Genomic DNA, 101,559 nt, shown 5'->3' on the forward strand with positions numbered 1-101,559 from the left:
AAAACAAACCATCCAACACATAGTGACAAGAGTGTCAAAACCGAGCCTGCAGTGGAAACTTTGCTGATTTCCTGGCTGTGACAACTGAAGCAAAAAACTATATCTGTAACCTAGACATACGTTTGAGATCTTCCTGTCTATATTTTATATTTCATATTAATTATGCTCTATGTTTTTATTGTAACGCGATGTGAATGTGCCATACAATAAATAAATAAATAAACAAACCCGATATACGAATCAGCCCCAAAGAGATCTTTCTGAGGACAGCCGCAATACTGCAGAAGGGTGATGATTCACTCCAGCCCTGCCCCGTCTCCTCCTCCCTCTCCCTGGCTTGTGGGCATGATCTACACTAGTGCTTTTTATCGTTCTTGAAGTGCACTGAGAACCGCTGGGGCACGCTACACATTCCACAAACTGCTCTTCTAGCGTTATTTCCCGCTTTTTATCCTGTATTATCGGAAATACTGCAGCAGCTGTCACTGTGCATGCAACGACATATACGTCCTCAAGAGCCCGCAAGCACAATTCCACTCCCCTTTTATATACGTTTAAAATAACACCCAAACAGTGCTTCCAAGTCAGTGCGAACCATCATTTAGAGATGTATAAAACCCTGAGACCCTCTTGGACCCGCAGGGTAGAGTACAGATTTGGCAGATAATGTAGAACATACTGGCCCAGGTTTGGGGTCTGTCTCACTACACTTTTATTTGCTGAACCCTTTTCAGCATGTTCCCGGTCAGGTTTACGCAGAAATAACCCCACTGAGGGATTGAAGTGTAGTTCATAGAACAGAGGTGCAGAACCTCAAGCTCCTGAGGGCCCACTCCGAACAGTTGCGGTTCTTCTAAGGGCCATAGAATCTTCCCATGGCCCCATCCACTTTCCCCCAAATACCGATTGTTTGGCGGTTTCTCAGCTTCTGCAATTTCTCCCCTCTTGTTTTAAAGGTTGCTGGCAGGAAGAGCCTTAAGCTAAAATACGCTGGTATTTTAGGCCTCACCCCTTTTGTATTCAGCTCCACCCCTATTGCCTTTGGCCCTGCCCACCCCTGGAATGCAGCTCCCGAGAGATTCTCCGAAATGGAATTTGGCCCTCGGACTGAAAGGGGCTCCCCACCCCATCACAGAACGACGTAAGAAGGGCTCTGCAGGATCAGGCCTATCTAGTCCAGCATCCTGTTTCACACAGAGGTCAGCGAGATACCTCTGAGAAGCCCACCAGCGGGACTGGAGAGTAAAAGGGCGGCTGGTGTTGTTTGTCCCATTGCAGAGGTGCACTGCTTCTGCACATGGAGGTTTCATTTACCCATCAAGGCTAAGAATGTAAGAAGATTCTGGCGAGATCAAGCCAAAGGTCCAGGGCCCAGTGCTCTTCAACATTTTTATTAATGACTTGGATGAGGAAGTGCAGGGAATGCTTATCAGATTTGCAGATGACACAAAATTGGGCGGGATAGCTCATACCTTGGAAGACAGAAACAAAATTCAAAGTGATCTTGATAGGCTGGTGCACTGGGCAGAAAACAACAGAATGACATTTAATAGGGATAATGCCAAGTTCTGCACCTAGGAAAAAGAAACCAAATGTACAGTTACAAGATGGGGGATACATGGCTCAACAATACTACAAGCAAGAAGGATCTTGGAACTGTGGTAGATCACAAGCTGAATATGAGCCAACAACGTGACGTGGCTTCAAAAAAGGCAAATGCTGTTTTGGGCTGCATTAATAGAAGCATAGCTTCCAAATCACGTGAGGTACTAGTTCCCCTCTACTCAGCACTGGTTAGGCCTCATCTGGGGTACTGTGTCCAATTCTGGGCAACACACTTTAATAAGGACACGGACAAGCTGGAGAGGGTTCAGAGGAGGGCAACGAAGATGATCAGGGGACTGGAAACAAAGCCCTATGAAGAGAGAATGAAAGAACTGGGCATATTTAGCCTTGAGAAGGCTGAGGGGAGATATGATAGCGCTCTTCAAGTACTTGAAAGGTTGTCACAGAGAGGAAGGCCAGGATCTCTTCTCGATCATCCCAGAATGCAGGACACGGAATAATGGGCTCAAGTTACAGGAAGCCAGTGTCAGGAGCGCCCTGGCAGCCTCCTTCAGTCTACTCCAATAGCTAACTCAAGACACAGACAAAAGGATTATTTTCAAGGCTTTAATCCTTTTACAACTTAATGACTCTTTCAGATGCTAATCACCAGCGACTAAGCAAGGAACAGCAGAGTAGCCTAAGCTGCAGGTTAGGCAGTTGGTCCCTGTTTGAAGGAGAATCACAGGAAGACCCTGAACTTATGGGCTAGGGAGAGATCCTCCCTCTTTCCCTTGGGTCCTCAGGACATGACCGTTGCTTGCGCGCCAAACGAGCGCTACGCCTCCTTTCCGCGCCCTCCAGCTGTCGTTCCCTGCGTCTGCGCCGAGCGTCGAGCAAGCCCCCCTCCAGCGCTCTCTCGCTGCCAGGGTCACTATCTATCCCAGGAATGCTGGCAGGAGGAATCTCTATCAACTGCTGTGCCTGTGAGAGATGAGCGTGCTTCTCCCACGGATTGCTGTTCCTCCTCAGAATCAGAACTGCTGTGGGGCTCTATCGGCTCAGTTTCCACCCTGACAGCCAGATTGCGGCTGAACACCAGGAAATCATCCTGTTAGAGCAATACGGCAATGGAACCAGTGACCTAGGAAGGTGGTGGGCTCTCCCACGCTGGAGGCATTCAAGAAGCTGGACAGCCACTTGTTAGGGATGCTTTGACTTCGATTCCTGCATTGAGCAGGGGGTTGATGGTCTTATAGGCCCCTTCCAACCCTACTATTCCAGGATTCTAAGTCCTCCAGATGCCCGTGGGTTTGCATGCAGAATGTCCCAGGTTCAGCCCTCGTCATCTCAAGTTAGAAAGGAACAATAGCAGGAGATGGAAAAGATGTCTCTCCGAGACCTTGGGGAGGTGCTGCCTAACCTCTCTTACCTTACTCATCGAGGGTGAGCGTCTATATATCACTTTTTGCAAAGGCTCCTGGGAATTGTAGCTCACAGCAAGAACCATCCTTATCGAAGAAAACTGATTCACAGCGCCAGGGCCGGCATGATCGGATACGTGACGAGGGCCCACAGCTCAGTAGGGGCCCACGGACCACAGCCCCCTGGAGCTGCTGCTCCTTCTCTCCGCCATGGCAACCTGCTTGTTCCCCTGCCTCTCGCTCCCGCCCAGACAACGGTGCTGGTGAGGAGGGGGAGGAGGAGCAGATGCCACCACGGCCGCCTTGCTCCCTGGCTCTCTGCCTGCCAAGCAAGCAAGTGGGAGCCAGGAGGAGAAAGTGGAGGAGGAGTAAGAGCAGCTGGTGACAACGGTGAAGGCGGACTCACCCTGGGAGGGGGCTCATTGTGGGTGTCTTGCCCAAGGGCCCCCCACCCCAAACTTAGAGCCAGCACCACACGATGCAGTCCTATTTATTATTATTTGGAAGTAAGCCCTATTTAGTTCAATGGGACAAACTCCTAGAAAAGTGAGTACAGCCTTTAAGGCAAAAATATAAACGGCGATCAAATCCCAAAAATGTAGGGAGAGAAAGTCACCCAGATTTGATTCCCCTTTAGGCCTCGCTTGGTCATCAATAAGGCTTCCTTATTTTCTTTTTATTCGACAGTTTCTCCGTATTCTCTAGAATACAGGCAACAATGAGTCTTGTGGCACCTTAAAAGACTGACACTGCTCTCTTCTACTTCGGTCAGACCTCACATGGAGGACCCTGCCCATTTCTGGGCAGTTTAAGAAGGGTATCGACTGAGTGGAAGAATGTGTCCGGAGTGCCAAAGGCGGTGAGGGCCCTGTGAATAAAGGTTGAAGGAGTTGGGTACATTGAGGCTGGAGGAGAAACTACTAAGAGGCAATATGACTGCCACCTTCAGCATTGGAAGGGCTGACACGTAGAGGATGGAGTTTCCGAGCCCAATTCAAGATGATGGGTTTGACCTATAAAGCTTTGCATGGTTCAGGACCGCAGCACCTGATGGAGCACCTCTTCCGGCATGAACCTACCTGGACACTATGCTTATCACCTACGGCCCTCCTCAAGTTGCCTCCTCCAAGGAAGGCTCAGAAGGTGGCAACAAGGCAGAAGACCTTCTCAGCGGTGGCCCCCTGGTTATGGAACAATCTCCCCAACGAGGCCTCCCTGGCGCCAGTGTTTTCTTTTCAGCACTTTCCTCTTTTTTCAGGCTTTTGGCAGCATACAATGGTGTTTTAATCAGGTCCTGGATTTTTCTTATTGTTGATTTAGTATGGCTGAGATCAGTATGGATATGCTGTCTGTTTATGTCTGTGAATAAATGGTTTTTATACTACGTATAATACTGTGTTTTTAAGGTTTTTAATCTTTGTAAACCGCCCAGAGAGCTTTGGCTATTGGGCAGTATAGAAATGTAATAAATGAAGTAATGAATTTGTACTCTGTTGCTCCGGAGTTTAGGACCTGAAGGAACAGGCTCAAATTACATGAAAGGTGATTTGTACAAAAACTTTGGAAGAATTTCCTGACATGACAAGCTCTGACTGGAGAATGTTGGGAGTTGTAGGGCTTTTTTTCTGTCTAAACATGAATAGGATTGTGCCCAAATTGGTTTTTAAGTAGAGGTTAGATGGCCACCTATTAGGTAAAGGAAAAAAAAAGGTAAAGGTGTCCCCAACCAGTCGTGTCCGACTCTAGGGTGTGGTGCTCATCTCCATTTCTAAGCTGAAGAGCCAGCACTGTCCAAAGACGCTTCTGTGGTCATGTGGCCGGCATGACTGAACACCGAGGTGCATGGAACGGTGTTACCTTTCCCGCCAAAGCGGTACCTATTTATCTACTTGCAATTTCTTGCTTTTGAACTGCTAGGTTGGCAGAAGCTGGGACTGAAGGGGTGTTTAGCAATGGACTACTTGCATTAGCAAGGGAATGCACTAGATGACCTTTCAGAACCCTTCCAGTTCTGACTGCATCATATTTATTGGGCTGTAAGTTTCTGTGGACTAGAATTCACTTCAACACTGGTTCTACTCTCCAAATGCTTATGCTGCAATAAATACATTACTCTTTAAGATACCCACAAACCTCTTTATTACATTTTTATCACCCCTTTCCTACAAGGAGATCAGGGTGGCATCTTGCCCCCCCACACTTTTATCCTCACAACTACCCTGTGAGGGAGGCTAACTTGAAAAATGAAGATTGGCCCAAGGCCGTCCAGTCTGCTTCATGGCCAAGTGGGGATTTCAAGCCAGGTCTCCTCAGTCCTAGCCTGACACTCTAACCAGCCTTCCACTATACCACTCTGGCTCTGATAGCTGAAGCCTGTCCAGGTACTTGGAAATACATCCCATTGCATTCAATGGGCCTTGCCCCCAGCTAGGTAAGCATGCAAAAGACTGCCGCTTTAGTCTTGGGGAGATGTTGATAACCTCTGCCCTGGTGAGGAGAAGCCACAGCCATCTCAGGACACCAATATCTTTTGTTACCTGGGCCTTGTGCTTTGTAACACACTTCCACTTTTTACATCACTCTCCTCCCAACAGCCCATCCGATAACCCCTTCCACCAAGAGTCCGGAGTATCAAGACCCACTGACACCATCCGAGCAGCCATTCCGCCAGGCTGTACAGAGGAAGAGGAAAGGGGGAAGCAGGGTCATTCCACCAGCCCTGCTGAAAGAGTGCATCAGTTTTTTCCTCTTCCCTCCCCATCCCCTTTTCCTTGTATGTCATGACTTTCTGGACTTTAAGCCTGCCAGCAGGGGCTGCCTTACTTCATTAACTGGATGTAAGCTGTCCCAGGAGTCTTTTGGGCTGAGGAGCAGGATAAAAATACTGCAAATAAACAAACAAACAAATGGCGTGATGGGGCCTACATTATCCAATCAATGCAATCGGAGGCAGCAAGGCCAGGTTGTTGGCCCCTCCCCTGCGGTCACGGCTTCCGCCAGCCCCGCCCGACAGTACACGAGAAGGGGTGACTATGCCCGTAGATCTCTATGCGTATAGGGCGGCCCCCTGCGGATGTCCACCCTCAATGATATAGAAATGCAGGCCCTCATCATGACTCTCTCCATAGCCCCGTTCCCAAGAACAGGTCAAAAAAGGCAGGCAGCTGTGCTGATCCATAGCAACAAACCAGCTTTCGCCTCCACCAGGAGCAGGTCTTTTGTAAAGCTCATGGGTCTGAGTTTCCCATTCAAGACCAGGCCACCCCAGAACAGCGCCTCACAACAGGGAACAATATGTTGTTGCTGGGGGAATAAAGCCCCCACCCCCGCCCTCCCAAGCCACTGTGAGGACTGCAGCTAAACCCAGCGGTATTAAGGAAGTCTTAAATGGGTGGCAGACAACATCGGTGTCCCTGCTAAAGATGTCGGAAAAGTCTGCAATGGAATCAAATGAGTTTGGATTTGTATGAATCCAGCTGGTGGATTCTGGAGCGGACCAGCTTTTCCTGAGTCGTGTGGATTCCACAGACTAGTGGACCATTTTTTTTACTTCCAGAATTTTATGCAAATTTAGTCGTAGAAAAATATGTAAAATTTAAGTAAAAAATGCGCATTTCCCCCATAAGCTAAAGTGTGAAAATGCGCATTGAGGGGGATTTGTGCATTTTCAGGGCAATTTGTACATTTTCACAAGTGTGAACTTGCACAAATCCAAATTTGTGCAAATTTGGGAAATCAGGAAAAATCCGATTCCGTCAATCAGTGGACTGCAGAACAAAAGGCACCTGACAATCCACAAAACACAGACGGAACAGATTTTGCAAAATCCATACATCCCTAGTCCCTGCTAATGAAAAAGTGCTGGGGCTGGGGCTGGGTCCCTGCAAACCCTGGCTACACTATACCTCTGCTCCAGCCCTAACGTGAGGGGCTTCGGGGAAGCCATGTGACCTAACATGGGAACCCCAAGCCCTACTGGTTTGAGATACAGGTGATCCAATGAATGCTTATGATTGGATAACTGGTGCTTTTTTATTGATGTAAAAACAAACAGGGTGCATTGATGTGTGAAGGATCAGATTTGGTTATAACCGCAGTATGGAGATCAACATCCCTCTGGAGATAAATGTGACAAGGGATGTGCACGCCTCCCCATTTTCAGCTCAACAACTACTGGAGGGCTTCTGCGTGTGCTTGAAAGAAATACTCATACACAAATCCTGATCGTCTCCCTCCATTGAAGAGCTGCTCCAAGGAAAGTTGCTATGGGTGACGAAGGGAGGGACCCTTCGGGCATGAGGGTACCCTGCCCTACAGTGGGTAGGATTCTGCTCCCCAGTAAACGTGGGGTAATCCTCCAGATCACCCCCTATAGGTGGGCATCTGTGCTTCGAATACTTGCTCAGTTGCTAAACATGATAATTTCATCCTAAAACTGAAAAATCAAGATTCCAACTGGGCAGAAATACCAACCTTGTGAATGCACCTGTTCGCGACAATGTCAAGCAACCTTAACGCAACCACAACCATGCTCGTATCACATCATTTGCTAATTAAATGCATTTTTTTTAATCCCCCAGATGAAACAAGGTCAGTATTCAGATAGAAGACGTGGGTTCTTTTTCTGTCTCACCAGAAACGGTCTTTCCCTGAGTCATGTTATGGGATGCCTGCAGCTTCTCTTTGCTGAGGATTTTCTAATACTTAACAAGAAGTGACACAATATTGGGCAGGATAGCTAATACTTTGGAGGACAGAAACAAAATTCAAAGTGATCTTGATAGACTGAAGCGCTGGGCAGAAAACAACATAATATTTACTAGGGATAAATGCCAAGTTCTGCACCTAGGAATAAGAAACCAAATGCAGTTACAAGATGGGGGATTTGGCTCAACACTACAAGCGAGAAGGACCTTGGAATTGCTGTCGATCACAAGCTGAATATGAGCCAACAATGTGATATGGCTGCAAAAAAGGCAAATGCTATTTTGGGCTGCATTAATAGAAGCATAGCTTCCAAATCCCGGGAAGTACTAGTTCCCCTCTACTCAGCACTGGTTAGGCCTCATCTGGAGTACTGTGTCCAGTTCTGGGCACTGCACTTTAAGAAGGATGCAGACAAGCTGGGGCGGGTTCAGAGGAGGGCAACAAAGATGATCGGGGGACTGGAAACAAGGCCCTATGAAGACAGACTGAAAGAACTGGGCATGTTTAGCCTTGAGAAGACTGAGGGGAGATAGGATAGCACTCTTCAAGGACTGGAAAGGTTGTCACAGAGAGGAAGGCCAGGATCTCTTCTCGATTGTCCCAGAATGCAGGACATAGAATAATAGGCTCAAGTTACAGGAAGCCCGATTCCTGGCTGAATCAGGAGAAACGTCCTGACTGTTAGAACAAGACGACAATGGAGCCAATGACCCAGGGAGGTGGTGGGTTCTCCCACACTGGAGGCATTCAAGACGAGGCTGGACAGCCACCTGTCAGGGATGCTCTGACTCGAGTTCCTGCACTGAGCAAGGGGTTGGACTCGATGGCCTTGTAGGCCCCTTCCAACCCTACTATTCTATGATTCTATGAAATATACCTCCTCCTATGCATTTATCCTGAGCACACTCCGGGAGAGAGCGCAGGACAGGAAGGCCTGGCGTGCTATGGTCCATGGGGTCACGAAGAGTCAGACACGACTGAACGACTGAACAACAACAACATGCATTTATCCAGGGCTGAGCAAACTGTAGCCATCGGCCTACTTTTATGTGGTCCTTGGCTTCATTTCAACAGCTTTCTGCAAGTGATCAGTTCAGACCTCTGGCAAGAGTGTTCTGTCTCTCCCTTGGTGGAAGAGAGAGAAAGGGTGGAGGAGGGAGAAAGGGTGGAGGGAGGGAATGGGAGAGCGAGAGAAGATGGTGGCAGAGGGAGAGAGAAAGAAAGAGAAGGGGTGGCAGGGGGACAGAGAGCAAGAGAAAAAGGAGAGGGAGGGAGAAAGGAAAGAGAAGAGTTGAGGAGGGAGAGAGAGAAGGGGTGGCAGAGGGGGAAAGAGCAAGAGAGAAAGAGGAGGGATGGCAGAGAGAGACAAGGAGGTGTGGGAGAAAGAAAAACGAATGGTAGAGCGAGAGAGAGAAAGAGAGAGAGAGAGATAAGGAAAAAGAAGGGCTAGGAGATAGAGAGACAAGGAGGTAGGAGAGAGAGAGAGAAAAGGGGCTGGGAGAGAAAGAGAGAAAGGGATGGCAGAGAGAGAGAGGGAGAGAAAAGCCACCCATTTTTGCATTGGCCCCACCCACCACTGGCTTCAGCTCCACCCACCACCAGCACACAGACCCTAACAGATGATCCCCAAGGGAATGTGTTCCTTGGCAGAAAAAAGGTTCACCCCACCCTCTGATGTATTTGTTTTTTCTCCTGCGCGTCTTTCTTTTGCGGCAAGCAAAGCCCGGGCGTGAACAGGACTTCTTCCCGCACTGTGCACGCTTTCGCGGCCTCTACCCCACATGGGTTCGCTCATGTTTAATAAGGAGCCACTTCTGACTGAACCGTCTCCAGCAGTGGGAGCATCTATATGGTTTCTCCCCTGTGTGAGTTCTCTCGTGTCTGATAAGGTCCGAACGCTCAAAGAAGGTTTTCCCGCAGGCTGAACACTGGTGCGGTTTCTCGCCAGTGTGCTTCTTTTTATGCTTAATAAGGTTCCAGCTGTAAACAAAGCTCTTTCCACAGGTGGAGCAAGTATATGGTTTCTCTCCCCCATGGGTCCTTTCATGCTTAATGAGAAGGGAGTTACGACTAAAGCACTTCCCACAGGCTGAGCACTGAAAGGGTTTCTTCTCGGCGTTGGTTCCCTCATGGAAGGTCTGACAGGCGGCTTTCCCACAGTAAGAGCATTTGTGTGGGTTTTCCAGAGTGTGGATTCTCTGGTGTCTCATAAGTTGGTCCTTGTGGCCGAGGATTTTCTCACACTCGCCACGTTGAAATGGTGTCTCCTGACTAAGGACTCGTTCATGACCAGAAAGTCCCGAGACGTCTCCAAAGCTTTCCTCAGTTATAATATGTGCCTCTTGTTTGTGCCCTAAGCGACAGTCATCAAGGATCTCGTTTGCCACACCAGGAGGGGAATCTCTCACTCCGTTCCTCGGATAGTTTCTTTGCTGCCTCTTTGGGCAGTGCTGATCTCCAGATGTTTTCTCCCTTTCCTCAACCTGGGAAATGTTCTCAGTTGCTCTCCTTTGGGGCGCCCTATCTGGTTTTACCATCTCGGAACATTCCAGAATGTTCTCTCCACCCTCACTTGGCACGGAATATTCTGGAATTTTCTCTCCACCCTCACGCACCTGCATGTAACCTTTAGGAATGAAAAGGGGGAAAATTGTTATAATTTTGTTAATGGATCTTCCCTGTATGAACCTGCCCTTTGTATTTATTTATTACTTTTATTAGTTTATCAGTTTTATATTGTTGATTTTATTGCAATTTTATTTGTATTATTATTTATGTTTTAAATTGTAAAATGCCTAGAGAAATTTATTTTGTGAAGTGTTTAATATATTTAGGGCGCGATCCTATGCATGTTTAGGCAGAAAAACATCCTACAACTCCCAGCATTCCCCAACCAGCCATGCTTGCTGAGAAATGCTGGGAGTTGTAAGACTTTTTTTCTGGCTCAACATGCATAGGATTGCGCCCTTAATAAATAAATAAGTGTATACCCACCACACCTTCAGCACACAAGTGAAAGGAAGTTAACAATAAGAAACAATACGATCAGTCACACACACACAAATCAATAATACAGAATCAACAGCAGGTCAACACACTGCAATCTTTTTATATTGTTTTTCAAGGTTAAGAAAGGCCTGGGAGAATAAAAAGGTCTTGGCCTGGCACTGAAATACTAACAACACAGGCACCAAGGTAGTGCATTCCAAAAGCAGGGTTGTATAATAGAAAAGGCTTTTTCTCCTTTTGCCACAAACTTTACCTCATAAATTGGGTGCAGTCCTAAAAACAGACTTACTAGAGAGTCAACTTCACTGAACTCAATGAGATCTAGTCAGGCAGTGGCTACTAAGGAGAGGGCCTTTTCATTGGTTGCACCCCAGTTGTAGAATGACCTCCCCAGAGAGTCTCGCCTGGCACCTACATTGTGGTCTTTTCTATGCCAGATGAAAACCTTTTTTAAAAAAATTCCCCCCAGGCCTTTTAGCCCTTAAAAATCACATTTTTGCACTGCTGCTAAATTTTATTTTAGTTACTACTTTGGTTTTATTCTGTGTCAAACTTACGGTTTTATATTATGTTTTAGTGTGTTATTGTATTTTATGGGTTTAAGCTTTGTCTTGTAAACTGCCCAGAGAGCTTCGGCTAATGGCCGGTAGAAATGTAATAAGTAAATAAATATCTACTTTTGAGGTAAACATGCTTAGGTTTACACTGCAAGACACAGACGCCAAGTGCTGCTCCAGGTTTGGTCCAATCATGAGATGGGTTGAGTAACGGCCAAAAGCAAAGCTTTCTGGGGATTGTCAAATGGCAGAGCTTCCTCCCTCACAGAGGCCCAACAAAGCCCACCCTTGCTGAGTTCCCATTGCATCAGGCTGCAGAGTGGAGGGAGAGAAGAGAAGCAGTGCCACTCCATCGGCTCTCAGAGGCCAAATCCATTGGGCTCCTCCCTCAACTGTCACGTGACAACAGCCATTCCTTCAGGCTGCAGCAGAGGGAGGGATAGGAAGCAGGGCCACACCATCAGACTGCAGGGAGAGAAGGAGTGCAGTGGCCCCATACTTCTGGAATAAGTTGCCATTGGGGGTCCGCCATGCTCCATCGTTGCAGGCTTCTAAGAAGGCCTTCAAAACACATTATTTTACTCTGGCCTTCTCCAGTTACAATTGCTGTTATTGTGGTTTTTGTTGCTGTTTCATTGCTGGTTTTGTTGTTGCGTTTTACTGCTGTTTTTATTGCGTTCTTACAGTCTTTATTGTGTTTTATCTCGTTTAATATTGTATTTGTTTTAAGTGTTTTCTTGCTGGAAAGGCGGCCAAGAAATATTTTAAATAAATAATAAATGAATCCGCTCCAAATGTTTTGGCCTACAACTCCCATCAGCCCTAGCCACAGAGCCAATGGTGAGGGATTATGGGGGTTGTAGGCCAGAACATCTGGAGGGGCACAAGTTGCCCACCACGCTGGATTAGGTGGTCTCCAAGGCCCTGTCCAACTGAATGAAGCACGGGGAGAATGTTTTTGCACTTGTTTAATGTACATTTCTACTCGGTATTTTGTGGCATGATTGTGGCTCACCAAAATTAGATTTCCACCATCAGCACAAGACTCCAATAATATAACGAAGAATATAGGCGGGGCAGCTCCAAGCCGAACCACTGGCCCTTTGGCAGCAAGAGAGGCGGCGTGCAGATGATGGAGGAGCTCGAAGGAAGCAGCACAGAATGAGTCACTCACTCATCAGACTTGTTAGGTGACTTCCGCAAGACCTAGAAAGCTGGCATTCGGCATGGGTGTATTCCAAGACAACCCAATTACGCCAAAAATCCAAACGTGGGACATTTGTACATTTAACGGTCAAAGTTCAGTGTGTGTTTGCCATACGCAGGTGCAGATTTCTGGGTGTACCTTTCCCTCTGTTTCTGATGTTCAGGTTGATGAGTGCCATTGCTTGTATAGCCAAAACAGCACAATAGGAAGGCTTGGGGAGAAACCCCAAGGTTTCCAGAAGTCCAAAAAGCATTGAGGGAAATAAAAACAGGCCCAAAGGAGGAGGAAACCCTACAAAAACAGGAGCTGGGATGCTGACTGACAAGGTGCGAGTGGTGGGGGTGGAAATGGAGCATCTGGAGTCATGAATAGAAGCACTCTACCCTAGCGCAGGCTGGTGGCTCCTATATCAGCGGGGCAGTGATTCCGCTCCGAGTTTCAGTCAGAACTCTAAAGAAGCTTTCCAAAATGCTGAGTCTATCCCCAAAATGGGGATAGGACCTCCTTTAGAATTCTGACTGGTTCTGACTGAAACCCAGAGCGGATTCACTGCCCCACTGAAATTGGAGCCACCAGCCTCGACTGCCCCACCCTACAACATTCTGTTGCAGGACCCTCTCGGTTTTCATCATTTGAAATTTAATGCAATCCACAAACCACCTTAATTTCAGCTTACCCAGCAGCCGGGCGTTCAAATCCTGTTTGGCTTTGGCCTGCTTTTGCAGCTGCTTCTCCCCAGGGTCAAACGGACTGGGCTCAGCTTTTACAGAACTTGCAGTCAGCACCTGAAAAAGACACGAAAATCCCTTTAAGAACCGAGGGATAAGAATACTGTGGCGGGAGACTGAGCAACGCTGGCCTAGGTCCACCAATAAGATCTAAGGTCTGCTGCTCTCCTTTCTTCCATGTCCCACCACTAACCTTGGACCTCTCGGGATGAAACCGCTCACCTGTTGCTCCCATCGGCTGGCCTCTCGCTGCCTCAGCAGGAAGTCCTCGGCCAGGGCCACCGCCTCGGGACAGGTCCCCGGGCCACATTCCCTCACCCATCTCTGGATCTCCAATGGCAGGATGGTCAGGAACTGCTCCAGGATCAGCGTTTCCAGGATCTGCTCCTTGGAGTGCCTCTCGACCTTCAGCCACCGATGGCAAAGTTCCTGGAGCTGGCTGTAAGCCCCTCTCGGCCCCTCGGCCTCCTGGTAGCAGAAACACCGGAAGTGCTGGCGGTTCTTCTCCCTGCTCAGGGCATCCCCTCGCAAGATGGCCGCCTTCACCTTCCCATAATCCTCTCTGCCTGGGGCCTCCAGCCCTCTAAAGGCCTGCTTGGCTTCTCCACTGAGGGCGGGCAGGAGTCGGGCCACCCACTCTTCCTTGGGCCACCGGCAGGCCTCGGCCACTTGCTCGAAGGAGGCCAGGAAGGCGTTAGCGTCGTCCCACGGGGTGGGCTCCTCCGGCAATTGTGGGATTTCCCAGCCTGACTGAGGTGCCTCCACTGTCTTCAGAAACTCCTGCCACTGCATTTCCCATTGCTGGAGTTCCCGCTCACCCGGTTCCTGTTTAATCTGCACTACCGGTTTCCTTTGTGGGTCTTCTCCAATAATCACAGCCTGGAAGAGATTAGGGCCTTTTCTGGCAGCCTGTGATCTTTCCCCTTGTATACAGCCTGATGGGCCTCGCTCCTCCATTTTCATCCCAGCCTGATCCCCCAGCAATAATCACTCATATGGAAACCTCTAGAAGAAAAGATGAATATACAAGAAGTTATGGTGTTCTGGGCTGGCACGACGGGCTGCTTCCTGAGGAAGAAAGACGGAAACAGGAATGCAAAAGAACAAATGCGAATGTTCTGCTGGCAGATTGCACTGCCACCCTCACCATCCCCTCTATTTCCAATGTTCACACTATGAGTGCCATTGCTTATGCAGCCAAAACGACACCGCCCATTTACAAGAGGGAGGTAGCAACAGCCTTGAGTGGGGTGGGGGTGGGACCACCAAGATTTCAGAAGTTCAATTTTTTAAAAGAAAAAACCCTAAAGGGGGTGGGGAGGACCACAAAAACAGCTCTATGACGACTGAGCATGCTAAGTGGTTGTTGCAAGGGAGGAACCCGTAGGAGGAATCCCACTTGTCTGTTTTATAATGCCCACATCCAAAGAATGGAAGAACTGCATTACTGTTGCTTTTATTATTTATTATTACATTTATATCCCGCCTTCTTTCCTCCTGGTGGCTTACATAGTACTCCTCCTCTCTATATTATCCTCACAATAACAACCCTGTGAGGTAGTTCAGGCTAAGAGCCAGTGACTGGCTTTCCAAAGCCACCCACTGAGCTTCATGGCTGGGTCTCTGGGGTCCTAGTTCCACACTCTAACCACTACTCCACACTGGCTCTCTCACTGGTTGTTGTTGAACGTATCCAGTTGAATGTGGAGGTTCCATTATATATTTTAAATTACTATAAAATAGCGCTCCAGATGGCTAACAGTTGTCACAGAGAGGAAGGCCAGGACCTCTTCTCGATCACCCCAGAGTTCAGGACACAGAATAATGGGCTCAAGTGACAGGAAGCCAGATTCCGGCTGAGCGTCAGGAAAAACCTCCTGACTGTTAGAGCAACACGACAATGGAGCCAATGACCCAGCGAGGTGGTGGGCTCTCCCACACTGGAGGCATCCAAGACGAGGCTGGACAGCCACCTGTCAGGGATGCTCTGACTTGGATTCCTGCACTGAGCAGGGGGTTGGACTCGATGGTCTTACAGGCCCTTTCCAACCCTACTGTTCTATGATTCTATGAACAACATTCCAATCATCCAATACAACAGTTTAAAAAATTTAAAACTACAAAAAAGAGACAGTATGGCAGATAAAGTAAAAAACAAACAAACCCATCAAAGTCATTCTAAAATGGAAGACTAATAATTAAAAGAAACCTTTCCTAAAGAGAATTGTCTTCAGTAGCTCGCAGAAGCCAAAAAGGGAGGAGGCCAAACAATTCCACACTGGGGTACAAGCACAGAGAAGGCTCTTTCATACATCCCAACCAACTTAACAGTGGTGCAGTTCGATAATTTTAGGCTCCGGACTTAGGGTGCAATCCTATGCATGTTTGGACAGAAAAGAAGTCCTACAGCTCCCAGCGTTCCCCTGCCAGTGTGCTGGGAGCTGTAGGACTTCTTTCTGTCTAAACATGCATAGACGTGCACCTTGAGTGGCCATATGCCCTCGCCATCTCACCCCCGTTAGATGCTACTATCTATTACTTCACTCACAGCGCAAACTTATATATGTCTACGCAGAAGTAAGCCCCACTGTGCTCAATGGGACTTATTCCCAGGTGACTGTGCATAGGATTGCAGCGTTACTTCAAAATGTGGCGAGACAGCCCTGCTGCATTCGGGGATCCATCATGCTCACTGTGTGTTGAGCGGGGCCCTGGGCCTGTGTCCCAAAATGCTACCGTCATGGTGCCACTGGCATCAACCCACATCAGGACACCTTAAGTTGTATCAGGGACAGGGAACCGATGGCCCTCCAGATGTTGCTGGACCAACTTCCCTCACTTCCCTCATTAGCCACGTTGGCTAGGGTTGATGGGAGCTGGAGTCCAGCGTCTGAAGGGCCACGGGTTCCCTCACCCCTGAATAAGAACATACGAACAGCTGTGCTGGATCAGACCAAGGGTCCATCTAGTCCAGCATTCTGTTCACACAGTGGCCAACCAGCTGTTGACCAGGGACCCACATGCAGGACACGAGCACAACAGCATCCTCCCGCTCCCCCATCTGGTACAGGAGGTAGCACATAGCCCTCAAGCTTAGTAGCCATTGATAGCCTTCCCCTCCAGGAATTATATAGTTAAGGACCGTTGATCCCCGGTTTCTCCAGGTTCGGCAAGGAAAGAATCCTGCCTGAAACCCTCAAGAGCCGCTGCTGACAGTCAGTGTCAACAATACTGGGCTAGATGGACCCAGGGTCTGACTCAGTATAAGGCAGCTTCCGATGTTCCTACTTCATCCTAAATCAGCCTTCCCCAACTTGGTGCCCTCCAGATGTTTGGGACTACAACTCCCATTTACGCTGACCATTATCAATGCTGCCTGGAGCTGATTTATTTATTTATTTATTTGAAGCATTTTTATGCCGCCTCATCCAAAAAGGTTCCCAGAGCAGCTTACTTAATTATTTAGCTTAATCAGCTAAATAAGACAGTTCCTGCCCCACAGGCCTACAATCTAAAAAGACACCACACACAAGGAAAAAGGAACAGGGAGGGAAGAGGGGAAAAAATAATTCTTTCAGCAGGGCTGGCGGAATGGCCCTGCTGTCCCGCTCATCTCCCTCCGTTCAGCCTGCTGATGAGAGTTATAGTCTAAAACTTCTGGAGGGCACCAGTGGGGGAGGTCCGCCATACATGAAGTGTGTCCAATTCTTGTTTAGCGATCCAGCGGCCATCACCACATCCTGGTGGCTGTGATTTATTTATTGCAACTCGGTCATCCAACGCTTTCAAGGCTGCAACAATAAGCACACATTATCTTAGAACCAGGATCGGCAACCTGGATTCTTGGCAGTGTAATTCCCATCAGCACAGCTAGGGATGATGGGAGTTTATTTATTTATTTTTATTTATAGTATTTGTATACCGCTCCACATCCAAAGGCCTCGGAGCAGTGAGTTGTAGCTGAAAACTTCTGAAGGGCACCAAGTTCCCTACCTTTGGCCCTGCTGTCTCAGACCTATCCATCACCCACAGCTCTCAACCAACATTTTAATGGAGGCAGGAGGCATACACACTCCCAGCTCCTCTCTGGTCGGAGATGGCTTAATCAGGATCACTTTATTTCTGATGTTCGGGCGCTGGGTGCCGTTCCTTTCGCAACCAAAAAAGCACCACCCACGCACAGGACGAGGGAGGCACCAGCACGCTGGGGAACACCAAGGTTTGCAGAAGTATAAAGCATATTTAAAAAAGGGTTTTAAACAAACTTACAGGGGGGAAACCCCTCAAAACAGCTCGAGGAGAACTTGGCAAGCTCAACTGGCCACAGAACGAGAAGTGTTTGTTGATGGGGGAAAACAGGACCGGACGGGGGGCGGAATGGAGTCCCTTGGCAGAGGGCATGGCTGGCTGAAACCTTGAACAAGAGCACTCCACACTGCAACATTTTGCTGCAGCTCCCGTTTGTCTAGTCTCTGGAATTCAGATTCTGGGGTGTTTCCATGGGGCTGGCTCTCTTTCCTCTGCACGCCGCCCCCCCCCCCCGGCCGCCCAAACTGCATTGCAAAAAAGCTGCAGTTGAACGGAGAAGGGGGGGTTGTGGAGGGACAGATTCTTCCTTTGATGTGGAACTGCGTGGGAGGGACCCCGCTGGGACCAGAGGGGCTGCAGGGGGGGCGGGCTGTCTTGGGTCCCTCCCCTCCAACTTGCTGCCCCTCTGTTGTCTCTCCAACACCCCCTGTTTTGGGGGGCGATGCATCTCCCCCCGCGCCTGCAACTCACCTCTCCGCTCACCGAGATCGCCTTCCTCTTCTGTTTTTTGCTGCAGGGAAATTCAAAACCAAACTCCACCCCCAGCAGGAAAAGGACGTTCACTCTTGTACATCCACACACCCGGGCTGCCGCCTCTCTGGCAAGCGGGGCTCCGTCGCTTTAACTCTTTGCAACATTGCAAGCGGCGGGGCGGGCCGGCGGATGCGCTCCCCAACCGGGTGCGCTCCAGCTGTGTTGGACTACAATTCCCAGCGTCCCCAGCAAGGCTGCCCGCATCCATACACGCACGGCTCCCTATCGACGCTCTAACCAGGCCACAACAGGCAGCCTGCCCGTATCGCCCTCCCTTGCATGGGCAGTGCTGCTTTAGCTACATAAGCATCGGCACTCCCCGCCGAGATATTGGAAATAAAGGGAAGGATAATCATCAGAGTGATTCGCGCGCGCGCGCACCGATCTAACAGTACAAGTCTGTACAATACATCCGATTAAAGTTGAAAAACAACAACACCAGAGTTTTTAAGACAGCCAGTGTGGTATTGTGTTTAGAGTGTTGGACTGGAACTTGGGAGATCCGGATTCTAGACCCCACTCGGCCATGAAACTCACTGGGTGACTGTGCCAGTCACTGACTCTCAGCCTAACCTACCTCACAGGGTTGTTGTGAGGATAAAACAGAGAGGAGGAAGAGAACTGGGAGACAAGAGGAGGTTGGGGGATGTTGACCTGGTGTTGAATAGGGTACGGCTACCCTTGAAAGACCAGGTCCACAGCCTGGGGGTCATCTTAGACTCCCAGCTGTCCATGGAGGCTCAGGTGTCAGCTGTGAGCTGGACAGCACCATACCAACTCCATCTGATATGGCGGCTGCGCCCCTTCCTTCCCGACCATCTGCTCCCATCAGTAGTACATGCCCTGGTCTCCTCTCGTTTAGACTACTGTAATGTGCTCTACGTGGGTTACCCTTGAAGACGGTTCAGAAGCTGCAGCTGGCGCAGAATGTGGCGGCTCACCTAATTAAAGGCAGCCATGGCGAGATCACATCACTCTAGTGCTGAAGGAATTACACTGGTTACCAGTTGTTTTCCCGGCCAAATTCAAGGTGTTGGTTTTGACCTTTAAAACTCTATATGGTTCTGGGCCAGCCTACCTCAAGGAGCACCTCCAGCAACACCTGACAGGCCACTCAACAAGATCAGCCTCGGATGGCCTTCTCTCTGTCCCATCAGCCAGGACAGCTAGGCTGGTGAGGACGAGGGAGAGGGCCTTCTCTGTGGTGGCCCCCACTCTGTGGAACTCCCTCCCCAGGGAACTCCGTCATTCCCCCTCTTTAATGAGCTTCTGTCGTGCATTAAAAACATGGTTGTTCAGGTAGGCATTTGGGGTGGGTTAGGGTATTTTTAGAAATATGTTTTTAATGTAGTATTTTATTGTTTTAAACTGTCCTTTTGTTGTACATCGCCCAGAGTGGCTGGGTGACCAGCCAGATGAGCGATTAATAAATTAAATAAATAAATAAATAAAACTACATAAGCTGCCTAAGGTTCTTTGCAAGAGAAAAAAAAGGTGGGATATAAATGTAATAATGTAATGTAATTAAGATGTCAACGAACAGTTCCACACAGTTCAAGGGATAAAACAGCAGTTTCCAGATTAAAAAGCAACTGGAATGCAATCTAAAGATGGAAAGCGCCTGCTTTATTCATTTTTGCAGAAATAAAGCAACATATCCAAATATTCAAATTGTTTTTTTCAGTAATCTGATTTAGTTATACAATGTGTGTGCATATATATGGAAGATTTTTTTTTAATTGGCAACTATGCTTTTGGATATCGCATATGAAACATATTCGAAGTGTATGTAAGTGAAAATGCATATACTGTATTCTAGAAACCCAGAGAAGGGATGCCTTATTAATTGTTGTACATCATACTATATTGCTCTTATTCTGTGTGTGTAGCTCAGCTGAATCTCTTTCTGCCAGGAGGATTTTTTTTTAAGTGGCAGGGGTGTGTGTGATGTCATAGGAGGGGAGGGGCTTCAGGAGTGAGGCCCCACCTCCTGACATCATCTGGCCCGCCAGTGTGGTCCAAGGAAGTAAAAAATGTTTTAACCTGGTGTTTTATTTTGTATCTTTGTTGTTCACCACTCTGAAATCTTCTGATGTGGAGCAGTATATAAATACTGTAAATAAAATAATACAAATAATAAGGGAATTATCTGACCAAAAATAGTTCCCCACCACTGCTGTAGCTGAACTGGGCCTTCAGGATATTTCAAGACATTCATATTTATTTACTCTCTCGTAGCTGGTTCCTTCTTCCTAATGAACTCCGCTTGATCCTCGGTTCACTTTTGCTATTTTCTTTTCTTTCTTTCTTTCCATTTTACAGTATTGCCTTTTTTCTTCTCCTCTTCCTGGCAGGGATGCAGCAGCTGCTTTATTTGGACCAACGGATTTCTCAGGTTTACACATCCTTGCCTTCTTCGAGGTGGCTTGCCCTGCCATCACCATCCACTTGTTGAACTTCTACCTGTCATATACTTGTTAAAAATGTTCATGAATCTTGTCAGGAAAGGACAAGACATTACAATAACCCTGACCAGTTAAAGGAATTGGAGAAAGAGAAGGGCGGCTTCTGGGTCAGAGTGTACAACGTGTAGGAACCCCAGAATAGGAACATAGGAAGCTGCCTTCTATGGAGACAGACCCTGGGTCCATCTAGCCCAGTATTGTCAACACTGACTGGTAGCAGCCCTTCAAGGTTTCAGGCAGGATTCTTTCCCAGCCCTACCTGGAGATGCCAGAGATTGAACCTGGGACCTGCTGCATGCAAAGCAGGGGGTCTACCATTGAGCTATAGCCCTTCCCTCAACTCTAGAATCACAGAATCATAAAATTTGGAAGGATCTTGGAGATCATCTAGTCCAACCCCCTGCTCAATGCAGGCTGTGCAGTGCAGGGTGTAGCTACAGCATCCCTGACAGATGGCCCTCCAGCCTCTGATTAAATACCTCCAGCGAAGGAGAGCCCACCATTTTCCTCTTCGTCCCTCGTCCCTTTTTCCTTTTGTATCACATCTATTAGATTTTAAGGCTGACAGGAGGGACTCTGCTTTTTTGAAATGTTTGCAATGCACCATGTTGCAGCATTGAGAATTCCCTGTTCAGGATTCCAGCTACTCCATTACATTTCCCCACCACCACCACCTTGGTTTCTGCCCCCGGCCCCCAGCAGTCAGCATTCTGCGGCCACTGAGCACGCTCAGTCCTCATTGGTTGGGTTTTGGTGACCCCCCCCCCCTTTTTAGTTTTTCTCGAGATATTTTGTACTTTTGCAAATCTGTTATTTCCCCGAAGCCTGATTATACCTCCCTTCTGGATGTGGGTGGTGCTGTTTTAGCTACATACGCAACAACACTCACAGCTTGAACATCAGAAATAGAGGGAATATTGTGATTGTGAGTTAAGATGCAGAACAAGACTTGTCCCTTACTTTGCACCAACCTCAAGTCATTAGTCAGACCCAGGTGCAGGAAGAAGAGAACTGCCACTATTATCAGGTGTCAACCTCTGGCAACATCAAGAGCCTGAAAGTAGAACTGAGTTAGAGTGTAAGAACCACCCTGCAAATTCAGACCAAGGGCCTCTCTCGTCTAGCACTCTGTTTCCACAATGGCCAACTGGATGCTTCTGGGAAGTTCACAGGTAGGGCACGAGGGCAAGAGCACCCTCCTACTCGTGTTTCACAGAAACTTGTACATGTAAGAACATAAGCAGAGCCCTGCTGGATCAGACCAAGGGTCCATCTAGACCAGCATTCTGTTCACAGTCGCCGACCTGCTGCCCACGGGAAGCCCACAAGCAACAGCACCCTCCTGCCCATGTTCCCCAGCCACTGGTGTACATAGGCACACTGCCTCTGATCCTGGAGGTAGCCCACAGCCATCAGGACTAGTAGCCATTGATAGCCTTCTCCTCCAGGAATTTGTCCAACCCCCTTTTAAAGCCACCCAAATTGGTGGCCATCACAACGTTTTGTGGTAGCGAATTCCATAGCTTAACTCTGAGCTGTGTGAAGACGTCCTTCCTTTGATCTGTCCTGAATCTCCCACCAAACAGCATGGGGTGACCCCTTTGGGTTCTAGTATTATGAGAGAGGGAGAAAAAAGTCTCCCTGTCCACTCTCTCCACAGCATGCATAATTTTGTACACCTCTATTACATCTCCCCTCACCCGTCTTTTGGAGATCGGTTTGTCTCCTTTTTGTTTTAACCATCCTAAATAATTTGTTGTCATCCACAAACTTGGCCACCTCACTGCTCACTCCTAATTCCAGATCGTTTATGAACAAGCTGAAAAGCATTGGTCCCAATACAGATCCCTGTGGGACCCCACTGTTTAGATCCCTCCATTGGGGGAATTTACCATTTATTCCTCCTCTCTGCTTTCTTTTATTTAACCAGTTAAAGAACAGAATTTGTCTACTCTTTTAAAGCTGTCCAGGTTGACAACTATCACTACATTTTGCGGAAGCAAGTTCCATTGTTTAACTATGTGCTGTGTGAAGGACTGACACCCACAGCCCTGGGGAAGTATTAGAACTCCTATGCATTTGACAACCCACAAGAACAAGGTTTCAATCTGTTGGCTGTTGACATTTTTTGGTTTTTGGATTGCTGTCAATTTTTATGTATTGATTGTCAATTGGTTTTATTGTTATGATTATTTGTGTTAAATCCGTAAGATGCTTTGAATATCAACCACAGAAAAGAGGGATATACCTGTTTTAAATAACTGAAATAACAAACACAGCAACTCAGCACTGGCCGTGTTTAAAAATATACATCACTTAGGCAGCTCTTTCAAGAACTTTCTGAAAATTCACAAGGATGGTTTCACTCTTCAAATGCATTACTAGTCCTCAGGAATATCAAGTTCACACTTTGTGGTAACAAGCAGGCAGCATTTTGCCAATTAGCGTGACAAATTCTCATAGTGCTGACAATATGGGGGAAAGCCAAAGATGCCCTCTCAAAACACGAGATTTTAAGTAACTCGCTGATATCAGTCCTAGAGTCCAATGTGGAGTTTCTTTGGCTTAAAGAATACCTTCGAGGAGAGAGGAGGAATTGGAAACACCAGTCCCAGATCAATATAATAAAGAACTGATCCGTAGAAAAACCTTTTATAATGTTATTGTTTGAAAAAGGGTAGGCAACTTCTGGCCATTCAGGTTTTGGTTTCCTTTGGCCTACAGCTCCCATGATCCCTCATCATTGGTTATGCTGGCTAGGGCTGATGGGAGCTGTAGTCCAAACCACCTGCTGTACCATAAATTGCCCAGCCCTGGTTTAAAACCATCCACATCTGAGCAGGTAGAGTTGCCTGTAATTAAAGAAAAATCGACTCCCTTCTTGAACAATTATTAGGTATAACGAAGGATAACATCTAATTCTACATGAAAACATGCAAGCAAAGTAAACAGGTTATTTATGTATGTAGTAAGCCAAAAGTGACTATTCCCAAACAGGAGATGTATGTATAAAGAGCAGCAACAAGAACTGTCCTGGTTTACATCTGAAGTGGCTGGTGGAAAAAACAATGGAAGCTTTTCAACTATTTCTCTTGTTCCTCACCATTCGTTCAGCTTGAATTCCAGTTTGCCCTTCCTCCCCTTACACAGCTGAATGGATTCAGGAATGTTTCGAACAGGCCCAATTGCTTGATCACAAAAGTTGAGCATTTATATAGCTTCTCTTCTATAAGAGAAAACTTGATAAGAGGGTATCTGTGAACTGCTCCGTGTGTACAAAAACCTTCATTTGTATAGTTTGTCCCATGGGGGATTCTTTGATGCGAAACAGGGTTCGCATTCTTTCTGAAACTCCTCCCATACTCCAAGTGCGTATTCCAACTTTTCCCAACCTGGTGCCCTCCAGATGAATTGGACTGCAACTCCCAGCATCCCTCAGCCAGTCATAGTCTGGAGGCCACCAGATTGGGGAAGGCTGATGTTTGTCCCGTGTGCAAATTCTCATGTGCTGAATAAGACCTGATTGATCACAAAAGCTCTGGCTACAGTTTGAACGCTGGGCTGATCTTTCCCAGTGTGGATTTTTTGATGTGAAGTAAGGCAGTCACCCCGACTGAAGCTCTTCCCACATTCAAAGCACTGATACGGTTTATCCCCCGTGTGAAGTCTCTGATGTCGAATGAGGTCCGAGTTCTGACTGAAGCTCTTGTCACACTCCGCGCATTTATAGGGCTTCTCTCTGGTGTGGATTCTCTGATGTCTAATAAGGCTCGACTGAGCGCTCAAGGTCATGCCGCAGTCTGAGCAGCTGAACGGCTTCTGCCCGCTGTGCATCCTCAAGTGCATATTAAGGATTGATTTACGAATAAAGCTCTTGCCGCAGTTTGAGCAGTTGTAAAGCTTCTCTTGCCTGTGAACCCTCTGATGCGAAGTCAGGTTTGCTTTGTGATTGAAGCTCTTCCCACAATCCAGACATTTATGTGGCGGCTCCCCATGGCAGAGTCTTTGGTGCTGAGTAAAGCTCTTCCCAAAGGCCAAGCTTTTATTGGGCCCCTCCTCAGCGGGAACACCAAGGCACTTGCTCCATCTCTGTTCTCTCTGATTTTCCTGTTCAGTCGGTATTTCATTCAAATCCACATCCGGACAGGTAGCTGATAAAGCATTCTCAGCTTGATTTCCCTTTGAATCACCTCGACCTTGGAGGTTCTCTTTCGAATGTTCACAGCCAGCTCTCTCTAAAGATGACCCTTGTATTTCACCCCCATTTGCGCAGTCCCGCAAGCCGCCTTCTGGAATAAACAACAAAACCAGAATTAAATACTATGGACGGACACACACACACACACACACACACACACCTCATTCTGTCTTCCAGTTCTCCAAAGGACTTCCAAAGAAGGGATCCTGCTATGCACACATAAGAAAAATACACTAGGATGAATTAGGCACCAGGGCCGGCCCTTTCATTACACAGAGTGAAGCCGTCGCTTCAGGCAGCAGATGCTGGGAGGCGGCAGCAAGAAGTTGGAGGAGAGAGCTGCGGGCCATGTGGCCTGCCCTGCACCCCCTCAGCCAGCCTGCCTCCTGCTGGTCAGGAGAAGGACACTGTCCCGCCGCCAGAGTTGAAGAAAGAGTCAACGGCTAGTCCAGCTGGCGTTTCTAGGTGGAGAGAGCACCATCTTGTTCTTTGGCTCAGGCTGCACAATGTCTTGGGCTGGCCCTGTTAGGTACTATTTAATAATCAAAGAAACTAGCAGAGACAGCGCAACTGACGTGACTAGCCATTTTTAAAAGTAAGCTTGGTGATTGGAGGAGCTTACCGTGATGTCACAGAATGTTCCTGAACATTCCAGCTACTGAGAAGTATGCTTCCTTTAGCAACCAGAGCACCAGAGGAAGTGTGCTTCCTCCTGCAACTGGAACACCAGATGGAAATAAAATTGATGTCATGGGAAACATAGAGTGTTTCCTGCACAGTCTGAGCATTCAGTACTGTTTCTCCCTCAGTGGGGGTTCTGTGATGGAGTGTGAGTTTTAAGTACAGAGAAAACAAAGCCCTTGCGTGTTCCCACAAAGCACTTGTGTGTTCTTTGTCTTAGCCCGGTGCTCTCAATGAAGCATTCTGAGGGAAGCTGTACTTATATTCATCGCAGTTGTTTTGTTTCTTACCAGCATCAATTCCTGCTGTAACTATGGGCTGACTGGGGGTCTTCCAATCTTCCCCACAAGGAATGGGTTCCTCTCGTTTCTTCGCCAGATGGGTTTCTTGCCGACACTCTGCTCTTTCCTGACTTGCCGAGGCATTTTCCTGCTCACAGCACTGGGAAAAGTTCTCTTCCACTCTCCACGTTGCCATCCCACGTGGTCCCACCAGTTCTGAACCGCCCAGCATGTATTTCTCCTCCTCATCTGTGGTCATCCACGCGTTGTCTACTAGAAAAATAACGAGAAGATCCAAAAAAAAAACTTACTGAGAGAAAAACAGAACCTGAACATGGGGAATGAAGGCAATTAAGAAGATGACAGAGAAGCACATGTTTCCTTCCAAGACCTCATTCAACAGGGCCGTCAAGACTGGCCCATCACAGAAGGCCTTAACACTGAGGAGTCTGGGTCTGATTTCAAATCAGAGAGGGATGATTTAGATTCCAGTATTGTGTTGGAAACCTCAGGGCTGGGGAACCTGGCACAGCCTGGCTCTGCAACTGATTCCATGACCACAGGGAATATAGCTTCAGATCTGGTCGAGCTGCAAGATAAGGTATAAGGTATCTCATACCCAAGATTTAGTGCCCAAGATGGTGGGAACTGGAGGACAAGAGGACTCTGATGAGGAAGGTGGATTGGGTGCGTCACCCAGGGTGAGACGTCAAATCAAGAGGGAGGAGCAGCTAACCCCTGTGGCCTTCTCTGCGTTTACAGGTAAAGGGTTGGGAACAGTAGTTGGGAACAGTAGTCAGAAGGGGGGTGTTAACTAGGCCTACCCTGGTATTTAAAGGAGGCCCTAGCTGACAAGACCTTGAGGAGATCAACGTCTTCAGTGCTTGGATATCTACCAGGTCTGAATTCTCTTAACAAATCCACGAACTCTTGTTTATGATCACTTGGTATCAAGTTTATGTATCATTAATTAATTATAATTAAATCCTGCCTTTTTTCCTCTTGCAAGGAACCCAAGGTGGCTAACGTGGTCCTCTTCCTCTCCATTTGATCCTCACGACGACAACCCTGTGAGGTAGGTTAGGCTGAGAGTCTGTGACTGGCCCAAAGTCACCCAGCGAGCTTCACGGCCGAGTGGGGACTTGAACCTGGAACTCCCGAGTCCTAGTCCAACACTCTCACCACTATGCCATACAGGCTCTCAACTTTTTGCCAAGAACCAAGATGCTGAAAAGATTTTCACTTAAAGATGTCTTTCCTGAGTCAAGGTGATGGCCCCTTGCTGTGAAGAACCCAGTGGTTTGTGGTGGGAAGTTTAAGCGCTGCAAGCTATTTCACAAGTCTTTAGCATGCGGATCTGTGTAACCTGATCTATGGAAAAAGAATCCTTAATGCAAAAAGAGCCCTCGTATTGAATTGCCTGAAGAGCCAAGTAGGCTAGCTGCAACAAGGGCATGGATGGGGAACCCCCAGCCCACATTTGGCCCATCAAGCCCCCTCCCCAAAGCCCCAGGAATATTTGTTTCCTACGCGGGCTGCACTGAGCATGACAGAACAGGACCTCACTTATGTATGGTAGGATAATGAAGGTAAGATATATACTGTATGCAAAATAAGCTAAACATGGTCTGATGCCTGTCTGCTACATGCACGTCAGCTTGGTGACTGGAGGAGCTTACCGTGATGTCACAGAATGTTCCTGAACATTTCAGCTATTGAGAAGTGTGCTTCCTCCTGCAACTGGAACACCAGATGGAAATAAAACTGGTGTCATGGGACACATAAGAGTGTCAGGAAAGTTTCCCGCACAGTCTGAGCATTCAATCCCGTTTCTCCCTCAGTGGAGAATCTGTGACGGAGTGTGAGCTTTAAGCTACAGAGTAAACATTTCCCACAAAGCACTTGTGTGTTCTTCCTCCTAGCCCAGTGCTTTCAGGGGCCCTGGCGTTCTGATGGAAGTTGTACTTATATGCGTCACAGCTGTTTTGTTTCTTACCAGCATCAATTCCTGTCCGGACTATGGGCTGACTGGGGGTGCTCTGTAATCTCTGCTAACAGCGGGGATTCCTCTTTGGATGCCACTCGCCATCCCAACTGGGAGTGGGGGTGGCATACTAAGTGCTTTGCCCATGTCTCATCCTCCCCAATGGGAGGGCCAGCCCGACCAAGGAGAAGGGCTCCACCAGCCGGCGCCTCACTCGGGGATCCAGCTTTGATCCATTTTCTCATGCCAAGTTGATGCTATGGGGAAATCCAGATTCAAAAATTGGCAAGAAAATGTTTTTGTGGTGGACGTGGACGGATAAGGCGATTCTTTCCTTGGCTCAACTGGTGCTGCTGCTGCTGAGTTTTTGTTGTTCTCTACTTTGCATACTAAATAGGATTTGCCAGCTACGGCAGAATGGCAATACACACAATTGCAACAATTGTGAGTATCTCAGCTTGGCCGTGTTGCTTTTACAGCTTCAGCATCTCCCTCACTATTGGAAGCACTTACTGAGGTTGATGAGTCATATCGGCCCAGGATCCACGTTTATAAACACTTATTACTGGTGAAGAAATATGATAACACAGGGTCTCAAGCAGAAATGGAACAGGGAACTGGTTGTCCCATTTTGCCTCATCAATGGATCGCTGCCTTGGCGTCTGTATCTGATGCATCTATGGATCTCAGCCTGCATCTTATTAAAACTTCTGTTTCATGTCTACTGGATGCCGCAAAGTCTCTTTAATGAGGGACTGTCTAATTTGGTTAATTGCTGGCAGTGCAATGCAGCTAATGCTTCTTTTAAACATATGTTTTGCCATGTCCAGTAGTTGCTTCTTTTGCTGGCGAGGTTATTACACAGATATACTTTGTACTGGAACAGTCTTTAATATTCACTGATGTACACACTCTTTTAAATTATTTACTTGCTTCATGGACATCAACAAACAGTCACTGTAAATGGATTCTCTGCGCCCTTTTGACAGCTAAAAGACTGATATCACAACACTGGAAGAATAAACACTCACTTCCTAAAATGCAATGGACTGAGGACCTAACAATGCTTTCAACACTTGAATGGGTGGTGTCCCAATGCCACCTGCAAATGGATACTTATTTAGATATTTGGTCCAGTTTTGTTGAAGCCTATGTACAGAAGAAAAAAATGAAGAAGCTGGGATCCCAACCAAAGCTCCAGCTGGAGGAGTTCCAGCCATCATTTTAGCCAGGGACCAGATGACATCAGGGGGCACAGCCCCACTCCTGACATCATCAGATCCATGGAGGGCTCAGTAGGGGCAGGTCATCCCCACCCCCCAGATACAGTTCCCCACCCTTGCAGGATGGGGAGTAACAGCAGCAAGACATCAGAGAGCATGGAGAGGTGCCCTGAATGTACACTGCATGACAGAACACAGCACAACATAACTGTATCTTATCTTATATATGCTAAGAGAGAGAGAGAAAGAGAGAGAGACTGATTTGTGAACTGGCCAGCGAGCTTCGGTTACTGGGCAACACAGAAATGTAATAAACAAATAAATACATAAGATATATATAACCTTATGCAAAATAAGCTAAAAACAGACTGATGCCTGTCTGCTACCTGCAAGTCACCTTGGCAATTGGCTGAGCTTACTGTGCTGTCACAGAATGTTCCTGAACATTCCAGCTGCTCAGAAGCACACTTCCTTTAGCAACCAGAGCACCAGATGGAAATAAAACAGGTGCCATGGGAAACACACACAAGGATCAACTACTAAAGAGCAATAGGAATCTGAATCTTTTCCCTTCACCCACCCCCAATTTTCCTTAGGTACCTTCTGGAGATGCTCAAGACAGAGTAGTTCCCAAGCTCCTTGAAGGGAGAGACGGAACCACAGTCAAGGTCATACCAATGCAGGAAGGAACTCCATGGCATAACCAAGCAGTGGAGGCTGGTGGCTCCAATTTAAGTGGGGCTATGGATCCAGTGTGGGTTTTACTCAGAACCAGCCAGGACTCTACAGGGGCTATCCAAGGTGCTGAGCCTCCACTGTAACCAGAGTATGACGGAATCCTCCTTACCCAACTGGCTGGCTTCTCCATCATCATCTTCCTGCTTGGTTTCTATGTACAGTTGTCTCTGCTCAGAATCATGAGAAGCCTGGATTACCTCGGAGAAACTCATAGCTGCGTCTTCCAAGGCCACCTACAACAGCAGAGAATTGCTAACTAGTCTTTGTTCTTGGTTTACGATTCCTGGCTCATTTGGGAGCAACAGACCAGGAGTCCTGGTTCAGCTGTGACAGAATCATAGAATCCTAGGGTTGGAAGGAGCCTGCAAGACCATCGAGTCCAGCCCCCTGCTCAATGCAGGAAGCCTGACTCCCAGGCAGTCTCCCATCCAAGTACTAACCAGGGCTGACCCTGCTTCACTTCCGAGATCAGACGAGATCAGGCGCATCCAGCCCTTTGCTCATGCTAAACCTTTTCTGCCTGGTGAGGTCTAGGTCAGAGGTGGGCAGAAAGTAGATCTCCAGATGTTTTGGACTTCAGCCCCCAGCATTCCTGACCATTGGGCAGGCTGGCAGGGGCTTCTGGGAATTGAAGTCCAAAACATCAAGAGACCTACCTTTTGCCCACTCCTGGTCTAGGTTAGTTTAGCTGCTCCTGCTGGCGAGAGAAACCGAACGGAGAGCAATTGGACAGCGTGAACACTAAGCTATATTTTCCAGCAATTCTGGCTTATTACTGTGTGCAAACACAGTCATTGACAGCACAATCAACTGAAATGCAGTCAGGTCTGAAGCTCTGGGCCCAGGGCTGTACTGAGTAGGCCCAGTAAGCAGAGTGCCTAGAGCGTACAAAACTCCGAAGGGCCTATGAGAAGGTTTGGGGCCTACAAAAAGATTCAGTTCCATTAAATCAAATCTTTGTTTGATTTAGCAGTTTACTCATACGGATATAATATGTCTTAAGTAAATGTAAGTTAAACATTAACTTCACAGCTCTTTTTGTTAGCAAAATCACAGATTACATCTTCAAATTTCATTTCCTGCAAAAGCTCATTCTCAGTTGAGAGTAGTGCAAGTGAAGATATTCATTTTTGTCCCATGGTTGACCACAATCAGTTCTTTATACATTTCAGCTTTGAAAAAGAGCCCTCCCTTCATAACTTGTTCCAAAAATGGCAAGATACATTCTAAAAGCAATGTTGGCATTTGGAAAACTTGTCACCAACTTATTTGTGTAATGACAATTTCTGCCACAGATTTCCTGTCTGTATACATACAACGGAAATTGATCTGTGCATGCATCTTCGAGATCTGATGGATAGGTGTCTATTAATGTCTTCGTTCTAGAAGCCACTTCATCATTGGACACAGACCTATCCAGAAGAAAACTAAACCTTTCATTGAGTGTGGCGTATGCCGCTTGCCATCTGCCCATCTAAGAACATAAGAAGAGCCATGCTGGATCAGAACAAGGGTCCATCTAGTCCAGCATTCTGTTCATACAGCGGCCGTCCAGCAGCCCACGGGAAACCCACAAGCAGGACATGTGTGCATCAGCACCCTCCTACCCATGTTCCCCAGCAGCTGGTGTACACCGCCTCTGGTACTGGAGATAGCACATAGCCATCAGGACTAGTAGCCATTGATAGCCTTCTCCTCCAGGAATTTGTCTAACCCCCTTTAAAGCCATCAAAATTGGTGGCCCTCAGTACATCTTGTGGAAGTGAATTCCATAGTTTAACTCTGTGCTGTGTGAAGGAGTCCTTCCTTTCATCTATCCTGAATCTCCCACCAATCAGCTTCATGTGGCGACCCCTTTGGGTTCTAGTATTATGAGAGAGGGAGAAAAATATCTCCCTGTCCCTGTCCACATTCTCCACGCCATTCATAATTTTGTACACCTCTATCCTGTCTCCCCTTACCCCCTTTTTTCCAAGCTACATAATCCCAGCCGTTGCAACCTTCCCTCACAGGGGAGATGCTCCAGCCCCTTGATCAGTTTAGTTGCCCTTTTCTGCATGTTTTCCAGCTCTACAATATCCTTTTTAGGTGCGGTGACCAGAACTGTACACAGTATTCCAAGTGTGGTCGTGCCATAGACATGTATAGGGCAGCATGATACTGGCAGTTTTATTCTCAATCCCTTTTCTAATTATGCCTAACATGGAGTTTGCCTTTTTTACAGCGGCCGCACACTGGGTTGACATATTCATTGAGCTGTCCACCACAACCCACAGATCTCTTTCCTGGTTGGTCACCGCTAGCTCAGATCCTATCAGGTTATACTTGAAGTTGGGATTTTTTGCCCCCACGTGCATCACTTTACACTTCTATCCAATGAGAAGTTTATCCATGATTTGATAGAAGGACTGAGTGCTGAATTTGTTGCTGGCACTCAAATCCAAGCCAGTATTATCCATGCCAACTTTGTCTCAGCCATTTGCATTGTGTAGTCTCCTTGTAGCTGGATGATGTGAGTGCTTTCACAGCAGCATTCTCATAGGCTAATGGCTAGGCTGGGCTTTCAGAGCTTAGAAGGACAGAAAGGTCCGGGTATGTTTAAATGAAAAGATATGAATGTGGGGAAATAACTGGTCACTCTGGATGACTGTTTTGGGGTTCCTTGTGGATATTTTGGAGGCTACGATCTCACTACCTCAAGGTAACAGGCATACCATGAGCCCCTCTGTATAGATCTATAATTCTGGGACCTACACATTATGAATGTTTATCTATAGATCTATCATGTGGGCCTATGATGATGAGAGTGCCTAGGTTCTACAAAGACTTTAAAACAGCCCCTGTCTGTGCCACATTCTTCAGTCCTAGAGCTCAACTCCTCTCCCATCACAGGTCCTGTGGCACATGGGAACAACACCAGGAAATAGCCTCACCTGGTTTTTCTGCCCCTCAGCCTCTCGCTGCATCCGCAGGAAATCCTCGGCCAGGACTACAGCCTGGGCACAGGTCTCAGGGCCACGTTCCCTCACCCAGCTCTGGATCTCCGCTGGAAGGACAGCCAGGAACTGCTCCAGGATCAACAGCTCCAGCATCTGCTCCTTGGTGTGTTTCTCAACTTTTAGCCACCGGCGGCAAAGTCCCTGGAGCCGGCTGTAAACCGCCCTCGGTCCTTCAGCCTCTTGGTAGCAGAAACGCCGAAAGTGTTGGCGAATCGTCTCCCTGCTCAAGGCATCCCCTCGCAAGATGGCTGCCTTCACTTTCCCATAATCCTCTCTGTCTCCAGCCTCCAGACTGCTAAAGGCCTGTTTGGCTTCACCGTGGAGGGCAGGGAGGAGTCGAGGCACCCACTCTTCCTTGGGCCACTGGCAGGCCTTGGCGACTTGCTCGAAGGAGGCCAGGAAGGCCTTAGCATCGTCCCATGGCGAGGGCTCCTCCGGCAATTGTGAGACTCCACAGCCTGAGTGAGGGAACTCTACTGTCCTTAGGAACGTCTGCCATTGGCTTTCCCAGTGCTGGGCCAAGCCATCTTCCAGTTCCTCCTTCACCTCACACAGAATTGGGCTCTTGGGGGATCCTGCGACACTCCCAGAATGCATTGCGTCAGGGGATTTACCTCGTCCCTCCACATCCATCCTGGGTTTGTAACCATCAGTGCCCACATGAGGGGCTTTTCCTATTCTTTCTGAGGCTTCCCTTTGTGTACAGCCTGCACAGTCCTGCTCCTCCATTTTCATCCTCGGGTGACCTCACAAAGATGGTGGCGTACTGCGGAAAACTCTAGAATAAACTACAATGATCTAGACAGGCATGCCAAGCTTCTGCCTGAGTTAAAAGAGACAGAAACAGGTGTGAGGGAGAAAAAATACCAAATATATGACACACTGGTAGGTAGACACCATTATTATTTCTAAAAAACAAACATTCTGGCCTTCTGGTAAGCATATTTGAGAGCCAGTGTGTTGTAACGGTTAGAGTGTGGGATTGAAGATCCGGGTTCTAGGTTCACTCAGCCATGAAGCTCAACGGGTGACTTTGGTCCAGTTTCTGGTTCCCAGCCCAACCTACCTCACAGGGCTGTTTGAGGATAAAACGGAGAGGACTATTACATAAGCTGCCTTGGGCTCCTCGGAGGAAAACGAGCAAGATACAGAAGTAATAATAAATTTAAAAATATTCGAATGATTAAAAAATGAATAATTGAATTTACAGAGATCATTAATTAATATAATGCAGGCGGGTCAAACCTCTTTCAGCCCAAGGGCCAAATTCCACTTTGGAGAAGAACTCGAGGGCCGCATTCCAGGGGTTGTTGGGGCCAAATACAAAAGGGGGTGGGGCCAAAAATACCAGAGTATCTTAGCTTAAAGCTCTTACTGCCAAGTGCTAAGACTTGGGAGAGGTGTTTCAACCTTTCAGAATGGGGAAGAAACCAGGCTGAAGCCAAGAAACCACCAAATAAATGGTGGTTTGGGGTCCCCCCAAGAGGGCTGGTTTGGGGTCCCCAGGCGGGCCAGATTTGGTCCATGGGCCCAAGGTTCATCCTTTAACATTTTTGTAATGGTCATGAGTGGAATCAGATCTTTATCACCCAGTACTGAACCCGCTCCCACACTAGCGAAATCCCATTATCCAGGTTTGTGAGCCCACCGTTTCCAACCTGGGCTGGAGTGAAGAGTGGGATCCAGAAAAATTACATGCCCCCATTGGCCATCCCTGGTTTATTCAGACCAATCCAGATGGCTCAAGTAAGTGAGCCCATCTGCACTTCTCAGGGGAAAGACCAAGAGAAGGATGTCCAGTCTGAGCAGAAACGCTCTGCTTTGGGATGAGATGAATCAAGGCTGGGCCAAAGGCTCCTTCCACACACATTGGGCAATCTCTCCAAAGAGGAAACAGGTGTAACATACAGCTGCAGCTGCTGGCAGTTTGGGCAATACTAATGCGACACCTCTTTTATACACCATACATTTATACAACACCTCTACAGTACAGTTTTCAGAGCGCTTCACATGCACTGTCTCATTTGCCTTTACAACAGCCCTGTAAAGTAGATCAGTACAAAAGCCCCACCCCAGCCCCATATTGCAGATAGCCCTCCCCTCACAGGAAAAACACACATCTTCCTTCCCTCTTCTTTTAATTTCTCTGCTGTTCCCCTCTAGGAAATAGAACTGCGCCAGATTAACAATTTTAAATCACAGCATTTCAGAATTGGAAGGTGCCCCAGAGATCATCTAGTCCTGCCCTCTTCCTCAGTGTAGGAATGCTGCATCCCTGACAGGAGGCCCTCCAGCCTCTGCTTAAATACTACCAGCGAAGGAGAGCCCACCACCTCCAGAGGAAGTCTGTTCCACTGCTGAATGGCTCCCACCGTTAGGATGTTTTTTGTAATGTGTAGCCAAAATCTGCTTCACTGCCATTTCCACCCTTTGGTTCTACTGCCCTTTGGAGCAACAGAGAACAAGCCTGCTCCATCTTTCTAGTGACAGCTTTTGCTCTGATAACGTTTCAGACCCAGCATGGTGGGCAGCCTTGCTTTCTGAGGTGGCGAGGGCTTTCCCCACCCCTGCCTCACAAAATCCTCACCCTTGGGCAGCTGTTCCCAAGCTCAGGTTCCCAGCTGTTTTGGATTACAACTCCCACCATCCCCAGCCAGCATGGCCAAATGATCGGTGGTGATTACTGTAGCCCAACTTCTGGGACCTTCCCACACCCGGGCGCCCTCCAACTGTTTTGGACTACAGCTCCCATCATCCGCAGCCGGCATGGCCAAATGATCAGAGGAGATCATTGTAGCCCAGCTTACTGGAACTTCCCCAACCTGGGCGCCCTCCAGCTGTTTGGACTGCAACTCCCATCATCCTCAACCATTTGCCCTGCTGGCTGGGGCAGCTTCCCCCAGCCTGCCGTCAACTCCCACCGTCAACAGCCAGCATGGTGGCCCTGCTGGCTGCGGCGGATGGGAACTGGAGCCTTAACACAAATGGAGAGTGCCAGCTTGGGGAAGAGAACAGCCTGCCCCGACCTGGTCCCTTCCAGATGTTTCGGCCCACAACTCCCAGCATCCCTCGCTATTGGTTGTGTTGCCTGGGGCTGATGGGAGTTGAAGTCCAAAAGACCTGGAAGGGCACCACCACGTTTCACTAGACGGCTGCTCTAGAGGAAGCTGCAGCGGTGGCCATAGTGCGCTGGGGAGGAGAGAAGGGGGGGGGTCCTAGCCACGAGGTGGCCAGATGCTGCTTTGATCAAAGCAGGGGCAGAGGGGCAGGGGGTGGGGGGGTCTCTCTTCCCCGCCCCCTCCCATCTGCTGCTCCTACTGCTGTCCCCCATTACTTTTGCAGAACCCTGTGAATTAACCCCAGCTCACCTTTGCCATGAACAGAGACCGGCTCTTTCCCCCTGGTTGGGCTGCGGAGAAACTCAAGCCCGAGCCCCTCCCTCCCCCCCCCCCGCCCGAGCAGGAAAAAGAGTCCCTGCACTCTTTTCACCCGCTCCCCGCCTTGCTTTGAACGTCCTTTCTAGGAAACGCAGCGCTCGCTCTCCCTCGGCTTAACCCCTTTGCACGCCGCGCGGGCGACTCGGGAGCGAAGGGACGTTCCTCGGCCTGTACGCGCGGTGCTCCTTTCATCATGTCTTCGATGCGCACGCGGGCCGCAGAAAGGGAGGTGGTTTAAGCTCCGTGCCGACATAGCAGGAACGTCTCATGCTCCACAAGTCCAGATCTCTTAGCTGGCCGTGGTTACTCAGTGGTGAACTCTGCTCATGTTCAGAGGCTTATTATTATTATTATTATTCTTTTTATTTATAATACTTTTATACCGCTTAATGTACTAAAATCTTTAAGTGGTTCACGTTAAAATACAATATAATAATCTAAAAAAAAAAATCAGTATTAAGTACTCTTCAAGTACTTGAAAGGCTGTCACAGAGAGGAAGGGCAGGATCTGTTCTCCATCATCCCAGAGTGCAGGACGCAGAACAGTGGGCTCAAGTTGCAGGAAGCCAGATTCCGGCTGAACACCAGGAAAAACTTCCTCACTGTTAGAGCAATACTAGTGGAACTGATTACCCAGGGAGGTGGTGGGCTGTCCCACGCTGGAGGCATTCAAGACTGAAGCTGGACAGCCCCCTGTCGGGGATGCTCTGACTTGGATTCCTGCATTGAGCAGGGGGTTGGACTTGATGGTCTTGTAGGCCCCTTCCAACCCAACCCTATGATTCTATGATAAAGATCAGTATTTTAAGATCCATATTGGTGTGTGACAATGCAGATCAGGTTCAGTTCATACAATGGAAGGACCAAGAGGTCTAGGAAGCTATATAGGTTTCTTTTTACTTATTAAAAATGTTTATTGTTGTTTATATGTTTCATCTGCCCAGTAACAATGTTCTCTGGGCAGATTACAAACAGTTGTTCCTCCTGCCTTTTGGTCCCAAAGATGGCAGCTAGCAGTCACAGCAAAAACAAATACCAGTAAAATAAAAAGGAAAAATACCAGTAAAAATTGTATCCGATGAAGTAGGCTATAGTCCACAAAAGCTTATGCCACCGGAATAAATCTGTTAGCCTTTAAGGTATCACAAGACTCCTTGTTGTTTTTGCTGCAACAGACTAATATGGCTACCTCTCTAGAAACAGTAAAATTTAGTTAGTTAGGGTGCAATCCTGTGCCTGTTTAGTCAGAGAAAAGGCCTACAACACCCAGCATTCCCAGAATGCTGGGAGTTGTAGGCCTTTCCTCTGTCTAAACAGGCATAGGATTGTGCCCTTAGTTAGTTTTTACATTTCCATACTGCCCAATAGCCAAAGTTATATTATGTATGTCCCCCTGAGAGCTTTGGCTATAGGGCAACTCATAAACTGAATAAATGAAACATTAAAACAGCAATAAATAATTCAACAGTAAAACAGCACAAAAATCATAAAACCTGGGGGTCGGGTTGGGGTGGACAAAAACCAAATAATGCTGTAAAAATAAATGCCTGTGAAAAGAAGAAAGTTGAGAACACAAGAAGCTGTCTTAGACCAAGTCAGTCGATGAGTCCACTTGCACAGCATTGATTGGCAGCAGAGCCCCTTCTGACACATGCTGAATGTGTAGACATGGCTGCTGGGTGCAGCAGCTGGAGTGGAAGTAGCCTGCACGGCCCTGTGACCCTCCTCGTATATCCTTTTAATGTCCAGGGTGAGAGCATGTCTGAAACCCCCTCAGAAAAGCATTTAACATCAGCTTCACTTAGATTGCAAGCTGCACCCCTTGTTCAATCAATATCGCACATGCCCCAGCAAGCTCTTTGCTTGATTACCGTAATGTGCTCTGCATTGGGGTGCCCTTGAAGACTGTACAGAACTTCAAAAGGTCCAGAATGTGGCACCACGCCTTTTGTCAAGGGCCAACTGCAGGGAAGACATTTATGACTTGAGTGTAAAGCAAGGAACAAGCAAGGTAAAGCTTTCTTCCACACCTTAATTCAAGCCATTCCACCAGGCTGCAGCAGAAGGCTTCTCTCCCCGAACAGTTTCCACTCCAGCTGGTCATTATAAGCACTATTTATTTATTTATTTATTTATTACATTTATGGACCTTGCTACGAAATTACACATGCCCTAGTACACTCTTGGCTTGATTAATGTGCTCTGCAATGGGCTGCCCTTGAAGATTCTTTAAATCTTCAGATGGAAGTTTGTTTGGAAATTTCTTAAGTTGATACAGTATTGCACTTGTCCTGGTAACCTCTTGGCTTACTATTGAACTGTTAAGTATTTGTGCCTGAGTTGGCTTTTTTCCTCTTCCCTCCCCCTCCCTTTTCCCTTTTATGTCATGGCTTTTAGATTGCAAGCCTGCAGGCAGGGACTGTCTTGCTGTATTGCTGTCTATAATGTTAGAAGGGTTGTGCTGGATCAGACCAAAGGTCTATCACATCTGGATGCCTTAAGAATTGGCATTACTTTGGCCATTTTCTTGTCCTCTGCCACAAAGGCTGGTCTTACGGACATGTTATATATGCACTACGAGGTTCCTGTGCCTCCATATCATGCAAGGGATTCTATTCTGACAACCACCACCCAATTGCAAATACGGGGAGATACTTGAGATGGACGCGGTGGAACTGCCAGCACTCTTGGAGGATAGTGATTATCTAGACCAATTTCAATCTGGGTTTCGACCTGGTTACAGGACTGAATCACCCTTGGTCGCCCTGACGGATGACCTTTATTGAAAGAGGGATAGGAGGAGTGTGATCCTGTTAATTCTACTTGGCTTTTGATACCAATAACCAAGGTATTATCCTGCATCAGCTTGGTGGGCTATGCATTGGAGGCTCTGTGTTACAGTGGTTCCAGTCCTACCTGCAGGGCCGATTTCTGAGTTACATTGGGTGACCCCTCCTTGGCCCCTTGGCAACTGAGCTATGGGGTTCCACAGGCCACCATCTTGTTCCCAATGTTGTTTAACATATGAAGCCACTGGGAGTGGTCATTAGGGGATTTGGAGCCAAGTGCCATCAGTATGCTGATGACACACACCTCTAGCTCCCGGAGACATCTGAATCAGGTAGGGCTGCCAGTCCTGGATCACTGCCTAGACTCAGCAATGGGCTGGATGAGGGCCAATAAACTGAAGCTGAATCCTGGCAAGATGGAAGCCCTGTTGGTAGGGATGTATTTTCTTCAAAAATGTTTGCAGATTCCTGAACTTGCCTTCACCTTCACAGCATGTGTACTTGAAAAATGTGCATTTCCTCAAAATGCACAACTTCCTCAAAAGGTGCACATTTTAAATGTGCGCGCTTTAGTGGGTGGCAAATTTGCACAATTTCTGAAATTTGTGCAAATTCGGGAATTGTTTGCACAACTTTCACGTTCGACATCAGTTCATTTTGTGCACCTTCCCCATTCGTGCAAAGTGAACAGCGAGCACAAATGCGAGTGCAAATTGAGGAGAGACAAGTAGCGAGCTGATGCTTGGAGAATCTTGGAGAATGGAACATCGGTCGTTCACCCAACCCTACCGGCGGAGAGTGGTTCCCAAGACTGGGAGACAGGCCTATTGCCTGTTCTGGATGAGACTGCATCCCTCTGAAAGTTCAGGATTGTAGTCTTGGGGTACTCCTGGATCCTTCTTGCTGCTGGAGGCCCAAGCGGTCCCGGCAGCTCAGAGTGCCTTCTACCAACTTTCAGTGGTACGCCAGCTATGGCTTCTCCTGCACAGGGAAAGCGTGGCCGCGGTGGTACCGGCAATGGTGACCTCAAGACTGGTTTACTGCAATGCGCTGCCCTTGAGGTTGCGCCAGAAGCTGCAGTTAGTGCAGAATGTAGCAGCTTGGTTGTTGTCGGGAGCTGCCCCTTTTCAGCATGTAACACCTCTCCTGAGGGGACTGCGTTGGCTGCTTCTCTGCAAGAACAACGTTTTGTTCTTGGTGTATAAAGCCCTAAACTACTTGAGACCAGGGTACTTGAGAGAGCGCCTTCTCCCAGACCAGCCTGCCCCGGCCACCGAGGCCATCAGATGAGGTGCTCCTGGTGGTTCTGCATCGACCTGCGATCCATTTCGAGTCCACTCGGAGTACAGCCTTCAGTGTATTGGCTCCCTCCTCTGTGGAACTCCCTGCCTCTTGATGTAAGGCAGGCCCCAACATTGTTCCATTTTCAGTGCCTTGTTGCAGACATTTGTATTTGAACAAGCCTCCCCAGACTAACCAGCCACGGTTTTATTGGTACTATCTGATTTTAAAGGTTTTAATTCTGCATTTCAATTATTGTTATTATTGTTTTCTTCCCTTTTTAATTGTTCACCACTTGGATACTTTATTAGAGGTAGAGCCAACAAGGGAGGGAAAGTACACAACCCTTGGACTGGCATACTCATTTTCTGCCCAGGTCCCCCCCACCCCCAACTTCTGCTCTTCTGGTGGACATCCATCAGGGCTTTAGATTTGGTGCTTTCTCTGCCTCCATTCCCCTGTCTCCCATCCCCATAGGATTCCCATGCCATTGATTAAAACTCATACAATTAATCAACTGAAACATATTTAATTGGGTGACAGCCTTATTTTGCAATCTGGGCTGAATTTTAGAAAGTAGTACAATATTCAGTTGGATGATCATAATGCATTGGAGATACTGGTGACAATACTTGGTTTCTTGTCAAATTTGCAGGACTTATGAATTCTAGCATCCCCAGCTGACTGAACACTTTTAGCACTGAGTACTTGCACACTCTTATATTGCCCATGTGAAATGAAGTGTATGCTCTGATAGAAACCGTGGCTTCTCTCCCCTCTGCGTCTTCTCTGTTTCATAAGAAGGAACAAGTGCTGACAAAAAGTGCTGCAAAAACTTTGTGGCTTCTCTTCACTGCAAAGCCTTCAACGTCGTCCTCTAGTCACCTGTGACTTCAGCATAAAGCCCCTCCAGCAGTCTGTGTATTGTTATGGCTTTTCTCCCACATGGGTTCTTTCATGTTTAATGAGGAACGAATTTCGAGCAAAGCTCTTCTCACAGTTAGAGCAATGATACGGTTTCTCCCCCGTGTGGATTCTCCTGTGAAGAACAAGGTGGGAGCTCTGCGTGAAGCTTTTCCCACAGTAGGAGCATTCATGCGGCTTTTCCCCTGTGTGGATTCTTTTGTGTTTAATAAGGTTCGCATTGTCACTGAAGCTCTTCCCACAGTAAGAGCAATTGTGCGGTTTCTCTCCCGTGTGGGTTCTCTCGTGTGCAACCAGATGTGAATTTCGACTAAAACTCTTCTCGCAGATGGAACATTTGTACTGTTTCTTCCGCGTGTGGGCTCTCTGAAGTCTCAGAAGGCTGTACTTCTGACTGAGGCGTTTCCCAGACACAGCGCACTGATATGGTGTATTATGGACTTTTTCGCGTTTTGGAAGGCCTGATCCTTCCTTATATACAGTGGGCGGCTTCAGGTTCAGACCCGGTGGGCTTTCATGACAGGTCTTGTTTTCCTCACCAGAAAGGTATTTATAAGTCCTAACTCTTTGCTGCCTCTTGGGCCTGAGTGGATTCTCGGAGGCGATGCTTTGTTGATGACCCCAGAAAACATTCTCAGTGACACTACTCCAAGTGCCGCCATCTTGTTCCACTTCTGGATGGCTTGCCAGGAGGTGATCTTTCTTTGCACGTAATCCACTCACTTGTCCATAATCTGCCAGAAAGAGCAGAGGAAGAAAAAAGACAAATCATGATGCGAGTGACGGACCAATCTACGGATTAGGCGAAATGGACACTGGAGAATGCAAGCCAGCTTCCCTCATCCTGGTAGCCTCCGGTTGTGTTAGACTACAATCCTTATCATCCCCACCCAGCCTGGACATTGTAGTCCAATGCATCAGGATGGGGGAGGCTGAAGTAAGGGATGTGAGTACCAGAGGTGGCTCTGTTTTAGGGGCAAATGGGGCAGTCCCCTCCTGCCTCTCCCCCACCCCCTTGTGGCAGAGGGATTCCCCCACAAACAGGCACATTGATTGATTGATTGATTGACTGACTGACTGCATTTCTATCCCGCCTTTTCTCCTCTTGCACTTGTTCCAATGCAGGCTGCCGAGTGCCACACGTGACCTTCTACTGCTATCCTCTGCAGGCAATCCCAGCAGGATATTGAGCATGTGGCCTGCCCTCAGCCCCATCGGCTGCCACTGGTGTGCACTGCTACATTCCTGACCTACGAAGAACTGAAATAGCCAAAGGAGATGCTTGTGAGGGGACGTCTCCTCAAAACTCCTCAGAAACGGGCCATAGCTCAGCATTAAAGCACGGGCATTTGCTGGCAGAAGGTCCCCGTTCAAATGCTTGGTGTCCCGAGTTAAAAGGATTCTGGAAAGCTTCTCTCAGTCAAAACAGACAATTCTATGCTAGGTGGACAGAGCCTGACCCTGATATAAAGGCAGCTTCCTACGTTTCTAGCATACGCGCATTAGAAATCACACCCTTGCACAACGCAGGTGCCTTTAATTATGGTCCTAGGCAGTGGATGTCCTGCATCACCAGGGGGTTGGACTAGAGATCCCTCCCGACTATGACAGGGTGGTTGGCCAAAGGGTACACAAATGAGGCAGGCGAATGGACACAAGTCCATCGTGACGAAATTCGATCAATGTACAATAAAAAAAAGTCTGCTAATCTGCTGCATGGATTTCTGCTTCGACATCCCATTTCAGGATTCTGTGCAGCTGTGTAACGGTAAATGTTGAGCTGCATCACGACAGTCCCCGTAGCCACACGAGTCCCAAAAGGCAGGCAGCTGCGTTGATCCCTGTCAACAAACCAGTTCTAGCAGTTTTCACCTCCAGCAGGAGCAGGTCTTTCATAAAGTGAACGGCTCTTAGGGAGCAATCCTATGGCTGCTCTGTGCTCTAAGGCTCCGCGCTCCGAGGTCGGTTCCCTGGGAAGCGACCTTCAGCCCCTCCTGTGCTGCCTCACCGGCAGTGTGGAATGACCCCGTGCTCCGTGCTCGGAAGAGGAGCACAGAGTGGCCAAAACGGCATTCCTGCGGGCGTTCCGTGGTGGGGAACTTGGAAACGATACGACACATCCAACATGTCGTCTGGCCACCATGTCTCCTGCTCCGCCTTCCCGTGGCTAGCCAGCTGAAATTGGCTGTCTATCCACAAATGCAGGGTGGCTGAAGTGCGGATGGGACGATCCCCTCCGCGCTTCTCCTGCCTTGCATTGGATAGGCGGTCACCTCCGAGTTCGGAGGCGGCCACCTATCCCGGTAGGATTGCTCCCTTAATTGCTCATTCAAGCCCTGACCATCCCATAATAGGGATGTTGGAGAAATTCGAGACGGACTAAAATGAGTTTGGATTTTTAAGAATCCAGCCTGCAGAATCCACTGTGGACCTCAGCCCCTCAGGCTGCGCAGAGTCCATGGACGTTTGGATCTTCTTTTTTTACTTTCCCAAAATTTACACAAATTTATTCGTAGGAAAATATGCAAGTTTCTGCTGCAACATATGCCATCCCAGAAAATATACACGGGGAAAAGTGAAATGGGATGGGAGACAATGCACTAAATGTTATGTAATAATGTAAATTACGCAAATTGTTGTGAACCCTCTTATGGAATTATTTGCGTATTTTTCTGCATAATGGGAACAAAGTTTTGAATGCATCTGTGAATGGACACCAGAACGAATGACACTGGACAATCCATGAAACACATATTGGACAGATTTCACAAAAATCTGGACATCCCTACTCCATAATACTTTGCATTGCAACAGGGATAGCTCATAGCTATACATTCTTGCTAGGAAAATACATTTTCCTCCCAGCTACTGTGAGGATTGCAGCTGAGCTCAGAGTGGACAAGGAAGCCCGATGAGGGTGGCAGATGATGTTGCTGTCCTTGCTAATAAAACAGCCCCAGCACCTTGACCCTGAGAGCCCTGCCTCCGCTACACCACTGATTTTGTGGGAAATCCATTGGATTTGGAGACAACCATGGCTATGAGGATGCTGTAGTGCCAGCAGCAACAGTTAAAGATGCTCTCTTGCAGTGTGGAAACTTGCAGCTCTTCCATTTGTTTGTTTGCTTTTCCGTCTGACATCTTTTGATACAACATGTGACGCAGTTTGGTAGACTCTGTCCCCTTTCTTCCAGAACACTGCAGAGCTGTCTCCACGGCCGTGAGTATGCCAGACTCCAGCACAGCTAAGAACAAGCCCAGGATGTTGCAGCAGGTGCAGAATTCAGCTGCGTAAGAATGCCAGTTTTCATTTTTAAAAGCAAGTTCCTAGTCCTTATGGCTTCAAATTTGAGCTTGAAGGTGTGTGGGCAACACCTGCTAAAATCTCAGAAGCCAGATGGGTGGTACTGTAGCATTCCCACTGGTGGCAGAGTTTCAGCATCCCCCCAAACAAAACCGAAATAAAATGATGCGGAACAGGGTTCCACAGCTGAATGAACTATGTAAAATAAGGCAAAGTTATGCAAATTTACTTGTTTGCATAATTTACGCAGGTTGCAGAAGTCCCCCCTTGGCACAGAATTTGGGTTGTCTGGATGCAGAATTTTAGTTTTATCTTTAGCAAGGAGTAAACATAACTCTGACTTTTTATCTGTTTGGGCTATCAAAACTCCTCCTCAGGGACTGCAATCTCTAGAGTACAAGCACTCTCTTTTTAAAAGTATAGTAACCTCATATATTCAGATGTGGATATAATTGTATTTAAGGTTTTATTCAAGAAGTGAAGAACATATCAAGAGCCCTGTTAGTTCAGGATAGAGGCCCATCTATGTATCCTTACATAGTCCATGGCTTTATATTTTATTGATTTTTATAATTTGTTATTATTATATTTATATCCCGCTTTTTTCCTCTTGCCAGGAACCCAAATCAGCTTACATGGTCCTCCTCCTTTCTCTTTTATCCTCACAACAGCCCTGTGAAGTAGGGAAGGCTGAGAGTGAGCGACTGGCCCAAAATCACCCAGTGAGCTTCATGGCCAAGTGGGGACTTGAATTCGGGACTCACTTTAACCACTACACCACACTAGCTCTCACACTGCATGTATATATTTCTACACCGCCTTTCTGAAGCCAATCAAGGCAGGTTTAATCAAATAAAAACATAGTAAAATATTAAAAACAACCTGAAAAGCCATAACAACAACAACGTTACAATGATGAGTCTTTCCCCATTCCTGAACGTAAGGAAAGTGGAGGCCAGTCGCAATTCCAAAGGGAGGGAGGTGCTGCAGCAGAAGTAAAGCCCTTTCCCATGCGCTCGGCAAGCAGGCTTCCGGAAACAAGTGTGTCTTCTCCTGCTGATCTTAACAACCAAGCAAGTTCATACCACCTAGTCCAACATCTTGGTTCTCACATGCTCATGCAAAGCCCACCAGCAGGACATGAGGGCATTAGCTGTCTCCTGCTGCGGCTCTCCTGGAACGGGTAATTCAGTGGTAAACTGCCTCTGAACATGCAGGTTCCATATCTAGCCATCGTGGCTGCTAAGAGTTCACAGAGGAGGTGTCTGTTAAAAAGTCATCTCAACGAAGGAGAACTTCGCGGTCAGCATGTGCTTCCTCAAATCTGAGAACAAAGTAAGACAACTCTGCCAGCTTGTAGCTCTTACAGACACTTCCAAGGATTTAGGGTACAATTCTATGGGGATGGCCGTAAGCCTCCGAACTCGGAGGCTTACAGACATCCAAGGCAGAGTGGGAGGGGCGGCAGAGGTGGTCTTCACCTCTGTGCCCCTCCCACTCTGTCTTTTTGCTAGATGGGCTTTTTCGCCCGTCTAGCTGTGGCGTCGGGGAGGGAAGGAGGCTGGGGAGGCCTGAGGATATGGCGTAAGCCGCCCCGCCCACCGGCGCACCCCCTTTCCCTTCCTTCCAAGATCGCTTTTGTGACCTTGGAGAGGTAGCTGGTGCAGTTCTCTCCGCGCCAGCTGCGAGGGGGGGAAGAGGGGAGCTTGGACTCCTGGGTCTGAGGTCAGAGCGCTGCCTCCAACCTTGGATCCAGGAATCCAAACTATCCCATGGCCCCCCAGACTCTGTCTAGGGGCCACAGGATTGCTTCTCTTAACGGATTTATTTCTGGCGAGTCAATTGCAGTGCTCTCAGGGCGCATGAGCATTCCTTGCAACATGGGTTGAGAACTATGGCCTTTGTTTATCTTAGAATCACAGATTCATGGAATTGGAAAGATTTTGGAGGTCATCCAGTCCATCCGCCTACTCACTGCAGGGATCTTGTGACTACAGTATCTCTGAGAGGTGGCCATCCTGCCTCTGGTTAGATACCTCCAGCGAAGGGGAGCCCAGAGCTGTCATGTCTCCCCATAAACTTATTACTGGATGCATTTCCTCTAAAAATCAGCCTGACCCATCCCGCCCCCAACCCCCATCCCACTGCTGTTCTGCCATCCTGGTGATCCGCCCTCCCCTGCAGGTGTTTAAAGCTGTTTGTGCTGTGTATAAGCTTCTTTAGCCTGTTGCCATTGTTTTAAAGGTTGCTTTTCACTGGATTCTATCCAATGTTATTCCTACTTAGGTCTGTTGAAACGAATGGGACTTACGTGAGACTAACACTGCATACAAGCCTAAGTGTATATGTTTGGATTGCACTTTTATGTTCTTTCAGGATGCAATCTTATACCCCCAGGGTGGGCAACTGCAGAGGGTCCAGGGCCCATTTCTTCCCTCACTCTGCCATAGGCAGCACTCTGCACCCCAATTAAAAAAAAATCCAAAGAAATTGGTGGTTTGCCCCCGAAATTCAGCTGCAAACTGCTCCATGGCACTATGGAGCTCTGCAAGGGTTTCATTTAGCTTGTATGCAAAAAAGCTAAATTTGTCTGTTTTAGTGCTCCATGGCACTAACTCCCCACAAAAATAATTTTGCTTCCAGTGAATTTGGGGGGTGGGGGGCTGCAGTGGGCAGCTGAACTGGGCGGCTGGGGGGACATGCCATGTGTTGCCCACTCCTCTTATACCCACTTACCTGTGAGTAAGGCTCATTGAATCAATGGGACTTACTTCTGAGCAGGAACAGATAAGATTGCACTGCTAATTGTGTTTTAATTGGAGGTCACTTTGAAAGCCATTTATATGTTACCTGGAAAGAATTAATAACTATCTTTCCCCTTTCACTCCAATTTCTCCTAATACTGCATTTTTAGGGGTGGGGGGGTTCAATGCAATGTTACTGCAGCCTTCTTCAACCTTGAACCCTCCAGATATATTGGACTGCAAGTCCCAGCATTCCCAGCGTCATTGGACGCTGTGTCACTGTCTTACATTATTACTATGTAAATGTTTCTAAGGAGCAGCTAGACAGAGGAGGAACAGTGTATGAATAAAATTATTATTATTGCTATTTATTTTATTAAATGGTCTAGGTAAGAGACTGATCATCAGTGAAGATACAAAACTTTTTGTGTTACAGAATGCAAACCAGACTGTGAGGAGTTAATACAGGACAGAAGACCGAAACAAACTTCAGTGTATTGATAGGTATGAAGAGAATGTGAATTTGGGGCAGAAACACTTTCAGAGACATCATTACAACTTGCCAGGTGCCAGTTAAGAAATTTATCCTATAATCTTTGGTGTTGTCCTCACAGAGAAGAGTCAACTGTACTTCAAAACGCAGACAGGGGTTCAAATGCCAAAATAATCCTCCATGCCAAAAATAAAAATAAAAATATCCCTGCCAGTAAAAAACTAGCAGGTCAGGTAGAAGCCTTCCTCTCAACATGCTAAATTTCTCTGTGCAGGGATATAAAATAGATATATTTTGATATGGAGGAGCATTCCATCATGAGAGCTCACACCTGCATTCTAAATTGGTATCACCCAAGCACAGGTACACCACTTCAGTGAGAATTAAGTCACTGCTGGAGAGTTTTCATTAAGATACCAACACGCAAATAAATTAATAACAACGTAGAGAGCACGCTTGTAGTTCCATCCACCCCACTTAGAAGGTCTGCCAGGATAACCAGGAACAGCCATTTTTTGTGGTAGCTCTGGCGGTCTGGAAGGAGGCTGACCTTAGCCCTGATCCCCACATGATCGGAAAACATGTTAAAACATCTTTAGGAATGTAAGAGCAGCCCAGAAGGACCAGGCCAAATGCCTTTTTTTTTTTTTTTAATGAATTGGCAGAACACTGAACTTGCATTTTCAGTTTTATATATATATATTCTAAGCATCTGAATTAAAATTACTTAAAATCTTAGCTTTACTTTTTATTTTTTTGTTATTGTACTCTGCCCAGAGTACAATAACAAAACTCAAGCGAAAAAGGCAGACTCTAAACTGAATGCAAGACAATGATGATAAAAGAACAGTTCATAATTTTCCTATAAAAAATGACAGCACATCCATCCATAATTGTTCTTCAATGAATTCTGTGGATGTCTAGATCAGACTATTATTTGGTAGGAATCAAATTAACAGTGCAATCCTATGAATGTCTACTCAGAATTAAATCCTACTGAATTCAAAGGGGATTTCTCCCAGGTAACCATGAATAGGACTGCAACCTTACCTTCAATGGAAAAATTTTGTGTCTTTGTATCAGGACTAATTTAAAATGATCCAGTGCCTAATGTCCTTTCATAATATAAACATGTGACTGCTCCTATTTTGTACTTCACTTACAGTGCAATCCTATGCAAGTTTTCTCAGAAGTAGCCACCACTGTATTTGGTGGAGCTTACTCCCAGGCAAGTGTGTATAAGGCTGCAGCCTTAAATACCAATTCCATTGTTGTTTCTGACATGTTCTTTTCGCCTTTCGGGTTTTTCTGTTTACGTATACATCCTGTACATTTCCAGTTTCTTTTCCACAGAAGAGATAGCGAACTCAGAGGGAAAAAACCTCTGCGAAAAGAACCGCAAAACAGTGGGGGCCGGGGCGGGGGGTGCACAAGCACACAGAAACGCTTCCCCACGCAAAAGGTATTTCCAATTGGACAAGAAAGCGGAGCATGTGACTGGATGGGGGAACGGCAGCCGTGGCCTTACAACAGAATCCGGCCCTGTAGAGGGGTTGGCTTCCCCTCCGCTACAGTTATCGGTGGTAACCACTGAGGGGAATGTGAGAAGCAGAGGAAAGTAGACAAAGTGGCTGTGGGACTGTTGTGGCAATTGCCTCATGTTCTCTTTCCGGCCTGGCCGGCATGGACAGGAGAGCACAAGGAGCTGTGGATGAGGCAACGTGCCTGAGCAGCATTTATAGACAGTTGCCTCACCTGCTCTGTCTCACAAGAACAGGAACAGAAGAATGGGGGATGGTGAGTCTCGCTAGTGTGTCAGTGGGGCAGGAGGGGAAATTGGGTTATTTCTCCCCCTACCAGTCTCCTTAAAGAAAACTAATTCCTGACCAAAATGTTACATCAGAGGTGGGGAGCCTCTCACCGGAGGCCCAAATCCGGCCCTCCTGGAATCACAATCCAGTCCTCGGGGATTTCCCAGATAGCCACACTCCCTTCCCCTGGCCCCACCCGCTTCTCCTGACCACCAATATGCTGCTTGAAATGTTTTTTTGCCCCACCCCATTTGCTTTTGGCCCCGCCCACCACTGGAATGCGAGCCCCTGAGAGCTTCTCCGAAATAGAATTTGGCCCTGGGGCTGAAAGAGGTTCCTCACCCCTGCGTTAGAGGAAAGCAAAATATATGAAAAGCTAGGGGGAAATGAATAGCATAAAAACAGAACTGGAGTAAAAACAAGGTAGACACTGCAAATGTTGCAGTGTAAAATGCTCCTGTTCAGCGCTCCGACCAGCCATGCCCTCTCCCACGATGCTCCATTCCATGCCCCCCCACCCCAGTTTTCAACAGTGAGCCGGCATTCCTCAGCAACTGAGCATGTTCAGCCCTGTTTGAGCTGTTCACTCCCCCCCCCCTTTGATTTTCCGCTAAGGACGTATTTTTTACTTTTGCAAACCTTGGGGTTCCCCCAAGCCTACCAGTACCTGCCCTGCCGGGTGCAGATGTTGCTGTTTTGGCTATATATGAATCAACCCTCAAAGAACTGAGTTCGCTAGTAGTGCATCAGATTGAAGCAATCTTTGAAAGAACCAAAAAAGAAAAGAAAAAGACGAAATATTTCCTTTCACATGGCCTCCAGTGAGTCCCGCAACTGAACACAACGCAATCAGAGACTTGAAAAAGCGATGGCATAATTCTGGTTATGCAAGAGGGCTCCTCTCAGCAAAGTCCTGAATCACTCAGTCGCCACGAACTGGGAGCAAGGGCAAGCAGCCTGGTGCCCTCCGGATGTTGCTGGGCTACAACTCCCAGCATCCCTGGCCATGCTAACTGGGGCTGATGGGAGCTGGCATCCAACAACATCTAGAGCAGTGGTGGGCAATCTTTGGGGCCCATGGGCACATTTGGAATGTTGAGAAATTGTCCTAGGTGCGACCCTAAAATGGCTGCCATGGGTGGGCCTGGCTACTTGCAAAGGACAAGTCACTTGCCTAGAGGCATTCAGGAGAAATTACGAGGGCAGCAGCTAAAGGCCTCCACTTCACTTTGAAGCAATCCCAGCTGGAAGTAAGAAAATATACAAATATTTGTTAAATAAAAATTGGGAGGAGCGGGGTGTCTAGGGGCACCAAGGAAGGTGTCTGGGGGAATATGGGTGCCTGTGGGCACCATGTTGCTTGCCCCTGCTCTAGACGGCACCAGGCTGCCCAGTGTTTCATCCAGAACAGGCCCAAGTCCTGAGCAGCATCAATGAGCGGATGGAATCGTCTTCTATGTGTTGTCCTTTTGCCGGATTTCTTCACGTAGGCCTCTTGCGGAGACAGCCTCTGCCCCTCGGGGGTCTCCCTGGTGCAAAGGGGGAGGCTTCACGCCACGACAGAGCTCTCCCCGCCTCCCGAGCACGGGCAGGGAGGCTCGCTGGCGTGGCTCCTGCGGTGCCGGCTGAGGCTGAAGCGCTGCCGGAATCGCTTCCCGCATTCCAGGCACTCGTACGGCTTCTCCTCCGTGTGCGTCCTCTGGTGGCGGTTCCGATCCGAGCTGCAGATGAAGGTCTTCCCGCACTCTGAGCACACGTATGGCTTCTCTCCGGTGTGGATGCGCTGGTGGGTGGCCAGCCCCGAGCTGTAAAGAAAGCACTTCCCGCACACCAAACACACGTGCGATTTGCCTCTCTTGCGCATCCGCTTGTACTTAGCGGAGCTGGAGCTATGGCTGAAGCTCTTCCCGTAAGCGCCGTAGGCATTTTGTCTCTTACCGGTGTGGATCCTTTGGTGGACGGCAACTCCCCTCAGATCCGCATAACCTTCTCCGCAAGGAGCAGGCCCGTCCACTCCCTCCTCCGGGCGAGTTTCCTGCTGGAACTCTGCTCTGTGCTGACCCGCAGAGGCCTTTTCCTGCCCACAGCCCAGGAGGAGGCCTCCTTGTGTGCTCGCTCTTGTGGTCCCGCATGGTCCCGCCTGCTGTGAATCTTCTGGCATATACGTCTCCCCCACATCTATGGTCAGCCACCCTCGACCACCTGGAGAAACGAGAAAAAAACCCAACATTTATTAATTGTCCATTTATTTCTAAAACGTATAAACCACCCTTCATCCACAAGGAAGCCCAGCATGATGTATGCAACGCTGAAAACCCCCCAACAAATCCACTGAGAGCCAGTGTGGTGTAGTGGTTAGAGTGCTGGACTGGGAGTCAGGAGATCCGAGTTCTAGTCCCCGCTCAGCCATGAAGCTCACTGGGCAACTCTGGGCCAGCCACAGACTCCCAGCCTAACCTACCTCACAGGGTTGTTGTGAGGAGAAAATGGAGAGGAGGAGATCATGTGAGCCACCTTGGCTTCCTTGCAAGAGGAAAAAAAGGCAGGATATAAATGTAATAATAAAAATAAATAAAATATAAAAATTATAGAATCACACATTAAAAGATAATGTATGACAGCAACAAAAATGCAGCAATCAATTCAGTTTAAAAATAAGTTAAATTTTGAAGTAACATTCTAAAATATTACCCTCTTAAAATGTTTGGTTATAAATGAATGTTTTCAGTTGGTGCTGAAAAGAAAACAAAGTCGATGCGAATCATCTCTCCTTTGGGAGGGTGTTCCAGAGTCGGGGTGCCACCACAGAGAAGCCCCTCTGCTTTGTAAATGCATAGTTTACAAATGCAAATGACCTCCTCTGAAGATCTTGGTGCACAGGCAGAATAGTATGGGAGGACGCGGTCCTTCAGGTATTTGGGCCCCAAGTCACTTAGGACTTCTCCACACAGAGGGTTTTTATCCTTTAATTTTACTGGGGCTTCTGCTTCTGGATTCTTTGCAGGATTAAGGTCAGCCCTTTACATGCACTTCCCTTCCCCCTGCTTTTCCCCTCTATCTGCGAGTTCTATATGTTTCATTATACAGTTGCTAGATGGTACTGTTGTTACAGCGCCACTACCTCTTTACACCGACAAATTCAAACCGATTCTTTTTCTTAGCTCATTATTTCCATTTCAAGTTAAGCCATGGAAATGGTCAAAAACCACGGGAGAGGTGCTGGAGGGTGACAACGTCATGTAAAGGACCTGCAAACTTCCATGAGTAACCAATCTCAATCGCAGGATAAAAGCCCCATGTGGAAAGGCCCTTAGGACTGTAAAGGTGGAAAACAGCACCTTGAATTGGGCTGGGTAGTGAATAGGGAGCTAATGTAATTCCTGAAAAATTGGTGTAATGTGACTTCGTGGAGATGAACCAATCAAAATTCTAACCTCACTTATTCCCTGGACTGCAGAAAAAGAAGAACTTGAAAGCAGGGAATGAAGGCAGAATGAAGGAGGACTAAACTCTGGGAACTTTTCCCACAAAGAAAATGGGTACCCAACAGAGAAGCAATGCCTACTAGGCCTTTGGCTACATGCTACCTCCAGTAGGCATCAGAGGCATCAGGCCTGTGTACACCAGTTGCTGGGGAATGCGATTGGGAGGGTGCCATTGCACTCATGTTGTATTCGTGGGCTTCCCATTGGGGCATTTGGTTGGCCACCATGAGAAATATAACGCTAGACTAGATGGACCCTTGGCCTGATCCAGCAGGGCTCTTCTTTGGTTCTCAAAGGAGCAGCTATTGCCAGATGTCAAGGAACCCTGGCAGAAAACTATGAAGAAGAGTCAAGTCCAGTTCAGAAGTAACAAGAAGCTATGGGGTGGTTTCTTTTAACTTATTTTATTTTTTTCACTATATTTGCATGGCCATCCAACAACATATGCCTTCTGGGTGGCTCGCAAAATTTTAAAAGGATAAAATACAATATCAAAACAGCAGAAAGGAGGCATTTTTCTTTCTTTCCAGCAGAGGAAGTAATAAAAGGGGGTGAGGAACCTCAGGCCCAGGGGCCAAATCCAAGCCTTCCGAGGTTCCCCAAATGGCCACACCCCTTTCTCTGGCTGGCCCCACCCCCTTCCCCCCAACCACTGATCATTTTAGGGTACAATCCTATGCAGCTTTAGACAAAAAAAAGCCCTACAACTCCCAGCATTCCCCAGCCAGCATGGGGCTTTTTTCTGTCTAAATCTGCATAGGATTGCGCCCTTATTTATTTATTTTCTATTTATTTAAATTTAATTAATTAATTAATTAATGGATTGTGTTTGTTTATTTGTTTATTTAATTACATTTCTGTCTAAACCCGCATAGGATTGCGCCCTTATTTATTTATTACAGTTCTATGCCACCCAATAGCCGAAACTCTCTGGGCAGTGCACAACATTTGGCGCTTTCTTGGCTTTTGTGCAGTTTTTTCCCCTTTCCAAAAAGGTTGAAATGCCTCTCCTAAGGTTTAGTTGCTGGCAGCAAGCACTTTATGCTAAAATACGCTGGTATTTTTGTATATTTGGGCCCACTCCCATGTCATCTTTTGGCCTCCCATGAATTAATGTTGTTTAAACAACGTTAATGAAAGAGGACAGAGGCCTCCTGATTTGGAAGCCATATGTGGAAGCCATATGTTTGATTAACCACTCTTATTATTTTCCCCTTTTGCTTTCCTTTGAATATTATTTTGTCTGTCTGTTGTTTTTTCCTGACTTGGTCCGGAGGTGGGATCGCTCGGGTGGTGGGGGTTATTGGAGGGTGCAGGGAGGGAGGGTTGGTAGGGAAAAAGTACTGTAAGAAAAAGAAACGGAAATGCATTTATTTATTTCATTTATACCCCACCTTTCTTCCATCGTGGAACTCAAGGTGGCTATATGTGGTTCCCAGGTGGTCTCCCCTTCAAGCACTGACCAGACCCAGGCCTGCTCAGCTTCAGCAAGGTAGCTGTCTCATGTGCCTTCAGACCATGCCTGGGACATGCAACAATGTCCAGGATCTGAGAAAGTTTATTCATGTGTAATCAGTACAAAGACACAGACTAACAATCACTATTGATTTGTTGATCTATTGTTCTTTTGTGATATAAAACTAAAAACTAGTAAAGAATTTTTAAGAAAAACTATTTGGCCACACCCCCTCTGCCCAAGCCCACCACTGGGAAGTGGCCCGTGGGAGCTTCTCCAAAACTGAATTTTGCCTTCCAAGTTGAAAGAGGTTCCCCACCCCTGTAATAAAATAATTAATAAATGCAGATAAAGGTAAAAACATAAACTTAAGAAGTTCAGATTGTACAAACATGAGTTCTTTAAAAACACTGGGAGAATAAGAAGATCTCCAGGTGCCAGAAAAGACCATAAAGATGGTACTAGGTGAACCTCTATGGGAAGGTTGCTGTGTGTCGCTGGAGTGCCACCACCAAAAAGGTCCTCTTTCTAGTAAGCCACCTGTTTTACATCATTTGGTGGGGGTAGGCAAGGATCTTAAGGATCGGAGAAGGTGGTCTTTCAGGTAACCTGGTCCGAAGTTGTTAAGGCAGCCTTCTCCAAGCTGGGCCCATCCAGATGTTTTTGCCTACAACTCCCATCAGCCCCAGCCAGTACAGCCAATAGTCAGGGTTGATGGGAGTTGTAGCCCAAAACTTCTGGAAGGACCCGGGCTGGGGAAGGGCTTTAAAGGTTAAAACAAGCGTGGGCGAAATATTGTTGAAATGCCGAGACCTGCTTAATACTCATGCTGCCCTTTTCTGGACAGTTTTTATATGTTTTATACAGTTTTATACAGTCCCATGCCCAACACACTGCAACAGTCCAAAGAGGAGGTTACCAGACAGTGGGTAACTGTGGCCAAGCTATCTCCATCCAGGTACGGTCACAGCTGGCACGGAGTATACCTAGCTGTGGTTTGTTAAAACAAACCAGGATCAAGCTCTGTTTTGATATCCTGGTTTATTGGTTGAGCACCTGCTCTTCACACCAAAGGACCCAGATTTAATCCCTGGCATCTCCTGGTAGTGCTAGGAAAGACCTCTGCCTGAAACTGTGGAGAGCCAGATTCTTGAGAAGAATTGATTGTAGAAGAAAACAATATGGAAAACTGGTGTGAGGGGAAACAGGATGGAGTATCCTGGAAAAGGGCCTGGCTGGCACCTTGAACAAGAGCACGCCATTTTGTTGCAGATTCCTATCCTCAACCAGAACATGAGAGGGAAATAACGCAAGGCACTAAAAGAGAAGTAGATTCTACGGCAGCCTTTCTTAAACTTGGTCACTGGGTGTTTTCAGACTACAACTCCCGGCATCCCTGACTAATTCCTACTGGCTGGAAAGCTCTTTAATTGTTGGAAAGCTCTTTAATATTTACTGATGTACATGTTCTCTTAAACTATTTACCTGCTTCTTGGAATGTAACGCATGGTCAGCATAAATGGATTTTTCACGCCCTCTTGGCTGCGGAAAAACTGGTATTACGATGCTGGAAGGATAAAAGCTCACCGCCTATAATGCAATGGATTGAAGACTTAACTACGCCAGCAACATTTGAAAGAGTGGTATATAGGCGGCACTTGTGAATGGACTTATAGTTCAATATTTGGTCTGCTTTTATTGAGGTTTATGTGTAATCTATTCTTTTTTCCTCTTTTCCCCTAGAATGTTGTAATATTTGAAACTGAGGACTTTAAAGCATGTTGTTATACTTCTCGTTTTTTGTTTTGTTTTGTTTCTGTTTGTTTGTTGTACTGCAACTCACAAGACAAAATTGAAAAACAAAAGAAAAAAATTCCTACTGCCTGGGGATAATAGGAGTTGGAATCCAATAACCTCTGAGCCAGGTAAAGCTGTTCTAGGGTACATTTCTGCATTCCTTTACCCCTGCGAAACCCAGAAAGCTGGAGGGCATCATCTCCGTCCCAAGTATTCTGGAGATTCAAAAAAAGAGCACAGCCTGAACAAGGAGAAAGAATCGCAGCTGAGCTTAGCACAGCCTAAAAAGGATCTTGGGAGCGTCTCAGAACTCAGGCACAAAATGGCATCCTGCTTCTTACCCAACAGGCCGGCCTCTCCCTCATCCTCTTCCTGCTTGGTGTCTGTGCACAGCGGCCTCCTCTCGAGGTCAAGCAGGTCTGCTTCAGAGGAATTTGCAGCGGCCTCCTCCTCAAAGACCAGCTGTAATGGCAGGGAGGAACCCTGTCAGGGTGGCATTTATTATTTTTATTTATTAAACATTACGTTGATATCCCGCCTTTGACCTGCTTACAAGGAACCCAAGACAGCTTACATGGTCCTCCTCCTCGCCATTTTATCCTCACAACAACCCTCTGAGGTAGCTTAGACGGAGTTGGTGCCTGGCCCAAAGTCAGCCAGGACAGCTAGACTGGTGGGGACAAGGGAGAGGGCCTTTTCTGTGGCACTCTGTGGAACTCCCTCCCTAGGGAACTCCGCCATGCCCCCTCTTTAATGAGCTTCCATCGCGCATTAAAAACGTGGTTGTTCAGGCAGGCATTTGGGGTGGGTTAGGGTATTTTAGAAAATGTTTTTACTATAGAATTTTATTGTTTTAAACTGTTTTATTGTATGTTGTACATCGCCCAGAGTGGCTGGGTTACCAGCCAGATGGGCGATTAATAAATTTAATAATAATAATAATAATAACAATTCATGGCTGTGGAGGGACTTGAACCCAGTTCTCCAGAGTCCCAGTCCAACCCTCTAACCACTACACCACACTGTCTCTCTACTGGTAGTGGAGCAACATGTCTGATTCTATCCCTGAAGCTGAACAGCACCGCCTGCAGCAGGAGGCAAGGCAGGGAGATGGAGTTTCCTCTCCACATCCATCTTGAAGAAGAAGAGCTCTCTAGCACCGTGAACTCTCATTTCGGCCCCGTGGCAAGAGACTTGCCTGGACGCCGTTAACCATCTTGGACAACTGTCCTAGAGTAACCGGGAACCATCCCCATATGGAAGAGGTACAGAACTTGAGGCCTAGAAGGCCCCGCCCCCTTTCCTAGGCCCCACCCATGTTCTCCCGACCGTTAGGTGGCTCCCTGGCTTTTGTGCAGTTTTCCCCCATTACCAAAGGTTGAAAGGCCTCTCCTGAGGCTTAATTACTGGGAGTAAGAGCTGCCAGATAAAATATGCTGGCATTTTTGGCCCCACCCCTTTTTGCCTTTGGCCCCGCCCACCACTGGAATGTGGCCCCCGAGTGCTCCTCCGAAATGGAATTTGGCCCTTGGGCTGAAGGAGGTTCAACACCCCTGCCATATGGCTGGCAGTTCACTTTTCCCACAGTGCAATGGGCAGAGGTCTCTCAGATCGCCTTCCATCACTGGCCCTGAACCACAGACAACTATCCGGATGAAATGGCCTCACCTGTTTTCCCTGCCTCTCGGCCTCTTGCTGCATCTGCAAGAAATCCTCGGCCAGGACTACAGCCTGGGCGCAGGTCTCAGGGCCACGTTCCCTCACCCAGCTCTGGATCTCCGGAGGGAGGATGGCCAGGAACTGCTCCAGGATCAGCAGCTCCAGAATCTGCTCCTTGGAGTGTCTCTCGACTTTCAGCCACCGGCGGCAAAGTTCCTGGAGCCGGCTATAAACTCCTCTTGGCCCCTCGGCCTCCTGGTAGCAGAAACGCCGGAAATGCTGGCGCAGCTTCTCGCTACTGATGGCGTCTCCTCGCAAGATGGCTGCCTTCACTTTCCCATAGTCCTCTCTGTCTCTACCCTCCAGGCTAATAAAGGCCTGCTCGGCTTCTCCACTGAGGGCTGGCAGGAGACGGGCTGCCCACTCTGCCTTGGGCCACCGGCAGGCCTCGGCCACTTGCTCGAAGGAGGCCAAAAACCCCTTTGTGTCAACCCAGGGTGTGGTCTCCTCTGGCAGTTGTAGAATCCCCCAGTCATTCTGAGGAGACTCCATTTTCTTCAGGAAGTCCTGCCATTGGGCTTCCCAGTGTTGAAGTAGCGCCTCATCTGGTTCTTGTTTAACCTGACCTAGAGGCATCCTTTGCAAGAATTCCCTGATGCTCCCAGCCTGGCTGCCATGCAGAACCTTTCCTTCTCTATGGGATGCCGCCCCTGGTCTGAGGCCTGCTGAGCCTCGCTCCTCCATGTTGATTCCCAAGTGGTCCCCACAGTAATCAACACTCCAGATAGAAAATTCTGGAATAAAAGGCAAATACTCAGGAGATGACGTTCGTCTAAACTGGCACAATGGACTTCTCCCTAAGGAAGAGAGGTGTAAAGAGGAAGGGAGGGGTGGAATCAACAGAAGAAAACATGCAGCCTCTGTAACCTTTTTACATACAAAAACAGCTTTGGGCCAGTCACTGACTCTCAGCCTAACCTACCTCACCGAGTTGTTGTGAGGATAAAATGGAGAGGAGGAAGGGGGCCATATAAGCTGCTTTGGGTTCCTTGCAAGAGGAAAACAAGTGGGATATAAATGTAATAAATTAAAAATAACGTAACATATAGCTGCCCGATCTTAAATATATGCCAGGCATGTGAGACCTGCAACAAAATGTTGCAATGTCGGGTGGATTGCTGCTGCCCAGGGTTCCAGCCATGTCATCCTCCAGGATACTCCACTCCATCCCCCTCCCTCCCAATTTTCCATGCCCACTCCCCACCAGTCAGTATTTTGTAGCTACTGAGCATGCTCAGTCCTCATTGGGCTCTTTTTGGTCCTCTTAGTTATTTTTTCCACAAAGATTTGTTTATTTTATTTATTTCATTTCTATACCGCCCAATAGCCGAAGCTGTCTGGGCGGTTCACAAAAAGTAAAACCAAAAAGCGCAGGGTACAACAATATAAAATATAAAAGCATTAAGATGTGTTATACTTCTGCAAAACTTGAGATTCCCCGAAGCATGGCGATACCTCCCTCCTGTTTCTTAGTGGCCCCATTTTAGCTACACAGCCATTGGCACTCAGTACCCGAGTTCGCTATTAGAGGGAGTGATTTGATTCAGTTTGTTTTGCATATTACATTTGTTTTTAAAGTTTTTGATTTCCCTTCACTTGCCTAGAATGATTAAAAAATAAATCATGTGCTGTGCTGACTCCAGGGGAGGGAGAAGCAACCCATTTTATTTTCCCACAATGCCTTGGAGCGATGCTATGTTAGGGGTATTGCAGGAAATTAAAATGGTGGCTGCCAGACTGAGCCACCCAGTGTTCACTGGAGCACTGCTGCCATCAGGTAAGCTCACTGGAGGTCCCCCATCATAGGAAGCCGCTAGAGGGCACCTAGGAAAGGGTCCCACACAAACCTGGAGCTGGCCCTGGGGACATCACATACTTTGCATCTCGGACTGAAAAGATGTCGGGTGGCAACCTTGGAAAGATTTCTTTCGGTGAGCCACTTCCAGAGCAAGAAATACTAAGCTAGGGGGAACCATGGTCTAACATGCTATGGTCAAATATATGTCTGACTCAGAATAAAGTGACTGGGATGGAGACGTGTCTGGAAATCACATCCTCCGGCAGAGGTCCCAAACCTTTTGGGTTGGTGAGCACATCTGGAATTTTGAGTGTCATGAGTGCTCTCACAAAATGGCTACCATGGTGGGCCTGGCCGGTCACAGAACACTCATTTCCCAGAAGCCAAATTGGCAAGACTAAAAGAAAAATAACTTGCCCATGGACCTGAGTACACAGCAGATGGGACGGATGAACTCCAAAACTCTTTGGAACCCAAATAAAGATGGTGCTGGAAAGCAGCACCTCACTTTGCAGCATGCCAGCCTCCTGATTAAAACAAAATTAAAATCTGAAGAAATAAGATTAAAATCAGGAGGGGGAGTCTGGCGGATGTGAAGGGAGGTGTCTGTGCACACACTGGCACCCATTCGCACCACATTGGAGACCCTAGCGCTATTTTTGTTGTTCAGTCGTTCAGTCGTGTCCGACTCTTCGTGACCCCATGGACCATAGCACGCCAGGCCTTCCTGTCCTGCGCTCTCTCCCGGAGCGTGCTCAAGTTCATATTCATTGCATCCGTGATGCTATCTAGCCATCTCATCCTCTGCCGTCCCCTTCTCCTTTGGCCTTCAGTCTTTCCCAGCATCAGGGTCTTTTCCAGGGAGTTTTCTCTTCGCATTAGGTGGCCAAAATATTGGAGCTTCAGCTTCATTATCTGTCCTTCCAATGAGCAGTCAGGGTTGATTTCCTTTAGGATGGACTGATTTGACCTCCTTGCAGTCCAGGGCACTCGTAAGAGTCTTCTCCAGCACCACAGTTCGAAAGCATCAATTCTTCGGCGCTCAGCCTTCCTTAGAGTCCAGCTCTCACAGCCATACATTACTACTGGGAAAACCATAGCTTTGATTAGACGGACCTTTGTCGGCAAGGTGATGTCTCTGCTTCTTACTATGCTGTCTAGGTTGGCCATAGCTTTCCTCCCAAGGAGCAAGCGTCTTTTAATTTCATGGCTACAGTCACCGTCTGCGGTGATCTTGGAGCCCAAGAAAGTAAAATCTGTCACTGCTTCCATTTCTTCCCCTTCTATATGCCAGGAAGTGATGGGGCCAGATGCCATGATCTTCGTTTTTTTAATGTTGAGTTTCAAACCAGCTTTTGCACTCTCCTCTTTCACCCTCAACAAGAGGCTCTTGAGATCCTCTTCGCTTTCTGCCATTAGGGTGGTATCGTCCGCATATCGGAGGTTGTTGATAATTCTCCCAGCAATCTTAATTCCGACCTCTGATTCATCCAACCCGGCATTTCTCATGATGTACTCTGCATATAAGTTAAATAAGCAGGGTGACAATATGCAGCCTTGTCGTACTCCTTTCCCAATTTTGAACCAATCGGTTGTTCCATGTCTGGTTCTTACTGTTGCTTCTTGACCCTCGTACAGGTTTCTCAGGAGACAGGTAAGGTGGTCTGGTACTCCCATCACTTTAAGAATTTGCCACAGTTTGTTGTGATCCACACAATCAAAGGCTTTAGCGTAGTCAATGAAGCAGAAATAGACGTTTTTCTGGAATTCTCTTGCTTTCTCCATGATGCAGCGAATGTTGGCGATTTGATCTCTAGTTCCTCTGCCTCTTCTAAACCCAGCTTGTACTTCCGGTAGTTCTCGGTTCGCATACTGCTGAAGCCTAGCTTGTAGGATTTTGAGCATCACCTAGCGCTATGGGGAATGGTAAAAATAGTTGGGAATGTTTAGCCTGGAGAAGAGAAGATTAAGGGGTTGGGAGGGAATAATAACACTCTCCAAACTTCAGAAGGGCTGTCATGCAGAGGATGAACCAGACGTATTCTCTGTTGCGCCAGAGGGCAGGACTAGAACCAATGGGTGGAAATTGCAAGGGAGTGGATTTTGGCTAAACATTAGGAGACGCTTAGAAAAGCAGCAAGCAGAGATGCCAGAAGTGTTTTTAAAGTGCAGGTGGGGAATTCAAGGTAGTCAGGACATGATGAAGTGGTTTACACCCACTTATTTAATGGACAACTAATAAAGCCATAAGCTATTGTGTTCAACGTCGTTGAAATGAGTTTATCACAAACCACACAGAAGAGAAAGAAATTCTACATGCTAGGGGAAAACTCGGTTCTCTAAGCGTGGAACCCTATGTAGCCAAAGTGCTGCATCCATGTACAAGAGCAAGGTATCAGAAGGTTCAAGGGAACCCCAATATTTGCATAAGTACAAAGACACTTGGGGGGGACTCTAAAGGTGGTGGTGGTGGAACGCCTGAAAAGAGCCCCATGAAGTCTGAGCATGCTCAGTGGGCACAGGACACTGACTGGCTGCTGAGAGGGGGACAATGAAAAACTGGGGGCAGGGGGGCAAAACGGAGTTTCCCGGCAGAGGGCATGGCTGGCTTCCATACTACAAGATTTTGCTGCAAGTCCCACCTGTCTAAGAAGTAGTAACTGACAAATAAAAATGATAGAACACTTAAGCCTTGACTACAACAGCTGACTTTTTTGCCTGACCTTCCGTGTGTGTGTGTGTGTGTGTGTGTGTGTGTGGTTCAGCACACTTCATCAGATCTTATGGAAGCCGGGGGAAGAAGGCTCTAGCTCTTCCTCCCGATGGCAATAATAGGGCGGATGGGAATCTTAAAAGTGAACCTGGAACCTTCTGCCAGCAAAGCACAAGGTCTACCCTGAGCTACAGTCTCCTCTCACATAGCAATACAAGCTGTCAGGCAGCACGGGCCTTGTGCATCCCAAACGTGCATCCCACAACAGGCAATGTTTATACTCCCCAAATTGCTTTGAATGGAACGTACATCAAAATGCCCACTCTGAGATGGATTGTGTATGCACCCTGAAAAGGGGTAAGCAACCTAGCACCCTCCAGATGCCTTGGACTACACTTCCCATAAACCCCAGCCACCGTGGCCAATGGACAGGGATTATGGGAGCTGCAGACCGAAGCACCTGGAAAGCCCCAGGTTGCTAACCTGTAAGCTATAAGGTGCCAGACCTCATAGCACTTTAAAGGATCATTTTGGGGGTATTAAAGATCCTTCTTGGGGGGTGGGATTGGTCACAGAGAATGGCCGCCTTGAGTCCCAGTATTGGGAAAAAGGCAGGATATAAATAAATATAATAAATAAATAGATAAATACCTTGAGCGGGGCATCTGTTGCATGCAAGTGGCTTGCCTTAAACTTAACTCCCAGCCTAGGCCTCCTGAGGTCTCACCCCTGCTTGCAATGGCTCTCTCCCAATTTCACCCCACCACAGCAGCCAGAATTCAGAGGTACACGGCCTCTATCCATGGAGGTCCGATTAAGCAGTTGTGCATTGTAGCCATTGATAGACTTATTTCGCTCCATGAATTTGTCTGACCCCCTTTTAAAGCCGTCCAAGTTGGCTATCTCTACATCTTGTGGCAGCGAGTTCCACAGTTTAACTCTGCGCTGTGTGAAGAAGTCCTTTTTATCTGTCTTGAATCTTCCACGGTTCAGCTTCATGGAATGACCCCTTTGGGTTCTTATATTAGGAGGTAGGGAGAAAAATGTATCTTTCTACTTTCTCCATACTTTGGGGGAGGCCAGGCAATGCCATTCCCACATTTTGGTCTGTGGGTGTGCGTGGACACTTGTGCAGCTGGGTAATTTTAGACCCCGGATTTAATGGTCTTAGGACAGCTGTATGTAAAGCACATAAGTAATATTCCTCTTCTCCTGCAGTTCCATGCTTTAAAAAACTGCTTCTACATTCCTGATATAGTCAAGCAATGAAGCATTGTTTAAAAACTGCTCATCTACCCTGACAAAAAGAAAAAAGGCTCTGAACATATGCAGTTTTGCACTTTAAACTCACTTATATGCTGGCGCCATCATGACTACAGAAATAAAATGGAGTTTGCTTCTGCTGCCCCAGATGTTAAACACATCGACTTGGGAAGAAGCACCATTTTGTGGTAGAAGAGGAAAACTTATTTTGGAAGTATGGTGAATAAAGAGAGCATCAGTAACCACGTACATACATCCCCAGCCAGGCCCTGATTATAAAAGGTTTTTAAACATAAGAAAGAAAGGATGTGGCAGCATTCGCCCCAGAATGTTCATGCTGGTCCAGGTATTGATTCTGGGCCTGTCTGCCATCACCTGTCGCCTTCTAGGTGGTCATTTTTGGGGGCGCTGGCCTGTTTCATACCACTGTGTGTGTGGGAATGGCTATAGGTCCAGCAATTCTTGGTTTCCCACCCCACTGCCATTACAAAGCCCCCTTCCTTCCAGTCCAGAAACTGCACTGATGACCCAAATGGTTTCGAACGGAGAAAAGGGGGAAATTTGGCACGCCCACAGGAAAACCCCAAACCCGCCCCTCTTTCTTCTGTGCCCGACCTGTAAGGAGCTGGCATCAGGCACCTTTTGCAAAATGTCGAAGCAGGGGCGGGTGATCTGTCCTCTCCTATGTTTACTCAGGAGCAAATCCTGCTGCTTCAGTGGGGTTCCCCCCCGGGGGCCTGGATCCACATTTACTCATGCTTAGAGCAGACCCATCGCAATCAGTGGAGCGTATGTGAAGCCATGACCAGTGGAGCCATGAAGCCACGAAGCTCATTGATTTCAATGGGTCTACTCGAAGTGTGCCTAAATCTGGATCCAACCCCCCCTAGGGTGGCAGCCTCACTCGTCTCTCTGGCTGATCCCCTCCTCTCCGCTCTCAGCATGCTTACCTCTGCACGCCTCCCCTACATCTGTCCCCGCTGCAGGGAAGTTCAAATCCAGAGGAACTTCCCCCAGCAAGCAAAAAAGAGCGCTCTGTGGCTGCAATTTTCACACGCACCCCAGCCGGCCATCATCCCTCCTTCCTCCGTCCTCTCTAGGAATGACAGGAGCTCTGTCAGTTTAACCCAGTCATTTCCAAAGCGCAGCCTGCAATTAAGAAAGCCCTCTTGGAACAGCGTTTCCCGACCTTGGCTCTCCCCAGGCGTTGCTGGACTCCAGTCTCCATCATCCCACTGGACTAGACGGGTCAGTGGTTTGACTCTGTGTAAGGCAGCTTCCTATGTTCCTAAGAGAGGCAGTCGCTCACGTACATACCTATAATAAAGGCAGCTTCCTATGTTCCTGTTTAATTCAGCCCTTTACTCAGAAGCATGAGGACTGGAATCTTACTTTACTTTTAGGTGGGAGAACCCTAGCTGAGTAGCAGTGCCCAGTAGTGCTGTGCCAAATTCAGACGTGTAGGGTCCCTTCGTGACAGTCACAGCCACACCCCTTCTCAGTTTGTACAACCTTGTAAGATATACAGCCTTCAACTGGGATCCAAAAACAGTGCAGCTGAGAGTAAGGCAGGGGCATTTCAACTGGCCGTCCGAGAAAAAATGCAGGGGTGTTAATCTTTTTCACCCACTCATTCACTCACACACACACACACAAACATTTTAGGTTTTCAAAATATGCTACTCTACGGAAGCTTCACCCTCTCAACTCCACCCTCACAGGCAGATCCCTTCTCGTTTAAACAGCCCCCTTGCGCACTCCCTTAGCGCCCCAACATTACCCATTAGCCTTCCCTAAACTCCTTCATTATATCTCTCCCATCCTGCAGCAGAAACATCCACACACCCAGCTGGATTGAAACACACACACACACCCTACCTTCTTTCTCCTCTCCCCACAACTTATTTTTTCCTGTTTCCCTTCCCTGCACTAGGGTTTGTTTGCCCAGCTACATGCCAACATTGTACCAAAAAGTGTAGCTGACAGAGCAGGTTGCTCTTGGCAATTCCGCTTACTGAAGAAATTAATGTTCAAGAGTTAACACTGCAATCCAATGCGTCTTTATGTCAAATTAAATGTATAGAGATCTTGGGAAGGCAGCTAAGGCTGCAGTCTTACACGCACTTACCTGGGAGAAAGCCCACTTGGCAACTGAACATAGTGGGGCTGACTTCTGAGTGAACATGCACAGGATTGCGTGATAAGTCTTAAAAAACTGGCACAAACCAGCCACCTGCCCTGCCCCATACGTAAATAATGGTGGCAGCCCCCGCCCCTCTCCTGCTGCTGCCGTGGCCAGCAGCAGCAGCAGCCATGAACGCGTGGCCGGTGTTGCAGGAGACGAGGGCAGCGCCGGGCACGCAGGCACAGAGCAGGGATGCCTGTGCTCCCTCTGCTCCCTCCTCCTTCCCTAGCAGACTGCGACTCAGCTGGGGGCTGGCTGCAAAAAAAGTGCCGGAGCGACGCCCCAGCACAACCCGCCACTACTACACCGCTGGTAGAGCCCCTGCTTTGAATGTGGAAGATCCCAGGTTCGAACCCTGGTGTCTCCAGGTAGAGCTAGGAAAGAATCCTGCCCCAAACCCTGGAGAGACACTGCCAGTCAGTGTCAACAATACTGCGCTAGATGGACCCATAGCCTGACTCAGTCCAAGGAAGCTTCCGATGTTCCTGTATAACCCCAAGTTGGAAGAACAGTTGCAACATAATATAACGAAAGGCTCCTGCATGAGCCCAAAGAAAGCAGGCGGCTGCAAGGGAGGTTGGTCTGCGGTCTCTCTGCATGATCGGCTGTTCTGACCATCCCTTCTTCCCAGGACCAGCCCTAGAGGGTGGTGTTGGGTAGTGGCCAGGGCTCCAAGACCAGCAGATGGCCCACCGCCCACTAACAGTGCTAGCACTCTCATTTTGTAATAACCAAGAAGATCTGCTGCACCCTAAGAGAATTCTCCTTTTGCATGTCCTCCTCTTCCAGGATTGGGAGCGGGGGCCCTGAGGATGCTGTGCCAGAGAAGCCCACACAGTTCTGGAACCAGCCAGCACTCCTTCCTTCCTTCAGGGGTTCCCAACCTTTTTGGGTCAGTGGGTACACTTGGACTTCTGATAGAGTGTCTCACAAAATGGCCACCATGGGAGGCCTTGCCCATTCATAAAATGGCTGCCAAGGTGGACATGGCTGGTCACAAAACACTCCTTTCCCCGAAGGCTAACTGATGAAGCTAAAGGAAAAGTAACTTGCCCAAGAACCTAAGTTCAAGGAAAAGGTGGGTCTCTGAGATCCAAAAAACAAAGACATGCTTTTGAACACAAAAAATATGGTGCTGAATGTACTTCGTAATGAAGGCTGCATTCTTACACATGTTTAACAGAGAGAAGTCCCACAACTCCCAGCATTCCCCAGGCAGCCATGGCTGCTTGGGGAATGCTGGGAGTTGTAGTAATAATCTTTGTCTAAACATGCAGAGGCTCGTGCCGTAAGCACATCAAAATTTAGAGTAATCCAGATTTCTGTGCCACCTAGGCTGTACAATGCTACCTGTATGAATTATGCAAATCAAGTTTCCTATTCTGCATAATTTAGTCTGTTTTTTATAGGTATGGAGAAGTCAGACAGTTGTGAAGGAAGTTCCATCTTCTGTTAAAAACTGGGCACATTGTTCAGTCACAGACACAGTCAAAGACACAGCATCTTCTGTGTCCAAGACACAGACACAGCATCTTCTGATACTTTACCAGCCACTGCTCAGATACTTTAAAGTCTTTTGGACTAGAAACTTGCCTTTACACTAAACAAATAAAAATGAAGCAGAGATTCTTGGGAGCTTGGAACGAACATCCACTCCGCTAAAAGTTCAGAACTAAAATATTGAATTAAAATGGGCTTGATTTATAGATTTGGCAAAGAGGCTGGTTTTTCTCTGAAGTTTCAATTCAGATAAGAGACCCTCAAAGGAACGCCTCTTCAGTTCTACATAAGAAGCAGCAGAGGGGATGCAGCTTCTGCAATAGGTCCACTCGGATGTCTTTCGGCATCAGTGTGCCAGGGCTGGGCCATAGGCTACAGTCAGAGGTGAGCTAGGAGCCACAAACCAGAAGCCACTGGACATTCCGGTAGCTGGGACTGGGGGGGCGAAGCAGGGTCAAAGAGCAAGTCAGAAATCAGGACCAAGGATACAGGAAGACATGTCGTTTAAGCAAGACTCAGCTGGAACAGGAAGCTCTTTTATACTCCTTCCTGTCCGGGACCATCCAATGGGCAGCCTGGGTGGGCGGAGCCAGTCAGGTACCACCTGCCATTTGGTGTTTTGCCACATGGGGGAGCTGCACATAGATCTAGAAGCTTCTGACACAATTAGTATAAGAAGTATGGAAAGAGTACTTCAAAACAGCATCCTTCGGCACCATTCCTTGGACTTCTAGAATGTCAAACACAAAGACACACACATATTCATTTCAAATGGGCTTGTGCCGTTTCCATGCTCCGAATGAAGCCTGCGAAAATAATGGCTTCTAGAAACCTGATGAAAAGAAAACCGTCTAGGAAGCACTAACTATTGACTTCTCCATGGGAAGGCGAAAGACAGTAGATAATTTGTCAAATGTTCATTTAGGGCAGAAGTGCTTAGCCATCTAGCGACTTCCTCCCACGTGGGTTTTCTGGTGACTCATCAGATTGGAGCTCTGGCTGAAGCTTTTCCCACACACTGAGCATTCGTATGGCTTCTCTCCAGTGTGGACCCTTTGATGAGTAGTAAGATCGGAGCTCTGCCGAAAGCTCTTCCCGCAGTTCAGGCATGGGTTCTTTCATGGGCTAGGAGGGTAGAGCTCCCCCGGAAGTTTTGGCCACAGATTGAGCATTTATATGGTTTCTCCCCGGTGTGAATTATCTGATGCCTGCTGAGGTTTGACCGAGTACCAAATGCTTTTCCACAGATGGGACACTTGTGGGGTTTCTCTCCGCTGTGGATTCTCATGTGTGCATTGAGGCGTGAGCTTACGCTGAAGCTTTTCCCACATATAGGACACTGGAAAGGTTTCTCTCCTGTGTGGATTCGCTGGTGTTTCCTAAAGCACAAGCTCACTCTGAAGGTTTTCCCACACTCAGAACACTCATAGGGCCTTTCACCAGTGTGAATTCTCTGGTGACTATTAAGGTACGAGCTCTGACTGAAGCTCTTCCCACATTCTGAACATTTGTACGGTTTTTCTCCTGTGTGGGTTCTATAATGCGTAATGAGCTTCAATGTTTCACCAAACCTTATCCCACAGACAGAACACTGGTACGGTTTCTCACCGGTGTGCCTACTCTGGTGAATAAAAAGGTCCAAACTTCGACGGAAGCTTTTGCCGCATTCTAAACATTTGTAGGGTTTCTGTCCTGTGTGGATTCTTTCATGGGCGATAAGACTTGCTCTCACGCTGAAGCTTCTCCCACAATAGGAGCATTTGTATGGCTTCTCCCCCGTGTGGGTTCTTTTGTGAGCACTGAGGCTCAATTTGACACGGAAGGCTTTCCCACAATCCAGGCACACGTATGGCTTCTCCCCGGAGTGGATCCTCTGATGAAGGGTAAGGAATGAGCTCACCCGGAAAGTCTTCCCACATTCGGAGCACTTAAATGGTTTGTCTCCAGTGTGGATTCTCTGGTGGTCATTAAGGCGTGACTTCTTACTAAAGCTCTTCCCGCAGTCTGAGCACTTGTACGTTTTGTCTCGTGTGTGAGCTCTACAGTGTTCCAGAAGATGAGATATCTCAGTGAACATTTTGCCACAGTCCGAACAAGTATGTGGGTTCTCTCCTGTGTGCGTCCTTCGATGTCTTTTAAACTCTGCACTCTGACAGAACATTTCTCTGGACTGTGTGTTTTTCTTATTTTTGTTTCTGGGGGCTGTGTCTTCATTTATGTCCTCTGCAAGGATGGGAAAGCTTCCTTGGTGTCTTTCTGAGGTTTCTTCCCCCTGAAAACTTTGGGGAACATCCTGGACTTCTCTTCCAAACAATATCCTATGTGGTCCCATTTCCTCAGGCCTTGGGGGCTGATACTTCTCCTCCTTCTCACTCAACCACACATCTTTTGCTGGGAAAAAGAAAAAAATCATGACACTGGAGAGTCAAAGAAGGAATAATATAAACACATAGAACTGCAACAAAATGTTGTAGTGTGAAGGGTTCCCTGTTGAAGATTCCCGCCACTCCATTCCCCCTCCCCCAGTTTTCCATTCCCCACCCCAATAGGCAGTCAGTTTTCAATGGCCACTGAGCATGCTCAGTCCTCACTGAGCTTGTGGGGTGGTGGTGTTCCCCCCACCTTAGGGTTTTTTTCCCCCAAAGGATTTTTTTTTCTATTTGTACAGGCCTCAGGGTTCCCCCAAGTCTACCTCTTGTGCCTGGGTAGTTCCACTTGGGCTACATATGCCTCGGCACTCACTTCTGAACATTGGAAATAGAGGGCATGATACTGGAGAGAACTGATTTCTCATTTTGGGTTTGAGCGGTTAATAAAGGTAAAGAAATAAGACAGATCAAACAAGACACATATTCCTGTGTTGTGGCCGAGACTTCATGGAAAAGGTGGTATCTGAGGAGGGATTTGGAGGAGGTGAGCAAGGTGGCATCACACAGGTATTCTAGGAGGCAGGTCCAAGCAGCAAGGAAGAAAGAGCAAAGTCTTTGGAGGGAGCAAATGATTGGGCAGTGCAATGTGCTGGAGCTTGAAGAGATATTATTTAGATAGAGTCATCTTTGTGTCTGGCAGTTTACAGATTACAAGAGGACAGATGTCTGCCCTGAGGAGCTTACAAACACAGGGTAAAATCCAACATAAGCCCTACTTAGAGTAGACCAACTGAAATGTATGAGATTTAAGCTAGTTATGATTAACTCATGTCCCATTCATTTCAATGCATCTACTCTAAGTAGGGCTTATGTTGGATTTTACCCTAAAGTAAGACATGAGGGAGAGAAGTGGAGGGTTCGGGGATCAACCAAGTGGCTATTTCAGATGCATGTTGAGCCCAGGTTTATCACCACTCCGCAGCCACCTAGAAATCTACAGAAGCAGGACGGTAGCATCGCATCTTTGTTGGGATACAGACGATAAGACCACGTCCCCATGTAGTTACAGGCCCCGTGGCATACGCTTTTAAGTAGGCCCCGTGCTTCCTTCAACTCCTTCCTCAAACCCTCCTTTTCTCTAATGCCTTTAGCCCAGCCCCGTAGTCACCATATCCTACTGCAACCACCTTCCCCAACCCACTGCCCTCGAGATCTGTTGGACTACAAATCCCATCAGCCCCAGCCAGTACAACCCCTCCCCCACCTCAAACCCAGTGCCCTCCAGATGTATTGGGCTTACAACTCCCATCACTCACAGCCGGCATGGCCAATGGCTGTGCTGGCTTGGGGAGGATGGGAGCTGTGGTCCAGCATGCCTGGAGGCCGCCGGGTTGGGGAAGGCCGCCCTACTGTAAGTGAGCTGAAACCTGTGCAGCTGAAGTCAGGGCCAGTCTCACCATTAGGAAGAGTGAGACGGCTGCCTTAGGCAGGTGATTTGGGCTGTCCTTAGAGGGCAACGAATGGTTATGTAATTTATTATCCTTGTTATTTTTACCGACAGGGAGAGAGGTGCTGGTGGAATATGCTGCCTCAGATGCCAAAATAACTCGACTGGCTGTGGCACCACGCACCTTGATTGTGGCAGGGGTGGGCCGCATTGGCTGCCCCAGACAGAAATGATCGGCCCTCACTGAAATGAAACGTGTATCTTCCCCTCTTTGTTGCCTCCCCCTGGGTAGAATTTTAGATTGGAAGATCATTGGGGCTGAATCCTCTCTTTTTGTTTTTACCCTATAAGTACATAAGAACATAAGTCGAGCCCTGCTGGATCAGACCACGGGTCCATCTAGTCCAGCAGTCTGTTCACACAGTGGCCAACCAGCAACCCACAAGCAGGGCATGAGCGCAACACCACCCTCCCACCCATGTTCCCCAGCAACTGGTGTACACAGGCTCACTGCCTCTGGTACTGGAGGTAGCACATAGCCATCAAGACTAGTAGCCACAGATAGCCTTCTCCTCCAGGAATTTGTCCAACCCCCTTTTAAAGCCATCCAAATTGGTGGCCATCACTACATCCTGTGGTAGTGAATTCCATAGTTTGACTCTGCGCTGTGTGAAGACGTCCTTCCTTTTATCTGTCCTGAATCTCCCACCAATCAGCTTCATGCGACGACCCCTTTGGGTTCTAGTATTATGAGGGAGAAAAATGTCTCCCTACCCACATTCTCCACACCATGCATAATTTTGTACATCTCTATCGTGTCTCCCCTTAGTCCCTTTTTTCCAAGCTAAACAATCCCAGCTGTTGTAATCTTCCCTCATAGGGGAGATGCCCCAGCCCCTTGATTATTTTAGTTGCCCTTTTCTGCTGGCCCTACCATTTGGTAGAGTGAGGCAGTCACCGCAGGCAGCAGATGCATGGTGGCATGACAACCCCCCCCCCCGCCCCGGCCATTTCCCACCACGGGGGGACAGAACTGGCAGAGATCCAGGCAGCCTGCCCTGGTCCCCCCTAAGCTCAGATGTAGTGGAGGGGGCTGTCCCATCACCAGTGTTAGATTCGACTGCTCATCTAGTCAGCTTCTGTAGGGGGAATGGTGGCGGTGTGTGAGTGCCGCCATCTTGTCCTTCGCCTCAGGCAGCAAAATGTCTTCGGCTGGCCCTATCTATAAAGCACCATGCACATTGATGGTGCGAGACACCTAAATAACAAATAAAAGTAAATAATACAATGACCTGGTTCACATGTAATGACAACCCAGAGTACGGATTGAATATGGGTTGTCGCTGAATTGTGGTGGTGGTTGAATTGTGGGTTGTCATGCTGTGCAAACCCTGCACTATGGTTTAACTATGGGTTGTTAACCACAATCAACCTATAGTTCAACCGTAGTGCAGGGTTTGCACATAACAGCAACCCACGAATCAATAGCAACCCATAATTCAACAACCCGTACTCAACCCATACTCATTGCATATGATCCAGGCCAATCATAAAGCTCAGGGCCAGTGGCGTGGAACCTTTCAGCCAGAGGGCCAAATTCTATTTTGGAGTAGCTCTCAGGGGGCCATTTTCTAGTGGTAGGCTGGACCGAAGGCAAAAGGGCCGGCGTTTCAAGTGGGGTTTGCAACCACTGAATAATCAGGCAGGAGTCAGAAGCATGTTTTGTTCATTTAGGGGGCAATCCTATGCATGTTTAGAGAGAGAAAAGTCCTCCAACTCCCAGCATGTTTTGTTCATTTAGGGCACAATGCTATGCTTGTTTAGACAGAGAAAAGTCCTCCAGCTCCCAGCATTCCCCAGCCAGCTTGGCTGGCTGGGGAATGCTGGGAATTGGAGGACTTTCCTCTGTCTAAACATGCAAAGGATTGCGCCCTAAATGAACAAAACATGCTTCTAACTCCTCACTCTCTTGTGTCCCTCCTGTTCTTTCTACTGTTAACGTTGAGTCATTTCCTGGTAGCTCTTCCCTCGAGCCGAACCTCTGTGTCACCGAATTACTCTCCCTGCCTGCTACCCCAACTCTGCTCCGTAGTTTTATATATATATATTGATCCACCTGGGGCCAAAAATACCAGCACATTGTAGCTTAAAAGCTCTTATAACCAGTATAAGTCTTAGGAGAAGCATGTCAACCTTTTAAAAGGGGTGGTGGACTTCACCAACTCTGGGAAATCACCAAACGGTTGGTGGTCAGGGGAGGGGCCAGAGGGAGCAGGAAGGGCGATCTGGCAAACTCCAGAGGGCCGGATTGCGGCCCCCAGCGGGCCAGATTTGGCCCGTGTGCCTGACGTTTAACACCCCTGGCACAACTCCTTAGTCCTCATCCCCTACAGAAAAACCAAGTCTAAGGCTGCAGCCCTGTCTATGCTCACCGGAGCGTAAGTCGCACTGAACTCAGTGGAGCTTCCTTCTGAGAAGACATGGATAGGCTGGCGCTGTAAAGATTTTGCTCACCTTTCTCCCTTGCTGGCCCTGCCTCTTCCCTTTCCTCCCTTCTCACTGTCTTCTCTGCAGTCAGAAAGAGTGTAAGCTCCTTGAGGCAGAGGCCTATATTATGTCCCTGTAGTGCTAAATGACACCTATTATTATTGTTGTGGTTGTTTGTTTATTGGCATCTGCATGGCCCCCATGCTGGCTGGGAATGGTTGGAGTTGCAGTCCATCATGTCTGGAGGGCACCAGGTCGGGGAAGGCCAATCTACAGACCGTTCATGTTTCTTGGGGCAAATCGCGGCTCTGCTGGATGACCCGTTTGACCGTGGCACCAATATTATGATATACAAGAACCGGTGCAGGGCAGGTCCTATGCTCTCAAGGGCCCAGTCAAAATCTCAACTGAGTCATGAACTCACTGGGCGGTCTTAGGCAAATCCCTATTCTCCCTGCTCCAAGCCGGGATCTGTAGTAGCAGTTCAGTAATACAGGCCTACATTGCAAGGCTGCTGTTCAGGATGACTAAGATTATATATATAAAGCACTTTGAAGCACTAGACCAGAGGAGCAAGGATCAGGCCCAAGGATCACATCTGGCCTGCCTGGGGTCTCAATCCATCCCTCCGTGGTTCCCCAAATGACCATGCCCTCTGACCCTGGCCTCCCCCCCCCCCAAACCATTTGGTGGTTTCCTGTCTTTTGTGCAGTTTTTTACCCTTTGTAAAAGGGGTTGAAATGTCTCCCCTAAAGCGTTTTTACCAGCTGTAAGGGCTTCAAGCCAAAGTATGCTGGTATTTTAGCCCTCTCTCCCTACAGCCCCACCCACCACTGACATGCAGCATCGGAGAGATTCTCTGAAATGGAATTCAGCCCTGGGGCTGAAAGAGTTTCAACACCGCTCTGAAGAAAAATGTGAAAAACAAGGATTACATATGGGACAAGTGGGAGGGTGCTGTGGCACTCCTGTCCTGCTTGTGGGCTTCCCGAGGGCATCTGGTCAGCTGCTGTGTGAACAGAATACTGGACTGGATGGCCCCTCGGTCTGGCCCAGCAGGGCTGTTCCTATGTTCTTATGTCCTTAGTGTGGCAAAGTGGAGTGCTCCCGTTCAGGATTCCAGTCATTCCCCCCTGCCTCCCCACAACAGTCAGCATTCTGTGCCCACTCAGCATGCTCAATCCTCTCCCTGGGGATGATGGGAGTTATAATCCAACACATCTGTACCGCACTGAGGTGGGAAAGGCTGTTTTGGAGGAATTGGCAATATTGCAAGGACGCTCACAAATGATCTTACATGGGGTTTGGGAGGAGATGGTCTCTTAGGTATGTAGCAGCAGACCCAAGAGAACTCCAGCCTCCTGTATGTATGTATGTATGTATGTATGTATTTCTATACCGCCCAATAGCAGAAGCTCTCTGGGAGGTTCACAAAAATTAAAATTTCCAACAGTGATCGCTCAGAGGCTTCCAGGAAGCACACGATTAGGGCAAGAAGGCAGTGCAATCCTTTCTCGTTCTCCCAGTGTATGTAGAGGTATACAGCCTCAGAAGATGGAGGTTCCGTTCTTCACTCTGGGGGCTAATAGTCACTGACCAATGGCCCTCCTGGCTGGGGATTATGGGAGTTGCAGTCCAACACATCTGGAGGGTGCCTGGAAGAGGAAGGCTGAAGTGCCTAATCTATGATTATAGAAGAGGATGTATGGGTGTCTGTCTGTCTGTCACCACCACTGTGAAACCTAGATACATAAAACTTGGCATGCATACTAAGAGGACCCTAGGGGTGGGCACCTGAGGAGTATTTTGCTTCTGAAAGGCATGAATGAATTTTAATTAATTTAAAAGCCAGTGTGGTATAGTTGCTAAAGTGTTGGACTGGGAGTCGGGAGATCTGGGTTCTAGTCCCCACTTGGCCATGGATGACTGGGTGACTTTGGGCCAGTCACAGACTCTCAGCCCAAGCTACCTCACAGGGTTGTTGTTGTGAAGATAAAATGGAGAGGAGGAGGATTATGTACCCCGCCTTGGGTTCCTTAAGGAGGAAAAAAGGCGGGATATAAATGTAATAAAATACATACATAAATGTGTCCATGTGGTTGAAGCTTGTGGTAACATCTTCAGCCACTAGGTGGCAGATGACCCTAACCAGCACACGGCTTTGCAGATATGGTTGACGCCAGACAGGGGAGATTAGTAGACTGAGGGACAGAGATATAGGCCTGCGCTCTCCCCCTGCCATGGGGCAGCTCCCCTTGGAGGAATGGTGAGGGCAGACCTCTCCTTCAGAGGGCTTTAGGGGTCCATCATGGCAGGAACTGGCCTATGGTGTGACAGCAGCTATGCGTACACTCAGACAGGGCTCTGACAGCTGCATACGTTTGCTTGAAGGCTTTACTGTATCAAACTATGGGCTATTCCAACCCATGCAAAGCCGCCAGGTCTGTTCGCTATATAACTGCTTTTCCTCCCGGGAGCCTCCAAGAAGGGCCTCAAAGCAACAGCCCTTCCCGCTTGTTGGGCCCCAGCCTCTGGTATTCAGACAGAAGCTGGCTCAAAATGGGTAGGGCAGAACCCAAGTAGTGTCTTGGGTTGTGGAAGTGACAGTGCGACAAACAAAAAGGGGTTGGGTGGGTTGCATTTGGAGTTGGGAGAAATGCATTCAAGTCCCATATTTGCCACGGACCCATTGTGTGGCCTTGGGTGCGCTGGTCTCTTAGCTTCAGTCTTACCCATCTGAGAAATGCAGAATAATAGTACCCACCCTCCCAGACATGATAGAGGTGTACAAAATTAGGCATGGTGTGGGGAAAGTGGACAGGGAGACATTTTTCTCCCTTTCTCATAATCCTAGAACTCAAAGGGGTCACCCCACGAAGCTGATTGGTGGGAGATTCAAGACAGATAAACGGAAGTTCTTCTTCACACAGTGCAGAGTTAAACTGTGAAACTCACTGCCACAAGACGTAGTGATGGCCACCAATTTTGGGTAGCTTTAGAAGGGGGATAGACAAATTCCTGGAGGAGAAGGCGATCAATGGCTACTAGTCCTGATGGCCATGTGCTACCCCCAGTACCAGAGGCAGCATGCCTATGTACACCAGTTGCTGGGGAACATGGGTGGGAGGGTGCTGTTGCACTTATGTCCTGCTTGTGGGTTTCACAGGGGCAGCTGGTCGGCCACTGTGTGAACAGAATGCTCGACTAGATGGACCCTTGCCTTGGTCTGATCCAGCAGGGCTCTTCTTATGTTCTTAATAAAGACAGTAGAATACTGTCTTTATTAAGAACATAATACTGTCACGCTGTCTGGACCACGTCCACTGTTGCTGTGCAGGCATAATGATCATATTCACCATAACACTATCATTGTGTACCCAGTTCAGCCATATCAACGTATCAACGGCCTTCTAAAGGGACAGCATGGTGTGGCACGGTCTCCCTGAATGTGGTGCCATCCCAGGTGCTTTGGACTACAACTCCCATCAGGCCCAGCCAACCTGGGCAATGATCAGGGAGGATGGAAGTTACAGTGCAAAGCCAATGAAGGCCACTAGATTGGGGGAGCTTGGTGTAGTGCCCAGCGGTGTAGCAGGGGCAAACAGGGACGCGGGCCCAACACTTTTGTAATTAGCAGGGTCAGTTATGTCATCTGCCCCCCCCCGCCCCCCTCAGAATTCCCTGTTCCCTCTGAACTTTGCTGCAATCATCACAGTAGCAGGAGGAAAGGATTTTCTCCAGCAACAATAAATTGTTCGTTGTTGTAATGCGCAATATTTTGTGGTGACTTGATTTCAAATGGGCAATGGAGGCTGCAGTGATGGAACACAGGGCAAAAGGCGACCTCTCGAGAGTGCTGGTAATACGGTATGGTGCGCGCCAGCACAAATCGTATGGCCTCTGGAGTGGGTGCTCTCACAGTGGTGTGACAAGTTGCACACACAATGGGAAGCGAGAGGAGCATCTTGAGACTGCAATCCTATACACACTTACCTGGGAGTAAGCCCTACTGAACGCAGTGGGTCTTACTTCCTCGTAAACGTGCATATGATTGTATGGTAAGAGACCTTCACAGCATGCGTCAATGTTCCTGCGACCTTAGTTCTGTTTCTTACACTCCCTGCTCAATGTGGCCACGAGCGCACCTGTCCGGTTGACACGTGTCCCATATGCCAGAGACAGGCAACTGGGTGCCTTCCAAATGTTTTGGGTTACATTTCCCATAATCCAAAACTATTGGTCATGTTGGCTGGGGCTGATGGGAGTTGTCATCAAACACATCTGGAAGGCACCAGGTTGCCAACCTCTGCCTTAGGTCATGGTGCAAATGTGAACTTAGGCGCAGTACCAGGGCAGCTAGGACAGGGGTGGTCGTAGTCGAAGCACAGGATGTTGTGAGCAGTGAGAAGAGAGAACAGCTGACCAGTCATGCCTCCTCCTCCTCCTCCTGTCTCTGTATGGGCGTAGAATTGTTGCTTAGATCTATGCTGCACGGAAGAAGCTGCACTGCACTTCCAATGCACACATCTCTCCGATATCTGTATTAGGGGTTTGGATGTCCAAAGTAGCCAGGCTGATCTTGGAAGCTAAGCAGGGTCAGCCCTGGTTAGTACTTGGATGGGAGACTGCCTGAGAATCAGGCTTCCTGCACTGAGCAGGGGGTTGGACTCGATGGTCTTGTAGGCCCCTTCCAACGCTATGGTTCTATGATTCAGACTCATGAATATCCACTTGCCTTAGTACTGAAATACATTAGCACCTCTGGGAGTGTGTGTGTGTTTGTGTGTGTGTGTGTGTGCGTGCGTGCGTGCGTGCGCGTGTGCAGAAGAGGTTAGGGCTGAAAATCTTTTCAAAACCAACTATGCCTTTAATTGCAGATCAAACCTACGGGGAGCTGCCTAGTACTGAATGAAGTTGTTTGTCCATCAAGCCCAGTATTTCTGTCGCAACTGAAAGGAGCTTTCCAGAGTCTTAGGCAGAGACCCTTTCCCACCCTGGATACCTAAGATCGATTTCTAACAAGGAATTGAACCTGGGACCTCCTGAATGTAAAGCATATGCTCTATAGCCCTCTGGCGAGCAACGTTTAAAACCCAGGAAGGGGGGCACACACATACTTTTTTCTGTCAATGGCTGCATTCCTTTCTCTCTCTCTCTGACACCCTTTCTCTCTCATTTTCTCTGACACCCCTTCTCTCTCTCCCTGACACTTTCTCATTCTCTGTCTGATACCCTTTCTCTCTCATTCTCTCTCTGACACCGCTTGTCTCTGATACCTTCTCTCACTTTCACTGACACCTCTTCTCGGTCACACCCTTTCTCTCTCTCTCTGTCTCCGTCACCCCTTTTCTCTCTCTCTCTGTCTCTCTGACATTCCTCCCCCCCCCTCTCTCATACACACCTTCTCTCTCCTTTTCTTTCTTTCTCTCCATCTCAGTTGGCTGCCAGGGGAGGACGGGATCACTCTTGCCAGATGGTTGAACTGATTGTTAGCAGAGGGCTTTGAAAATTAGGGCAAAAGACCCATGAAATTAGTCGGAGGGACGCAGGTTGCCAACCTTTAGTTTAATAGATCCATTGCATTTTAAAAAATTAAATAGCAACCACAAGGAGGCTTCAAGCATCTGACTGAGAAGACAGTGCCAGGAGGGAGGTGAGGGGAGTTAACTTTTTCTTGCATTATTTCCCTGAATGTAAATTCCATCCCCACCCCCTGCAGCTGCTATTTACCCCACAAGACAAAACAAAGAGGCCACTCTCCACCCTGTGACTAAAATTTTTTTGAAAAACCGCAGGATCATACATCTCCCACTATTTGGTCCTAAATTGGAAGAGGACGCTGTTTTGTAGGCGTCACAGATAGGCCAGCATTGTATGTCTTGCAAGAAATTCGATGAAATGCAAAGCTCTGAATGCGCTTTTAATACAGACAATTCCCAACTTCCCTACCCACCAAAGCAAAACTAACTCTGGGTTTCCTTTTTGCCCTTGAACCATGGGCCATGGAAGCTGACCAGTCCGAGCTGAAAATAAAGTATTTTAAAGCTGAATCTTTTACAGTACTGATGGGGCTTGTTCATTTGTGGATATCTGGTGTTTCACTGTAAATAGGGGGAAATATTCTTTATTGCAGATTCCCAAACTCATGAAAAAGCAATTTTTTTTAAAAAAAAGAGGGCCTCTCCATCTAATAATGAGTGGTAGGGCTTGCTTTAGTGAACATTTCCCTTTCCTTCCATATGTTCAGAAAGTCACCTACAGTGATGTTTAGTAACATCCAAATCTCGCACAAGAATTGACAATGCACCATACCAAGATGTCTGCAGAGCAAGGAGCTCTAGCTGACTCGAGCAAGTGAACATAACTGCACAGTACAAGGCAAGGCACAAAAAGTCTCAAACCCAGAGTCACTAGCCAACCTGATCACACACATACCCCATCCCACAAGCAATTGATCTCGCAGGCCCTCCATCAACATTAAAGAAACTGTATTGGGGGAAATGCAACACTTAGGATCTATCTCAAGTGAGGACAGCTTATAATTACGGATGTACAGACTGTGTAAAATCCATTCCGTCTGTGTTTCACAGATTGTCAGGCACCTTTTGTTCCGTCATCTGCCCATTGATGGAATCAGATTTTTTAAATTTCTGAATTTGCACAAATCAGCAGTTGTGCAAATGCACATTTGCGCAAATTCACACGTGCAGAAATGCGCAAATACTCCCAAAATGCACACTGTCATGCTTAGCCTATAGGGGAAAAGTTCATTTTTGGCTGGGTTTTTTAAAATTTTGCATATTTTTCTATGGCAAGATTTGCGCAAAATTCGGGGAAGTTAGAAAAATGGTCCACAAGTCTGTGGAACCCACCTAACAGGGGGAAAGCCAGTCCACTGCAGAATCCACAGGTCAGATTCATGAAAATCTAAACCCATATGGTTCTGTTGTAGATTTCTCTGACATCCCCACTTACAATGTCTCAAACATACATCTCCCCCCTCACATACTTGCCAATGCTCCTGGCACTGAAGGACATACAATCAGCCACAAGCCATCTACTGAAAGTTGAATTTATTGTGAGAAATAAGTGCTAATTATTTGATCCCGAACTTCCACCGCACGAGGATCTTGCTCTGCAACTCCATCGGTTTCCAGGTATGGAGGCACGGGGACCTCGGTGTCCACCCCTTGTCCGCCATTGATGATAGGCAACTGACGCCGCAGAGCCATGTTGTGCAACATGGCACAAACCACAAACACCTTGGCCACCTTCTCTGGGCGGAGCATTAGCCGCCCCCCGGTAGAGTGGAGGCACCGGAACCTCATCTTGAGCTGCCCAAAGGCCCTCTCCACCACCATCCGTGTTGTCTCATGTGTGGTGTTGTAACGCGCCACGGATTCCGGGCCTTCATCAGGATGTGGCGTCATGAGGAAAGGACGCAAGGGGTAGCCACAGTCACCTGTGGAGAAGAGGATGGATTGTGAGCATGAAAGGCACACTGGCAGGGCTGTCTCGCAGGGAACCAAATTCTGTTGTGGCCCTCCCCGCTGTCTCAGAATGGGTACCCCCAGCCCACCTCCAAAACACTCACCCAAGAGCCATCCCTTCCCTTCGGGCCATGACTCCAGGAGCCTCTGCAGTTGGGACAGCTGGAATATCCGAGCATCATGGACACTCCCGGGGAACTTGGCCAGCACGTGGGTGAAGCAACCCGACGCATCGCAGGTGGCCTGCACATTCAGGCTATGGAAGTTATGGCAATTGCGGTAGAGCGCCGGCATGTCTGCAGGGGCTATAATGGGCACGTGGGTGCAGTCCACAATGCCAATGACGTTCGGGAAGCCGGCAATGTCGAAGAATGCTTCCCGGGTGCGGCGAAGTTCCGAGTCGGTTGTGGGGAAGGTGATGTGCTCGTGCACGTGGCGGAGCATGGCCTCCAAGAACGCATCTAGGCAGCGGCTGACGGAGGACTGGGACACCCGGAGGTTATCACCCGTCATCCGCTGGAAGGAGCCAGTCCCGAGGACCTGCAGGGCTATCAGGACCTTCTGTAAGGTAGGGATGTGCCTGCGGCTTGCAGAGGCCCCGTCCAGGTATGGTGCCAGCAGCGTGCACAGGTCCTGGATGGCCTGGCGGTCCAGCCGGAAGCGGGTCAGGCATTCCTCGTCGGACACCTGTAGCTCGTGGGTGCGCATCCGGATGAGGCGGGTCCGTCGAGGTGGCCTCCTGCTGTGGATCTCGAGGTTGGCGGCATAGACAAGGTCCAAGAGGCCCTCATCGTCAGAGCTGCCCTCCTCTGGGTAGAGGGGAAGGGGGCCACCTGCCCGCTGTTCCACCTGCCCAATGGTCCCTGTAGGATCAAGGAAGGGGAGGGGGGAGAGATCCCGATTACACTTGGAGCTAGGGAGCTGATTAGGATCTCATTTGCATATCTATAATGATATCTATATATAGAAAGATAAATCCTCATCTTTGGGGCCCCTGTATATGAGACTCTTGAACTGGCCAGCTGAGACTTTTTCCACAATTTACTGAAGCTGCCTCCAACATTCCTGCACTCTCTCTTGTTCCCTGTTCTGAAAGATCTCGAAGGACAGACATTCCCTCCTCTTCCCTAAACAGTTCATCCACCATTAAATGACAGCACCCCCTCACGGAGCTACCTGGCAAGAGCTATCAGAAGGTTTTGAAACCAGGCCAACGACTGCATGCAGCTCTAGAGCTCTAGGTTGCCCACCCCTGGTCTATCCAGTTCAGGACTCTCTGCTCTGACTGGCAGCAGCTCTCCAGGGGCTCAAGCAGAGAAAGATCTTCCTAAGACCCTTTTAACCTGGAGAAGTCAGAAGTATGTGCAAGATTTGGCAGAAGTCCACCGTAATGTGTCGACACGCTGTTTAGTGATGAAGAGCAACTGACCCATTTCCACAGAACTATGGCACTTCGAATAAATTATTAGATGCAGCATGCCACCAAAGTTTTCGCTGAGTCCAAAATCTCACACTTCAGATACGAGATGTACACTTTGTACTGGTCCATCTAGCCTGACTGACAGCATCACAATCAGAAGCAGGTCTTTCCCAGCCTTGTTACCCCAAATCCATTTAATCCAAGGATGCAGCTTAATACATGCCAAGGATGCCCTTCGACACCAAACGACAGTTCCTTTCTTGCTCTGGGTAACAGCCGGGAAGTAACTGCAGATTTTAAGTTCTAAAAAACTTGAAGTCAGAGGGATAAGAATATCATCGCATTCCCCCTGCCCCAAATCTCTCCAATTTTGTTTCTTTTTAATGGTGAAACACTGGCCTGCAGTGAGTAAAATACTTTGGCAGCCTCCAAGCTATGTTTCCAGAACTGGATTTCACATAAGCAGCAAAATGATGCAACCGCTTCCAGTGAGTGACAAAGAAGAACAAAGGCATTTTGCCCTGGCTAGCACAGGATGCAGCAGCATTCAGCCCCTTGACTAACAGCTCGAGCGAAGGAGCAGTGCATGTGTCCTGCTTGTGGATGCCACAAAGTTGGAAGGTACCGCAGACACTTTGGAGGATGACATTTCGAGAAAAAGCTAGAGAGATGCAACTGTAGGGGAAGTGTAGAACTGAACATCACAGCTTTGCAATAGGCTCCCAAACTCTCAATTTGTGCATACAAGGGCTAAAAGGAACACCGCCCAGATCGCAGGCACCCTAAATCTAAGGAGAAAAAGGAAATTCACCCCAAGAACCAACAACGGTTCAACAAAATGATGAAGTGATAGATAACAAAGTAAATCAAGTCCTTACCCAAATTGCTGGCCTCGTCCTCATCGGCCTCTTGCTTGGCTTCCCTGAACAGGGGCTTCGGCACAGCGTCCGACGGAGGCTGCTCAACCTCGGCTTCAGGGGATTCTGCGTTATCCATCTCAAACAACCCCAGCACCTGAAAAGAGCACCGAAGATCCTGTTCGGGTGAAATATTTCAGGGCTGGGAAAACCAGGCACTCTGTGAAGTCCAAGTTCCACCTGTTCTCGGGGATGGGAAATCCTGTGTCCCTCCAGATGTTGCTGGACTCCAACTACCATCAGCCCCAGCCAGCATGGCCATTGGTCAGGGATGATGGGAGCTGGAGTACAATGGTATCTGCAGGTTCCCTCACCCCTGCTCTAATATTCCCCCCCCCTTCCAGAACACAATTTACAGCTAGCAGGGTCAGAATATGTGCATTTGTTCCATTCTTTAAAAATCCCACCCTTCCTCCATTCAACTCAACAACAACCCTGTGAAGCAGGTTAGGCCAGGAGATGGTGACTGACCCAGGGACAACCGGCAAATTAAACCCTAGGTCTCCCCCGTCCTAGTGCAACACTCTGCTGCTATTCTGCATTGGCTCACACAGGACCCTTAATTGGGGAAAAGGCAATAAAGCTCAGCATATAGGGCTTTTCTACATGAGGCATTTATTATATACTTGTCATTCCCTACTAACAGTTGTTTATGGGTTCTTTAGATGACGTTGTGACCCTCCAGTTTCGCTCCTGTGTCTAACATCAATTTTTTTTTGAGCAGGGAAAATGCAACATTTAATTGTGAAAGCGAAAGAAAGCACAAATTCCTCTTCTGTATTTGTGCTATTCTGCCATACCACAGTGCCACCTAGAGGTTATGTAGTGGAAAAGCAGGAAAGGACATGCTATTTATGTAGGGTTCACATCTGAATTCTGCTACGAAACTGAAAGTAGAATCAGCGGATTAACAGCCAATTAGCAGCCTCGTGCAGAGAAGCCTATAGTTGCCAAGTTTAGCCTGGAAAAGATTAAGGGGAGACATGAGAGCTGTCTTCAGGTATCTGAAGGGCTGTCAGTCATGCAGATAATGGAGCAGGCTTGGTGTCTGTTGCTCAGGGCTAGAATGCAGCAGGGGAAATTGCAGGGAAGCAGATTTCTCATACACAGAATTTTTGCAGGAGGTCCAGATGTCGTCATTATCTTCCACTCACAACCCTCCCATGTTTTCCCACCATTTCTTTCACCATTTTTCTTTCCAGAGAAAATCCACTAAGGAAGAAAAGACACAATTGCTGCACAATGCCTTCCACTTGGGAGCACTAGAAGCCCTGTCTGAAAGCCGCCCCTCCGCAGCCCCCATATCTCCAGGAGCACCTGCCAAAGGAAGTGAGGCGGGTGGCTACGAGGAAGAGGGCCTTTTCTGCTGTGGCACCCCAGCTGTGGAATGAGCTTCCCAGAGAGGCTCACCTGGTGCCTACGTTGTGCTCATTTTGGCGCCAGGGGAAGACCTTTTTATCCTGCCAGGCATTTTAGTTTTCCAGTTTGTTTTTATCTGCTATTGCAAAAAATTATCTGCAAATTTTTTTTATATTTTTGTACTGCTGCTAGCTTCTGTTTGGTTATTTTATACTATAGTTTTAAACTTTGAATCTTTTATATTGTATTTTATGTCTGCATTTTTTTGTTTTGTATTTGTTTAAAAATGTAATAAATACATAAATAAATGAATGAATATATTCAGTCAGGGTCTGCCCGGTGAGCTGTTCCTGAACATCATCAGCAAAGAGTGGCTGGGGGGTAGACATTGGGTTACATCGAGGAGGACCGTGGCTATTCTACAGTCACACTGAGCACATGCAGAGTTTGGGATGGAACCTGGAATTTAGCAGTCAAGGACTCTCAGCTTTGAATGAAAAAGGACAGCAAAAGCAAAGCGGCAGCACATACACATTTCTAGTCCTCAAGGACTACACATTTCTGAAGGGATAAGGGCAATGCCTTTTGAAGTTACAGAAGCCAGAGGAGATGGCAGAGATGAGCAGGATGTTCATGAATCACCTTCCAACTCTTTGCCTCTTCACGACTAGCATACGTAGCTGTCCTTATTTTTTCCAGAAATTGCACAGCATGCAGAATTTTAAAATTACCTCGGCACAGATTTTAAATAAATACATTAGAGATGCACACATACTCAATACATACAAAGCAACCATGCAGAGCTCAATACACTTAGGGGGCAATCGTATGACCGCTAGACAGTGTCTAGACAGTCATAGGATTCTTCAGTTTCTGGGAACCGAGCTCAGTTCTCAGAACCCTCACTCCCCTCCCCTGCGGCCTTGTCGGCAGTGCAGTTCGCCCCCGTCTCCACGCTCGTAAGAGCAGCGCGGAGCAGGCAAAGGGGGCGTCCCCGGGGGTGGGGAGGAGACCGCAGAAACATTGTTACGATGCTTCCTATGCGTCATCCGGCCTCCCCGCTCCGATGCACCCCAGCTAGACAGCCAGTCTGTCCAGCCGCAAATGCAGGGCGGCTGGACCCTGGAGGAGAGGATCGCCTCCATGCTCCACCCGCCTTGCGTTGGACAGTCGGCCAAGTTTGGAGGCGGCCAATTATCCCCATAGGATTGCGCCCTTAAGGTGCAATCCTATGCATGTCTAGACGGAAGAAAGGCCTACAAAAAGGCTGGCTGAGGCATGCTGGGAGCTGTAGGCCTTTGTTCTGCCTAAACATGCATAGGATTGCACCCTTACAGTGCAATCCTATACAACTTTACTCAGAGGTAAGTCCCACAGAGTTCAATAGGTCTAGCTCCCAGGTATGTGAGTTTAGGATTCCAGCCTTAACACCTGTACTATTTGCAGGCAACCGTCAGTTGCTGCATTAATCTCAAAGAAACAACAGAAGCTAGGCTCAAAAGAGGGGATGAAACAAGGTAAGTGGTTTATTGTTGCATTGCACCAGGCTAAGTTTTTGATACAACAAATAATTCTTGGTTAAGCACTGGAGAGTCTCAGATTGTTCTGGTGCTGCCATGACAACTGTCTGGTGTCACACCCGTATGTGATGTTTTGGCAAGTTGCGGCCCTCCAGATATTCAGGGCTATCACTCCAGCATAGTCAATGGTGTGGGATTATGGGAGTTCGTCAGACCACTGGTCCATCTAGCCCAATATTGTCAACACTGACTGGCAGCGGCTCTCCAGGGTTTCAGGCAGGATTCCTTTCTAGCTGCCTGGAGATGCTGGGGATCAAACTTGGGACGTTCTGCATGCAAAGCAGCTGCTTTTACGAGTTACAGCCAAAACATCTGGAGGCCACAACTTGGCCACAACTTGCCCACCACAGTCTTATGCGGTATTAAACCCTATTCACCAGGGTTAGGCAACCTGCTGCTCTCTGGATGATTTGGACTACAGCACCCATATGCCCCAACCAGCAGGGCCAATGATCAGGAATTATGGGACTTGTATCCAAAACATCTCAAGGGCACTAGGTTGCTTGACCCTTCCATACACACTTACCTGGAAGTAAGTCCCATTAAATATAAAGGGACATACTTGGGAGTAGAAATGGACAGGACTGTGCCGTTGTGGTCTTACAGGGCTCTAGGGCTTTGTAGTTTGGGGCAGGTGAGGGCAGGGGGAGATAACTGACAGAGGGGACATGATAGAAGTTTATAAAACAATGCGTGCTGTGGGGAAAATGGACAGGGAGACGCTTTTCTCCGTCTGTTGTAATACTCGATGTCACCCTGTGAGGTTGTCCAGCAGTCAGTTCAGAACTGACCAAACAGAGTAACTTCTTCACATAACGCATGCCAAATGGATGGTATTTGCAGCCACGAGGATGCAACGGTAGCCACTGGCATTAGAATGCCCCCCTTTAATTTATCAGCCACGATCAGTGATGTAGTGGTGAATTTCAAAGTGGAGGCGTTCCTCATGCCAGTCCGTGTAGCCACGCCCCCGACAGTCCCAAAACTGCAGGCAGCTGTGTTGATCCATATCAGCAGATGAGTTCTAGCCCTTTTCACCTCCACCAGGTCTTTTGCAAAGCGAATGGGTCTTCAGTGCCCGTTCAAGACCAAGCCACCCCCAAATCCTTTGCATTACATCAGGGGACAAGACCTTGTTCCTGGGGAAATCCATTCCCTCCCCCGCCTACTGTGAGGACTGCAGCTAAGCTCAGAGGGAACAAGGAAAGTGGAGGAGGGTGGGGTGGCAGCTGACGTCATGGACCCTGCTCATCAAGAAGTCCCGACGCTTCGACCCTGCGAGCCCCAGTCCCACTACAACACTGCTCATGATGGCAATATCAAATCGCCAGGTTCAGAGGCAGTGTACCTCCAAACGGCAGTGGCTCAAGAGCAGCGGCAGGGAGGGGGTGCAGCTGCCACTTGTGCTGACCTGTTTTCGGAAGGCGCTTGGGCAAGACACCCTCAAATGGGCCCCCTCCCTCAGCGAGTCCACCTTCTCAGTGCCATCATCACCGGCTGCTCTTTCTCCTCATGGCTCCCACTTGCTGGCTTGGCAGGCAGGCAGCCAGGGCGCAAGGAGGCTGTGGCGTCTGCTCCTTCCCTCCTTCCCACCACCATTGCCTGGACCGGAGCGAGAGGCAGGGGAAGAAGCAGGCTGCCGTGGTGAAGAGGAGGAGGAGCAACTCCAGGGAGCGCTTGTCAGTGGGCCCCTGCTGGACTGTGGGCCCTCGGCAGGTGCCCGGTCATCCCTACTCTTGACGCCGGCCCCGGCTGTGGCTTTCGTGTCTTGTTTGTGGGAGCATCTAGTCTGCCACTGTAGTAAACAGGACCCTGGCTTTGCTGGGCCTCCACTGTGATCCAGCAGAGCTTTGATGAGCTGGCTCCTTCTGCAATGTCTCCGGCTCCCCTCCCCCACATTATCCGCATGAAATCTTATTATCATCATCACCGTGAGCACCCCATTCCCATACCTGCTGTTCCCTCCTCTCGGCCTCTCTCTGCATCTGCAGGAAATCCTCGGCCAGAGAAGCGGCCTGAGAACAGCTCTCCGGCTCGTGCTCTCTCACCCAGCTCTGGATGTCCGGTGGCAGGATGGCCAGGAACTGCTCCAGGATGAGCAGCTCCAGGATCTGCTCCTTGGTGTGCCTCTCGGGCTTCAGCCACCGGTGGCAAAGGTACCAGAGCTGGCTGCACACCTCGCGGGGCCCCTCGGCCTCCTGGTAGCGGAACTGCCGGAAGCGCTGGCGCTTCATCTCCATGCTGGCCGAGTCGTCCCCCACAACTTCTTCCTTGACTTTCACCATCCCGGACTCGCCAATCTCCCCGGAGTCCAGGATGTTGTGGACCTCTGGGCCTTCCCCGCTGAGGTTCGGCAGGCGCCGGGCGACTCGGCCGCCCCTCGACCACTGGCGGGTGACTGCTGGTCCCTCGGCAGAGGGGGAAAGGGCCTGCCGGTCTTCCCACTCAGCGGGCCGCGTCGCCGGTGGGTTCCTCCACCCTGAGCGAGGGGATCGAGCCGCGTTAAGGAGCTCCTTGTGTTGAGCCGCTCTGCCCCGGGGCAGCCTTTCTTCTTTTTCTCGAGGGCCGCGAGAGGCCTCTCCTTTCCCCCTCCAACCTTCCTCTGGGTCAGGGTTGTCGAGTTCCTCTTCCTCCTCCTCCATTTTCGTTCCCCGCCGGGCCATCTGCTCCAGCGAGCTCTGGAACTGGAGACCTGATCCACGTTTTGCCGCCATTTTGAGACAGCCTCAAAAGACCACCAGCCTTCTTTCTCTCTCTGCAAATGTGGGAGGTTCAGGGGAGGGGGAAGCTTCAGGCCTCTGACTGTCGGACTGTGCTTAAGCCCAGAGAAAAGGCTGTAGTAAGGTCAGAAGGGGTGTCTTTGCCTCAGAAGCGCGCAGAGAATCTCCGGACAAAGGAAATCGGTTGTTGATGACGGGGCCTTCTACCTGAACAACGAAAAAGAATGGAAGACAGAAATTCAACAGGGGTATCCTCCTCAGTTAAAGCAGCCAAGGGCTGATGTAATTAAGGAGGAAGAAAACCCAAATGTATATACAGAGGGGCGTGGAAAAGCCAGCATGGTACTTACAACATGTGAGTACAGGCTAGGGATGGGAGAAACCCCTGCGCCCGCCCTGTGGGCTGGACCCCCGCTGCTTACCCGCCCCTGTTTGGTGTGCTGGGTGAGCCGTCGGACATTCTCCCCCCCCAAACAGCACATGGCTCCACTTCTTCCCGCAAGCCACCATTTTGCGTAGAAATAATGGGTAAACAACTTACATAAATCGCAATTTCCACAAAATGGCGGCCATAAATAGTGCCATTTACACCTGTAATTTTGCATAAATGGCGCTATTTACAGCCATCTTTTTGCGGAAATCGCGATTTACGTAAGTAGCTTAGCCACGAATTCTATACAAAATGGCACTCGCGGGTAAGTGGGGATCCCTGCACTTGCCAGACTAGGTGCGCACCGAGTCAGTCAAGAGCAGGGATCTACGAACTGGCATTTAGGGGGCCAAGCTGGCGAGAAATCGCTGAGCTCGAGCTCCAACTGGATATCCTCCATCATCCCTAGTACAGGCCCACAAGTTACTAGCCTGCAAAACATTTTCATTAGCCTGCTCGAGGCTGGCAGAGGAGGGACTAGGATGGTTGCTTATGAATCGCCAAAAAAGGGGACATGCATTCCTCCTCCAAAAGAAAGAACACTGATTTGCATAGCATTTGCATATCTGGACAGACCCAAATTTAGAAATATTATAACTGAAACAGAAATACAGTCTATCTCAGCATACTGTGGAAGACTGTGGCCAGGTGAGCTGTGTGCCTATCCCTTCAGCCTGCTCACTGGTGACAGTGATAGTTCTTATGGTTCTTTATCTTTAAACTGGGACTGGACTGGGCAGCCATTCAAATAGAGGACAGGCCTAGGGATGTGCAAATGAGCGATGTTCGACTTCGCCAGGAGTCTCCATACATTGCCTCTCGTGCCTTATTGCTGCTCGCAGTGTGCGAACGGGAGGAAACTGCTGCAAACTGAACAGTGATGGAATGGGGGATTTGCACAAATCTCCCCAAATTTGCGCAGATCACCAACTAAGTACATAAACTGCCCTAATTTGCACAAATTTCCTTCATAGGCTAAAGCGTGGCTGATGTAGTCTACTGAGGAAATTTGTGCAAACTAGGAAATTTGTACAAATCGAATAGGAAATCAGGAATGAGACGAAAGTGAGCACATGTTCAACAATTTGCGAATATTTTCGGCGGATACACGCTTGAGCTCGGAGCTTCGGATGGAGCAAGCTCGCATGTTCTGTGAGCAAAAAGGACATTCTCATGCATCCCTGGACAGTCCGCTGCCAGCCCTTGAAATAAAGGACAGTCCTCTGTAAAACAGGCCACCCAAGGTTGCATTTCTATGCTGCGTATGGAGGAGGGGGCTTCTCTCCTCTAGCAGCGCACTTGGTTTCTATGCTTTGTGCAGACAAGGGACAGACAGCTGTGTCCTTACTGGCTGGGGTGGCCACTTCCACAATGCCTGAAAAATGGCTTGTAAATAGTCGCAACTGATCGTATTCTGCTCCTTTCACGGCTTTGTGTGTCTCTGTACTGTTACTGTCATTTTTAAATCGTTTTTAATAGTGTATTTCAAATGTATTTTTTGTTGCAGTTGAAATTGTTTTGAATAGTGTTTTCATATTGCATTGAAATGTGATTTTAAATATTTTTATGTGAACCGCTTGAAGATTTTTAATATTAAGCAATGTATCAGCATTCTTAATAAATAAATAAGAGGACAAAAGAGGACACCAATTTGCAGAGCATGTGCAAATTCATACTCTCCAGTGCCTTCTCTACTCTCTATTCTGCCTTCGAACGGTTCTTTATCTCAAATTTGGACAGCCCTTCAAATAAAGGCGACCTTCAAATAAAGGATTGTCCTTTGCCAGCTCTCCAAAATAGAGGGCTGTCCTCTCTGAAGGAGGACACCTACTCTGTTGATGCATTTCTTGGTTCTGAGGGATGTGTAAGTGGCCGCCCCAGTGGGCTGCATTTTGCATTTCCTGCTTGGGTGGTTTCCCCCTGCCTGGGCTGAGCTGAGCACTCATCAGCTATGGGGGCCCTTCTGCCAGCATAGCAGCAGTGTAACTCTAGTCCTCATGTCATGAGAGTATAGCAGCCTTCCCAACCGGGTGCCCTCCAGATGTATTGATGGGAATGCTGGGAGTTGTAGTCCAACACATCTGGAGGGCACCCAATTGGGGAAGGCTGGAATAAAGGATTGCTGTGTCAGGCCTGTTATGTATTTTGAACTTGTCCTACACACCATCCCAAGAATATCCAAGTTTCTAGTCCTTCAGGCTACATACATAAGAAGGGCCAGCCCTACCATTAGGCAACATGAAGCAACCGCTTCAGGCAGCAGGTGCTAGAGGGGGGCCAGCAGGCTGCCAATCCACTCAGCTTCCGTATGTGGAATGCTGACTGGTGCCATTTTGTCTCAGGCAGCAAAATGCCTTGGACTGAAGTTGCAGATAAGGCATGTAACGGTGTGAGCAGTAAAATCTTGTCCACTAGAACAGGATAGGGGCCAATGATGACAAGCAGTAAAATAATAACAATAATAACTTCCAGAGGTCAGGCCCTGCCTGCTTCTGCGACCCTCCCTACAGCCAGCGGAGGATGTAAAACAAAGAAATACAATGCAAGTCCATTAACTTTAGAGCACAATCCTATGCGTGGTTGGCTCAGAAGTAAGTCCCGCGGCATTCGTGGGCCTTGCTCCCTATTAGGCGTGTTTTGCATCCTTATGTCCATCCACAGAAGGACTTTCGATTGAGTGGAAGCTCCCAAGGCAGAAGGCAGGCGGGGGAAGCAATTTTTGCCAATTCTACCCACAGCCTCCCTGTGCCACCCACACACTTTTCGAGGGTCCCCCAAAGCTGCAGAACAGATTCTTGGGTGCCATGGGAGGGGATGCATGGGAATGGGGAACCCAGCAAAAAACCTGCCTCCCTTCTCCGCTGGCGGAACCTCCCTTGAATGCTCACGGCAACTCAGGGCCCAAGATTACACGTGCATGGAGCGAGGCATTCTTGCTGGGTGACGACGGAACTTTATTCAATTACATTTCTATACCGCCCCATAGCCAAAACTCTCTGGGCGGTACTTCCCTCATTCGTCCCCACTACACAGATACACTCTGCACGGGCGTTGAATCTGTTCCAGCCCCTGGGCTGAACACCATTTCAGAGAAGCTGTTGGAGGGGAGGCGCATTCCAGCAGTGGGTAGGGCTGAAGGCAAAAGTGGGGGGGGCAAAACAAAAATATACCGACGTATTTTAGCTTGAAGCTTTTACCGCTAGTAGCTAAGCCTTACAAGAGGCTTTTAGAATGGGGCGAAAAACTGCAGAAAAGCTGGAAGCCACCAAACTATAGGTGGTTGGGGGAAACGGGTGTGGCCACCTAGGGATCCCATGCAGGCCGGATTTGGTGCACGGGATGTAGGTGCTGCTCCCCTGATCTCTAGAGAAGCAATCTTCCCATTTGCCTGGCGTTTGATTGATGCAATTAAGGCTTAGAAAACAGGGCTGCCACCAGTGCTTCAATTAATTAATGTAACTGATTATTTTTTTATTATTATTACATTTATTTCCCACCTTTCTTCCACTGTGGAACTCAAGGTGGCTGCATGCGTTTCCCAGGTGGTCTCCCCTCCAAGCATTGACCAGACCCAGACCTGCTTAGCTTCAGCAAGGTGGCTGCCTCATGTGCCTTTGGACCATGTCTTGGGACCAAATCTAAGCACATTGCATGTAAGAAAAATAATTCCAAACCTGGGGGGAGTGGGGGGAGGGAGAAAAGGAGAAATTATATTCCGTTGTTTCTAGGTGATGCATGTGTTGTGTCTTAGGTGGCAACATCAGGCGCTTACTAACAGCACACTCAATTAGCAGAGAGCCGATGATTATGTAGCCAAAACAGCACCATCCAAGCACGAGAGGGAAGTATCAGCAGGCTTGGGGGGAGCTCCAAGGTTTGCAGAAGTACAAAAACATCTCTAAAGAAAAATTCTAAGAGAAATGGGGGGGGGGTATGTTTGGTGAGGAATAAGCATGCTCAATGGGCACAGAAAGCTGACAGACTGTTGAGGGAGGATAGAACAGAAAACTGTGTGGGACATGGAATGGAGTAACCTGAAAGAGGGCATGGCTGGCTGGCTAGAACTCAGAATAGGCGCGGGGATGACAAGCACCCACTTGTCATCTTAGAACAGCCTTCCCCTAAGCTGGTGCCTTCAGATGTCTTGTACTACAACCCCTATCTTCCCCATGCTGGCTGGGGAGGCTGGGACTTGTGGTCCAACATATTTGGAGGGCACCAGGTCGAGGAAGGCTGACGTCTCCTTCTCACACAGCAGGACATCCCTTGTCTAAGACAGCGCTGGCTACCTGCAGGTTTTCATCAGTGCTTGTATTAAAAATTAGAATTTTGTTTGGTTTACAGTCTTTAAATTGGGGTACTTTTTTTTTTTTTTTTAAGTTGAGCAAAGAAACTCCCCATGAGTGACATTGAGAACACAGGAAACTGCATTACACGGGGCCAGAGACCAGCAGTCAAAGGGAAATAGGGCAGGACCAAAATACATTGGTGCATATTGTCAACACCTACCCTCCCAAATCTGGCATCTTTCAGATGTTTTGGACTACAGCTCCCACAATTCCTCACCATTGACCATGCTGGCAAGAGCTGATGGGAGTTGTAGTCCAAAACATCTGGGGGGCACCACACAAGGAAAGGCCTATACCGCCTTCCCCAACCTGGTTCCCTCCAGCTGTTTTGGACTACAGTTCCCATACCACTGACCATGCTAGAAAGAGCTGATGGGAGTTGTAGTCCAAAACATCTGGAGGGCACCACATGCGGGACGGCCTACACGGCCTTCCCCAACCTGGTTCCCTCCAAATGTTTTGGACTACAGCTCCCATAATGCCTCACCATTGACCATTCTGGAAAGAGCTGATGGGAGTTGTAGTCCAAAACATCTGAGGGTGTTCAGGTTGGGGCTGGCTGGTCTTCACTGACTGGCAGCAGCTCTCAGATGAGGGTCTTTTCGAGACCCTATCTGGAGATGCTGGGGACTGAAGTTTGCCACTAAGCGACAGCCCTTCCTTGAACTAGACTAGAAGCATAAGAAGCTTATCTGAGGGCAGGCGATAGGTCCATCTAGTTCAGAGGAGCTAGGTAATCTAGTGCCCTCCGCATCTTTGGGACTGTAACTCCCATAATCCCGAGGTGAAGGACAAGACAGCGCTCCCTCCCAGACCCTGTGCAAAGGCTGACTGGAGTGGCAGTTGAATCTTTCCTCAACACTGGTGAGGGGACAGGATCCTCCACTGCACCAGGGGGCAGCAGGCTAGCTTAGGGGGTGTAGGGCAGGCCACTTGGGCCGCAGCTCTCTCCTCCACCACTTTTCTGCCACCTCCCAGCATGTGCTGCCTGAGGTGACTGCTTCACTCTGCCTAATGGTGGGGCCAGCTCTGACCATTGGCCCTGCTTGCTGGGGCTGGTAGGAGTTATAGTACAAAAACTGTGGAGGCCAACAGGTTGGCTTCCCCTCTGCTGAAGTTCTTCAGGGCATCAGGGATCTTTCCCAGCCCATACCTGGAGACACCGGGGACTGAACCTGTTCTGTATGCAAAGCGCTGCTCTGCCACTAAGCTCTGGGCCTTCCCCTAAGGACTAGAAACATAAGAATCTGCCTTTTATTAAAACAGAGCACTGCCCCCCCAGTTCAGCACATCCCACAACAAGGGTGTGCAACTTGGTGGCCTCCAGAAGTTTCAGCCTACAACTCCCATCAGCCCTAGCCAGTATAGCCAATAGTGAGGGATCATGGGAGTCGTAGGCCCCAAAAAAACATCAGGGGGGTGTCCACAGGAGCAGGCCCACCCCTGCTCTAGGGTCTCAGGCAGGGGACTTTCCCAGTCTTACTTATTTTTAAATGAACCTTTTACTTTTCAATCCTGCATTCTCATCAGTGACAGTGAAACTAGCTGGAAATATTTCACTGTGGGGGTAGCTGTGTTAGTCTCTTGCAGCAAAAGAGCCTCGTGGCACCTTCAATAAAAGAGTCTTAAGTCTTTAAGGGCGGAATCCTATGCATGTTTAGACAGAAAAATGTCCTGGGCTGGCTGGGACTTGACGGGAGTTGTAGGAATTTTTCTTCTGCCTAAACATGCATAGGATTCCGCCCTACGGTGCTGCAAGACCTTTTGTTGTTCTAGCTGGAAATGTGAAGTACGGGGGTTGTATCCAATGTCAGTCGTACTTAGAGTAGACTCACTGAAATGTATGGCATTTAAGTTAGTCAGCCATGAGATGCAAACCCCCAGTTACGACTTTGAATCGTGATCATACTTCATACCCAATTCTTTGTAGGGCAGAGGGAACTGGGCGCATTCTAACTTGTTCAAAACTCCCGTGTCTTCGGCTTTTTTCTTATTCTTTTTCTCCTTCTTCTAATTGTTAATAACAAAAAAGTTTTCTTAATTTATTAATTCTATGCAATCGAAATCGACGAACCACGGCAGCCCTAGTCTACACAACAAAAACCCCACTACTGACCAACCACCCGCAGCCCCACGCGGAAAACTAAGAGTACAATCCCTACACGTGTCTACTCAGAAGGGAAGTCCCGTTGTGTTCAATGGGGCCTGCCCCGAGTAGGTACGTATACGCCTCACCCACCAGAGGCTGCAATAATATCTACCTGCACCACTGAACGCAACTGCGCTGACTTCCGAGTAGACACACGCTACGAGAGCTCCGCCGACGTGCTCGCTTCTCACCGCAGGATGTTTGCGCACATCGCGCGGCATACCACATTAGCCTAATTTAAGTCCCACTCATTTCAATGGGTCTACTCTAAGTAGGATTAATATTAGATTGGATTTCTCCTCCTTTGTGACTGCCAGAGTGGAGAATCAGAAAAGGGCGAGGAGTTGGCGGGAGGGGGGCAAATTGTTGCTCTGGATTAAATCCGATGCCTCCACCTTCCTTATCTTATGTCTGTATAGCACAAAAGGTCCAGCCATTCCTCTCCTGGGTTGCAGAGCCCTAAGACAGGGGGCTTGAGGTTGGGGGGAGAGAAAGGGAAAAGCTGCTCCTGATTTTGAAGAAAGAAATAAAGATCCATCTTTCTCCCTGTCCTTTGATCTGGGATCAGCTGCAGTTTCTGCCATTGTCCTGGCCGGAGCCATGCTTAGCAGAGATCAGCCGCACAAAACCAATCCTGTTCACAGTGGCCCGGTGGGGGTGGGGAGGTCAGAATACCTCCCCCTTCAGTCCTCTTTCTCCTATTACTTTTATCTGCTGAGGTGGGGGTGGTGGACTTCCCTTCCTTTGCACCCCTGTCGCTTACCCACCATGCATCCGCCTGCACATTTCTTTCTTCTTGAGCTGCAGCTTCTGTTGCAAGAACAAAATAAAATTGTAACTCTAAGTCCAGCCTCTCTGTCTCCGTGCGTCCCTCTCATCAGAAAAGGGCCTTGGGTATTAAGAGCCTCCTCTAGCTCAAGTTTCTTGTCCTCTCTGGGAAATGCAGCCCTCTATCGGTTTAACCCATCCGGAACCTCCTGGCAAGAAGAAAAAGAAAAAAGTATTTTGAGTGTCTGTGTGTTTGTTTTTAAAGATAGCTAACACGCGGAATTGATGTTTTCCGATGGTTGAAACTTGCTAGAGCTTCGCGATTTCTACCCAGAGTGGAAAATTCATTGAGGGAAACAGATGCGGTGTGTGGATTCTCTGATGCGTAATTACATCTTTCCCTCCCCCATAGCTTAAAGAGGGAGTACATGCAAGGATGTGGGGATAGGAAAAGGTTAACAGGCAGTGGGTAGGGTGGTTTTAAAAAAAGAAGAGTCTAGGCGGAAGGAGAGGGGTTTAGGGAGGGATTTAAAAGCTAGACAATGCCTTGTGTTGGAAAACAAAGTAAATCCAGCAGGCTTTCAAAAATGTTGTTTTCTCCTCCTTCAGGATAGTTGCTCCGAGGAAAAAGAAACACAAATACACAAAATAAAAATGATAAAGCGCACCCACATAAAGGGGGGGAGAGAGAGAGAGGTGTTGCAACAGGCCCCTGTTACCTGCTTCCAGGGTTTTGAGAACAAAAGAAGCAGGTGGTAGTTAAGAGCCCGCCATAGGTCGACAGGAGGAGCGGGAACCGCACCTCTTAGCAGTCAGGATTGCATAACCAAGGTGAGGTGAGGTGGGGTGGTATTAAGAATTTTTTCTCCAGGTAGAAAGTCAGCCAGCAGGAAAGTTTTCCACATCAGCATACCTCCATAATGCAGGAGGAAAGCCGTACCTTTTGAATTTCTGCCTGCCATGATTACTGTCTTTGCTAGGGCGATGGCTGGTGGGGAGGGGTGGGGGAAAATACACATAAGCAAACAAATGAGAGCTTAGATCCACAGGTTATAGAACAACAAAGAGTCTTGTGGCTCTTTAAAAACTAACACATTAATTAGGGCATAAGCTTTTGTGGACACCAGCCACTTCATCAGATGCATGAAGCATTAACCTCAAGTTGGCAGACTTATATGCACAAGCTTCAGCTATTCTTCCTCACCCCACCTTTGCTTTATCATCTTGTCTGATGAACCATTCTGGGAAACTTGAAAGTTTGCACAGTATTTTGTGACTTTTGAGTTGATTAAGTAAAGGTATTTAGGTTGAAGAACAGTCATTGCAACAGCCTGTAGAGCTTGAAGGCTTGCATATTTTTTGTGGAATGTTGGTTGGTCCTAATAAAGGTATTGCCCAGCTGTGGGTGTAGACATTTTTTCTTAAAAGCGCAATTCTATGCATGTTTAGACAGAAAAAAAGTCTTACAACTTGTGGCATTCTTCAGCCAGCTATGCTCGAAGTTGTAGGGCTTTTTCTGTCCAAACAGGCATAAGATTGCACCCTAATGTTGTTTTCAGGAATGGCCCAAGACATTTTGCTGTGTGAGGTCAATAACAAGACAGCACTCTCTCCCATTCCTGTTCAAAAGCCAGCTAGACTGGCAGTTGAATTTTTCTTCAACATTGGCGATAGGACAACATTCACAACCACACCTGAAGGCTAGCTTAGGGGGCACAGGGCAGGCTGCTTGGCTCAGAGCTCCTTTTCATCCAACACCTTGCTGCTGCCTCCCAGCATCTGCCGCCTAATGGGAAGGCCTCACTCTGCCTAATGGTAGGGCCGGCCCTGTCCGGTTTATTTATTTAAAATTATTTCTCTCCTGGCTTACCACTGTAATTACAGTGCTCACCAGGAAGTGGTGGGGGGCGGGTTTACATCACATTTAAAACAATTACAACCAATATTATCATTCAAATAAATAATACCAAAAGCACACAAAACCCCCACCTTCTCATCACTATATTATATCCTACCTTCCTTCAATAAAACTCAAGCCTCCACAGAGGGTCCCTAGGCAGCCTCCCATCCAGACACTGACTAAATCCAGACCTGCTTGGCTTCAGCAATGTGGCTGAGTTTACATACCAATACCCAGTTTGAGGGGGACCTCACCACGGTGCCCTGGTGGGCCCACGTGGACATGCTAGTGCTCTTCAATTGACAGCACCAGTTTGTAACAATGGGAAAGAGCGGTTGGATTTGGCCTGGGTGGGCTCTGCTTCCTGGATCCGGGGAGGAACCGGGAAGGGGTCGAGGGCAACACCCACAGCTTCTGGCCTGAGGAGAGAGCGGCCACAGCCTGAGAATGCTCTGTGGAAAAGGCTTTCTTTAAATAAAGCATAGGTTTGTTTGGAAGGTGGAGTGTGTTTGAGTCTGCGGGGTGCAGGCCACCAACTTTGAAACACAGTGACAGCAGGGACTGAATCCTAGGTGGAAAAAGAATAACATACTATGAGGGTGCAATCCCATGCATCTTTAGACAGAAGGAAGGCCTACAACTCCCAGCATAGCTGGCTGGGGAATGCTGGGAGATGTAGGACTTCTTTCTGTCAAAACATGCATAGGATTGCACCCTGAGTTGGCAAAAACAACAGCAACAACAACCAAGAGAGAAAGAGAAAGGCAGAGAAGGTGAAAATGGCCTCCAAGCACATCAAAATGGCCTCCAAGCACAAAGAGCCATCAAGCACATCAAATTTACAAGCTCAGAACTTAGTCCATGGAAAACCCGGAAAGAGGAGTTTAATCTCAATGTGGGCATTGCAGTGGCATATAAAGAGTCTGTGAAAATGAAACTTTCTATATTTGAGTGGAGAAAGGGGGAGAGAAATCAGTGAGACTGGGAGCATCTCTACACCAGCCTAAAATCCTGCATTTAAAACGGGGCTTTCTGCTTCCGTTTTAAATGCAGGATCACAACGGACTCCCTCTACACACGCTTCCTTCCCCTGCTTCCCCCCTAGCTGAGTTGTCCATGTTTCATTATACAGCTGCTAGATGGGGCGGTGGTCTAGCTCCTCTTATTGTGCGTTTTCCTCTTTTCATGAGGGAACTCAAGTGGAACTCAAGTACTGTAATTTGATAGCTCATTATCTCCGAACTTTTAAAAAATGGAATAAAGGTTATTTAGTGCAAAAGGAGAAGGGGACGGCAGAGGATGAGATGGCTAGATAGCATCACGGATGCAATGAATATGAACTTGAGCACGCTCCGGGAGAGAGCGCAGGACAGGAAGGCCTGGCATGCTATGGTCCATGGGGTCACGAAGAGTCGGACACCACTGAGCGACTGAACAACAACAACAACAGTGCGGGAGACGCCCTGGAAATTGATGACATCATCTAAAGGACCTGCAAACTTCCATGACTAACCAATCTCAATAGCGGGATAAAAGCTCCGTGTGAAGAAGCCCACTGTGTGCAAATGTTCCCCAAGCACACCATTCTTTGGCTACAATAATAGGTTGTTTTGGTGCCCACTGCAACCTCAGAGAGAATGAAACAGTGGAAAGATATAGCTTTTTCATGCAGGACCAAGTAATAGGGGAAGGCATTGAGTTTAAACTGCACTAGTTTAAAGATGCTAGCAGCCAGTTGCAGTTTTGGAGATATCAAAGACTCCTTGGTAAGGGACCAGATAGTGTGTGGCGTACAGGACACTCAAGTATGAGAGAGATTGCTGGGGGCTGCAGACTTGCCCTTGGAGAAAAGCTTGGAGATTTTCAGGGCAGCTGAGAGCCCTGGAAGGACAGACAGTGGAAGTTACAAGACTGGCATCCAGTTACATTCTTCATTTAGTCCATGGGGCAGCATTGTCTGTAAAGTATAAATCCAGAATATTTCTCTCCTTCTCAGTTGGTAATGTAGCCTGGTCCCATATCCTTGAATCCTTTTGATTAACTTAAAATCATTTTCACCATGGCCCTGAAGCATTTCACCACTGGAGCTTGGAGTCTTCTGGAACAGATGCAGAAATTCCACAGTGCAGAGGTAACCCTGTTTGCGTATAAATGTGTATGCAATCTGAGAGACTTACGGGTTTACAGTACTTTAAAGATTCCTCTAGCTTTGGTACCTTCTAGTATAGGTGGTGGGAAGATCACTGGTGGTGTGTGTGGGAACTGTATCAAACTCAAGTAATTTAGAAACCCTTCTGTCAATCAGTGTCATTACATTAGGGTATTTGTTAATTGCAATACCAAAGGAGTCAGCTATGCTGTTAAATGCCCATGCAATCTGATAGATGTTGGCATGAGCTGTCAGGATTAAGATATGCGAACCCAAGAGCTGCATCCATTCCAGAAGATTTCTAACCCAAAGACAAACAAGATATACAGGCTAGAGTTTGTAGTTGTAGATAGCCAGGCTACAACTGATAAAGGTACAATTTCAGGACATATTGATAGTGGAGTGATGGAAAATTCAGATGAAGCTGGAAGCTGGAATCAAGAAAGGATTCAGAGGGAATTCATGGATGTGTTTGAGGGAGGTGGACAGCTAGATGGAGTTTATAAACTAGAGATGGATAAAGTGTGAAGCCAGTTAAGTTACCCAAAAGGAAAGTATTGGTAGCTTTAGTACAGCTTCTGAAAGAAAAGTTCCAAAGTTTACAACAGTGGGGAATTATTCAACCACTAGAGAAAAGTACAGACTGGAGAAGCAGTCTGGTGGTGATCTGAAAACCATCAGGGAAACTCAGAATATGCATAAATCCAAAGACCTTAAATAAAGCACTGAGAGAAATCA

General features: G+C 48.1%; 4 protein-coding genes across 8 annotated transcripts; all 4 read right to left on the minus strand.

Annotated features, from left to right (window-relative positions):
* Window positions 1-6,986: 6,986 nt before the first annotated feature.
* LOC146356078 (uncharacterized) lies at window positions 6,987-18,026 on the minus strand. Of its 3 annotated transcripts, none has more exons than XM_084831674.1 (4): window positions 17,957-18,026; window positions 13,400-14,182; window positions 13,126-13,234; window positions 6,987-10,302 (listed from the first exon to the last, which is right to left on the minus strand). In XM_084831674.1, the coding sequence occupies exons 2-4, from the start codon at window positions 14,138-14,140 to the stop codon at window positions 9,449-9,451; spliced, it is 1,704 nt and encodes a 567-aa protein (XP_084687800.1). In that variant the 5' UTR covers window positions 14,141-14,182; window positions 17,957-18,026; the 3' UTR covers window positions 6,987-9,448. The 3 variants fall into 3 exon arrangements, with proteins under 3 accessions (XP_084687800.1, XP_084687798.1, XP_084687799.1); XM_084831672.1 differs by having other exon boundaries at window positions 13,400-14,245; window positions 17,957-17,993; XM_084831673.1 differs by lacking the exon at window positions 17,957-18,026 and having other exon boundaries at window positions 13,400-14,305.
* A 2,310-nt stretch (window positions 18,027-20,336) lies between these two features.
* LOC146356079 (uncharacterized) lies at window positions 20,337-36,118 on the minus strand. 3 transcript variants are annotated; one of them, XM_084831553.1, is made up of 5 exons: window positions 35,957-36,118; window positions 32,523-33,411; window positions 29,699-29,822; window positions 25,654-25,917; window positions 20,337-24,773 (listed from the first exon to the last, which is right to left on the minus strand). In XM_084831553.1, exons 2-5 carry the CDS (start codon window positions 33,321-33,323, stop codon window positions 23,986-23,988), a joined length of 1,977 nt encoding a protein of 658 aa, XP_084687679.1. In that variant the 5' UTR covers window positions 33,324-33,411; window positions 35,957-36,118; the 3' UTR covers window positions 20,337-23,985. The 3 variants fall into 3 exon arrangements, with proteins under 3 accessions (XP_084687679.1, XP_084687681.1, XP_084687680.1); XM_084831555.1 differs by having other exon boundaries at window positions 22,647-24,770; window positions 35,957-36,091; XM_084831554.1 differs by having other exon boundaries at window positions 22,647-24,773; window positions 25,654-25,914; window positions 35,957-36,090.
* Window positions 36,119-40,606: 4,488 nt separating this feature from the next.
* On the minus strand, window positions 40,607-64,700 carry LOC146356080 (uncharacterized). The gene is made up of 5 exons (XM_084831616.1): window positions 64,553-64,700; window positions 57,778-58,625; window positions 56,451-56,571; window positions 51,310-51,573; window positions 40,607-41,753 (listed from the first exon to the last, which is right to left on the minus strand). Exons 2-5 carry the CDS (start codon window positions 58,510-58,512, stop codon window positions 41,023-41,025), a joined length of 1,851 nt encoding a protein of 616 aa, XP_084687742.1. The 5' UTR covers window positions 58,513-58,625; window positions 64,553-64,700; the 3' UTR covers window positions 40,607-41,022.
* A 3,531-nt stretch (window positions 64,701-68,231) lies between these two features.
* Window positions 68,232-96,891, minus strand: LOC146356081 (uncharacterized). The gene is made up of 7 exons (XM_084830012.1): window positions 96,772-96,891; window positions 88,309-89,283; window positions 83,379-83,514; window positions 81,185-81,943; window positions 80,678-81,052; window positions 68,454-69,678; window positions 68,232-68,391 (listed from the first exon to the last, which is right to left on the minus strand). Exons 2-7 carry the CDS (start codon window positions 89,068-89,070, stop codon window positions 68,232-68,234), a joined length of 3,417 nt encoding a protein of 1,138 aa, XP_084686138.1. The 5' UTR covers window positions 89,071-89,283; window positions 96,772-96,891.
* Window positions 96,892-101,559: the final 4,668 nt, after the last annotated feature.

The sequence above is a fragment of the Heloderma suspectum genome, chromosome 2 (assembly GCF_057233095.1).
Source record: "Heloderma suspectum isolate Gila_16-S chromosome 2, 16-S_ref, whole genome shotgun sequence".
NCBI classification, from domain to species: domain Eukaryota; kingdom Metazoa; phylum Chordata; class Lepidosauria; order Squamata; family Helodermatidae; genus Heloderma; species Heloderma suspectum.

Coding starts and splice junctions, on each gene's coding strand:
- LOC146356079 (XM_084831553.1), bottom strand. CDS start 33,323: ATGAAAATGGAGGAGCAGGACTGTGCAGGCTGTACACAAAGGGAAGCC. Junction 29,823..32,522: donor CTGAGGGGCAGAAAAACCAG/GTGAGGCTATTT, acceptor CTGCTGTTGTAG/GTGGCCTTGGAAGACGCAGC. Junction 24,774..25,653: donor TACAGCAGGAATTGATGCTG/GTAAGAAACAAA, acceptor TGTTTATTCCAG/AAGGCGGCTTGCGGGACTGC.
- LOC146356078 (XM_084831674.1), bottom strand. CDS start 14,140: ATGAAAATGGAGGAGCGAGGCCCATCAGGCTGTATACAAGGGGAAAGA. Junction 13,235..13,399: donor CCAGCCGATGGGAGCAACAG/GTGAGCGGTTTC, acceptor TGTCTTTTTCAG/GTGCTGACTGCAAGTTCTGT. Junction 10,303..13,125: donor TTTGAACGCCCGGCTGCTGG/GTAAGCTGAAAT, acceptor TCATTCCTAAAG/GTTACATGCAGGTGCGTGAG.
- LOC146356080 (XM_084831616.1), bottom strand. CDS start 58,512: ATGGAGGAGCGAGGCTCAGCAGGCCTCAGACCAGGGGCGGCATCCCAT. Junction 51,574..56,450: donor GGGAGAGGCCGGCCTGTTGG/GTAAGAAGCAGG, acceptor TCGTTTCTCCAG/GTGGTCGAGGGTGGCTGACC. Junction 41,754..51,309: donor CCACCAAAGGATCCACACCG/GTAAGAGACAAA, acceptor TCTTTCTGGCAG/ATTATGGACAAGTGAGTGGA.
- LOC146356081 (XM_084830012.1), bottom strand. CDS start 89,070: ATGGCGGCAAAACGTGGATCAGGTCTCCAGTTCCAGAGCTCGCTGGAG. Junction 83,515..88,308: donor CCGAGAGGAGGGAACAGCAG/GTATGGGAATGG, acceptor TGCTCTTTTCAG/GTGCTGGGGTTGTTTGAGAT. Junction 81,944..83,378: donor GGACGAGGCCAGCAATTTGG/GTAAGGACTTGA, acceptor TTGATCCTACAG/GGACCATTGGGCAGGTGGAA.